The sequence below is a fragment of the Panulirus ornatus genome, chromosome 73, assembly GCF_036320965.1.
Source record: "Panulirus ornatus isolate Po-2019 chromosome 73, ASM3632096v1, whole genome shotgun sequence".
Taxonomy (NCBI): domain Eukaryota; kingdom Metazoa; phylum Arthropoda; class Malacostraca; order Decapoda; family Palinuridae; genus Panulirus; species Panulirus ornatus.
The window spans coordinates 13,024,295-13,168,473 of NC_092296.1; the positions used below are offsets into that span (position 1 = coordinate 13,024,295).

General features: G+C 44.0%; 3 protein-coding genes across 7 annotated transcripts in view; 1 reads left to right on the top strand and 2 right to left on the bottom strand.

Annotated features, from left to right (window-relative positions):
• Window positions 1-13,896, top strand: part of LOC139748377 (sodium-coupled monocarboxylate transporter 2-like) — a 218,079-nt gene extending 204,183 nt beyond the window's left edge. The window contains exons 9-10 of one of the 2 annotated variants that reach the window (XM_071661490.1): window positions 1,280-1,383; window positions 12,677-13,896. In XM_071661490.1, coding sequence (XP_071517591.1) covers window positions 1,280-1,383; window positions 12,677-12,864 — 292 coding nt within the window. In that variant the 3' untranslated portion in view covers window positions 12,865-13,896. The remainder of the gene's footprint in view (window positions 1-1,279; window positions 1,384-12,676) is intronic. The other variant, XM_071661489.1, reaches the window with a different exon arrangement.
• A 38,452-nt stretch (window positions 13,897-52,348) lies between these two features.
• On the bottom strand, window positions 52,349-103,931 carry LOC139748190 (uncharacterized). Of its 4 annotated transcripts, none has more exons than XM_071660995.1 (6): window positions 103,770-103,916; window positions 88,357-88,426; window positions 71,533-71,581; window positions 64,167-64,249; window positions 62,204-62,383; window positions 52,352-55,272 (listed from the first exon to the last, which is right to left on the bottom strand). In XM_071660995.1, exons 2-6 carry the CDS (start codon window positions 88,423-88,425, stop codon window positions 55,246-55,248), a joined length of 408 nt encoding a protein of 135 aa, XP_071517096.1. In that variant the 5' UTR covers window position 88,426; window positions 103,770-103,916; the 3' UTR covers window positions 52,352-55,245. The 4 variants fall into 4 exon arrangements, with proteins under 4 accessions (XP_071517098.1, XP_071517096.1, XP_071517094.1 ...); XM_071660993.1 differs by having other exon boundaries at window positions 103,739-103,916; XM_071660994.1 differs by having other exon boundaries at window positions 52,353-55,272; window positions 103,831-103,931.
• A 35,711-nt stretch (window positions 103,932-139,642) lies between these two features.
• LOC139748288 (uncharacterized) overlaps window positions 139,643-144,179 on the bottom strand; it is a 75,962-nt gene continuing 71,425 nt past the window's right edge. The window contains exon 5 of the mRNA XM_071661275.1: window positions 139,643-140,723. Coding sequence (XP_071517376.1) covers window positions 140,562-140,723 — 162 coding nt within the window. The 3' untranslated portion in view covers window positions 139,643-140,561. The remainder of the gene's footprint in view (window positions 140,724-144,179) is intronic.

Genomic DNA, 144,179 nt, shown 5'->3' on the forward strand with positions numbered 1-144,179 from the left:
ACTCACTTCCGCTTCCATGGTTCCATCCGCTGCCAAAGCCACTCCCAGATACCTAAAACACTTCACTTCCTCCAGTTTTACTCCATTCAAATTTACATCCCAGCTTGTCCCTCACCCCTGCTGAACTTAATAACCTTGCTCTTATTCACATTTACTCTCAGCTTTCTCCTTTCACACACTTTTCCAAACTCAGTCACCAGCTTCTGCAGTTTCTCACCCGAATCAGCCCTCAGCCACCAGCGCTGTATCATCAGCGAACAACAACTGACTCACTTCCCAGGCCCTCTCTTCCCCAAAGAGGCATACTCTTCCAACTCTCCAAAACTCTTGCATTTACCTCTCTAACCACCCCATCCATAAAAAAAAAAAAAAGAATGGGGTCATTGCACACCCCTGCCGCAAACCGACATTCACTGAGAACCAATCACTCTCCTCTTTTCCTTCTCGCACACATGTCTTACATCCTTGGTAAAAACTTTTCCCTGCTTCTAGCAACTTACCTCCCACACTATATACTCTAACCTTCCACAAAGCATCTATATCAATTCTATCATATGCCTTCTCCAGATCCGTAAATGCTACAAACAAATCCATTTGTTTTTCTAAGTATTTCTCACATACATTCTTCAAAGCAAACACCTGATCCACACATCCTCTACCACTTCTGAAACCACACTGCTCTTCCCCAATCTGATGCTCTGTACATGCCTTCACCCTCTCAATCAATACCCTCCCATATAATTTACCAGGAATACTCAACAAACTTATACCTCTGTAATTTGAGCACTCACTCTTATCCCCTTTGCCTTTGTACAATGGCACTATGCACGCATTTATAGGAACCCTAGGAACACAAATGTTGATAGGCAAGGAAGGGGAAGCGAGGATGTCGCTTGTAGGGAGGAGATGGCTAGGCCAGCAGGGGATCATAATGTACATAAACAAGAATGGAAAAAACATTTGCTCCAGATGGCTCCAGGTATCCCTTAACCTAACCTAACGTAACCTAATCTATGTATCTATTTCCCACATATCAATGTATACTAGTTAGACCATCTATACTTAGATAACTCCCATTTTCTAACGTCTTGACGTAAAACACTCCCATTTTCTATCCTGGTACTCACTGATGAGTTTATCAAGGTTTACACTCCCCTTTTTGACCCTTCTCAAGATCACAGTGCCCCGTGTGTGTGTGTGTGTGTGTGTGTGTAACACGATGTCTCCCGTCACTTCAGTTCCTGGATCTTAATATTGTAAATGCTTCTCGTGGTGACAGGGCAGCGTCCTCACGCACGGTGTACGACGTGTCCTACTGCTACAACGGTATCATTGGTGTTATCTTAACGATGGTGGTCGGGAGTTTGATCTCCCTCTGTACTGGTAAGACCTCCACATCTGCTATTTATACTACCATTACTACTGCTATTACCAGTGCCTCTACTATCTACTACCATTACTACTGCTATTACCAGTGCCTCTACTATCTACTACCATTACTACTGCTATTACCAGTGCCTCTACTATCTACTACCATTACTACTGCTATTACCAGTGCCTCTACTATCTACTACCATTACTACTGCTAATACCAGTGCCTCTACTATCTACTACCATTACTACTGCTATTACCAGTGCCTCTACTATCTACTACCATTACTACTGCTATTACCAGTGCCTCTACTATCTACTACCATTACTACTGCTATTACCAGTGCCTCTACTATCTACTACCATTACTACTGCTATTACCAGTGCCTCTACTATCTACTACCATTACTACTGCTATTACCAGTGCCTCTACTATCTACTACCATTACTACTGCTATTACCAGTGCCTCTACTATCTACTACCATTACTACTGCTATTACCAGTGCCTCTACTATCTACTACCATTACTACTGCTATTACCAGTGCCGCTACTATCTACTACCATTACTACTGCTATTACCAGTGCCTCTACTATCTACTACCATTACTACTGCTATTACCAGTGCCTCTACTATCTACTACCATTACTACTGCTATTACCAGTGCCTCTACTATCTACTACCATTACTACTGCTATTACCAGTGCCTCTACTATCTACTACCATTACTACTGCTATTACCAGTGCCTCTACCTATCTACTACCATTACTACTGCTATTACCAGTGCCTCTACTATCTACTACCATTACTACTGCTATTACCAGTGCCTCTACTATCTACTACCATTACTACTGCCTCTACTATCTGCTACCATTACGACTGCTATTACCAGTGCCTCTACTATCTACTACCATTACTACTGCTATTACCAGTGCTCTACTATCTACTACCATTACCACTGCTATTTACCAGTGCCTCTACTATCTGCTACCATTACTACTGCTATTACCAGTGCCTCTACCTATCTACTACCATTACTACTGCTTTTACCAGTGCCTCTACCTTCTTACTACCATTACGACTGCTATTACCATGCCTCTGCTATCTGCTACCATTACTACTGCTATTACCAGTGCCTCTACTATCTACTACCATTACTACTGCTATTACCAGTGCCTCTACTATCTACTACCATTACTACTGCTATTACCAGTGCCTCTACTATCTGCTACCATTACTACTGCTATTACCAGTGCCTCTACTATCTACTACCATTACTACTGCTATTACCAGTGCCTCTACTATCTACATACCATTACTACTGCTATTACCAGTGCCTCTACTATCTACTACCAGTACTACTGCTATTACCTAGTGCCTCTACTATCTACTACCATTACTACTGCTATTACCAGTGCTCTACTATCTCTACCATTACCACTGCTATTAACCAGTGCCTCTACTATCTGCTACCATACTACTGCTATTACCAGTGCCTCTACTATCTACTACCATTACTACTGCTATTACCAGTGCCTCTACTATCTACTACCATTACTACTGCTATTACCAGTGCCTCTACTATCTACTACCATTACTACTGCTATTACCAGTGCCTCTCACTACTACCATTACCTGCAAATTTCCGTGCCATTTTTTACTGCCACTTTACTATTACCAGTGCCTCTACTATCTACTACCATTACTACAGCTATTACCAGTGCCTCTACTATCTACTACCATTACTACTGCTATTACCAGTGCCTCTACTATCTTCTACCATTACTACTGCTATTACCAGTGCCTCTACTATCTACTACCATTACCACTGCTATTACTAGTGCCTCTACTATCTACTACCGTTACTACTGCTATTTCCAGTGCTAGTTTTACTGCCACTTTACTATTACTAGTGCCTTTACTATGTACTAACATAACTACTGCTATTACCAGTGCCTCTACTATCTACTACCATTACTACTGCTATTACCAGTGCCTCTACTATCTACTACCATTACTACTGCTATTACCAGTGCCTCTACCATCTACTACCATTACCACTGCTATTTCCTGTGCCATTTTTACTGCCACTTTACTATTACCAGTGCCTCTACTATTGACTTTAGTATTTGCAGTGCCACTACTATTGCCACTGGTATTTCCAGCGCTCTATTACTGCCACCGTACTATTAGTAGTGCCTCTACTATTGGCACTATTATTTCTATTGCCTCTACTACTGTCACTACTATTTACAGTGCCTCTACTTATGCCACGGAACTATTTCCGGTGCCTCTATTACTGCAGCTACTATTTCCGGTGCTCATACTACCACTAGTAGTATTTCCAGTGCCCCTACTATTGCCACTAAACTATTTACAGTGGGGCTATACCGCTGCCACTATTATCTTCAGTGCCTTTACTGCTACCATTATACTCTTTCTAATGCCTCTACTACTGCCGCTACAATTTCCAATGCATCTACAACTGCCACTATGCTATTTCTAGTGCCTCTAATACTGCCACTACTATTTCTAGTGCCAGTGCTACTGCCACTAGTATTTCCAGTGGCTGTACTACAACCACTACCATTTTCAATGCCTCTATTTCTGCCACTCGTACTCCCAGTGCTTATGTCTCTGCCACTATACTATTTCTATTCCCTCTTCTACTGCCGCTACTATTTCCTAGTGTCTGTAATATTGCCACTATATCCTTTTTAATGCTTCTTCTACTGCCACTATTTCCAGAGTATTGCTACTATACTACTGCTAATGCCTCTACTACTGTCACTACTATTTCCAGTTCCTCTGATATAGCCACTACTATTTCTAGTACCTCTACTACTACCACTACTATTTCCAGTTCCTCTGATATAGCCACTACTATTTCCAGTACCTCTACTACTGTCACTACTATTTCCAGTTCCTCTGATATTGCCACTACTATTTCCAGTACCTCTACTACTACCACTACTATTTCCAGTACCTCTACTACTACCACTACTATTTCCAGTACCTCTACTACTACCACTACTATTTCCAGTTCCTCTGATATAGCCACTACTATTTCCAGTACCTCTACTACTGTCACTACTATTTCCAGTTCCTCTGATATAGCCACTACTATTTCCAGTACCTCTACTACTACCACTGTTATTTCCAGTACCTCTACTACTACCACTACTATTTCCAGTACTTCGACTACTACCACTACTATTTCCAGTACCTCTACTACTACCACTACTATTTCCAGTACCTCTACTACTACCACTACTATTTCCAGTACCTCTACTACTACCACTACTATTTCCAGTACCTCTGCTACTACCACTACTATTTCCAGTACCTCTACTACTACCACTACTATTTCCAGTACCTCTACTACTACCACTACTATTTCCAGTACCTCTGCTACTACCACTACTATTTCCAGTACCTCTACTACTACCACTACTATTTCCAGTACCTCTGCTACTACCACTACTATTTCCAGTACCTCTACTACGGCCCAATATACTATTTCCATTGCCTCTACTACTGCCAATACTATTTCCAGTACCTCTACTACTACCACTACTATTTCCAGTTCCTCTGATATAGCCACTACTATTTCCAGTACCTCTACTACTACCACCACTATTTCCAGTACCTCTACAACTACCACTACTATTTCCAGTACTTCGACTACTACCACTACTATTTCCAGTACCTCTGCTACTACCACTACTATTTCCAGTACCTCTACTACTACCACTACTATTTCCGGTACCTCAGCTACTACCACTACTATTTCCTGTACCTCTGCTACTACCACTACTATTTCCAGTACCTCTGCTAAGGCCCAATATACTATTTCCAGTGCCTCTACTACTGTCAATACATTTTCCAGTGCTTATTCTACTGCCAATTATTAATGCCTCTACTACTGCCACTACTATTTCCAGTGCCATGACCACTGCCACTACTATTTCTAGTGTCTCTATTACTGCTACTATACTATATGTAATGCCTCTTCTGTTACCACTACCATTTTCAATGCCTCTACTAATGCCACTAAACCATTCAATGCCTCTACTACAGTCATTGCTACTTTCCAGTGCCTCTGTTAATGCCAATGTTATTACCATTGCCTCTACTCCTGCCACTATGCTATTTCTCATGGCCTCTACTGCTACCACTGCACTATTTCTAATGCCACTACTACTGTCACTACAAGTATCAGTGCCTCAACCTCTGCAACTAGTTCCATTGCCTCTGCTCCTGCCACTCTACTATTTATAATGCCTCTACTACTGCCACTACTAATGCCAGTGCCTCACCTACTGCCACCATACTATATCTAATGCCGGTTCTACTGCCACTGCTATTTTCATTGCCTCTGCCACTGCCACTAAACCATTTCTGATGCCTCTACTACTGTCACTATATTCATCAGTGCCTCTACCACTGCCACTACTATTTCCGGTGTCTCTATTATTACCACAGGTATTTCTACCACCTGTACCTCTGCCAATAGTATTTCCATTGCCTCTATTACAGCTACTACACTATCTTTAATGCCTCTACTACTGCCACTACCAATTTCAGTGCCTCTGCTACTGTAACTATGCCATTCTTAATGCCTCTACTACTGCCGCGACTATTTTCAGTGCCTCTACTATTGCCACTACTATTCAGTGCCTCTACTACCGTCACTATACTATGTCTAATGCCTCTACTACTGACACCACTATTTCCGATGACTCTACTAATGCAGCTGCTATTTCCAGTGACTCTGCTACTGTCAATATACCATCTTAATGCCTCTACCACTGCAATGCTATTAACAGTGCCTCTCCTACTGTCACTATACTTTTTGCACAGTCGCTACCATTCAAAATGCCGCTATTACTGCCATTACTATTTTCAGTGCTTTTACTACTATCAGTACTGTTTTATGGTGCTAACGCGGGAAACGGCGATCAGGTATGATAAATGAATATATATATATATATATATATATATATATATATATATATATATATATATATATATATATATATATATATATATATATATATATTTTTAATTTATTATACTTTGTCGCTGTCTCCCGCGTTTGCGAGGTAGCGCAAGGAAACAGACGAAAGAAATGGCCCAACCCCCCCCCCATACACATGTATATACATACGTCCACACACGCAAATATACATACCTACACAGCTTTCCATGGTTTACCCCAGACGCTTCACATGCCCTGCTTCAATCCACTGACAGCACGTCAACCCCGGTATACCACATCGCTCCAATTCACTCTATTCCTTGCCCTCCTTTCACCCTCCTGCATGCTCAGGCCCCGATCACACAAAATCTTTTTCACTCCATCTTTCCACCTCCAATTTGGTCTCCCTCTTCTCCTTGTTCCCTCCACCTCCGACACATATATCCTCTTGGTCAATCTTTCCTCACTCATCCTCTCCATGTGCCCAAACCACTTCAAAACACCCTCTTCTGCTCTCTCAACCACGCTCTTTTTATTTCCACACATCTCTCTTACCCTTACGTTACTCACTCGATCAAACCACCTCACACCACACATTGTCCTCAAACATCTCATTTCCAGCACATCCATCCTCCTGCGCACAACTCTATCCATAGCCCACGCCTCGCAACCATACAACATTGTTGGAACCACTATTCCTTCAAACATACCCATTTTTGCTTTCCGAGATAATGTTCTCGACTTCCACACATTCTTCAAGGCCCCCAGGATTTTCGCCCCCTCCCCCACCCTATGATCCACTTCCGCTTCCATGGTTCCATCCGCTGCCAGATCCACTCCCAGATATCTAAAACACTTCACTTCCTCCAGTTTTTCTCCATTCAAACTCACCTCCCAATTGACTTGACCCTCAACCCTACTGTACCTAATAACCTTGCTCTTATTCACATTTACTCTTAACTTTCTTCTTCCACACACTTTTCCAAACTCAGTCACCAGCTTCTGCAGTTTCTCACATGAATCAGCCACCAGCGCTGTATCATCAGCGAACAACAACTGACTCACTTCCCAAGCTCTCTCATCCCCAACAGACTTCATACTTGCCCCTCTTTCCAAAACTCTTGCATTTACCTCCCTAACAACCCCATCCATAAACAAATTGAACAACCATGGAGACATCACACACCCCTGCCGCAAACCTACATTCACTGAGAACCAATCACTTTCCTCTCTTCCTACACGTACACGTGCCTTACATCCTCGATAAAAACTTTTCACTGCTTCTAACAACTTTCCTCCCACACCATATATTCTTAATACCTTCCACAGAGCATCTCTCTCTCTCTCTCTCTCTCTCTCTCTCTCTCTCTCTCTCTCTCTATATATATATATATATATATATATATATATATATATATATATATATATATATATATATATATATATATATATATATATATCTTTTTTCTTTCTTTCAAACTATTCGCCATTTCCCGCGTTAGCGAGGTAGCGTTAAGAACAGAGAACTGGGCCTTTGAGGGAATATCCTCACCTGGCCCCCTTCTCTGTTCCTTCTTTTGGAAAATTAAAAAAAATAACGAGAGGGGAGGATTTCCAGCCCCCCGCTCCCTCCCCTTTTAGTCGCCTTCTACGACACGCAGGGAATACGTGGGAAGTATTCTTCATCCCCTATCCCTAGGGATAATATATATATATATATATATATATATATATATATATATATATTGGAAAGGATCACAATTTTGCGCGTGATCAAGATATTCCTATGAGTCCACGGGGAAAATGAAACACGAAAAGTTCCCAAGTGCACGTTCGTGTAATAATCACATCATCCGGGGAGACACAAGAGAGAAATATAACAGTCACTTGATATACATCGAAGAGACGAAGCTAGGACGCCATTTGGTAAACATGTGATTGTCCAAAACATACAACGAGCGTTCATAAACTTATCATTTTACAAATCTTATCAACAATAAAGTTATCTAATTTGTATGCACCATCACTAATATTAAGATTATAATTCTTTGTGTATCTAATAATAGAAGATTCAATGATATTTCTCTTGGTAGTAGAGTTAGAGCTAACAACTGAGATGGCGTTACTCCAGTCAATACAATGATCATAGTTTTTAACATGATTAGACAAGGCATTTGATTCTTGGTCAATCTTTCCTCACTCATTCTCTCCATATGACCAAACCATTTCAAAACACCCTCTTCTGCTCTCTCAACCACACTCTTTTTTCTTGCTACACATCTCTCTATCCCTATTATTACTTTCTCGATCAAACCACCCCACACCACATATTGTCGTCAAACGTCTCATTTCCAGCACATTCACCCTCCTCCGCACAACTCTACATATAGCCCACGCCTCGCGGCCATATAACATTGTTGAAACGACTAATCCTTCAAAGATACCCATTTTTACTTTCCGAGATAATGTTCTCGACTTCCACACATTCTTCAACGCTCCCAGAACTTTCGTCCCCTCCCCCACTCTATGATTCACTTCCGCTTCCATGGTTCCATCCGCTGCCAAATCCCCTCCCAGATATCTAAAACACTTCACTTCCTCCAGTTTTTCTCCATTCAAACTTACCTCCCAATTGACTTGACCCTCAACCCTACTGTACCTAACAACCATGCTCTTATTCACATTTACTCTCAGCTTTCTTCTTTCACGCACTTTACCTAACTCAGTCACCAGCTTCTTCAGTTTCTCACACGAATCAGCCACCAGCGAACAACAACTGACTCACTTCCCAAGCTCTCTCATCCACAACAGACTGCATACATGCCCCTCTTTCCAAAACTCTTGAATTCACCTCCCTAACAACCCCATCCATAAACAAATTAAACAACCATGGAGACATCACACACCCCTGCCGCAAACCTACATTCACTGAGAACCAATCACTTTCCTCTCTTCCTACACGTACACATGCCTTACATCCTCGATAAAAACTTTTCACTGCTTCTAACAACTTTCCTCCCACACCATATATTCTTAATACCTTCCACAGAGCATCTCTATCAACTCTATCATATGCCTTCTCCAGATCCATAAATGCTACATACAAATCCATTTGCTTTTCTAAGTATTTCTCACATACATTCTTCAAAGCAAACACCTGATCCACACATCCTCTACCACTTCTGAAACCACACTGCTCTTCCCCAGTCTGATGCTCTGTACATGCCTTCACCCTCTCAATCAATTCCCGCCCATATAATTTCACAGGAATACTCAATAAACTTATACCTCTGTAATTTGAGCACTCACTTTAACCTCTTTGCCTTTGTACAATGGCACTATGCAAGCACTCCGCCAATCCTCAGGCACCTCACCATGAGTCATACATACATTAGATAACCTTACCAACCAGTCAACAATAAAGTCACCCCTTTTTTTAATAAATTCCACTGCAATACCATCCAAATCTGTTGACTTGCCGGCTTTCATCTTCCGCAAAGCTTTTACTACCTCTTCTCTGTTCACCAAATCATTCTCCTTAACTCTCTCACTTTGCACACCACCTCGACCAAAATACCCGATATCTGCCACTCTATCATCAAAAACTTTCAACAAACCTTAAAAATACTCACTCCATCTTCTTCGAACATTACCACTACTTGTTATCATCTCCCCATTAGCCCCCTTCACTGAAGTTCCCATTTGTTCCCTTGTCTTACGCACTTTACTTACCTCCTTCCCAAACATCTTTTTATTTTTCCTAAAATTTAATGATACTCTCTCACCCCAACTCTCATTTGCCCTCTTTTTCCCCTCTTGCACCTTTCTCTTGACCTTCTGCCTCTTTCCTTTATACATCTCCCAGTCATTTGCATTATTTCCCTGCAAAAATCGTCCAAATGCCTTTCTCATCTCTTTCATTAATAATCTTTCTTCTTTATCCCACCACTCACTACCCTTTCTGATATATATATTATCTATTTTTGATTATACTATGTCGCTGTCTCCCGCGTTAGCGAGGTAGCGCAAGGAAACAGACGAAAGAATGGCTCAACCCACCTACATACACATGTATATACATAGACGTCCACACCCGCACATATACATACCTATACATCTCAACGTATACATATATATACACACACAGACATATACATATATACACATGCACATAATTAATTCTGTCTGCCCTTATTCATTCTCGTCGCCACCCCGCCACACATGAAATGACAACACCCTCCCCCCGCATGTTCGCGGGGTAGCGCTAGGAAAAGACACAAAGGCCACATTCGTTCACAGTCAATCTCTAGCTTTCATGTATACTGCACCGAAACCACAGCAAATTTTCACATCCAGGCCACACAAAACTTTCCATGGTTTACCCCAGACGCTTCGTATACCCTGGTTCAATCCATTGACAGCACGTCGACCCCGGTATACCACATCGTTCCAATTCACTCTATTCCTTGCATGCCTTTAGCCCTCCTGCATGTTCAGGCCCCGATCACTCAAAATCTTTTGCACTCTATTTTTCCACCTCCAATTTGGTCTCCCACTTCTTCTCGTTCCCTCCACCTCTGACTCATATATCCTCTTGGTCAATCTTTCCTCACTCATTCTCTACATGTGACCAAACCATTTCAAAACACCCTATTCTACTCTCTCAAGCACACTCCTTTTATTACCACATATCTCTCTCACTCTCTTACTCAATCAAACCACCTCACACTACATGTTGTCCTCAAACATCTCATTTCCAGCACATCCACCCTCCTACGCACAACTCTATCTATAGCCCACGCCTCGCAGCCATATAACATTGTTGGAACCACTTTTCCTTCAAACATACCCATTTTTGCTTTCCAAGATAACGTTCTCGCCTTCCACACATTCTTCAACTCTCCCAGAACTTTTGCCTCCTTCCCCACCCTATGATTCACTTCCGCTTCCATGGTTCCATCCGCTGCCAATTCCACTCCCAGATATCTAAAACACTTCACTTCCTCCAGTTTTTCTCCATTCAAACTTACCTCCCAGTTGACTTGTCCCGCAACCCTACTGTACTTAATAACCTTGCTCTTATTCACATTTACTCTCAGCTTTCTTCTTTCACACACTTTACCAAACTCAGTCACCAGCTTCTGCAGTTACCAAACTCAGTCACCAGCTTCTGCAGTTTCTCACACGAATCAGCCACCAGCGCTGTATCATCAGCGAACAACAACTGATTCACTTCCCAAGCTCCCTCATTCACAACAGACTGCATACTTGCCCCTCTTTCCAAAACTCTTGCATTCACCTCCCTAACAACCCCATCCATAAACAAATCAAACAACCATGCAGACATCACGCACCCCTGCCGCAAACCTACATTCACTGAGACCTAATCACTTTCCTCTCTTCCTACTCGTTCACATGCCTTACATCCTCGATGAAAACTTTTCACTGCTTCTATCAACTTTTCTCCCACACCATATATTCTTAATACCTTCCACAGAGCATCTTTATCAACTCTCTCATATGCCTTCTCCAGATCCATAAATGCTACATACAAATCCCTTTGCTTATCTAAGTATTTCTCACATACATTCTTCAAAGCAAACACCTGATCCAAACATCCTCTACCACTTCTGAAACCACACTGCTCTTCCCCAATCTGATGTTCTGTACATGCCTTCACCCCCCCTCAATCAATACCCTCCCATATAATTTCCCAGGAATACTGAACAAAGTTATTCCTCTGTAATTTGGACACTCACTTTTATCTCCTTTGCCTTTGTTCAATGGCACTATGCAAGTATTCCGCCAATCCTCAGGCACCTCACCATGAGACATACATACATTAAATAACCTTACCAACCAGTCAACAATACAGTCACCCCCTTTTTTAAAAGATTCCACTTCAATACCATCCAAACCCACTGCCTTGCCGGCTTTTATCTTCCGCAAAGCTTTTACTACCTCTTCTCTGTTTACTAAATTATTTTCCCTAACCCTCTTACTTTGCACACCAATAACATCTCTTTCCTCAAAGAACACAGAAACACAACTTGTAGAACACCTCTCAAGTACGAGTCATAACTTTGAATAATGTGTTTGCATCATCAGACAGTTTTACTTTATTTTTTCTAATATTCTAAATAGTCGTGTTGGCACCGTAAATTTGTTACAGTGCCATCACTGTAACTCTGTTACAGTGCCACCACTGTAACGTGAACATCATAGGAAAGTACACCGGGTACCTAATTTACTGAATAACAAGATAATATATTCTTTTATTTTGTTATGGAACAAAAGTTTGAAATAAGCTTTGATATTGGCAGGTCCAGTGAGCCCTTTGGACTTGGATGAAAGGCTTGTGAGCCCGACGTGCATGAGACTCTACCAGTGGTTGTGGCAATCCATCACTGGTCGACCAAGCCACAGGATCAGAGATGATGCAGGGCCAGAGGAGGCAGCCCTCAAGATGTTGTCAGGACAAGACTCGAGCCAGCACAACACATCCTCGTAGCTCTGCTTACCTTCGACCTTACGGAAAATGAAGATCAACGAACAACCAGAAAACTCATACGAACACTCGTCAGCAACTTAGAAATCCAGCCAAGTTTGACACTGCTGGACTACCTGTTATGAACACTGGGTCTGCTTCGAACCAGATCAGTAAACCTAGAACACCTGAACACTGGGTCTGCTTCGAACCAGATGAATAAACCTGGAACACTTGAACACTGAGTCTGCTTCGAACTAGATGAATAAACCTGGAACACCTGAACACTGAGTCTGCTTCGAACCAGATGAATAAACCTGGAACACTTGAACATTGGGTCTGCTTCGAACCAGATGAATAAACCTGGAACACTTGAACACTGACTCTGCTTCGAACTAGATGAATAAACCTGGAACACTTGAACACTGGGTCTGCTTCGAACTAGATGAATAAACCTGGAACACCTGAACACTGAGTCTGCTTCGAACCAGATGAATAAACCTGGAACACTTGAACACTGGGTCTGCTTCGAACTAGATGAATAAACATGGAACACTTGAACACTGAGTCTGCTTCGAACCAGATGAATAAACCTGGAACACTTGAACACTGGGTCTGCTTCGAACTAGATGAATAAACCTGGAACACTTGAACACTGAGTCTGCTTCGAACTAGATGAATTAACCTGGAACACTTGAACACTGGGTCTGCTTCGAACTAGATGAATAAACCTGGAACACTTGAACACTGAGTCTGCTTCGAACCAGATGAATAAACCTGGAACACTTGAACACTGGGTCTGCTTCGAACTAGATGAATTAACCTGGAACACTTGAACACTGGGTCTGCTTCGAACTAGATGAATAAACCTGGAACACTTGAACACTGAGTCTGCTTCGAACCAGATGAATAAACCTGGAACACTTGAACACTGGGTCTGCTTCGAACTAGATGAATTAACCTGGAACACTTGAACACTGAGTCTGCTTCGAACCAGATGAATAAACCTGGAACACTTGAACACTGGGTCTGCTTCGAACTAGATGAATTAACCTGGAACACTTGAACACTGAGTCTGCTTCGTACCAGATGAATAAACCTGGAACACTTGAACACTGGGTCTGCTTCGAACCAGATGAATAAACCTGGAACACTTGAACACTGAGTCTGCTTCGAACTAGATGAATTAACCTGGAACACCTGAACACTGAGTCTGCTTCGAACCAGATGAATAAACCTGGAACACCTGAACACTGGGTCTGCTTCGAACTAGATGAATTAACCTGGAACACCTGAACACTGGGTCTGCTTCGAACTAGATGAATAAACCTGGAACACCTTGAACACTGGGTCTGCTTCGAACTAGATGAATAAACCTGGAACACCTGGAATACCTGTATGAATACAAACACTGCTTCGAAACCGATCCATAAACCTGGAACCATGTTTTGCAGAAGTACATCCCCTGACGTCGGCCACCACCAAACATTTGCCGCAACTTCTTTACGTCAAATGAAACACATCAACCAAATGTCACGCCTGGTGAGCCCTGACTTCTCGCGCAGTAGAACCGACGATTTATGCTTCAAGGGACGTGTGTTCCCTGGTTCTACAGTGCCAAAAGAGCAAATGGTTATGGTGAGAGTCATTCTACATCTATCGGTATGAGTACAACAGATAGACAGCATCATCCTCCAAGATCGACTGCGTCTATCTCGGATGGTTGACCTTCCACGCGCACGGTCAAAACCTCCTTCTTACTGACATGGCTGACCATAGCCTACAATCCGAGCCTCCCTTCCTCCTCCTCCTCCTCCTCCTCCTTCTCCTCATCCTCCTCGGATTCATTGATCAATGTGTCTCCCAACACAAACGGCCAGACACCAAAACTTATCGGCCACTTCCTCGCTCAGCAAAGCCAAATTTCGGTTGGTGGATAACACGTCACCTCTGGACTGAGGTGGCTGGTGAAGATGATGTTGACATTATGTGCGAGAAGCATCAAGAGACTTGCAGCCACGCCTACCAGCCTTTCTTCCCTGCACAGGACGCGCCCGGCCGACACGACGCTCCCTGGATCACCTCATCAAGCGACTCAGGCAACAGCGAAATCGAGCGTTCAACAGTCGCAACGAAGAACTTTAGGAGCGACTTCGTCACATAGTGCAACGCGAAGTACGAGCCTGGGAAGAAGGCCTGTTGCCCAGCCTAGGTGCAGTATTTCCAGCCAACATTGCACAGTGTGTTGATAGAATGAAAAGAACAAATTGGTTGGGTCAAACGAAGGGCTTGCTCCTTCCTCACGTGTAGACCAACTTAGCCATGTGGAGGTCGCACGCCAAATCAACAACCGCTTTTCCAGTATTTGCCAACGATTACCACAACTCGATATCATCTCTCTCTCTCTCTCTCTCTCTCTCTCTCTCTCTCTCTCTCTCTCTCTCTCTCTCTCTCTCTTCTCTCTCTCTCTCTCTCTCTCTCTCTCTCTCTCCAACACCTTACCTCCACTGAACACGGTAGAGGATTATCAAGCAACGAAGCGCCAACCTCCAGCGTTTTAAAACCAAACGCTCAACCACACGTACTGATCTTTCAGTGAAACTATACAAAGAATTCTCCCTGGAGTAATTTACACCACTAACCGCCATGATTAAAGCTTAACCCATTTTATCCACTGAACTTTTGGGACGGATGAAAAGCTGGGTTGACTGTGGACCGACGGCCGCGCACTGATTCGAACCTATACGCTCGACCATGGGCGACCCGTGGGTGCGCCTCGGTCAGTAACGCTAACCTTTATACCAGAGAAGTTCATCATGAGGAAGAGTTACTTCAATCGTCAGTCTGATTTGTGTAACTTTGTGAGTGGCTGACTGATCCTAGACTGCCACTGCTGATACAGAAAACCTTCATCAGTTGGGAAACATGTGGTCGTCCTCCACCATCCACTACCTTGTCAGCTTTCCTGGTCGTCCTCCACCACCCACTACCTTGTCAGCTTTCCTGGTCGTCCTCCACCACCCACTACCTTGTCAGCTTTCCTGGACTTCGTCCACCGCAGCTTGGAGACACACAAGACCTCGGTGGCACGAACCCTCGTACACTTCACTAAGGCTTTCGACTTGGTAGACCATAACAACATTTCAAAGACAGCCATCGACCTGGCGCACTTCCTGGCCAAGCGATACCACACCACCCACTTTAGGGAAGCCACAGTGGCATCACTAACCTTGACATACGGTGTACCACAGGGCACCAGAATGGCGCAGCTGTGCTGCCTCAACCTCATCACTGACGCCCTGAAGGACACAAACCACCGATGGAAGTCCGTGGACGACTTTGCCTCCGGCATCAGTATCAGTGAAACTCGCCTGACTTCAGTGGCAACTCGCCTGACTTCAGTGGCAACTCGTCTGACTTCAGTGACCTTCAGCACATCATCATCAACCTTCAGGAGTGGACTACAGCCAACGACGTCACTTTTAACCACATCCAAACTGTGATGATACACATCAACGTGGGTGCAGAAGACAACGTCCTTTTCCCTGACATCACATACTGACATCCTCCATATTGGAAGATATATGGAGGATGAAACACCTCAAACTTGTTGACGTCACGATAGAAAACGGCTTAAACTGGAAGAGTCGTTTCAGCACTATCATCAAATCTACCTCATACCGTCTGTACCGTTTCCCCTAACTGGAATTACTAGGCGTCCCACCAGCTGGATTCAGGTATGCCTGTACCATCCTCATTCTCCCTAAACTTACCTACGCCTCCTCATCTTGGTCCTCCTCACTGAACGCTACACAGAAGGAACCAGCATAGAATGAGAGCGGAAAAGGGGCATGCAGAATCATCAAGGGCCTTTCTTACATTACCTAACAAGAGGCCATCACTCCGCTGAACCTGTCCACCGTCTCCGACCAACACCGACAGCGCTCACATGGCAGTTTTGGCAATAAACTGCTGACATATCCCACGTCATACATACCTTCTTCCCCACAACGCCTCTCTACCACTGACCGCCGTTCGTCACCACAGTCGACTCGCTCCAATCAGAGAAGGTGCTGACAGACATAAGAACAGTGCTATACACTGTGAACTTCATAAACAACCCATGAACCAGTGCGAGTGAACAGCTCAGACCCCTGTTCATTAGGTTATGTGGAATGTCAACTACTGTAGCACTGTAACCCTTCATCACTTAATGTTCAATCATTCTCATATTATAGAAAACATAACACTAACTCTGTAAACATCCCTGTATACCTGCCACCACGGCTATCTAAATGTACCTCACTCATATAATTATTCAGTGTGAAGCAACTGCTCATGTTTGACACATCTGCTTGATTTCTTTTATGATGTAATCAACTTGTACGATGAAAGTAAAGCTGTTGATGTTATCTATCGAGACTTTCATAAAGTTCCCTATACGAAGCCACATCAAAGATTATCTACTAGAATTAAGTCACATGGTATTGATGAAGTTGTGTTTCAATGGATAGAAAAACTGGTTAATTGGCCGTAATCAAAGTGATTAATGGTCAAGTTTCAGAATGATTTGACGTGACAAGTGGAGTGCCACAAGAATCAGTCTTGGCACCACTTCTCTTTCTCATACATTGCAGAACATCAAAATTCGCTGTTGATACAACGCTGGATAATAAATGTACAAATGAACTTGAACATATCCTGCTTTACACTGACCTAGACACACTGATGAACAAACTTATAAGTGACATGTGAATTTTGATATCGATAAATGCAAAGTTTTACATATTGGTAGAACGAAAAGGCAAAATACGGTAACTAAGGTAACTAAGGTAAAGAATACGGTAACTAAGGTAAGTAAGGTAAAAAATACGGTAACTAAGGTAACTAAGGTAAAAAATAAAAAAAAAATTAGGTGTTATAATCTCTGGTGACCTAAAACCAAGGAAGCAATCTAAAGAAGTAATGAAAAGAGTGAACCAAATTCTTGGTTTCATAGGCAGAACCTTCGATTCTAACCCCAGGGAAATCATTCTTGCTCTTGACAATTCACAGGTTCGTCCACAGCTTCAGTATTGTGTTCAGTTTTGGTCACCTTATGACCAAAAATATGACAGACAGACAGATGGGAGAGAGGGCGAGAGCGTCAAACTACCAACATGATACCCGGACTGTGGAATCACTCCGACGAGACGAGATCAAACGACTGAAACTACCTAAGCTTAGAACAGAGAAGGTTAGGAAGTGATCATGTACAGAGAAGGTTAGGAAGTGATCATGTACAGAGAAGGTTAGGAGGTGATCATGTACAGAGAAGGTTAGGAAGTGATCATGTACAGAGAAGGTTAGGAGGTGATCATGTACAGAGAAGGTTAGGAAGTGATCATGTACAGAGAAGGTTAGGAGGTGATCATGTACAGAGAAGGTTAGGAAGTGATCATGTACAGAGAAGGTTAGGAGGTGATCATGTACAGAGAGGGTTAGGAAGTGATCATGTACAGAGAAGGTTAGGAAGTGATCATGTACAGAGAAGGTTAGGAGGTGATCATGTACAGAGAAGGTTAGGAGGTGATCATGTACAGAGAAGGTTAGGAAGTGATCATGTACAGAGAAGGTTAGGAAGTGATCATGTACAGAGAAGGTTAGGAGGTGATCATGTACAGAGAAGGTTAGGAGGTGATCATGTACAGAGAAGGTTAGGAAGTGATCATGTACAGAGAAGGTTAGGAAGTGATCATGTACAGAGAAGGTTAGGAGGTGATCATGTACAGAGAAGGTTAGGAGGTGATATGACAGAGAAGGTTAGGAAGTGATCATGTACAGAGAAGGTTAGGAGGTGATCATGTACAGAGAAGGTTAGGAGGTGATCATGTACAGAGAAGGTTAGGAGGTGATCATGTACAGAGAAGGTTAGGAAGTGATCATGTACAGAGAAGGTTAGGAGGTGATCATGTACAGAGAAGGTTAGGAGGTGATCATGTACAGAGAAGGTTAGGAGGTGATCATGTACAGAGAAGGTTAGGAGTGATCATGTACAGAGAAGGTTAGGAAGTGATCATGTACAGAGAAGGTTAGGAGGTGATCATGTACAGAGAAGGTTAGGAGGTGATCATGTACAGAGAAGGTTAGGAAGTGATCATGTACAGAGAAGGTTAGGAAGTGATCATGTACAGAGAAGGTTAGGAAGGTGATCATGTACAGAGAAGGTTAGGAGGTGATCATGTACAGAGAAGGTTAGGAGGTGATCATGTACAGAGAAGGTTAGGAGGTGATCATGTACAGAGAAGGTTAGGAAGTGATCATGTACAGAGAAGGTTAGGAGGTGATCATGTACAGAGAAGGTTAGGAGGTGATCAGGTACAGAGAAGGTTAGGAGGTGATCATGTACAGAGAAGGTTAGGAAGTGATCATGTACAGAGAAGGTTAGGAAATGATCATGTACAGAGAAGGTTAGGAGGTGATCAGGTACAGAGAAGGTTAGGAAGTGATCATGTACAGAGAAGGTTAGGAAGTGATCATGTACAGAGAAGGTTAGGAAATGATCATGTACAGAGAAGGTTAGGAAGTGATCATGTACAGAGAAGGTTAGGAAATGATCATGTACAGAGAAGGTTAGGAGGTGATCAGGTACAGAGAAGGTTAGGAGGTGATCATGTACAGAGGTTAGGAAGTGATCATGTACAGAGAAGGTTAGGAAGTGATCATGTACAGAGAAGGTTAGGAGGTGATCATGTACAGAGGTTAGGAAGTGATCATGTACAGAGAAGGTTAGGAGGTGATCATGTACAGAGAAGGTTAGGAGGTGATCAGGTACAGAGAAGGTTAGGAGGTGATCATGTACAGAGGTTAGGAAGTGATCATGTACAGAGAAGGTTAGGAAGTGATCATGTACAGAGAAGGTTAGGAGGTGATCAGGTACAGAGAAGGTTAGGAGGTGATCATGTACAGAGGTTAGGAAGTGATCATGTACAGAGAAGGTTAGGAGGTGATCATGTACAGAGGTTAGGAAGTGATCATGTACAGAGAAGGTTAGGAAGTGATCATGTACAGAGAAGGTTAGGAAGTGATCATGTACAGAGAAGGTTAGGAAGTGATCATGTACAGAGAAGGTTAGGAAGTGATCATGTACAGAGAAGGTTAGGAAGTGATCATGTACAGAGAAGGTTAGGAGGTGATCAGGTACAGAGAAGGTTAGGAGGTGATCATGTACAGAGGTTAGGAAGTGATCATGTACAGAGAAGGTTAGGAAGTGATCATGTACAGAGAAGGTTAGGAGGTGATCATGTACAGAGAAGGTTAGGAAGTGATCATGTACAGAGAAGGTTAGGAAGTGATCATGTACAGAGAAGGTTAGGAAGTGATCATGTACAGAGAAGGTTAGGAAGTGATCATGTACAGAGAAGGTTAGGAAGTGATCATGTACAGAGGTTAGGAAGTGATCATGTACAGAGAAGGTTAGGAAGTGATCATGTACAGAGAAGGTTAGGAAGTGATCATGTACAGAGAAGGTTAGGAAGTGATCATGTACAGAGAAGGTTAGGAAATGATCATGTACAGAGAAGGTTAGGAAGTGATCATGTACAGAGAAGGTTAGGAAGTGATCATGTACAGAGAAGGTTAGGAGGTGATCATGTACAGAGAAGGTTAGGAAGTGATCATGTACAGAGAAGGTTAGGAAATGATCATGTACAGAGAAGGTTAGGAAGTGATCATGTACAGAGAAGGTTAGGAAGTGATCATGTACAGAGAAGGTTAGGAAGTGATCATGTACAGAGAAGGTTAGGAGGTGATCATGTACAGAGAAGGTTAGGAGGTGATCATGTACAGAGAAGGTTAGGAAGTGATCATGTACAGGCAATCATGATCATCACAGCCTTTGATCATAGTGATATATCACATTACGTAAGACTTGAGTCGTCTGATTGTGTTTGTGGTGATGGAGACCTTGTGTTTGTGGTGATGGAGACCTTGTGTTTGTGGTGATGGAGACCTTGTGTTTGTGGTGATGGAGACCTTGTGTTTGTGGTGATGGAGACCTTGTGTTTGTGGTGATGGAGACCTTGTGTTTGTGGTGACGGAGACCTTGTGTTTGTGGTGATGGAGACCTTGTGTTTGTGGTGATGGAGACCTTGTGTTTGTGGTGATGGAGACCTTGTGTTTGTGGTGATGGAGACCTTGTGTTTGTGGTGATGGAGACCTTGTGTTTGTGGTGATGGAGACCAACTCATGGGGGCAAATGTTTGACCTCGAGCGAAATAACTTTTTCGTCCACGGGACTGGTAAGGTATGGGACGATGTGGCAGGTAAACTGGGTTTCAAAACAGGACGGTATTGACGGGGAAGAATAAACTTCATCAACTTTTTCGCTTCAAGTCCACGACTTTCATAATTTGTGCCTCCATTCTCACAGTCGCTGGTCATCCTCTGTGAATTACGTGTTTAGCTTCTAACTCTTTTACTACACTAATGTGTGAGTTTCTGATGTCATCTATGATCACAAACAGACGCGAGAGGACCCAGTGGTCTGTTCCAGGTTCACATCCTGTGTAAATACGCAACGAACCTCAAACTGAAGCTCTTGTATTGTTCAATATAAAGTAAGTGTCATGGCATCTTAAGTTTTTCAGAACTTCGGTGTATTGTAGACTGTGTCATGGCTGTCTCCATCCAATAAACCATTATCTATTTATCTATTTATTGTATTGAACTTAACGATAAGGCAAGAAGAGTTCCCTCAGTCTACATGCGAAATCTGACCAGAATAAGATACCACATTCGAGTGCCAGTCTGACACACACACACACACACACACACACACACACACACACACACACACACTACGTAACGCATGACGTATTTTCTGGTCACGTGCACGTACCACGGTGGTTTCTACCAGTCCAGGTCCACAGGCCACGTTGGTGGACGGAGGTCTGAGGAGGAGGAGGTGATGTTGTGCTACAGCTGAGGTATGTTCCAGAGTGGTACAACTGAGGTATGTTCCAGAGTGGTACAACTGAGGTATGTTCCAGAGTGGTACAACTGAGGTATGTTCCAGAGTGGTACAACTGAGGTATGTTCCAGAGTGGTACAGCTGAGGTATGTTGCAGAGTGGTACAACTGAGGTATGTTGCAGAGTGGTACAACTGAGGTATGTTGCAGAGTGGTACAACTGAGGTATGTTCCAGAGTGGTACAACTGAGGTATGTTCCAGAGTGGTACAACTGAGGTATGTTGCAGAGTGGTACAACTGAGGTATGTTCCAGAGTGGTACAACTGAGGTATGTTCCAGAGTGGTACAACTGAGGTATGTTCCAGAGTGGTACAGCTGAAGTATGTTCCAGAGTGGTACAACTGAGGTATGATCCAGAGTGGTACAACTGAGGTATGTTCCAGAGTGGTACAACTGAGGTATGTTGCAGAGTGGTACAACTGAGGTATGTTCCAGAGTGGTACAACTGAGGTATGTTCCAGAGTGGTACAACTGAGGTATGTTGCAGAGTGGTACAACTGAGGTATGTTCCAGAGTGGTACAACTGAGGTATGTTGCAGAGTGGTACAACTGAGGTATGTTCCAGAGTGGTACAACTGAGGTATGTTCCAGAGTGGTACAACTGAGGTATGTTCCAGAGTGGTACAACTGAGGTATGTTCCAGAGTGGTACAACTGAGGTATGTTCCAGAGTGGTACAACTGAGGTATGTTCCAGAGTGGTACAACTGAGGTATGTTCCAGAGTGGTACAGCTGAGGTATGTTCCAGAGTGGTACAACTGAGGTATGATCCAGAGTGGTACAACTGAGGTATGTTCCAGAGTGGTACAACTGAGGTATGTTGCAGAGTGGTACAACTGAGGTATGTTGCGGAGTGGTACAACTGAGGTATGTTCCAGAGTGGTACAACTGAGGTATGTTCCAGAGTGGTACAACTGAGGTATGTTCCAGAATCTGTGATGGTTTAATGTGTCAACAAGTAATGTTATGAGTTTTCACGTCTTCCCTGACACACATTACACTCGCTTCTCGTACCATCCATGTCCCATTCCTGTCGCTCTGGTACCATCCATGTCCCATTCCTGTCATTTTAGTACCATCCATGTCCCATTCCTGTCATTCTCGTACCATCCATGTCCCATTTCTCTCTTTCTGGCACCATCCATGTCCCATTCCCGTGGACGCTTCCCACCAGTTCTTTAGGGCGTGCCAGGTGGGACACACCAGAGATCTTGCCTCAGCTGAGAAGGTCAGGGAAGAGCTGGTGGCCACCAGTGACCCTTGTGTCCAATGTTGTGGTACATCGCCACACGGGTTAACTCCACCCTCCAGCCTCACACCCTCCACCCAGCCACTCACTCCCACCTTGGCTACGTCCACTACGCTCACACATGTTCTTCTGTGTCGTCTGCAGACCACCAGTCTTCCGTGCTAACAGCCAATATCACATCACCTCGTCTGCTAACCTCCTCTGATTATCTCTACGTCTGCGTCGTCCGTCAACATATCAGGACTTCCTTTTTGTCTATGTGTGAGTCGTGCATCCACCCCGACAGCGAGAGACGCACGCGTGTCCTCCATCACGCTAAGTGGTGTGGCGTTCGTGGCAGTGACGCATTCACAGGCCGCCCAGGGTCAAGTGCATGGGTTCGAATCCTAGTCCTAGAATCCCGGTCCACAGTCAACTAAGCTGTAGATAAAATGCATATTCATATATATATATATATATATATATATATATATATATATATATATATATATATATATATATTATCCCTGGGGATAGGGGATTAAGAATACTTGCCACGTATTCCCTGCGTGTCGTAGAAGGCGACTAAAAGGGGAGGGAGCGGGGAGCTGGAAATCCTCCCCTCTCTTTTTTTTTTTTTTTTTAATTTTCCAAAAGAAGGAGCAGAGGGGGCCAGATGAGGATATTCCAAAAAAAGGCCCAGTCCTCTGTTCTTAACGCTACCTCGCTAACGCGGGAAATGGCGAACAGTTTAAAAGAAGAAAGAATATATATATATATATATATATATATATATATATATATATATATATATATATATATATATATATATATATATATATATATATATATATATATATATATATATATATATATATATATATATATATATATATATATATATATATATATATTCTCCCCTATCGCTGGGGATAGGGGAGAAAGAATACCTCCCACGCATTCCTCACGTGTCGTAGAAGGCGATTAAAAGGGACGGGAGCGGGGGGCTGGAAACCCTCCCCTCCTTGTATTTTAACTTCCTAAAAGGAGAAACAGAAGAAGGAGTCACGCGGGGAGTGCTCATCCTCCTCGAAGGCTCAGATTGGGGTGTCTAAATGTGTGTGGATGTAACCAAGATGAGAAAAAAGGAGAGATAGGTAGTATGTTTGAGGAAAGGAACCTGGATGTTTGGCTCTGAGTGAAACGAAGCTCAAGGGTAAAGGGGAAGAGTGGTTTGGGAACGTCTTGGGAGTAAAGTCAGGGGTTACTGAGAGGACAAGAGCGAGGGATGGAGTAGCACTACTCCTGAAACAGGAGTGGTGGGAGTATGTGATAAAGTGTAAGAAAGTAAACTCTAGATTGATATGGGTAAAACTGAAAGTTGATGGAGAGAGATGGGTGATTATTGGTGCATTTGCACCTGGGCATGAGAAGAAAGATCATGAGAGGCAAGTGTTTTGGGAGCAGCTGAGTGAGTGTGTTAGTAGTTTTGATGCACGAGACCGGGTTATAGTGATGGATGATTTGAATGCAAAGGTGAGTAATGTGGCAGTTGAGGGAATAATTGGTGTACATGGGTTATTCAGTGTTGCAAATGGAAATGGTGAAGAGCTTGTAGATTTATGTGCTGAAAAAGGACTGATGATTGGGAATACCTGGTTTAAAAAGCGAGATATACATAAGTATACGTATGTAAGTAGGAGAGATGGCCAGAGAGCGTTATTGGATTACTTGTTAATTGATAGGCGCGCGAAAGAGAGACTTTTGGATGTTAATCTGCTGAGAGGTGCAACTGCAGCGATGTCTGATCATTATCATGTGGAGGCTAAGGTGAAGATGTGTAGAGGTTTTCAGAAAAGAGTGGTGAGAGTAAGTGAGCTTGGGGAGGAGACTTGCCTGAGGAAGTACCAGGAGAGACTGAGTGCAGAATGGAAGAAGGTGAGAACAAAGGACGTAAGGTGAGTGGAAGAGGAATGGGATATCTTTAGGGAAGCAGTGATGGCTTGCGCAAAAGATGTTTGTGGCATGAGAAGCGTGAAAGGTGGGTTGATTAGAAAGGGTAGTGAGTGGTGAGATGAAGAAGTAGGACTATTAGTGAAAGAAAAGAGAGAGGCATTTGGACGATTTTTGCAGAGAAATAATGCAAGTGACTGGGAGATGTATAAAAGAAAGAGGCAGGAGGTCTAGAGAAAGGTGAAAAAGAGGGCAAATGAAAATTGGGATGAGAGAGTATCATTATATTTTAGGGAAAATAAAAAGACGTTTTAGAAGGAGGTAAATAAAGTGCGTAAGAGAAGGGAACAAATGGGAACTTCAGTGAAGGGAGCAAATAGGGAGGTGATAACAAGTAGTGGTGATGTGAGAAGGAGATGGAGTGAGTATTTTGAAGGTTTGTTGAATGTGTTTCATGATAGCGTGGCAGATATAGGGTGTTTTGGTCGAGGTGGTGTGCAAAGTGAGAGGGTTAGGGAGAATGATTTGGTAAACAGAGAAGAGGTAGTAAAAGCTTTGCGGGAGATGAAAGGCGGCAAGGCAGCGGGTTTGGAATGGTATTGCAGTAAAATTTATTAAAAAAGGGGGTGACTGTATTGTTGACTGGTTGGTAAGGTTATTTGATGTATGTATGACACATGGTGAGGTGTCTGAGGATTGGCGGAATGCTTGCATAGTGCCATTGTACAAAGGCAAAGGGGATAAGAGTGAGTGCTCAAATTACAAAGGTATAAGTTTGTTGAGTATTCCTGGGAAATTATATGTGAGGGTATTGATTGAGAGAGTGAAGGTATGTACAGAACATCAGATTGGGGAAGAGCTGTGTGGTTTCAGAAGTGGTAGAGGATGTGTGGATCAGTGTTTCCTTTGAAGAATGTATATGAGAAATACTTAGAAAAGCAAATGGATTTGTATGAAGCATTTATGGATCTTGAGAAGGTATATGATAGAGTTGATAGAGATGCTCTGTGGAAGGTGTTAAGAATATATGGTGTGGGAGGCAAGTTGTTGGAAGCAGTGAAAGGTTTTTATCGGGGACGTAAGGCATGTGTACGTGTAGGAAGAGAGGAAAGTGATTGGTTCTCAGTGAATGTTGGTTTACGGCAGGGGTGTGTGATGTCTCCATGGATGTTTAATTTGTTTATGGATGAGGTTGTTAGGGAGGTGAATGCAAGAGTTTTCGAGAGAGGGCAAGTATGTAGTCTGTTGCGGATGAGAGAGCTTGGGAAGTGAGTCAGTTGTTGTTCGCTGATGATACAGCGCTGGAGGCTGATTCGTGTCAGAAACTGCGAAAGCTGGTGACTGAGTTTGGTAAAGTGTGTGAAAGGAAAAAGATGAGAGTAAATGTGAATAGGAGCAAGGTTATTAGGTAAGTAGGGTTGAGGGTCAAGTCAATTGGGAGGTAAGTTTGAATGGAGAAAAGCTGGAGGAAGTGAATTGTTTTAGAAATCTGGGAGTAGGTTTGGCTTTATCGCTGTCTCCCGCGTTAGCTAGGTAGCGCAAGGAAACAGGCGAAAGATTGGCCCAACCCACCCACATACACATGTATATACATACACGTCCACACACGCAGAAGAAGGAGTCACGCGGGGAGTGCTCATCCTCATCGAAGGCTCAGATTGGGGTGTCTAAATGTGTGCGGATGTAACCAAGATGAGAAGAAAGGAGAGATAGGTAGTATGTTTGAGGAAAGGAACCTGGATGTTTTGGCTCTGAGTGAAACGAAGCTCAAGGGTAAAAGGGAAGAGTGGTTTGGGAATATCTTGGGAGTAAAGTTAGGAGTTAGTGAGAGGACAAGAGCAAAGGAAGGAGTAACAGGGAAGGAGTAACACTACTCCTGAAACAGGGCTTGTGGTAGTATGTGATAGAGTGTAAGAAAGTAAACTCGAGATTGATATGGGTAAAACTGAAAGTGGATGGAGAGAGATGGGTGATTATTGGTGCATATGCACCTGGGCATGAGAAGAAAGATGATGAGAGGCAAGTGTTTTGGGAACAGTTGTGTCGGTGTGTTAACCAGTTTTGACGCACGAGACCGGGCTATAGTGATGGGTGATTTGAATGCCAAGGTGAGTAATGTGGCAGTTGAGGGAATAATTGGCGTACATCGGGTGTTTAGTGTTGTAAATGGAAATGGTGAAGAGGTTGTACAGTTATGTGTCGAAAAAGGACTGGTGATTGGGAATAGCTGGTTTAAAAAGAGAGATATACATAAGTACACGTATGTAAGTAGGAGATGGCCAGAGAGCGTTACTGGATTGCGTATTAACTGATAGGCTCCTAAAAGAGAGACTTTTAGATGTTGATATGTTGAGAAGTTCAACTGGAGGGATGTCTGATCACTATCTTGTGGAGGCGAAGGTGAAGATTTGTAGAGGTTTTCAGGAAAGAAGAGAGAATGTTGGGGTGACGAGAGTGGTGAAAGTAAATGAGCTTAGGATGGAGATTTGTGTGAGAAAGTACCAGGAGAGACTGAGTGCAGCACCTAAAAGGTGAGAGCAAAGGACGTAAGGGGAGTGATGGAGGAATGGGATGTATCTAGGGAAGGCATGATAGCTTGCGCAAAAGATGCCTTGTGGCATGAGACGCGTGGGAGGTGGACAGATTAGAAAGGGTTGTGAGTGGTGGGATGAAAAAGTAAGATTATTAGTGAAAGAGAAGAGAGAGGCATTTGGACGATTTTTGTAGGGAAATTTTGCAAATGACTGAGAGATGTGTAAAAGAAAGAGGCAGGAGGTCAAGAGAAAGGTACAAGAGGTGAAAAAGAGGGCAAATGAGAATTGGTGTGAGATAGTATCATTAAATCATAGGGAAAATGAAAATATTTTTGGAAGGAGGTAAATGAAGTGCGTAAGACAAAAGGGCAAATGGGAACATCGGTGAAGGGGGCTAATGGGGAGGTGATAACAAGTAGTGGTGATGTGAGAGTGAGATGGAGTGAGTATTTTGAAGGTTTTTTTGAAGGTATTTTTGAAGGTTTGTTGAATGTGTTAGATGATAGAGTGGCAGATATAGGGTGTTTTGGTCGAGTGGGTCAGGGAGAATGATTTGATAATCAGAGAAGAGGTAGTGATAGCTTTGTGGAAGATGAAAGCCAGAAAGGCGGAGGGTTTGGATGGTATTGCAGCTTGATTTATTCAAAAAGGGTGTGACTGTGTTGTTGACTGGTTGGTGAACATATTCAAAGTATGTATAGTTCATGGTGAAGTGCCTTAGGATTGTACAAAGGCAAAGGGGATACAGGTGAGTGTTCAAATTACAGAGGTATAAGTTTGTTGAGTATTCCTGGGAAATTATATGGAAGGGTATTGATTGTGAGGGTGAAGGCATGTACAGAGCATCAGATTGGGGAAGAGCAGTGTGGTTTCAGAAGTGGTAGAGGATATGTGGGTCAGGTGTTTGCTTTGAAGAATGTATGTGAGAAATACTTAGAAAAGCAAATGGATTTGTGGATATAGAGAGTGTATATGGTAGAGTTGATAGAGATGCTCTGTGGAAGGTATTAAGAGTATATGGTGTGGGAGGTAAGTTGCTAAAAACAGTGAAAAGTTTTTATCGAGTATGTAAGGCATGTATACGAGTAGGAAGAAAGGAAAGTGATTGGTTCCCAATGAAAGTCGGTTTGCGGCAGGGGTGCGTAATGTGTCCATGGTTGTTCAATTTGTTTATGGATGGGGTTGTTAGGGAGGTGAATGCAAGAGTTTTGCAGAGAGAGGCAAGTATGCCGTTTGTTGGGGATGAGAGGGCTTGGGAAGTGAGTCAGTTGTTCGCTGATGATACAGCGCTGGTGGCTGATTCGAGTGAGAAACTACAGAAGCTGCTGACTGAGTTTGGTAACGTGTGTGAAAGAAGAAAGCTGAGCGTAAATGTGAACAAGAGCAAAGTTATTAGGTTCAGCAGGGTTGAGGGTGAAGCCAATTGAGAGGTAAGTCTGAATTGAGATAAACTGGAGGAAGTGAAGTGTTTTAGATATCTGGGAGTGGATTTGGCAGCGGATGGAACCATGGAAGCGGAAGTGAGTCAGAGGATGGGGGAGGGGGCGAAGGTTCCGGGAGCGTTGAAGAATGTGTGGAAGGCGAGAGCGTTATCGCGGAGAGCAAAAATGGGTATGTTTGAAGGAATAGTGGTTCCTACAATGTTATATGGTTCGGAGGCGTAGGCTTTAGACAGGGTTGTGCGGAGGATGGTGAATGTGTTGGAAATGAGATGTTTGAGGACAATATGTGGTGTGAGGTTTTTGATCGAGTAAGTAATGAAAGGGTAAGAGAGATGTGTGGTAATAATAAGAGTGTGGTTGAGAGAGCAGAAGAGAGTGTTTTGAAATGGTTTGGTCACATGGAGAGAATGAGTGAGGAAAGATTGACAAAAAAGGATATATGTGTCATAGGTGGAGGGAATGAGAAGTGGGAGACCAATTTGGAGGTGGAAGGATGGAGTGAAAAAGATTTTGAGCGATCGGGGCCTGAACATACTGGAGAGTGAAAGGCGTGCAAGGAATAGAGTGAATTGGAACTGTTTAGTATAACGGGGTGGACGTGCTGTCAATTCATTGAACCAGGGCATGTGAAGCGTCTGGGGTAAACCATGGAAAGTTTTGTGGGGCCTGGATGTGGAAAAGGAGCTGTGGTTTCGGTGTTTTACACATAACAGCTAGAGACTGAGTGTGAACGAATGTGGCCTTTGTTGTCTTTTCCTAGTGCTACCTCGTACTCGCGCGCGGGGGGAGAGGTGTTTCTTTTCATGTGTGGCGGTGTGGCGGCGGGAATGGATGAAGGGAGCATGTATGATATGTACATGTGTATATATGTATATGTCTGTGCATATATATGTTTGTATATGTTGAAAAATATAGGTACGTATATGTGCGTGTGTGGGTGTTTATGTATATACATATGTCTCTGTATGTATATATATGCATACGTTGAAATGTATAGGTATGTATATTTCCATGTGTGGACGTGTATGTATGTACATGTGGGTTGGGCCATTCTTTCTTCTGTTTCCTTGCGCTACCTCGCTGACACGGGAGACAGCGACAAAGTACAATAGATAGATATTGATAAACTACTTTTTATCAAAAGAAACTCTGAGAACATAAACCAGACCAGGGAATGCGAGAGGTGGAGGTAGTTGCCAAATACCGCGTTTTTTTTGTGTGTGTCCAAAACATTTTTCACAGTATGACATCACTTCTTTGGGCAACTGTACATTACCTTGTCACATAAGGTTGGCGACCAACTGACTTGAATTATCCATGTGTGTCACCTTCCTCAGCAGCGGGAGCGGAGCGCAGGCTCAGTATTAATGTCAGTTGTGTGGAACTCACACAGAATGAGGTCGGCTGGTCAGGTGAACACTGGGAAGCCACCGTCCAGAACATAAACCAAAAACATGTCAAGTCTTCATGGCTTGAGGTTCAGATGTGAAGGTAACTTGTCTTCAGGTCGGCGAGAGAGAGCGTGAACCAAGCACGCCTCCTCCAAAAAAAGGGGGGGGGGGGCTCGTGGGCTGGGGGGAGGCGGGGGGAAAGGGGGGGGGAAGAGGAAATAAACAAATTCTACTTACGTGGCCACACGACAAACAACGTAAAACACAAATTCGATGGAGTTGTGTATTTTTTTTGGTTCAGTCTATCATTTATTAAGGGCTCGTGTAACTCCTCTCTCTCTCTCTCTCTCTCTCTCTCTCTCTCTCTCTCTCTCTCTCTCTCTCTCTCTCTCTCTCTCTCTCTCTCTCTCTCCCTCTCTCTCTGGGATGGTCCCTGGGAGCCATCCTATCCCATGGACCGGGATCAGCTCCCAGCGGACGTGATAACATTAAAATAATCTTGACCTAAAACTCTCTGTTCTCTCCATTCCTCATACGATCACAGCTTCATATATACAACGGTCTCGGCCTCGTATGGATAACATGATCATGTTCATACGTACGTACATATGAATGCCTCGCTCACCGATCGTGTTCATACGCACGTATATATGAATGTCTCGCTTACCGCTCACATTCGTACGTACGCACATATGTATGTCTCGCTCACCGCTCGTGTTCATACGCACGTATATATGAATGTCTCGCACATCGCTCATGTTCATACGTACGTATATATGAATGTCTCGCTCACCGCTCATGTTCATACGTACGTATATATGAATGTCTCGCTTACCGCTCATGTTCATACGCACGTATATATGAATGTCTCGCTCACCGTTCATGTTCATACGCACGTATATATGAATGTCTCGCTTACCGCTCATGTTCATACGCACGTACATATGAATGTCTCGCTCATACACGTACAAACGAAGGTGGGAATATACTCTGACGTGGTTGCTTGGAGGAAGCAACACGTTAGGAATAAACTCACTGTTACTGAGGCTAACACTTGAAGACAGCGGGCCCAGCCATCTGCTGGGGCACGGGTGGAGAGCCTTCTCCACTCGTAGGTGAACTCCCTCAGCTTCTGAGAGTTATGAAGAAACGTTAAAAAAAAGGAGGGGGACGGGTCAGTTTGAGCAGGGAAAGGACTGAGAAGGAGGTGCTATATATCACCAGAATACGGGTTGTGAACCGAGAATAGATCATGGGTGTAGCGTGATCAATTAGCCTCCACCTCCATCCCGGACGCGTGATGGCATAAATAGAGTGTGAGGGAGACAGAGAGACGTTGAAATGTGAAACACATGCGGTGTGCTGTGTGCCAGCCACATCTCATGTCTCAACACACCCCAGACGAAGGGAGCGTCGTAAGGTAACAAGGACAAGTGGATGTTGTTTAACGTCTGTGATGCGTGTTGATCAATACGACTAGAGTAATGTTAAGTAAGGGTTCCTATGCCTTACGCGTCTAAGCTACAGAAATTGGGACACGATCCAAGGGAATCTAAACTGGAAGAGGCAAATGACGGTAGGTAAACGGGTACATTAGACGTGCGTAGTCGTATGAGATTACAAGGTCATACAAGAAACAATGCAGGGAGCTGTAGCAACAGTCTGTTTAATCATGTAAACACTGAACAACTTACAGTCTTAAGAATTTTGATAGTTACAGAGAGAGAAACAAATATGTTTGGCGATATTCATCATTAAGAAGTTGTGTATATATATATATATATATATATATATATATATATATATATATATATATATATATATATATATATATATATATATATATATATATATATATATATATATATATATATATATATATATACATATTCTTATCTATTATACTTTGACGCTGTCTCCCGCGTTAGCAAGGAAGCGCAAGGAAACAGACGAAAGAATGGCCCAACCCACCCACATACACATGCATATACATGCACCTCCACAAACACACATATACAAACCCATATATCTCAACGTATACATATATGTATATACACACACAGACATATACATATATACACATGTACACATTCATAGTATCTGCCCTTATTCATTTCCGTCGCCACCCCGCCACACATGAAATGACAACCCCCTTCCCCTCGCATGTGCGCGAGGTAGCGCTAGGAAAAGACAACAAAGGCCACACTCAGTCATGACTCAGTCTCTGCCTGTCATGTATAATGCACCGAAACCAGAGCTCCCTTTCCACATTCAGGCCCCACAAAACTTTCCATGGTTTACCCCAGACGCTTCACATGCCCTGGTTCAATCCATTGACAGCACGTCGACCCTGGTATACCACATCGTTCCAATTCTCTCTATTCCTCGCACGCCTTTCACCCTCCTGCATATTCAGGCCCCGATCACTCAAAATCTTTTTCACTCCATCTTTCCACCTAAAATTTGGTCTCCCACTTCTCCTCGTTCCCTCCACCTCTGACACATATATCGTCTTTGTCAGTCTTTCCTCACTCATTCTCTCCATGTGACCAAACCATTTCAAAACACCCTCTTCTGCTCTCTCAACCACGCTCTTTTTATTTCCACACATCTCTCTTACCCTTACGTTACTTACTCGATCAAACCACCTCACACCACATATTGACCTCAAACATTTCATTTCCAGCACATCCACCCTCCTCCGTACAACTCTATTTATAGCCCACGCCTAGCAACCATATAACATTGTTGGAACCACTATTCCTTCAAACATACCCATTTTTGCTTTCCAAGATAACGTTCTCGACTTGCACACACTTCTCAACGCTCCCAGAACTTTCGCCCCCTCCCCCACCCTATGATTCAATTCCGCTTCCATGGTTCCATCCGCTGCCAAATCCACTCCCAAATGTCTAAAACACTTCACTTCCTCCAGTTTTTCTCCATTCAAACTTACCTCCCAATTGACTTCTCCCTCAACCCTACTGTACCTAATAACCTTGCTATTATTCACATTTACTCTCAGCTTTCTTCTTTCACAAACTTTACCAAACTCAGTCACCAGCTTCTGCAGTTTTTCACCCGAATCACCCACCAGCGGAATATCATCAGCGAACAACAACTCAATTCCCAAACTCTCTCATCCACAACAGACTGCATACTTGCCCCGCTTTCCAAAACTCTTGCATTCACCTCCCTAACAACCCCATCCATAAACAAATTAAACAACCATGGAGACATCACACACTCCTGCCGCAAACCAACATTCACTGAGAACCAATCACTTTCCTCTCTTCCTACACGTACACATGCCTTACATCCTCGATAAAAACTTTTCACTGCTTCTAACAACTTGCCTCCCACACCATATATTCTTAATACCTTTCACAGAGCATCTCTATCAACTCTATCATATGCCTTCTCCAGATCCAAAAATCCATTTGCTTTTCTAAGAACTTCTCACATACATTTTTCAGAGCAATTACCTGACCCACACATCCTCTACCACTTCTGAAACCACAATGCTCTTCCCCAATCTATCAGATGCTCTGTACATGACTTCACCCTCTCAATCAATACCCTCCCATATAATTTCCCAGGAATACTCAACAAACTTATACCTCTGCAATGTGAGCGCTCACTCTTATCCCCTTTGCCTTTGTACAATGGCACTATGCAAGCATTCTGCCAGTCCTCAGGCACCTCACCATGAGTCATACATACATTAGATAATCTTAACAACCAGTCAAAAATAGACACTCCCTTTTTTGATAAATTCCGCTGCAATACCATCCAAACCCACTACCTTGCCGGCTTTCATCTTCTGCAAAGCTTTTTCTACCTCTTCTCTTTTTACCAAATCATTCGCCCTAATCCTCTCACCTTGCACACCACCTCGACCAAAACATGCTACATCTGCCGCTCGATTATTAAACACACTCAACAAACCTTCAAAATACTCACTCCATCTCCTTTTCACATCACCAATACTTGTTATCACTTCCACATTAGCCCCCTTCACTGATGTTCCCATTTGTTCCCTTGTCTTACTCACTGTATTTACCTCCTTCCAAAACAACTTTTTATTCTCCCTAAAATTTAATGATACTCTCTCAACCCAACTCTCACTTGCCCTCTTTTTCACCTCTTGCATCTTTCTCTTGACCTCCTGCCTCTTTCTTTTATACACTCCCAGTCATTTGCATTATTCCCATGCAAAAATCGTCAAAATGCCTCTCTCTTCTCTTTCACTAATAATCTTACTTCTTCATCCCACCACTCACTACCCTTTCTAATCTGACCACCTCCCACGCTTCTCATGACACAAGCATCTTTTGCGCAAGCCATAACTCCTTCCCTAAATACATCCCATACCTCCCCTACTACCCTTACGTCCTTTGTTCTCACGTTTTTCCAATCTGTACTCAGTCTCTCCTGGTACTTTCTCACACAAGTCTCCTTCCCAAACTCACACACTCTCACCACTCTCTTCACCTCAACATTTTCTCTTCTTTTCTGAAAACCTCTACAAATATTCACCTTTACCTCCACGAGATAATGATCAGACATCCCTCCAGTTGCACCTCTCAGCACATTAACATCCAAAAGTCTCTTTCGCACGCCTATCAATTAACACGTAATCCAATAACGCTCTCTGGTTATCTCTCCTACTTACATACGTATACTTATGTATATCTCTCTTTTAAGCCAGGTATTCCCAATCACCAGTCCTTTTTCGGCACATAAATCTGCAAGCTCTTCACCATTTCCATTTACAACACTGAACAGCCCATGTGCACCAATTATTCCATCAACTGCCACATTACTCACTTTTGCATTCAAATCACCCATCTCTATAACCCGGTCTCGTGCATCAAAACTACAAACACACTTACTCAGCTGCTCCCAAAACACTTGCCTATCATGGTCTTTCTTCTCATACCCATGTGCATATGCACCAATAATCACCCATCTCTCTCCATCCACTTTCAATTTTACCCATATCAATCTAGTGTTTACTTTCTTACACTCTATCATATACTCCCACCTCTCCTATTTCAGGAGTAGTGCTACTCCTTCCCTTGCTCTTCTCCTCTCTAACCCCTAACTTTACTCCCAAGACATTCCCGAACCACTCTTTCCCTTTACACTTAAGCTTCGTTTCAATCAAAGCCAAACCATGCAGGTTCCTTTCCTCAAACATACTATCTCTTTCTTTTTTCTCATCTTGGTTACATCCACACACATTTAGACACCCCAGTCTGAGCCCTCGAGGAGGATGAGCACTCCCCGCGTGACTCCTGTTTCCCTTTTTAGAAAGTTAAAATACAAGGAGGGGAGGGTTTCTAGCCCTCCGCTCCCGTCCCCTTTAGTCGCCTTCTACGACACGTGAGGAATGCATTAGAAATATTCTTTCTCCCCTATCCCCAGGGATATATATATATATATATATATATATATATATATATATATATATATATATATATATATATATATATATATATATATATATATATATATATATATATATATATATATATATATATATATATATATATATATATATATATATATATATATATATATATATATATATATATATATATATATATATATATATGGAAGCGAAAGTAAATCATAGGGTAGGGGAGGGGGCGAAAATCCTGGGAGCCTTGAAGAATGTGTGGAAGTCGAGAACATTATCTCTGAAAGCAAAAATGGGTATGTGGAGGCGGTGAAGATTTGAAGAAGTTTTCAGAAAAGAAGGGAGAATATTGAAGTGAAGAGAGTGGTGAGAGTAAGTGAGCTTGAGAAGGAGACTTGTGTGAGGAAGTACCAGGAGAGATTGAGTGCAGAACGGAAAAAGGTGAAAGCAAATGACATAAGAGGAGTGGGAAAGGAATGGGATGTATTTAGGGAAGCAGTGATGACTTGCGCAAAAGATGCCTGTGGCATGAGAAAAGTGAGAGGTGGGCTGATTAGAAAGGATAGTGAGTGGTGAGATGAAGAGGTAAGATTGTTAGTGAAAGAGAAGAAAGGGGCGTTTAGAAGATTTTTGCAGGGAGGTAGTGCATATAACTGGGTGATGTATAAAAGAAAGCGGCAGGAGGTTAAGAGAAAGGTGCAAGAGGTGAAAAAGAGGGCAAATGAGAGTTGGGGTGAGAGAGTATCATTAAATTTTAGGGAGAATAAACAGATGTTTTAAAAGGAGGTAAATCAAGTGCGTAAGACAAGAGAACAAATGGGAACATCGTTGAAGGGGGTTAATGGGGAGGTAATAACAAGTAATGGTGAAGTGAGGAGATGGAGTGAGTATTTTGAAGGTTTGTTGAATGTGTTTGATGATAAAGTGGCAGATATAGGGTGTTTTGGTCGAGGTGGTGTGCGAAGTGAGAGAGTCAGGGAGAATGGTTTGGTAAACAGAGAAGAGGTAGTGAAAGCATTACAGAAAATGAAAGCCGGCAAGGCGGCGGGTTTGTATGGTATTGCAAACTGAATTTATAAAAAAGAAAAAAAAAAAGGGGGAGGTGACTGTGTTGTTGACTGGTCGGTAAGGATATTCTTGGTGAAGTACCTGAGGATTGGCGGAATGCATGCATAGTGCCATTGTACAAAGGTAAAGGGGATAAAGGTGAATGTTCAAATTACAGAAGTATAAGTTTGTTGAGTATTCCTGGTAAATTATATGGGAGGGTATTGATTGAGAGGGTGAAGGCATTTACAGAGCATCAGATTGGGGAAGAGCAGTGTGGTTTCAGAAGTGGTAGAGGATGTGTGGATCAGGTGTTTGCTTTGAAGAATGTATGTGAGAAATACTTAGAAAAACAGATTGATTTGTATGTGGCATTTATGGATCTGGAGAAGGTATATGATCGAGTTGAGAGAGATGCTTAAGAGTATATGGTGTGGAAGGTAGCTGTTTGAAACACTTGAAAAGCATTATCAAGAAAGTAAGGCATGTGTACGCGTAGGAAGCGAGGAGAATGATTAGTTCCTAGTGAAGATCAGTCTGCGGTAGGGGTGTGTGATGACACCATGGTTGTTTTCTTTGTTTATGGATGGAGTGGTGAGGGAGGTACATGCAAGAGGTTTGGAGAGCGAGGCCTGGGAAGTGAGTTGATCAGTTGTTGTTCGCCGATAATACAGCTCTAATGGCTGATTCAAATGAGAAACTGCTGAAGTTGGTGACTGAGTTTGGAAAAGTGTGTGAAAGGAGAAAGTTAAGAGTGAATGTAGATAAAAGCAAGGTTATTAGGTTCAGCAGGGGTGAGGGATAGATTAATTGAGAGTGTGAGTTCGAGTGGAGAAAAAATGGAGGACGTGAAGTGGACTTGGCAGCGATTGGACCTAGTGAAGCAGATGTGAGTCATAGTGTTGGGGAGGGGGCGAAGGTTCTGGGAGCGTTGAAAAATGTATGAACAGAGAGAACATTATTTGGAAGAGCAAAAATGAGTATGAGTGAAGGAACAGTAGTTCAGCATCAATATATGGCTGAGATATATACACATTACCGTAGTATCTTAGCAGTCGATTACCTATTTCAAAGTCTAATTTCACTGAACTGATCAAATTGTGTATAAAAGACTGTGTAATTCAATTTAATGGAGATTATTATGCTCAAAAATTTGGTACGGCAATGGGTAACCCTCTTTCACCTGTACTAAGTAATCTTTATATGGATTTTTTTGAAACAAAATTACTAAAGGATATCTTACCTTCTAATGCAATTTGGTTTAGGTATGTAGATGATGTTCTTTGTGTTTGGCCAACAAATGAAAATTTACAAATATTTCTCCCCTTACTTAACAATTTAGTACCTTCCATCAAATTTACTGTAGAAAATGAAAGTAATGGTATGTTACCATTTTTAGATTGCATGATCCATAGACGAGGAAACAAGTTTAAGTTTATCATATACAGAAAACCCACCAATGTATGCTCATATATCCATTATTACTCATCTCGACATGACAGAGTTAAATTATAATCATTTCAATCTATGTTCCTTAGGGCATTACGTATTTGCAGTCCAGAGTTTATTGATGACGAGTTTGAGAAGATATATTCTATTGGATCTAAATTAAAGTACCCTAGATCTTTCATTGATAAATCCCTTAAGTTAGCAAAGAAATCATTTTATAGAGTTGAGCCCAAACCTCCCATTGACACCAAGAATCTTTTAGTTCTCCCTTTTAATAATACTTTCACTTTGATTCCCATGTTGCTTAAATCCTTTAATGTAAATGTTGCCTTTAGCAACAATAATACTATAAAGAATATCTTAATCAGGAATTCACCAGAAAATTCTCTTGCTTGCATCTATAAAGTGCCTTGTGGAAACTGTGATAAATTTTATGTTGGTCAGACTGGTAAGGATCTTTCTGTTAGACTTAAACAACATAAATATAGTATATGAACGGGACAAGAATCATATGCATTGTTTAATCATGTTAAAAACTATGATCATTGTATTGACTGGAGTAACGACATCTCAGTTATTAACTCTAACTCTATTACCAAGAGAAATATCATTGAATCTTCTATTATCAAATACACAAAGAATTATAATCTTAATATAGTGATGGTCTATACAAATTAGATAACTTTATTGTTGATAAGATTTGTAAAATGATAAGTTTATGAACGCTCGTTGTATATATCGGACAATCACATGTTTACCAAATGGCGTCCTAGCTTCGTCTCGTCGATGTATATCAACTGACTGTTATATTTCTCTCTTGTGTCTCCCCTGATGATGTGATTATTACACGAAAGTGCACTTGGGAACTTATCGTGTTTCATTTTTCCCGTGGACTCAAAGGATTATATATATATATATATATATATATATATATATATATATATATATATATATATATATATATATATATATATATATATATATATATATATATATTTACTTATTTATTTTATTTTGCTTCGTCGCCGTCTCCCGCGTTGGCGAGGTAGCGCAAGGAAACAGACGAAAGAAATGGCCCAACCCACCCCCATACACATGTATATACATACACGTCCACACACGCAAATATACATACCTATACATCTCAATGTACACATATATATACACGCACAGACACATACATATATACCTATCCACACAATTCACACTCTCTGCCTTTATTCATTCCCATCGCCACCTCGCCACACATGGAATACCATTCTCCTCCCCCCTCATGTGCGCGAGGTAGCGCTAAGAAAAGACAACAAAGGCCCCATTCGTTCACACTCAGTCTCTAGCTGTCATGCAATAATACCCGAAACCACAGCTCCCTTTCCACATCCAGGCCCCACACAACTTTCCATGGTTTACCCCAGACGCTTCACATGACCTGATTCAATCCACTGACAGCACGTCAACCCCGGTATACCACATCGATCCAATTCACTCTATTCCTTGCCCGCCTTTCACCCTCCTGCATGTTCAGGCCCCGATCACACAAAATCTTTTTCACTCCATCTTCCCACCTCCAATTTGGTCTCCCACTTCTCCTCGTTCCCTCCACCTCCGACACATATATCCTCTTGGTCAATCTTTCCTCACTCATTCTCTCCATGTGCCCAAACCATTTCAAGACACCCTCTTCTGCTCTCTCAACCACGCTCTTTTTGTTTCCACACATCTCTCTTACCCTTACATTACTTACTCGATCAAACCACCTCACACCACACATTGTCCTCAAACATCTCATTTCCAGCACATCCACCCTCCTACTCACAACTCTATCCATAGCCCACGCCTCGCAACCATACAACATTGTTGGAACCACTATTCCTTCAAACATACCCATTTTTTCTTTCCGAGATAATGTTCTCGACTTCCACACATTCTTCAAGGCTCCCAGGATTTTCGCCCCCTCCCCCACCCTATGATTCACTTCCGCTTCCATGGTTCCATCCGCTGCCAGATCCACTCCCAGATATCTAAAACACTTTACTTCCTCCAGCTTTTCTCCATTCAAACTTACCTCCCAATTGACTTGACCCTCAACCCTACTGTACCTAATAACCTTGCTCTTATTCACATTTACTCTTAACTTTCTTCTTTTACCCACTTTACCAAACTCAGTCACCAGCTTCTGCAGTTTCTGACATGAATCAGCCACCAGCGCTGTATCATCAGCGAACAACAACTGACTCGCTTCCCAAGCTCTCTCATCCACAACAGACTTCATACTTGCCCCTCTTTCCAAAACTCTTGCATTCACCTCCTTAACAACCCCATCCATAAACAAATTAAACAACCATGGAGACATCACACACCCCTGCCGCAAACCTACATTCACTGAGAACCAATCACTTTCCTCTCTTCCTACACGTACACATGCCTTACATCCTCGATAAAAACCTTTCACTGCTTCTAACAACTTGCCTCCCACACCATATATTCTTAATACCTTCCACAGAGCATCTCTATCAACTCTATCATATGACTTCTCCAGATCCATAAATGCTACATACAAATCCATTTGCTTTTCTAAGTATTTCTCACATACATTCTTCAAAGCAAACACCTGATCCACACATCCTCTACCACTTCTGAAACCACACTGCTCTTCCCCAATCTGATGCTCTGTAAATGCCTTCACCCTCTCAATCAATACCCTCCCATATAATCTACCAGGACTACTCAACAAACTTATACCTCTGTAATTTGAGCACTCACTCTTATCCCCTTTGCCTTTGTACAATGGCACTATGCACGCATTCCGCCAATCCTCAGGTACCTAACCATGAGTCATACATACATTAAATAACCTTACCAACCAGTCAACAATACAGTCACCCCCTTTTTTTTAATGAATTCCACTGCAATACCATCCAAACCTGCTGCCTTGCTGGCTTTCATCTTCCGCAAAGCTTTTACTACCTCTTCTCTGTTTACCAAATCATTTTCCCTAACCCTCTCACTTTGCACACCACCTCGACCAAAACACCCTATATCTGCCACTCTATCATCAAACACATTCAACAAACCTTCAAAATACTCACTCCATCTCCTTTTCACATCACCACTACTTGTTATCACCTCCCCATTAGGGCCCTTCACTGAAGTTCCCATTTGCTCCCTTGTCTTACGCACTTTATTTACCTCTTTCCAGAACATCTTTTTATTCTCCCTAAAATTTAATGATACTCTCTCACCCCAACTCTCATTTGCCCTCTTTTTCACCTCTTGCACCTTTCTCTTGACCCCCTGTCTCTTTCTTTTATATATCTCATAATTGCATTTTTTCCCTGCAAAAATCGTCCAAATGCCTCTCTCTTCTCTTTCACTAATAATCTTACTTCTTCATCCCACCACTCACTACCCGTTCTAATCTACCCACCTCCCACGCTTCTCATGACACAAGCATCTTTTGCGCAAGCCATCACTCTTTCCCTAAATACATCCCATACCTCCCCTACTACCCTTACGTCCTTTGTTCTCACGTTTTTCCAATCTGTACTCAGTCTCTCCTGGTACTTTCTCACACAAGTCTCCTTCCCAAACTCACACACTCTCACCACTCTCTTCACCTCAACATTTTCTCTTCTTTTCTGAAAACCTCTACAAATATTCACCTTTACCTCCACGAGATAATGATCAGACATCCCTCCAGTTGCACCTCTCAGCACATTAACATCCAAAAGTCTCTTTCGCGCGCCTATCAATTAACACGTAATCCAATAACGCTCTCTGGCTATCTCTCCTACTTACATACGTATACTTATGTATATCTCTCTTTTAAACCAGGTATTCCCAATCACCAGTCCTTTTTCAGCACATAAATCTGCAAGCTTTTCACCATTTCCATTTACAACACTGAACACCCATTGTGCACCAATTATTCCCTCAACTGCCACATTACTCACTTTTGCATTCAAATCACCCATCACTATAACCCGGTCTCGTGCATCAAAACTACTAACACACTTACTCAGCTGCTCCCAAAACACTTGCCTCTCATGATCTTTCTTCTCATGCCCAGGTGCATATGCACCAATAATCACCCATCTCTCTCCATCCACTTTCAGCTTTACCCATATCAATCTAGAGTTTACTTTCTTACACTCTATCATATACTCCCACCTCTCCTAGTTCAGTAGTGCTACTCCTTCCCTTGCTCTTCTCCTCTCTAACCCCTAACTTTACTCCCAAGACATTCCCGAACCACTCTTTCCCTTTACACTTAAGCTTCGTTTCAATCAAAGCCAAACCATGCAGGTTCCTTTCCTCAATCATAATATCTCTTTCTTTTTTCTCATCTTGGTTACATCCACACACATTTAGACACCCCAGTCTGAGCCCTCGAGGAGGATGAGCACTCCCCGCGTGACTCCTTCTGTTTCCCTTTTTAGAAAGTTAAAATACAAGGGGGGGAGGGTTTCTAGGCCCCCGCTCCCGTCCCCTTTAGTCGCCTTCTACGACACGTGAGGAATGCGTGAGAAATATTCTTTCTCCCCTATCCCCAGGGATATATATATATATATATATATATATATATATATATATATATATATATATATATATATATATATATATATATATATATATATATATATATATATATATATATATATATATATATATATATATATATATATATATATATATATATATATATATATATATATATATATATATATATATATATATATATATATATATGGAAGCGAAAGTAAATCATAGGGTAGGGGAGGGGGCGAAAATCCTGGGAGCCTTGAAGAATGTGTGGAAGTCGAGAACATTATCTCTGAAAGCAAAAATGGGTATGTGGAGGCGGTGAAGATTTGAAGAAGTTTTCAGAAAAGAAGGGAGAATATTGAAGTGAAGAGAGTGGTGAGAGTAAGTGAGCTTGAGAAGGAGACTTGTGTGAGGAAGTACCAGGAGAGATTGAGTGCAGAACGGAAAAAGGTGAAAGCAAATGACATAAGAGGAGTGGGAAAGGAATGGGATGTATTTAGGGAAGCAGTGATGACTTGCGCAAAAGATGCCTGTGGCATGAGAAAAGTGAGAGGTGGGCTGATTAGAAAGGATAGTGAGTGGTGAGATGAAGAGGTAAGATTGTTAGTGAAAGAGAAGAAAGGGGCGTTTAGAAGATTTTTGCAGGGAGGTAGTGCATATAACTGGGTGATGTATAAAAGAAAGCGGCAGGAGGTTAAGAGAAAGGTGCAAGAGGTGAAAAAGAGGGCAAATGAGAGTTGGGGTGAGAGAGTATCATTAAATTTTAGGGAGAATAAACAGATGTTTTAAAAGGAGGTAAATCAAGTGCGTAAGACAAGAGAACAAATGGGAACATCGTTGAAGGGGGTTAATGGGGAGGTAATAACAAGTAATGGTGAAGTGAGGAGATGGAGTGAGTATTTTGAAGGTTTGTTGAATGTGTTTGATGATAAAGTGGCAGATATAGGGTGTTTTGGTCGAGGTGGTGTGCGAAGTGAGAGAGTCAGGGAGAATGGTTTGGTAAACAGAGAAGAGGTAGTGAAAGCATTACAGAAAATGAAAGCCGGCAAGGCGGCGGGTTTGTATGGTATTGCAAACTGAATTTATAAAAAAGAAAAAAAAAAAGGGGGAGGTGACTGTGTTGTTGACTGGTTGGTAAGGATATTCTTGGTGAAGTACCTGAGGATTGGCGGAATGCATGCATAGTGCCATTGTACAAAGGTAAAGGGGATAAAGGTGAATGTTCAAATTACAGAAGTATAAGTTTGTTGAGTATTCCTGGTAAATTATATGGGAGGGTATTGATTGAGAGGGTGAAGGCATTTACAGAGCATCAGATTGGGGAAGAGCAGTGTGGTTTCAGAAGTGGTAGAGGATGTGTGGATCAGGTGTTTGCTTTGAAGAATGTATGTGAGAAATACTTAGAAAAACAGATTGATTTGTATGTGGCATTTATGGATCTGGAGAAGGTATATGATCGAGTTGAGAGAGATGCTTAAGAGTATATGGTGTGGAAGGTAGCTGTTTGAAACACTTGAAAAGCATTATCAAGAAAGTAAGGCATGTGTACGCGTAGGAAGCGAGGAGAATGATTAGTTCCTAGTGAAGATCAGTCTGCGGTAGGGGTGTGTGATGACACCATGGCTGTTTTATTTGTTTATGGATGGAGTGGTGAGGGAGGTACATGCAAGAGGTTTGGAGAGCGAGGCCTGGGAAGTGAGTCAGTTGTTGTTCGCCGATAATACAGCTCTAATGGCTGATTCAAATGAGAAACTGCTGAAGTTGGTGACTGAGTTTGGAAAAGTGTGTGAAAGGAGAAAGTTAAGAATAAATGTAGAGAAAAGCAAGGTTATTAGGTTCAGCAGGGATGAGGGATAGATTAATTGAGAGTGTGAGTTCGAGTGGAGAAAAAATGGAGGACGTGAAGTGGACTTGGCAGTGATTGGACCCAGTGAAGCGGATGTGAGTCATAGGGTTGGGGAGGGGGCGAAGGTTTTGGGAGCGTTGAAAAATGTATGAACAGAGAGAACATTATTAGGAAGGGCAAAAATGGGTATGAGTGAAGGAACAGTAGTTCAGAAGATATATTCTACTGGATCTAAGTTAGAGTACCCTAGATCTTTCATTGATAAATCCCTTAAGTTAGCAAAGAAATCATTTTATAGAGGTGAGCCCAAATCTCCCATTGATACCAAGAATCTTTTAGTTCTCCCATTTAATAATAATTTCACTTTGCTTCCCATGTTGCTTAAATCCTTTAATGTAAATGTTGCCCTTAGCAACAATAATACTATAAAGAATATCTTAATCAGGAATTCACCAGAAAATTCTCTTGGTTGCATCTATAAAGTTCCTTGTGGAAACTGTGATAAATTTTATGTTGGTCAGACTGGTAAGGATCTTTCTGTTAGACTTAAACAACATAAATATAGTATAAGAACGGGACAAGAATCAAATGCCTTCTTTAATCATGTTAAAAACTATGATCATTGTATTGACTGGAGTAACGCCATCTCAGTTATTAACTCTAACTCTTTTACCAAGAGAAATATCATTGAATCTTCTATTATCAAATACACAAAGAATTATAATCTTAATATTAGTGATGGTCTATACAAATTAGATAACTTTATTGTTGATAAGATTTGTAAAATGACAAGTTTATGAACGCTCGTTGTATGTTTTGGACAATAACATGTTTACCAAATGGCGTCCTAGCTTCGTCTCTTCGATGTATATCAACTGACTGTTATATTTCTCTCTTGTGTCTCCCCTGATGATGTGATTATTACACGAAAGTGCACTTGGAATCTTATCGTGTTTCATTTTTCCCGTGGACTCAAAGGATTATATATATATATATATATATATATATATATATATATATATATATATATATATATATATATATATATATATATATATATATATATATATATATATATATTTCATTTTGCTTCGTCGCTGTCTCCCGAGTTTGCGAGGTAGCGCAAGGAAACAGACGAAAGAAATGGCCCAACCCACCCCCATACACATGTATATACATACACGTCTACACACACAAATGTACATACCTACACATCTCAATGTACACATATATATACACACACAGACACATACATATATACCCATGCACACAATTCACACTGTCTGCCTTTATTCATTTCCATCGCCACCTCGCCACACATGGAATACCATCCCCCTCCCCCCTCATGTGCGCGAGGTAGCGCTAGGAAAAGACAACAAAGGCCCCATTCGTTCACACTCAGTCTCTAGCTGTCATGCAATAATACCCGAAACCACAGCTCCCTTTCCACATCCAGGCCCCACACAACTTTCCATGGTTTACCCCAGACGCTTCACATGCCCTGATTCAATCCACTGACAGCACGTCAACCCCGGTATACCACATCGATCCAATTCACTCTATTCCTTGCCCGCCTTTCACCCTCCTGCATGTTCAGGCCCCGATCACACAAAATCTTTTTCACTCCATCTTTCCACCTCCAATTTGGTCTCCCGCTTCTCCTCGTTCCCTCCACCTCCGACACATATATCCTCTTGGTCAATCTTTCCTCACTCATTCTCTCCATGTGCCCAAACCATTTCAAAACACCCTCATCTGCTCTCTCAATCACGCTCTTTTTATTTCCACACATCTCTCTTACCCTTACATTACTTACTCGATCAAACCACGTCACACCATACATTGTCCTCAAACATCTCATTTCCAGCACATCCACCCTCCTGCGCACAACTCTATCCATAGCCCACGCCTCGCAACCATACAACATTGTTGGAACCACTATTCCTTCAAACATACCCATTTTTGCTTTCCGAGATAATGTTCTCGACTTCCACACATTCTTCAAGGCTCCCAGGATTTTCGCCCCCTCTCCCACCCTATGATTCACTTCCGCTTCCATGGTTCCATCCGCTGCCAGATCCACTCCTAGATATCTAAAATACTTTACTTCCGCCAGTTTTTCTCCATTCAAACTTACCTCCCAATTGACTTGACCCTCAACCCTACTGTACCTAATAACCTTGCTCTTATTCACATTTACTCTTAACTTTCTTCTTTCACACACTTTACCAGACTCAGTCACCAGCTTCTGCAGTTTCTCACATGAATCAGCCACCAGCGCTGTATCATCAGCGAACAACAACTGACTCACTTCCCAAGCTCTCTCATCCACAACAGACTTCATACTTGCCCATCTTTCCAAAACTCTTGCATTCACCTCCCTAACAACCCCATCCATAAACAAATTAAACAACCATGGAGACATCACACACCCCTGCCGCAAACCTACATTCACTGAGAACCAATCACTTTCCTCTCTTTCTACACGCACACATGCCTTACATCCTCGATAAAAACTTTTCTCTGCTTCTAACAACTTGCCTCCCACACCATATATTCTTAATACCTTCCACAGAGCATCTCTATCAATTCTATCATATGCCTTCTCCAGATCCATAAATGCTACATATAAATCCATTTGCTTTTCTAAGTATTTCTTACATACATTCTTCAAAGCAAACACCTGATCCACACACCCTCTACCACTTCTGAAACCACACTGCTCTTCCCCAATCTGATGCTCTGTAAATGCCTTCACCCTCTCAATCAATACCCTCCCATATGATTTACCAGGAATACTCAACAAACTTATACCTCTGTAATTTGAGCACTCACTCTTATCCCCTTTGCCTTTGTACAATGGCACTATGCAAGCATTCCGCCAATCCTCAGGCACCTCACCATGAGTCATACATACATTAAATAACCTTACCAACCAGTCAACAATACAGTCACCCCCTTTTTTAATAGATTCCACTGCAATACCATCCAAACCTGCTGCCTTGCCGGCTTTCATCTTCCGCAAAGCTTTTACTACCTCTTCTCTGTTTACCAAATCATTTTCCCTAACCCTCTCACTTTGCACACCACCTCGACCAAAACATCCTGTATCTGCCACTCTATCATCAAACACATTCAACAAACCTTCAAAATACTCACTCCATCTCCTTCTCACATCACCACTACTTGTTATCACCTCCCCATTAGCGCCCTTCACTGAAGTTCCCATTTGCTCCCTTGTCTTACGCACTTCATTTACCTCTTTCCAGAACATCTTTTTATTCTCCCTAAAATTTAATGATACTCTCTCACCCCAACTCTCATTTGCCCTCTTTTTCACCTCTTGCACCTTTCTCTTGACCTCCTGTCTCTTTCTTTCATATATCTCCCACTCAATTGCATTTTTTCCCTGCAAAAATCGTCCAAATGCCTCTCTCTTCTCTTTCACTAATAATCTTACTTCTTCATCCCACCACTCACTACCCTTTCTAATCAACCCACCTCCCACGCTTCTCATATATATATATATATTTTTTTTTTTTCATACTATTCGCTATTTCCCGCGATAGTGAGGTAGCGTTAAGAACAGAGGACTGGGCCCTTGAGGGAATATCCTCACCTGGCCCTCTTCTCTGTTCCTTCTTTTGGAAAAAAGAAAAATTAAATTAAACACAAAAAGTTCCCAAGTGCACTTTCGTGTAATAATCACATCATCAGGGGAGTCACAAGAGAGAAAAATAGTCAATTGATATACATCGCAGAGACGAAGCTAGGACGCCATTTGGTAAACATGTGATTGTCCAAAACATATAACGAGCGTTCATAAACTTGTCATTTTACAAATCTTATCAACAATAAAGTTATCTAATTTGTATAGACCATCACTAATATTAAGATTATAATGCTTTGTGTATTTAATAATAGAAGATTCAATGATATTTCTCTTGGTGATAGAGTTAGAGTTAACAACTGAGATGGCGTTACTCCAGTCAGTACAATGATCTTATTTTTTAACATGATTAAACAAGGCATTTGATTCTTGTCCCGTTCTTACACTATATTTATGTTGCTTAAGTCTAACAGAAAGATCCTTACCAGTCTGACCAACATAAAATTTATCACAGTTTCCACAAGGCACTTTATACATGCATCCAAGAGAATTTTCTGGTGAATTCCTGATTAAGATATTCTTTATAGTATTATTGTTGCTAAAGGCAACATTTACATTAAAGGATTTAAGCAACAGGGGAAGCAAAGTGAAATTGTTATCAAAAGGGAGAACTAAAAGATTCTTGGTGTCACTGGGAGGTTTTGGATCAACTCTATAAAATGATTTCTTTGCTAACTTCAGGGATTTATCAATGAAAGATCTAGGGCACTTTAACTTAGATCCAATAGAATATATCTTCTCAAACTCGTCATCAATAAACTCTGGACTGCAAATACGTAATGCCCTAAGGAACATAGATTAAAATGATGATAATTTAACTCTGTCATGTTGAGATGAGTAATAATGGATATATGAGCATATATTGGTGAGTTTTCTGTATATGCTAAACTTAAACTTGTTTCCTTGTCTATGGATCATGCAATCTAAAAATGGTAACATACCATTGTTTTCATTTTCTACAGTAAATTTGATGGAAGGTACTAAATTGTTAAGTAAGGGAAGAAATATTTGTAAATTTTCATTTGTTGGCTAAACACAAAGAACATCATCTAGATACCTAAACCAAATTGCATTTACCTGTTTAAGTCTAATTTCATTGAACTGATAAAATAGTGTATAAAAGACTGTATTTCAATTCACTGGAGATTATTATGCTCAAAAATTTGGTATGGCAATGGATAACCCACTTTCACCTGTACTAAGTAATCTTTATATGGAATTTTTTTAAACAAAATTACTAAAGGATATCTTACCTTCTAATGCAGTTTGGTTTAGGTATGTGAGGTAATAAAAGGAGTGTGGTTGAGAGAGTAGAAGAGGGTGTTTTGAAATGGTTTGGTCGCATGGAGAGAATGAGTGAGGAAAGATTGGCAAAGAGGATATATGTGTCAGAGATGGAGGGAACGAGAAGAAGTGGGAGACCAAATTGGAGGTGGAAAGATGGAGTGAAAAAGATTTTGAGTGATCGGGGCCTAAACATGCAGGAGGGTGAAAGGCGTGCAAGGAATAGAGTGATTTGGAACGCTGTGGTATACCGGGGTCGACGTGCTGTCAATGGATTGAACCAGAGCATGTGAAGCGTCTGGGGTAAACCATGGAAAGTTCTGTGGGGCCTGGATGTGGAAAGGGAGCTGTGGTTTTGGTGCATTATTGCATGACAGCTAGAGACTGAGTGTGAACAAATGGGGCCTTTTGTTGTCTTTTCCTAGCGCTACCTCGCACACATGAGGGGAGAGGGGTTGTTATTTGTTATGTGGCTAGGATGCGATGGGAATGAATAAAGGCAGACAGTATGAATTATGTACATGTGTATATATGTATATGTCTGTGTGTGTATATATATGTAAACGTTGAGATGTATAGGTATGTATATTTGCGTGTGTGGACGTGTATGTATATACATGTGTATGTGGGTGGGTTGGGCCATTCTTTCGTCTGTTTCCTCGCGCTACCTCGCTAACGCGGGAGACAGCGACAAAGCACTAACATTGGACTAGTTAGAAGTTTGGTGATGACGTCATAGCTGATACCATCCTCCCCAGGAAGTAGTGATGAAGGCCTGCATCTCGTTCATCATGGTCGTTGGTAACCCTACATTAGGTAAGGTAGTCCCCACCTCTGGGGATCATAACTACGTATCTGTATCCACCTCTGGGGATCATAACTACGTATCTGTATCCACCTCTGGGGATCATAACTACGTATCTGTATCCACCTCTGGGGGTCATAACTACGTATCTGTATCCACCTCTGGGGATCATAACTACATATCTGTATCCACCTCTGGGGATCATAACTACACATCTGTATCCACCTCTGGGGGTCATAACTACGTAACTGTATCCACCTCTGGGGGTCATAACTACATATCTGTATCCACCTCTGGGGATCATAACTGAATCTCTGTATCCACCTCTGGGGATCATAACTACGTATCTGTATCCACCTCTGGGGATCATAACTGAATCTCTGTATCCACCTCTGGGGATCATAACTACGTATCTGTATCCACCTTTAGGGATGGTAACTAGATATCTGTATCCACCTCTGGGGATCATAACTACATATCTGTATCCACCTCTGGGGATCATAACTACGTATGTGTATCCACCTCTGGGGATCATAACTACATATCTGTATCCACCTCTAGGGATCATAACTACATATCTGTATCCACCTCTGGGGATCATAACTACATCTCTGTATCCACCTCTGGGGATCATAACTAAATCTCTGTATCCACCTCTGGGGATCATAACTAAATCTCTGTATCCACCTCTGGGGATCATAACTAAATCTCTGTATCCACCTCTGGGGATCATAACTAAATCTCTGTATCCACCTCTAGGGATCATAACTACATCTCTGTATCCACCTCTGGGGATCATAACTAAATCTCTGTATCCACCTCTGGGGATCATAACTAAATCTCTGTATCCACCTCTGGGGATCATAACTAAATCTCTGTATCCACCTCTGGGGATCATAACTACGTATCTGTATCCACCTTTAGGGATGGTAACTAGATATCTGTATCCACCTCTGGGGATCATAACTACGTATCTGTATCCACCTTTAGGGATGGTAACTACGTATCTGTATCCACCTCTGGGGATCATAACTACATCTCTGTATCCACCTTTAGGGATGGTAACTACATATCTGTATCCACCTCTGGGGATCATAACTACATATCTGTATCCACCTCTGGGGATCATAACTACATATCTGTATCCACCTCTGGGGATCATAACTACATATCTGTATCCACCTCTGGGGATCATAACTACATATCTGTATCCACCTCTAGGGATCATAACTACATATCTGTATCCACCTCTGGGGATCATAACTAAATCTCTGTATCCACCTCTGGGGATCATAACTAAATCTCTGTATCCACCTCTAGGGATCATAACTACGTATCTGTATCCACCTCTGGGGATCATAACTACATATCTGTATCCACCTCTGGGGATCATAACTACGTATGTGTATCCACCTCTGGGGATCATAACTACACATCTGTATCCACCTCTGGGGATCATAACTATGTATGTGTATCCACCTCTGGGGATCATAACTACGTATGTGTATCCACCTCTGGGGATCATAACTACATATCTGTATCCACCTCTGGGGATCATAACTACATATCTGTATCCACCTCTGGGGATCATAACTACGTATGTGTATCCACCTCTGGGGATCATAACTACATATCTGTATCCACCTCTGGGGATCATAACTACATATCTGTATCCACCTCTGGGGATCATAACTACATATCTGTATCCACCTCTGGGGATCATAACTACGTATGTGTATCCACCTCTGGGGATCATAACTACATATCTGTATCCACCTCTGGGGATCATAACTACATATCTGTATCCACCTCTGGGGATCATAACTACATATCTGTATCCACCTCTGGGGATCATAACTACGTATGTGTATCCACCTCTGGGGATCATAACTACATATCATATCTGTAGCCTTAGCATAATGTCGCGAGAAATATTAATCTTTTTTCTTTTTCACTCATCTTGTGCATCAAGGTCTGGTGAAGAATTTGTCTTTTTTTTCCCACAAGGCCACTAGTGATCTGGGTAATACATTTCCAGTGATTTGGGTAATACATTACACTGTAATTCTATATACCAACACCATTGAATGTAGCCATATCATTTACGATCCTAATATGTACCTCAGCCTGAAATTAAAGTTCAGAAGTTGTTTGATTATGTTACATGTTTAATCTTGTGTCGTCGCCACTAGGCTAGAGGAAACATGAATGTCAACAAAGTCGGGAGAATGAGTTATGTACAAATTTCGTTTTAATGTTAAGTGAGACGACACGGGTAACTAAATACCCTAATCAAGGTTGTCTCAATAACATTATTATGTCCATATTGTTAATCGTTATTTATAAAATGTCGTCACATTATCCATCTGTATGACACACACAACTTCAACCCTAGTTGCAATCTTCGTCAGCCAGGACCCGCCCAAACCTTGCAATATACAAAAAAGTATATTATCTCAATCATGAATTTAGCTAGACATGCTAGGTATGTTAGATAACATTTGAAAATATCTTTTTAAAAGCTGTATATATGAGAAGGGCGTGTACAAGAATTAGACGGATGATTTTATGAGTATTGTGATATACAAGTGATCGTGAGACAGTGGGAGGTCAGCTCACACCTCGAGCATCAACACCACATCTAACTCACATAAAAAGGTTTGTATTTACTATGTCTTGTACGATGATTCATTTATCCTTATGACAGAACCAGGTAATTTATACTGGTACCAACTAGGATATGAGCCACCTGCCTTCTATCCTGATAAACACTACAGTTTTAAACTGAAGATTTATCTTCACATATTTCACAAGACAGTTTTATGTAAGAGTGAAGGAGGGATATACACGTATTATTAACAATATTACATGTACGAGTTCAGGAAACAAGGTAGTAAGTTGGTAGGCCTTCAAATATGTTCCTTAGTAGAGAAATTAGTATTAATGAACCAATTCACTCATTAGTGTCCTTAACTAGCGAGCAGATTCATCTTTGCCAATCGCTGTAGTTCTAAGTGTAAATATTACGAGAATGTCAGGGAAAGATTTTGGGGAAATATTTCTTATTTCGATGTAGATATTTTCCCCAATAGTAAGTTTTTCTCCTCTGCATAGTGGTGATAATTAAAGTTTGTGTAAATAAACATTTATTATCCAACTATCTTGACCCCATTCCAAACCAAAGGTATGCAAGTCAATGAAATGAAGTTCAAGGAAATTGAGGAGTACAATTAATGTAACCTAACCCACTGGTTTTACAATAATAAATTGATTTAGAAAAAAAAAGACATGTTTGTTCAAGGATTTAATATCTATCTGACCTTCCTCTTCTTCTATGCACTATACAACATTTGTGATCTCTTAATAACCTTTCCTCAGTTGAACACCATCTTTCTGGTACTTCTCTTAATATCTTACTTCTCTCTGAGACACAGTTGTCTAATGATGTCCTCACTAGTGCTTTTTCATATCTGACTATAACCTCCACTCATGATTCCGGTCTTCAAAGGTGGTGTTTGTGTTTATTCCAACATCAACACACCTGTCGCATGCCTCAAGGACCTTCAGACTCCAAACTTTGATGTTATGTGGCTCAAGGTTTGTCTCCTAACTACCACGCTTGTCCTCTGTTTCGCCTACTGTCTTCTAATTTTACAAATCTTATATATTTCTTCGAGTATCCAAACTCCTGCCATGAGACCGTGACATCCGCTCACCCGCAAGCCGAGATCTTCTACCTCGGGGATTTCAACGTTCACCATAGGGAATGGTTGATTTCCTCCCATATGGATGATGGAGGAACTGCAGTCCTCACGTTCTCCATTCCCAATGATTTAGGGCAAATTATCTCCCATCCTACCCACATGCCTGACCGCTGTGACCACACTCCTAATATTCTGGATCTGTTTTTCCCCTCTAGTCCACCCAGCTGTAACTACACAATCTCGCCCCAGTTGGTTCATCTGATCCCACTCATAAATGCATCTATTCTAATGGCGCCTACCCCTCCAGCAGCCCCTTGTGAGCTGGTACCTCAACAAAGCTGACTGGAATAACTTAGGTAACTTCTTGTTTGACTTTCCTTGGGTCAATTACTGTCTTATGTAGTGATGCTTCTGTCTCCGCCAGACGCATAGCGGAAGTTATTCTTATGGAATGGAAGCATTTATCCCCTTCTCCTCCAAGACGACCTCTTCCTCCAATCCATGATTCAACCGTTCCTGTTCTGAGGCCATTCAGGCAAGGGATCAGGCATATCGGGCCTTGGATAAACCTTCCTTCCTCTGTCTCCTGTTCAGCTTTCATCACTGCCAGTCATCGCTACAAGCACATCATCCGTGAGGTAAAGTGTTCCTGTATTTAGAGAAGTACGTATGATCTCCTCACCTCGTCATCCACTGATGTGTCTCCCTGTAGCTAAGGGCGTCGCTAACAACTTCTGTTGCTCTAACTTTCCCTCACTTTTCCGTTCTGACGTTACTATAGCTGTCTCTCCCGTAGTTACGACTGACGCAGTTGCACGAGTGACACGCGACATGCGTCACCATCCGTTCAGAAATGCGTCTTCTCCAGCAGACCTTCTTGACTTTTTCCAGTTCTCCTTCGCAGAATCCTCTCCCTCGTACGTGCGCGACCTTGATGTAGTCTCCTTGACTCCCCCCACACACATCGTGGACACGTCACTGCCTTCCTCTACCTTGACCCACTGCTCTACGTAAAGCCTGGTTCATCCTCTCACAACACAGTGAGGCCACCATGTGGACTGGTTACGTGTGAATCATTCGGTGTTGTCGGCTTCATCCAGCTGAAATAAGATTATCTCTTGGTAAAGGTGTATCATATTGGTATAAAATCAATGATATATGACTTCTGGACCTCTCCTTCAGTGAACCAGGGGTTCCTGCAGCTTTAAGGCTGCGCTACAATCAGTAGCCGTTACAGGAAGGACTCTTAAGAGGGAAAAGTTCTTTGACTCGTCAAAAGCAGGCGGGACGCCACCAATATATAAATGTGGCATGAGAAAGGTGAGAGGTGGGCAGACTAGAAAGGGTAGTGAGTGGTGGGATGGAGAAATAAAGCTGTTCAGTGAAAGAGAAAAGAGAGGCCTTTGGGCCACACTTACTTACAAGGAAGAAGGGCAAATGACTGGGAGATGTATAAAAGAAAGAGGCAGAAGGTCGAGAGAAAGGTGCAAGAGGTGGAAAAGAGGGCAAATGAAAGTTGGGGTGAGAGAGCATCATTAAACTTTAGGGAGAATACAAAGATGCTTTGGAAGGAGGTAAATAAAGTGCGTAAAACAAGAGAACAAATGGGAACATTGGTGAAGAGAGTAAGGGGGAGGGGGGGGGAGTGATATGTAGTGATGGAGTGAGGAGATGGAGCGAGTGTTTTGAAGGATTGTTGAATGTGTTTGATAACAGAGTGGCAGATGTAGGGTGTTTTGGTCGGGCTGGTGTGCGAAGTGAGAGTCATGGAGGGTGGTTTGGTGGAGAGAAAAGAGGTGGTGAAAGCCTTGCAGAAGAGGAAATCCGGAAAGGCGCCGGGTTAGGATGGTATTGCAGCGGAATTTATTAAGAAATTGGGTGACAGTGTTGTTGACCGGTTGGTAAGGTTATTTAATGCATGTATGATTCATGGTGAGGTGCCTGAGGATTGGTAGAATGCATGCATAGTGCCATTGTACAAAGACAAAGGGGATAAGAGTGAGTGCTCAAATTACAGAGGTATAAGTTTGTTGAGTATTCCTGGGAAATTATATGGGAGGGTATTGATTGAGAGGATGAAGGCATGTACAGAGCATCAGACTGGGGAAGAGCAGTGTGGTTTCAGAAGTGGTAGAGGATGTGTGGATCAGGTGTTTGCTTTGAAGAATATATGTGAGAAATACTTAGAAAAACAGATGGATTTGTATGTAGCATTTATGGATCTGGAGAAGGCATATGATAGAGTTGATAGAGATGCTTTGTGGAAGGTATCAAGAATATATGGTGTGGGAGGTAAGTTGCTAGACGCAGTGAGAAGATTTTACCAAGGATTTAAGGCATGTGTACGAATAGGAAGAGAGGAGAGTGATTGGTTCTCAGTGAATGTCGGTTTGCGGCAGGAGTGTGTGATGTCACCATGGTTGTTTAATTTGTTTATGGTTGGGGTGGTTAGGGAGATAAATACAAGAGTTTTGGTGAGAGGGGTGAGAGGGTCTGGGAAGTAAGTCAGTTGTTCTATGATATAGCACTCTGATTCGAGTGAGAAACTGCAGAAGCTGGTGACCGAGTTTGGACAAGTGTGAAAAAGGAGAATGTTGAGAGTAAATGTGAATAAGAGCAAGGTTATCAGGTTGAGTAGGGTTGAGGGACAAATTAGTTGGGATGTAAGTTTGAATAGAGAAAATTTGGAGGAAGTGAAGTGTTTTAGATATCTGGGGGTGGCGTTGACAGGGAGTAGAACCATGGAAGCCGAAGTGAGTCATAGGGTGGGGAAGGGGGCGAAGGTTCTGGGAATGATGAAGAATGTATGGAAGGAGAGAACGTTATCTCGGAGAGCAAAAATGGGTATGTTTGAAGGAACAGTGGTTCCCACAATGTTATATGATTGCGAGGCGTGGGCTATGGATAGGGTTGTGCGGAGGAGAGTGGATGTCTTGGAAATGAGATGTTTGAGGACAATATGTGGTGTGAGGTGGTTTGATCGAGTAAGTAATGAAAGGATAAGAGAGATATGTGGTAATAAAAGAAATGTGGTTGAGAGAGCAGTAGAGGGTGTTTTGAAATAGTTTGGTCACATGGAGATTTTGAGTGAGGAAAGGTTAACAAAGAGGATATATGTGTCAGAGGTGGAGGGAACAAGGAGAAGTGGGAGACCAAATTGGAGATGGAAGGATGGAGTGAAAATGATTTTGAGTATCGGGGCCTGAACATACAGGAGGTCGAAAAGCGTGCACGGAATAGAGTTAATTAGAACTATGTGATATACGGGGGTCGACGTGCTGTCAATGGACTGAAACAAGGCATGTGAAACGTATGAGGTAAACTATGGAAATGTTTGTGAGGCCTGGATTTGGATAGGGAGCTGTGGTTTCGGTGAATTACACATGACAGCAAAAGACTCAGTGTGAATGAATGTAGTCTACCTTCGTCAGTTTCCTGGCGCTACTGCGCTGACGCAGGGAATGGCGGTGCTGTTTCCTGTTGGGCGTGGTGGCTCCGGGGATGGATGATGGTGAGGACATATGACTATGTATATATATGTATAAGCATATGTATGTATATTCATTTATATACTTTTATTTCATGTATATGTATATGTACGTGTATGTACGTGTATGAATACATGTGTGTACTGATCACATCATCAGGGGAGATACAAGAAATATAACAGTCAGTTGATATACAACGAAAAAAAACAAGCTAGGACACCATTTGGTAAACAAGTGACTACCCGAATGGAGGTCGGGTGCGCTCGTCTGGCAACAAGCGGATCATAAATATGTCATGTGAACAAGATACTGAACTGTTCACAAATATTATCAACAGTAAAGTTATCCAATTTGTATAGACCTTCACTAGTATTAATGTTACAATTCTTTGTGTATTTGATGATAGAAGATTCACTGATATTTCTCGTGGTACTGGAGTTAGAGTTAATAACTGAGATGGCATTACTCCAGTCAATACAATGATCATAGTTTTTAACGTGATTAAACAAGGCATTTGATTCTTGTCCCGCTCTTATACAATAGCACCAGAAATATAAGAAACATGTTACCAACTTACTAACCACAGACTGACCATATGACCATACTACTGATCATAAGACCATACCCCTGACCACAGACAGACCATATAACCATACTACTTATCATAAGACCATACTCCTGACCACAGACAGACCATATGACCATACTACTAATCATGAGACCATACTCCTAACCACAGACAGACCATATGGCCACACTACTGAACATAAGACCATACTCCTAACCACAACAAACCGTATGACCATACTTCTGATAATAAGACCATACCCCTGACCACAGACAGACCATATGACCATACTAATGATCATAAGACCATACTCCTGACCACAGACAAACCGTATGACCATACTTCTGATCATAAGACCATACCCCTGACCAAAGACAGAACATATAACCATACTGCTAATCATAAGACCTCACTGCTGACCACAGACAGACCATATGACCATACTACTGATCATAAGACCTCACTGCTGACCACAGACAGACCATATGACCATACTTCTGATCATAAGACCATACCCCTGACCAAAGACAGAACATATAACCATACTGCTAATCATAAGACCTCACTGCTGACCACAGACAGACCATATGACCATACTACTGATCATAAGACCTCACTGCTGACCACAGACAAACCATATAACCATACTACTGATCATAAGACCTAACTGCTAACCACAGACAGACCATATGACCATACTACAGTACTACAGATCACAAGACCTCACTGCTGACCACAGACAAACTATATGACCATATTACTGATCATAAGACCATAATCCTGACCACAGACAGACCATATGACCATACTACTGATCATAGGACCATACTCCTGACCACAGACAGACCATATGACCATACTACTGATCATAAGACCTCACTGCTGACCACAGACAGACCATATGACCATACTACTAATCATAAGACCTCACTGCTGACCACAGACAGAACATATGACCATACTACTGATCATAAGACCATACTCCTGACCACAGACAGACCATATGACCATACTACTGACCACAGGACCCTATGACCATACTACTGATCATAGGACCATACTCCTGACCACAGACAGACCATATGACCATACTACTGAACACAGACAGACCATATGACCATACTACTGATCATAAGACCATACTACTGACCACATACAGACCATATGACCATACTACTGACCACAGACAGACCATATGACCATACTACTGATCATAAGACCATGCTACTGACCGCAGACAGACCATATGACCATACTGCTGATCATAAGACCATACTCCTGACCACACACAGACCATACTACTGACCACAGATAGACCATACTACTTACCACAGACAGACCATACTACTAACAAGAGACAGACTATACTACTGACCACAGATAGACCATACTACTTACCACAGACAGACCATACTACTGACTACAGACAGACCACACTACCAGCTACAGATAGACCATACTACTTACCACAGACAGACCATACTACTGACCACAGACAGACCATAATACTGACCACAGACAGACCATACTACTGACCACAGACGAACCATACTACTTACCACAGATAGACCATACTCCTGACCACAGATAGACCATACTACTTACCACAGACAGACCATACTGCTGACCACAGACAGACCATGCTACTGACCATAGACAGACCATGCTACTTACCACAGACAGACTATACTACTGACCACAGACGGACTATACTACGTACTACAGATAGACCATACTACTGACCACAGATAGACCATACTATTTACCACACACAGACCATGCTACTGACCACAGACAAACCATACTACTGACCACAGACACACCATACTTTTTAGCACAGACAGACCTAAGTACTTACCAAAGACAGACCATACTACTTGCCACAGACATACCATACTACTTACCACAGACAGACCATACTACTGACCACAGACGGACGATACTACTGACCACAGAAAGACCATACTACTTACCACAGACAGACCATGCTACTTACCACAGATAGACCATACTACTGACCACAGACGGACCATACTACTTACCACAGATAGACCATACATCTGACCACAGATAGACCATACTATTAACCACAGACAGACCATACTGCTTACCACAGATAGACCATACTACTGACCACAGACAGACCATACTACTTACAACAGACAGACCTTAGTACTTACCACAGACAGACCATACTACCTGCCACAGACAGACCATACTACTGACAGCAGACAGACCTTAGTACTTATCACAGACAGACTATACTACTTACCACAGATAGACCATACTACTGACCACAGACAGACCACACTACTTACCACAGGCAGACTATACTACTTACCACAGACAGACCATACTACTGACCATAGATAGACCATACTATACTGACCACAGACAGACCATACTACTTACCACAGAAAGACTATACTACTTACCACAGACAGACCATACTACTTACCACAGACAGACCATACTACTTACCACAGGCAGACCATACGCCTTACCACAGACAGACCATACTACTTACCACAGACAGACCATACTACTTAGCACAGGCAGACCATACTACTAACCACAGACAGACCATACTACTTACCACAGACAGACCATACTACTGACCACCGGCAGACCATACTCCTTACCACAGACAGACCATACTACTTACCACAGACAGACCATACTACTTACCATAGATAGACCATACTACTAACCACAGACAAACCATACTACTTACCACAGACAGACCATACTACTGACCACCGGCAGACCATACTCCTTACCACAGACAGACCATACTACTTACCACAGACAGACCATACTACTTACCATAGATAGATCATACTACTTACCACAGACAAACCATACTATTTACCACAGACAAACCACACTACTTACCACAGACAGACCTTAGTACTTACCAAAGACAGACCATACTACTTACCACAGACAGACCATACTACTGACCACAGACAGACCGTACTACTTACCACAGACAGACCATACTACTGACCACAGACGGACCATACTACTTACCACAGACAGACCATACTACTTACCACAGACAGACCATACTACTTACCACAGACAGACCATACTACTGACCACAGACAGACCGTACTACTTACCACAGACAGACCATACTACTTACCGAGAGACTGAAAGACCATACTACTTACCACAGACAGACCATACTACTTACCACAGACAGACCATACTACTTACCACAGACAGACCATATGACTTACCGAGAGACTGAAAGACCATACTACTTACCACAGACAGACCATACTACTTACCACAGACAGACCATACTACTTACCACAGACAGACCATACTACTTACCACAGATAGACCATACTACTTACCACAGACAGACCATATGACTTACCGAGAGACTGAAAGACCATACTACTTACCACAGACAGACCATACTACTTACCACAGACAGACCATACTACTTACCACAGACAGACCATACTACTTACCACAGATAGACCATACTACTTACCACAGACAGACCATATGACTTACCGAGAGACTGAAAGACCATACTACTTACCACAGACAGACCATACTACTTACCACAGACAGACCAAATGACTTACCGAGAGACTGAAAGACCATACTACTTACCACAGACAGACCATACTACTTACCACAGACAGACCAAATGACTTACCGAGAGACTGAAAGACCATACTACTTACCACAGACAGACCATACTACTTACCACAGACAGACCATATGACTTACCGAGAGACTGAAAGACCATACTACTTACCACAGACAGACCATACTACTTACCACAGACAGACCAAATGACTTACCGAGAGACTGAAAGACCATACTACTTACCACAGACAGACCATACTACTTACCACAGACAGACCATATGACTTACCGAGAGACTGAAAGACCATACTACTTACCACAGACAGACCATACTACTTACCACAGACAGACCATATGACTTACCGAGAGACTGAAAGACCATACAACGATTGCAAAGTAAAGTTGTAGGACTGAGAAGCAGAACACGACCAACCCAGTGAGGAAGAACGACACATAGATGATGACGACACCCAGGGCCGCCCCGCCCAGCACGACCAGCAGTGTTGTCAACACTGCCCACGCCTTCAGAGCCACACGATAACCCTGAAACATATGCATGTACCTAGATTCATTCCGAGCGTTCCTGTGTTCTAGAACATGGCGATATATATATATTTGAGTGACGTAAGGGCTTATCAGAGAAGCTAGAGCGTCTGGATTATATAAGTACGACCACAAGACTTGTGTCTGAGGCTCTGAAATATATCAGTGTACATCAGTTACGAGACGAGAGCCTGATGAAACATATTGATGACAACCCTTTAGCACAACGGTAGCGACCCTTGATCACAACGGTAACAACCCTTGAGCACAACGGTAACAACCCTTGAGCACAACGGTAACAACCCTTGAGCACAACGGTAAAGACCCTTGATCACAACAATAAAGACCCTTGGTCACAACGGTAACAACCCTTGATCACAACGGTAACAACCCTTGAGCACAACGGTAACGACCCTTGATCACAACGGTAAAGACCCTTGGTCACAACGGTAACAACCCTTGATCACAACGGTAACAACCCTTGAGCACAACGGTAACAACCCTTGAGCACAACGGTAACAACCCTTGAGCACAACGGTAAAGACCCTTGATCACAACAATAAAGACCCTTGGTCACAACGGTAACAACCCTTGATCACAACGGTAACAACCCTTGAGCACAACGGTAACGACCCTTGATCACAACGGTAAAGACCCTTGGTCACAACGGTAGTGACCCTTGATCACAACGGTAACAACCCTTGAGCACAACGGTAATGACCCTTGATCACAACGGTAACAACCCTTGAGCACAACGGTAACGACCCTTGATCACATCGTTAACAACCCTTGAGCACAACGGTAATGACCCTTGATCACAACGGTAACAACCCTTGAGCACAACGGTAACGACCCTTGATCACAACGGTAAAGACCCTTGGTCACAACGGTAACAACCCTTGAGCACAACGGTAATGACCCTTGAGCACAACGGTAACAACCCTTGAGCACAACGGTAATGACCCTTGATCACAACGGTAACAACCCTTGAGCACAACGGTAACAACCCTTGATCACAACGGTAACAACCCTTGAGCACAACGGTAACAACCCTTGAGCACAACGGTAACAACCCTTGAGCACAACGGTAATGACCCTTGATCACAACGGTAACAACCCTTGAGCACAACGGTAATGACCCTTGATCACAACGGTAACAACCCTTTAGCACAACGGTAGCGACCCTTGATCACAACGGTAACAACCCTTGAGCACAACGGTAACAACCCTTGAGCACAACGGTAACAACCCTTGAGCACAACGGTAATGACCCTTGATCACAACGGTAACAACCCTTTAGCACAACGGTAGCGACCCTTGATCACAACGGTAACAACCCTTGAACACAACGGTAATGACCCTTGATCACAACGGTAACAACCCTTTAGCACAACGGTAGCGACCCTTGATCACAACGGTAAGAACCCTTGAGCACAACGGTAACAACCCTTGATCACAACAGTAACGACCCTTGATCACAACGGTAACAACCCTTGAGCACAACGGTAAGAACCCTTTAGCACAACGGTAGCGACCCTTGATCACAACGGTAAGAACCCTTGAGCACAACGGTAACAACCCTTGATCACAACAGTAACGACCCTTGATCACAACGGTAACAACCCTTGAGCACAACGGTAACAACCCTTGATCACAACGGTAACAACCCTTGATCACAACGGTTACAACCCTCGATCACAACGGTAACGACTAACGACCCTTAACCACAGCGGTAACGACTGGTAACACACACACAGACACACACATGTAACGAGGCACTTACTCGTTTGAGTGAGACGGTGAGGAAGATGGCTAGGAGCAGGTTAGCTCCGCTCACAGCGACCAGAGCCCAGCCCTCCTTGTGATCTGAGAGAAAACGGGATTCTCAGACGAACACAACACCAAGGTAAACATAACACGAACGATATATACAACTCACTTACGATATATACAATACACTTACGATATATACAACACATGATATATTCAACATACGATATACAACACACGATATATACAACACACGATATGTACAACACACTTACGATATATACAACACACTTACGATATATACAATACACTTACGATATATACAACACATGATATATTCAACATACGATATACAACACACGATATATACAACACACGATATGTACAACACACTTACGATGTATACAACACACGATATATGCAATACACTTACGATTTATACAACATGCTTACGATATATACAATACACCTACGATATATACAACACACTTTCGATATCTACAACACACGATAAACACAATACAATCACGATATATACAACGCACGATATATACAACACACTTACGATATATACAATACACTTACGATATATTCAACACACGATATATACAACACACGATATATACAACACACGATATATACAACACACTTACGTTATATACAATACACTTACGATATACAACACACTTACGATATATACAATACACTTACGATATATACAACACATGATATATACAACACACGATATATTCAACACACTTACGATGTATACAACACACGATATATGCAATACACTTACGATTTATACAACATGCTTACGATATATACAATACACCTACGATATATACAACACACTTTCGATATCTACAACACACGATAAACACAATACAATCACGATATATACAACGCACGATATATACAACACACTTACGATATATACAATACACTTACGATATATTCAACACACGATATATACAACACACGATATATACAACACACGATATATACAACACACTTACGATATATACAATACACTTAGGATATATGCAACACACGATATATTCAACACACGATATATACAACACACGATATATACAACACACGATATATACAACACACTTACGTTATATACAATACACTTACGATATACAACACACTTACGATATATACAACACACGGTATATACAACACACTTTCTATACATACAACACACAATATGTACAACACACGATATATACAATACACTTATGATATATACAACACACGATATATAAAACACACTTACGATATATACAATGCACTTACGATGTATACAATACACTTACGATATATACAAACACTTACGATATGTACAATACAATTACGATATATACAACACACGATATATACAACTCACGATAAATATAACACACTTACGATATATACAACACACTTACGATATATACAACACACTTACGATATATACAATACACTTACGTTATATACAACACACGATATATACAACACAAGGTATATACAACACACTTACGATATATATGTACAACTCACGATATATACAATACAGTTACGATATATGCAGTACTTTTACGATATATACAACTCAATTTATACAACACACTTACGATATATACAACACACGATATATACAACACACATATAATATATACAACACACTTACGATATATACAACACACTTACGATATATACAACACATGTACGTTGTATACAACACATGTACGTTGTATACAACACACTTACGATATTTACAACACAAGTACGTTGTATACAACATACGATATATACAACTTACGATATATACAACACACGATATATAAAACTCACGATATATACAACACACGATATATACAACTCGCTTACGATATGTACAGCACACTTACGATATATACAGCACACTTACTATATATATACAACAAACGATATATACAACTCACGATATATACAACACACCTACAATATATACAAAACACTTACGATGTATACAACTAATGATATATACAACACACGATATATAAAACTTAGGCATATACAACACACGGTATATACAACACACGTTGTATACAACACACTTACAATATATACAACACACGGTATATAAAACTTAGGCATATACAACACACGGTATATACAACACACAATATATACAACACACGGTATATACAACACACTTACGTTGTATATAACACACTTACAATATATACAACACACGGTATATACAACTCACATAATATATATATACAACACACCTACGATATATACAACACACGATACATACAACACACGATATGAACAACTCACTTACGATATATGCAACACACTTACGATATACACAACTCACGATATATACAACACACTTACGATATATGCAACACACGATATATACAACACACGATATATACAACTCACGATATATACAACACACTACATATGAAATGCGGATACGATACATACAATACACGATATATACAACACTCTTACGATATACACAACACACACGATATATACAACATTCTTACGATATATGAAACACACGTACGATATATACAACACAAGATATATAAAACACACTAACGATATATATACAACACATGATAGATACAAAACACTTACGATATATACAACTTAAGATATATACAACACACTTGCGATATATACAGCACATTTATGATACATACAACTCACGATACATATAACAAACTTACGATATATATACAACACACATACGATATATACAACACACTTACGATATACGCAACACACTTACGATATATACAACTTAAGATATATACAACTTACGATATATACAACACACGATATATACAACACACTTACGATATATACAACATATGTGCGTGTGCTTGGGGTACCATTACTGGCACAGGTCAGGTGTGTGTGTGCTCGGGGTGCCATTACTGGCACAGGTCAGGTGTGTGTGCTCGGGGTACCATTACTGGCACAGGTCAGGTGCGTGTGCTCGGGGTACCATTACTGGCACAGGTCAGGTGTGTGTGCTGGGGTACCATTACTGGCACAGGTCAGGTGGTGTGCTCGGGGTACCATTACTGGCACAGGTCAGGTGTGTGTGCTGGGGTACCATTACTGGCACAGGTCAGGTGTGTGTGCTCGGGGTACCATTACTGGCACAGGTCAGGTGTGTGTGCTCGGGGTACCATTACTGGCACAGGTCAGGTGCGTGTGCTCGGGGTACCATTACTGGCACAGGTCAGGTGTGTGTGCTGGGGTACCATTACTGGCACAGGTCAGGTGTGTGTGCTCGGGGTACCATTATGGCACAGGTTCAGGTGTGTGTGCTCGGGGTACCATTACTGGCCACAGGTCAGGTGTGTGTGTCGGGGTCCCATTACTGGCACAGGTTCAGGTGTGTGTGCTCGGTGGTACCATTACCATTACTGGCACAGGTCAGGTGTGTGTGCTCGGGGTACCATTACTGGCACAGGTCAGGTGTGTGTGCTCGGGGTACCATTACTGGCACAGGTCAGGTGTGTGTGCTCGGGGTACCATTACTGGCACAGGTCAGGTGTGTGTGCTCGGGGTACCATTACTGGCACAGGTCAGGTGTGTGTGCTCGGGGTACCATTACTGGCACAGGTCAGGTGTGTGTGCTGGGGTACCATTACTGGCACAGGTCAGGTGTGTGTGCTCGGGGTACCATTACTGGCACAGGTCAGGTGTGTGTGCTCGGGGTACCATTACTGGCACAGGTCAGGTGTGTGTGCTCGGGGTACCATTACTGGCACAGGTCAGGTGTGTGTGCTCGGGGTACCATTACTGGCACAGGTCAGGTGTGTGTGCTCGGGGTACCATTACTGGCACAGGTCAGGTGTGTGTGCTCGGGGTACCATTACTGGCACAGGTCAGGTGTGTGTGCTCGGGGTACCATTACTGGCACAGGTCAGGTGTGTGTGCTCGGGGTACCATTACTGGCACAGGTCAGGTGTGTGTGCTCGGGGTACCATTACTGGCACAGGTCAGGTGTGTGTGCTCGGGGTACCATTACTGGCACAGGTCAGGTGTGTGTGCTCGGGGTACCATTACTGGCACAGGTCAGGTGTGTGTGCTGGGGTACCATTACTGGCACAGGTCAGGTGTGTGTGCTGGGGTACCATTACTGGCACAGGTCAGGTGTGTGTGCTGGGGTACCATTACTGGCACAGGTCAGGTGTGTGTGCTCGGGGTACCATTACTGGCACAGGTCAGGTGTGTGTGCTCGGGGTACCATTACTGGCACAGGTCAGGTGTGTGTGCTGGGGTACCATTACTGGCACAGGTCAGGTGTGTGTGCTCGGGGTACCATTACTGGCACAGGTCAGGTGTGTGTGCTGGGGTACCATTACTGGCACAGGTCAGGTGTGTGTGCTGGGGTACCATTACTGGCACAGGTCAGGTGTGTGTGCTCGGGGTACCATTACTGGCACAGGTCAGGTGTGTGTGCTCGGGGTACCATTACTGGCACAGGTCAGGTGTGTGTGCTCGGGGTACCATTACTGGCACAGGTCAGGTGTGTGTGCTCGGGGTACCATTACTGGCACAGGTCAGGTGTGTATGCTGGGTGTGCCAGTACTGGCACAAGTCAGGTGTGTGTGCTCGGGGTACCATTACTGGCACAGGTCAGGTGTGTGTGCTCGGGGTACCATTACTGGCACAGGTCAGGTGTGTGTGCTGGGGTACCATTACTGGCACAGGTCAGGTGTGTGTGCTGGGGTAACATTACTGGTACAGGTCAGGTGTGTGTGCTGGGGTACTATTACTGGCACAGGTCAGGTGTGTGTGCTCGGGGTACCATTACTGGCACAGGTCAGCTGTGTGTGCTCGGGGTACCATTACTGGCACAGGTCAGGTGTGTGTGCTCGGGGTACCATTACTGGCACAGGTCAGGTGTGTGTGCTGGGGTACCATTACTGGCACAGGTCAGGTGTGTGTGCTCGGGGTACCATTACTGGCACAGGTCAGGTGTGTGTGCTCGGGGTACCATTACTGGCACAGGTCAGGTGTGTGTGCTGGGGTACCATTACTGGCACAGGTCAGGTGTGTGTGCTGGGTACCATTACTGGCACCGGTCAGGTGTGTGTGCTGGGGTACCATTACTGGCACAGGTCAGGTGTGTGTGCTGGGGTACCATTACTGGCACAGGTCAGGTGTGTGTGCTGGGGTACCATTACTGGCACCGGTCAGGTGTGTGTGCTGGGGTACCATTACTGGCACAGGTCAGGTGTGTGTGCTGGGGTACCATTACTGGCACAGGTCAGGTGTGTGTGCTGGGGTACCATTACTGGCACAGGTCAGGTGTGTGTGCTGGGGTACCATTACTGACACAGGTCAGGTGTGTGTGCTCGGGGTACCATTACTGGCACAGGTCAGGTGTGTGTGCTGGGGTACCATTACTGGCACAGGTCAGGTGTGTGTGCTGGGGTACCATTACTGGCACCGGTCAGGTGTGTGTGCTCGGGGTACCATTACTGGCACAGGTTGGCCCAGGTGTAACTGTAGTGTGGTGGTGATCTGTGGTGGATGTGTGATGGTGGATGTGTGATGGTGGATGTGTGATGGCGGATGTGTGATGGTGGATGGGTGATGGTGGATGTGTGATGGTGGATGTGTGATGGCGGATGTGTGATGGTGGATGTGTGTTGGTGGATGTGTGATGGTGGATGTGTGTTGGTGGATGTGTGATGGTGGATGTGTGATGGTGGATGTGTGATGGTGGATGTGTGTTGGTGGATGTGTGATGGTGGATGTGTGTTGGTGGATGTGTGATGGCGGATGTGTGATGGTGGATGTGTGATGGTGGATGTGTGATGGTGGATGTGTGATGGTGGATGTGTGATGGTGGATGTGTGTTGGTGGATGTGTGGTGGTGGATGTGTGGTGGTGGATGTGTGATGGTGGATGTGTGATGGTGGATGTGTGGTGGTGGATGGGTGATGGTGGATGTGTGATGGTGGATGTATGTTGGTGGATGTGTGGTGGTGGATGTGTGATGGTGGATGTGTGGTGGTGGATGGGTGATGGTGGATGTGTGGTGGTGGATGTCTGTTGGTGGATGTGTGGTGGTGGATGTGTGATGGTGGATGTGTGGTGGTGGATGGTTGATGGTGGATGTGTGATGGTGGATGTGTGTTGGTGGATGTGTGATGGTGGATGGGTGATGGTGGATGGGTGATGGTGGATGTGTGATGGTGGATGTGTGGTGGTGGATGGGTGATGGTGGATGTGTGATGGTGGATGTGTGTTGGTGGATGTGTGATGGTGGATGGGTGATGGTGGATGTGTGATGGTGGATGTGTGATGGTGGATGTGTGTTGGTGGATGTGTGATGGTGGATGTGTGATGGTGGATGTGTGATGGTGGATGTGTGTTGGTGGATGTGTGATGGTGGATGTGTGATGGTGGATGTGTGATGGTGGATGTGTGTTGGTGGATGTGTGATGGTGGATGGGTGATGGTGGATGGGTGATGGTGGATGTGTGATGGTGGATGGGTGATGGTGGATGTGTGATGGTGGATGTGTGATGGTGGATGTGTGATGGTGGATGTGTGATGGTGGATGTGTGATGGTGGATGTGTGATGGTGAATGGGTGATGGTGGATGTGTGATGGTGGATGTGTGTTGGTGGATGTGTGATGGTGGATGTGTGATGGTGGATGTGTGATGGTGGATGGGTGATGGTGGATGTGTGATGGTGGATGTGTGATGGTGGATGTGTGATGGTGGATGGGTGATGGTGGATGTGTGATGGTGGATGTGTGATGGTGGATGTGTGATGGTGGATGTGTGATGGTGGATGTTTGATGGTGGATGGGTGATGGTGGATGTGTGATGGTGGATGTGTGATGGTGGATGTGTGATGGTGGATGGGTGATGGTGGATGTGTGATGGTGGATGTGTGATGGTGGATGTGTGATGGTGGATGTGTGATGGTGGATGTGTGATGGTGGATGTGTGATGGCGGATGTGTGATGGTGGATGTGTGACGGTGGAAAATACGATGACTTACCTCTTCCCTAAGTTCTGTGAGTCATCAGTCAGTCCGTCAGTCAGTTGGTGGTGAGTCATAAGTCAGTCAGACAGTGGGTAGTAAGTCATGAGTCAGTTAATCAGTTGGTGGTGAATCATGAGTCAGTCAGTTGGCGGTGAGTCATCAGTAAGTCAGTCAGTAGGTGGTGAGTCATGAGTCAGTCAGTTGGCGGTGAGTCATCAGTAAGTCAGTCAGTTGGTGGTGAGTCATGAGTCAGTCAGTTGGTGGTCAGTCATCAGTAAGTCAGACAGTGGGTGGTGAGTCATGAGTCAGTCAGTGGGTGGTGAGTCATGAGTCAGTCAGTTGGTGGTGAGTCATACTTACCCCTGATACCCCAGTAGATGCCGTACAGCACCCCCAGAAGGCCCAGCACCTGCCAGCAAGAAAGACATCACTCATTAACACCTCCATATATATATATATATATATATATATATATATATATATATATATATTATTTATTTATTTTGCTTTGTCGCTGGCTCCCGCGTTTGCGAGGTAGCGCAAGGAAACAGACGAAAGAAATGGCCCAACCCACCCCCATACACATGTATATACAGACACGTCCACACACGCAAATATACATACCTACACATCTCAATGTACACATATATATACACACACAGACATATACATATATACACATGTACATAATTCATACTGTCTGCCTTTATTTATTCCCATCGCCACCTCGCCACACATGGAATACCATCCCCCTCCCCCCTCATGTGTGCGAGGTAGCGCTAGGAAAAGACAACAAAGGCCCCATTTGTTCACACTCAGTCTCCAGCTGTCATGTAATAATGCACGAAACCACAGCTCCCTTTCCACATCCAGGCCCCACACAACTTTCCATGGTTTACCTAAGGCGCTTCACATGCCCTGATTCAATCCACTGACAGCACGTCGACCCCGGTATACCACATCGATCCAATTCACTCTATTCCTTGCCCGCCTTTCACCCTCCTGCATGTTCAGGCCCCGATCACTCAAAATCTTTTTCACTCCATCTTCCCACCTTCAATTTGGTCTCCCACTTCTCCTCGTTCCCTCCACCTCCGACACATATATCCTCTTGGTCAATCTTTCCTCACTCATTCTCTCCATGTGACCAAACCATTTCAAAACACCCTCTTCTGCTCTCTCAACCACGCTCTTTTTATTTCCACACATCTCTCTCACCCTTACGTTACTTACTCGATCAAACCACCTCACACCACATATGATCCTCAAACATCTCATTTCCAACACATCCACCCTCCTCCGCACAACTCTATCCTTAGCCCACGCCTCGCAACCATACAACATTGTTGGAACCACTATTCCTTCAAACATACCCATTTTTGCTTTCCGAGATAATGTTCTCGACTTCCAAACATTCTTCAAGGCTCCCAGGATTCTCGCCCCCTCCCCCACCCTATGATTCACTTCCGCTTCCATGGTTCCATCCGCTGCCAGATCCACTCCCAGATATCTAAAACACTTTACTTCCTCCAGTTGTTCTCCATTCAAACTTACCTCCCAATTGACCTAACCCTCAACCCTACTGTACCTAATAACCTTGCTCTTATTCACATTTACTCTTAACTTTCTTCTTTCACACACTTTACCAAACTCAGTCACCAGCTTCTGCAGTTTCTCACATGAATCAGCCACAAGCGCTGTATCATCAGCGAACAACAACTGACTCACTTCCCAAGCTCTCTCATCCACAACAGACTGCATACTTGCCCCTCTTTCCAAAACTCGTGCATTCACCTCCTTAACAACCCCATCCATAAACAAATTAAACAACCATGGAGACATCACACACCCCTGCCGCAAACATACATTCACTGAGAACCAATCACTTTCCTCTCTTCCTACACGTACACATGCCTTACATCCTCGATAAAAACTTTTCACTGCTTCTAACAACTTGCCTCCCGCACCATATATTCTTAATACCTTCCACAGAGCATCTCTATCAACTCTATTATATGCCTTCTCCATATCCATAAATGCTACATACAAATCCATTTGCTTTTCTAAGTATTTCTCACATACATTCTTCAAACACCTGATCCGCACATCCTCTACCACTTCTGAAACCACACTGCTCTTCCCCAATCTGATGGGGATAGGGGAGAAAGAATACCTCCCACGGGGTCTATCGGTTGCTCACCATTGTGAGACGAAGGGTATTCGAGTACTTAGTATTTCGAATAGTTGTTTCCTATTATACAGTCCCTTAGCCTAGCGGTTAGCATGCCTGCCTCTTGCACAAGGGGTCCCAGGTTCGATCCTGGCTGTTGGAGCTTTGTATGTTCTATGAAGGTGCGCGTTCATATACACTTTATTCGTATATATATATATATATATATATATATAACTATTGCGAATACTATTTGTGGTTTGAATTACTGTCATCGCCTGGTGACGCGCCTAGCGACCCTGGCAGATGATGTCTACATGACGCACACACAACCAGCTACTTACCTCTGGAGCGAGGAAGATCTATTTGAATGATCACAATTTTATGCTAATGATGTCAGTAATCATCCATAACGAAGACAGACTTTCATTTTTTATGTTAAAGGCTTAAGTTAAGGACAAATGTCCGTGATTTGGCCGGGCCTTAACTGAAATATGGAGAGGTTAATGAAGAAAAAAAAAAAAAGAGACGAGAAAGTATTTTTTGAATTTTGGAGGAAGTGGGAAGTCCGTTTTATAATATGCCAGGTTATTGTTGTGATAATATGTGTTGTTGTAAACTGTTAAAGGCTTTATATTTGGAATCCCTCGGTCATTGTTTACGTTTACGGCTTTATAGTTGGAATCCCTCGGTCATTGTTTACGTTAACGACTTTATGTTTGGAATCCCTCGGTCATTGTTTACGTTAACGACTTTATGTTTGGAATCCCTCGGTCATTGTTTACATTAACGGCTTTATATTTGGAATCCCTCGGCCATTGTTTACTTTAACGGCTTTATATTTGGAATCCCTCGGTCATTGTTTACATTAACGACTTTATATTTGGAATCCCTCGGTCATTATTTACGTTAACGACTTTATATTTGGAATCCCTCGGTCATTATTTACGTTAACGACTTTATATTTGGAATCCCTCGGTCATTATTTACGTTAACGACTTTATATTTGGAATCCCTCGGTCATTATTTACGTTAACGACTTTATATTTGGAATCCCTCGGTCATTATTTACGTTAACGACTTTATATTTGGAATCCCTCGGTCATTATTTACGTTAACGGCTTTATATTTGGAATCCCTCGGTCATTATTTACGTTAACGACTTTATATTTGGAATCCCTCGGTCATTATTTACGTTAACGGCTTTATATTTGGAATCCCTCGGTCATTATTTACGTTAACGGCTTTATATTCGGAATCCCTCGGTCATTATTTACGTTAACGACTTTATATTCGGAATCCCTCGGTCATTATTTACGTTAACGACTTTATATTTGGAATCCCTCGGTCATTATTTACGTTAACGGCTTTATATTTGGAATCCCTCGGTCATTATTTACGTTAACGGCTTTATATTCGGAATCCCTCGGTCATTATTTACGTTAACGACTTTATATTCGGAATCCCTCGGTCATTATTTACGTTAACGACTTTATATTTGGAATCCCTCGGTCATTATTTACGTTAACGGCTTTATATTTGGAATCCCTCGGTCATTATTTACGTTAACGACTTTATATTCGGAATCCCTCGGTCATTATTTACGTTAACGACTTTATATTTGGAATCCCTCGGTCATTATTTACGTTAACGACTTTATATTTGGAATCCCTCGGTCATTATTTACGTTAACGGCTTTATATTTGGAATCCCTCGGCCATTGTTTACTTTAACGGCTTTATATTTGGAATCCCTCGGTCATTATTTACGTTAACGACTTTATATTTGGAATCCCTCGGTCATTATTTACGTTAACGGCTTTATATCTGGAATCCCTCGGCCATTGTTTACTTTAACGGCTTTATATTTGGAATCCCTCGGTCATTATTTACGTTAACGGCTTTATATTTGGAATCCCTCGGTCATTATTTACGTTAACGACTTTATATTTGGAATCCCTCGGTCATTGTTTACATTAACGGCTTTATATTTGGAATCCCTCGGTCATTGTTTATGTTAACGACTTTATATTTGGAATCCCTCAGTCATTGTTTACGTTAACGACTTTATATTTGGAATCCCTCGGTCATTGTTTACGTTAACGACTTTATATTTAGAATCCCTCGGCCATTGTTTACGTTCGGGGTCCCTGTCGTACCTGCGCCAGACCAGACCAGCTGAGTACCTTGTAAACACAGGTTAGTTACTCTCCTTTTCCTTGTGTGTTATCTTGTGTATGTTTATGTTTTGCCGGTCTTACTAATGAGTAACAATTGTGGATAAGGTTTTCTTTATGTTGGTTTGTCTGCTGGATGTGTTACATGACTTAGTATTAAGTGCTATGTTCAGTGTAGCTACGCATGTTTTGTTACAAGACGTAAATGTAGCGTTACTGTTTGTGCCATCAGACCACAAGTCCTGTTATCCAGCTGGTTTGCTTCAGTTTATTTGTAAACAAACATTTTGTTACACCAGTGTAACATATTGTTACACCAGTGTAGGATTACATAACATATTGTTACACCAGTGTAGGACTACATAACATATTGTTACACCAGTGTAGGACTACATAACATATTGTTACACCAGTGTAGGACTACATAACATATTGTTACACCAGTGTAGGTCTACATAACATATTGTTACACCAGTGTAGACTACATAACATATTGTTACACCAGTTTAGGTCTACATAACATATTGTTACACCAGTGTAGGTCTACATAACATACTGTTACACCAGTGTAGGACTACATAACATATTGTTACACCAGTGTAGGACTACATAACATATTGTTACACCAGTGTAGGACTACATAACATATTGTTACACCAGTGTAGGACTACATAACATATTGTTACACCAGTGTAGGTCTACATAACATATTGTTACACCAGTGTAGACTACATAACATATTGTTACACCAGTGTAACATATTGTTACACCAGTGTAGTTCTACATAACATATTGTTACACCAGTGTAGGTCTACATAACATATTGTAACACCAGTGTAGGTCTACATAACATATTGTTACACCAGTGTAGGACTACATAACATATTGTTACACCAGTGTAGGACTACATAACATATTGTTACACCAGTGTAGGACTACATAACATATTGTTACACCAGTGTAGGACTACATAACATATTGTTACACCAGTGTAGGTCTACATAACATATTGTTACACCAGTGTAGACTACATAACATATTGTTACACCAGTGTAGGTCTACATAACATATTGTTACACCAGTGTAGGTCTACATAACATACTGTTACACCAGTGTAGGACTACATAACATATTGTTACACCAGTGTAGGACTACATAACATATTGTTACACCAGTGTAGGACTACATAACATATTGTTACACCAGTGTAGGTCTACATAACATATTGTTACACCAGTGTAGGTCTACATAACATATTGTTACACCAGTGTAGGTCTACATAACATATTGTTACACCAGTGTAGGACTACATAACATATTTTTACACCAGTGTAGGTCTACATAACATATTGTTACACCAGTGTAGGTCTACATAACATATTGTTACACCAGTGTAGGTCTACATAACATATTGTTACACCAGTGTAGGACTACATAACATATTTTTACACCAGTGTAGGTCTACATAACATATTGTTACACCAGTGTAGGACTACATAACATATTGTTACACCAGTGTAGGACTACATAACATATTGTTACACCAGTGTAGGTCTACATAACATATTGTTACACCAGTGTAGGTCTACATAACATATTGTTACACCAGTGTAGGACTACATAACATATTGCTACACCAGTGTAGGACTACATAACATATTGCTTACACCAGTGTAGGACTACATAACATATTGTTACACCAGTGTAGGACTACATACACCAGATACTAATTTCGTTACACCAGTGTAGGACTACATAACATATTGTTACACCAGTGTAGGACTACATAACATATTGTTACACCAGTGTAGGTCTACATAACATATTTGTTACACCAGTGTAGGTCTACATAACATATTGTTACACCAGTGTAGACTACATAACATATTGTTACACCAGTGTAGGACTACATAACATATTGTTACACCAGTGTAGGTCTACATAACATATTGTTACACCAGTGTAGGACTACATAACATATTGTTACACCAGTGTAGGACTACATAACATATTGTTACACCAGTGTAGGACTACATAACATATTGTTACACCAGTGTAGGTCTACATAACATATTGTTACACCAGTGTAGACTACATAACATATTGTTACACCAGTGTAGGACTACATAACATATTGTTACACCAGTGTAGGACTACATAACATATTGTTACACCAGTGTAGGACTACATAACATATTGTTACACCAGTGTAGGACTACATAACATATTGTTACACCAGTGTAGGACTACATAACATACTGTTACACCAGTGTAGGTCTACATAACATATTGTTACACCAGTGTAGGTCTACATAACATATTGTTACACCAGTGTAGGTCTACATAACATATTGTTACACCAATGTAGGACTACATAACATATTGTTACACCAGTGTAGGACTACATAACATATTGTTACACCAGTGTAGGACTACATAACATATTGTTACACCAGTGTAGGTCTACATAACATATTTGTTACACAAGTGTAGGTCTACATAACATATTGTTACACCAGTGTAGACTACATAACATATTGTTACACCAGTGTAGGACTACATAACATATTGTTACACCAGTGTAGGTCTACATAACATATTGTTACACCAGTGTAGGTCTACATAACATATTGTTACACCAGTGTAGGACTACATAACATATTGTTACACCAGTGTAGGACTACATAACATATTGTTACACCAGTGTAGGACTACATAACATATTGTTACACCAGTGTAGGACTACATAACATATTGTTACACCAGTGTAGGACTACATAACATATTGTTACACCAGTGTAGGACTACATAACATATTGTTACACCAGTGTAACATATTGTTACACCAGTGTAGGTCTACATAACATATTGTTACACCAGTGTAGGTCTACATAACATATTGTTACACCAGTGTAGGTCTACATAACATATTGTTACACCAGTGTAGGTCTACATAACATATTGTTACACCAGTGTAGGTCTACATAACATATTGTTACACCAGTGTAGGTCTACATAACATATTGTTACACCAGTGTAGGTCTACATAACATATTGTTACACCAGTGTAGGTCTACATAACATATTGTTACACCAGTGTAACATATTGTTACACCAGTGTAGGTCTACATAACGGACTGTGATACGTAGGGAAAAAAACCGAGGAGGGTTTGATGGCGTTGTATGTAAAAGCCAAAAATGAAATATTCGCCAGCCATGTTCTGGCCCCTCGTACACAAGGACCAGGCATGGCACTCGACCAGTTCCTCCAGGTGCTGAAGCTCCTAGCGAAGAACTGCAAGTTTAAAACTGTGATTGCAGTGGAGGCATATGTGGCAACTATGTTACAGAGGTCATTATCAATGGGCCAATACGTCAGTGGTTTCTAGAAACCAAAACTGTAATATATTGCGTATGCGCAGACCCGCACGGTGGAAATGTCCCAGACACATTCTGTCTCTTATATTGTGGCTACACCAGTGATCACTGCGGTGCCCCGACCACTGAGTCACGCGAATAATTTATGAATCATTCACAAGTAACGTGTTACAGTTTCTCCTGTTACAACTAATGCTTCTTCTGTGTCTCTGTTGTTACAACCGGCACCTCGCACTCAAGGTCCCGCTGTGGAGGCAGTATGTTTGAATTGTAAGATAACGAGGCATTATATGACATTATATATATATATCGATCAGTGAAGTACTCAAATTAGTCTCCTCAACTCGAAACTTTCAGCTATAATAGTTGTTACGGTGGCTGGAGCTACACCGTCACACACTGTTATTGAATCTGTACATCGCTGGGAAAACACCTGGGTTTTCTGTTGATGTTTTTATTGACACTGACAGTTGTAACAGCTTGGTGCATGATGACATAATGAACGTGAGCGAGGGAGAAGTGTCCCTGGCGCATGTAACACATTCCTCGACCATCTTGGCACAGCTTGTGTGGACCTACAGCTGCGAGGAGGTACTGACCATGGCGTTAACCTCAAGCTGTTCCCCAGCTTGTGTAGTGACCCAGCTTGTGTAGTGACCCAGCTTGTGTAGTGACCCAGCTTGTGTAGTGACCCAGCCTGTGTAGTGACCCAGCTTGTGTAGTGACCCAGCTTGTGTAGTGACCCACCTTGTGTAGTGACCCACCTTGTGTAGTGACCCACCTTCTGTAGTGACCCACCTTCTGTAGTGACCCACCTTCTGTGGTGACCCAGCTTGTGTAGTGACCCATCTTGTGTAGTGACCCATCTTGTGTAGTGACCCATCTTGTGTAGTGACCCAGCTTGTTTGGTGACCCAGCTTGTGTAGTGACCCATCTTGTGTAGTGACCCACCTTGTGTAGTGACCCACCTTGTGTAGTGACCCACCTTGTGTAGTGACCCACCTTGTGTGGTGACCCAGCTTGTGTAGTGACCCACCTTGTGTAGTGACCCACCTTGTGTGGTGACCCATCTTGTGTAGTGACCCACCTTGTGTGGTGACCCAGCTTGTGTGGTGACCCAGCTTGTGTGGTGACCCATCTTGTGTAGTGACCCACCTTGTGTAGTGACCCACCTTGTGTAGTGACCCACCTTGTGTCGTGACCCAGCTTGTGTAGTGACCCAGCTTGTGTGGTGACCCACCTTGTGTAGTGACCCACCTTGTGTAGTGACCCACCTTGTGTAGTGACCCACCTTGTGTGGTGACCCAGCTTGTGTAGTGACCCACCTTGTGTAGTGACCCACCTTGTGTAGTGACCCACCTTGTGTAGTGACCCACCTTGTGTAGTGACCCACCTTGTGTGGTGACCCAGCTTGTGTAGTGACCCACCTTGTGTGGTGACCCAGCTTGTGTAGTGACCCAGCTTGTGTAGTGACCCACCTTGTGTAGTGACCCACCTTGTGTAGTGACCCACCTTGTGTAGTGACCCACCTTGTGTGGTGACCCAGCTTGTGTAGTGACCCAGCTTGTGTAGTGACCCAGCTTGTGTAGTGACCCACCTTGTGTGGTGACCCAGCTTGTGTAGTGACCCAGCTTGTGTAGTGACCCATCTTGTGTAGTGACCCACCTTGTGTAGTGACCCACCTTGTGTAGTGACCCACCTTGTGTAGTGACCCACCTTGTGTGGTGACCCAGCTTGTGTAGTGACCCACCTTGTGTGGTGATCCATCTTGTGTGGTGACCCAGCTTGTGTAGTGACCCACCTTGTGTAGTGACCCACCTTGTGTAGTGATGTGATTTTGGGTCATAGATTCTTAGCAAATCATTCTACTCTGGACGTGGCATTCGGAGGGGAAAGCCCCGCCACCTCCTTTAACCTATGTAAACACCTGGGTTTCCTGTTCATGTTTTTATTGACACTGGCTGATGTAAAAGTGGCAGCTGTTCGTTCTTCAAAAACCTGGTAGCGGAGTGCAAGCGTATCGCTGTCAAATCCAGACATTATTACTCCATGGCTGACATCAAGTTTATTGTCACTAGAAACCGTGTGTTTGCCCCAAGAAGGGATCGTAAGACCCAGCGACTCACCATGGAGGGACTCAAGTATGAGTCACTTCGGGAGAGCATCACAAGAGTATGAGTATAGACGATTCCCAAACTATGAATCGGTTCACAGAACTTGACGCTTATCCTCTGCCACGAACAGATGAGATGATGAAGAATATTGCAATGTATAAGGTGTTCAGCACACTGCATATGAAGAGTGTTTACTATCCAGTGGCTATAAGAGAGGATGAAAGACCTTACACTGCCTTTGAAGCCGATGGGAAACTTTATGAATTCAATTGCATACCTTTTGAGGTGAAGGATGGAGCGACTGCTGACGAAGAAGTGATTCGTGATGTCTTTAGAAAGGAGTGAGTGAAGGAGTTATGTGGATAATTTAACTGTGTGTGTGTAGAGGGAGACTTGAGAGGAACACGATATGTAAACCTGACACGTATTATGGATGTGGTTAAGGATTATGACTTGATTCTCAGCAACGACAAATGTGACTATAAGAGCCCAAGCCAAGAATGTTCTTGGGTGTTCGACCAAGGAGGGAGCGATCAGACCCGACCCCAGAGCGCCTACACCCACTGCTAGACCTTCCACTCCCTCAGGCAACTGCTTCCCTACACAGATCACAAGGGTTGCTTGCACGTCACTCCTGATGGAGACCAAACTTTGCTAATAAGACTCGTCGTCCTCTCTCGCATGGTGATGGCTCTCCTGTGTCCACTGATGCAGCTTTTGAGAACTTAAAATCAAGACGTTGTGGATTCCATGGTACAAGCTGTTGGACCCTACATCTCCTCTCACTGTGAAAACCGATGCTGGAGACCATGCTACAGCTGCTACACTAATGAAGAAGGTCGTCTTGTAGCGTTCTCCTCTCGTACTCTCTCTAACAGCGAACAGAAACATTCTTTCGTAGAGGAGCATATAGCACAGTAGAAGCCCTTGGGGAAATGAAACACCGTCATGTTGACCATCATTTTGAGCGTAGTACAGATCAGGGGATTACAAGGTTTATGTTTGACACTAGATCTGTCGGCAAAATTGATAATGACAAGATAGCGAGATGGTGCATCGAATTCTCGTGCTATCTCTGTGATATTGTGTACCGACCAGGTAAAGATAATACACCTGCTGATACACTCGCGTGTGTGTGTGTTACTACGACAGGTAAACTCGGGGCGCTACATGATGAAGACCTTGGCCATCCTGTAGGGTCGCTAGTGGTGTATGTTGTCTGGTCGAAGTCTGCCATACTCTCTCGAAGATGTGAAGAGCATCATGGCCTCTTGTCAAGTATATTCTGAGTTCAAACCTCACTTCAACAAGTCGGACTCTGGTCGAGTGATGAAGACAACCCAGTCTTACGAAAACCTGAACTTGCCATTTGAAGACCCACTTCCGTCATAATCAAGACACAAATATATGCTCACTGTCTTACATGAATTCTTAAGTTTCCATTTTGCCTTCTCTTTCCCAGACGTGACCACCAGAACAGTTACCAGATGTTTGATACAGATGTTGGGTATGCCAGTATATATCCAGTCTGACACGTACGCGTCGGCTAAAAGGACAGTTCGATGGGTATAATGAAGATATATGGACGACCTTAATGCTGGCTCTCAGAAGAGAGAGACCCCTTGATGTTCCTTAGTGAGATACGGTCCTTCCCAGATGTGCATCACTCCATCCGATCATTGCTGTGCGTATCTACCAACTGCACACAACACGGGCGTTTCTCCCAGCATTCTATAAGGTCCAGGTCAGGGCGAACCTGACCCACATGGCTCGTATATAAAAACCCGGCCATATTAAGACAGCAAGTGTGGCATAGCAAGAGCAATCAGTGCTCTGGGTGGACGAGGTGGAAGTAGTGGAAGCGAATCCTGTGTGCGAATGGTTGGGTAGCTACTGTTTCATGGAGGAGTGTGGCACCCTGGTGACGGTGTGGACAGTGAGCCATCTGTGTCTCAGCCACTGGACGATCGAGAAACGTCAGACGCTGGTGTGAACCTGGAGCTTCCCCATGACGAGAACCATCTGCTGAAGTATGGCAACACCACACGAGAACATCCAACAGTGGACGATCAAATGTCTTCACCAGTGTAAGTTTCGTAGATCTGATGGAACTCGACGTGACCCCCAAATATCTCCCAAGGTTATTCCTTGTTAACTTTAATATGTAAAGTTGTAAACTGTTAACGGCTTTATATTTGGAATCCCTCGGCCATTGTTTACGTTAACGGCTTTATATTTGGAATCCCTCGGTCATTGTTTACGTTAACGGCTTTATATTTGGAACACCTCGGTCATTGTTTACGTTAACGGCTTTATATTTGGAATACCTCGGTCATTGTTTACGTTAACGGCTTTATATTTGGAATACCTCGGTCATTGTTTACGTTTACGGCTTTATATTTGGAATACCTCGGTCATTGTTTACGTTTACGGCTTTATATTTGGAATACCTCGGTCATTGTTTACGTTTACGGCTTTATATTTGGAATACCTCGGTCATTGTTTACGTTTACGGCTTTATATTTGGAATACCTCGGTCATTGTTTACGTTTACGGCTTTATATTTGGAATACCTCGGTCATTGTTTACGTTCGGGGTCCCTGTCGTGCCTGCGCCAGACCAGACCAGCTGAGTACCTTGTAAACAAAAGTTATTTACTCTCCATTTCCTTATGTGGTTCCCTGTGTATGTTTATGTTTTGCCGGTCTTACTAATGAGTAAGAATTGTGGATAAGTTTTTCTTTATGTTGGTTTGTCTCTTGGATGTGTAACTTGAGTATATGTGCTGTGCTGTGTGTAGCTACGCATGTTTTTATTACAGGATGTAATTGCAATGTTATTGTGCCATAAGACCACCAGTTCTGTTATCCAGTTGGTTCGCTTCTATGGTTATTGGGACAGACGTGAGAAGGTTGAGAGTTCTGAAGCTTCGAGCTATAGGGAAGGAAACAGTTATCAAAGCGGCCCACCCTTCCGTTGTCGCACGTTATGAATAAAAAGAAATGATGAAAACATTGCTAACTTCATTATAAACGGTTGTCAACAATTCCGATTTAAGTTGGAGATGAAGGCTGGGTTCATTGTTATATAATGCCGTGCACAAATGTGTGTTTCGTTGCGATTGGTCGACACTACGTCACTTGCATTCCTGTTGGTGGACAGCCCTGCCTTCTTAGCTTTGATTGGTCGACTGGCTCTACGTCATCGCTGCTCTCAATGGTCAATTCCAAACCAGCTTTTGATTTATTGGTCGACGCTGTGTGATCTTGGCTGGTACAAATCGACTTTATCTCCGATTAATCTATACCACATCAGCTGTATTTTGAGTGATCGAGTTATCGTATACAAGATGCGCATCCAACACAGAGCCCTCTGTACCTTACAAACACCTGGGCCGACCTGTGCCAGTAATGGTACCCCAGCACACACACCTGACCTGTGCCAGTAATGGTACCCCAAGCACACACACCTGACCTGTACCAGTAATGGTACCCCGAGCATACACACCTGACCTGTGCCAGTAATGGTACCCCGAGCACACACACCTGACCTGTACCAGTAATGGTACCCCAAGCACACACACCTGACCTGTACCAGTATTGGTACCCCTAGCACACACACCTGACCTGTGCCAGTAATGGTACCCCAAGCACACACACCTGACCTGTACCAGTATTGGTACCCCAGCACACACACCTGACCTGTGCCAGTAATGGTACCCCGAGCACACACACCTGACCTGTGCCAGTAATGGTACCCCAGCACACACACCTGACCTGTGCCAGTAATGGTATCCCAGCACACACACACCTGACCTGTGCCGGTAATGGTACCCCGAGAACACACACACCTGACCTGTGCCAGTAATGGTACCCCAGCACACACACCTGACCTCTGCCAGTAATGTTACCCCGAGCACACACACCTGACCTGTGCCAGTATTGGTACCCCGAGCACACACACCTGACCTGTGCCAGTAATGGTACCCCGAGCACACACACCTGACCTGTGCCAGTAATGGTACCCCGAGCACACACACCTGACCTGTGCCAGTAATGGTACCCCAGCACACACACCTGACCTGTGCCAGTAATGGCACCCCGAGCACACACACCTGACCTGTGCAGTAGTAATGGTACCCCGAGCACACACACCTGACCTGTGCCGGTAATGGTAGCCCCGAGCACACACACCTGACCTGTGCCAGTAATGTACCCCAAGCACACACCCCTGACCAGTGCCTGTAATGGTACCCTCGAGCCACATACACCTGACCTGTGCCAGTAATTTGGTACCCAGCACACACACCTGGCCTGTGCAGGTAATGGTACCCGAGCACACTACACACTGATCCTGTGCCAGTACTGGTACCCAGCACACACACACCTGACCTGTGCCTAGTAATGGTACTCCCGAGCACACAACACCTGACCTGTGCCAGTATTGGTACCCCAGCACACGCACACCTGACCTGTGCCGTAATGGTACCCCAGCACACACACCTGACCTGTGCCAGTAATGTTACCCCGAGCACAGCACACCTGACCTGTGCCAGTAATGGTACCCCAGCACACACACACCTGACCTGTGCCAGTAATGGTACCCCGAGCACACACACACCTGACCTGTGCCAGTAATGGTACCCCAGCACACACACACCTGACCTGTGCCAGTAATGGTACCCCAGCACACACACCTGACCTGTGCCTGTAATGGTACCCCGAGCACACACACCTGACCTGTGCCAGTAATGGTACCCCAGCACACACACCTGACCTGTGCTAGTAATGGTACCCCAGCACACACACCTGACCTGTGCCTGTAATGGTACCCCGAGCACACACACCCTCAGACTGTGTTACTGTGTATGATGTATGGGTCATGATGTTATCATACACCCTCAGACTGTGTTACTGTGTATGATGTATGGGTCATGATGTTATCATACACCCTCAGACTGTGTTACTGTGTATGATGTATGGGTCATGATGTTATCATACACCCTCAGACTGTGTTACTGTGTATGATGTATGGGTCATGATGTTATCATACACCCTCAGACTGTGTTACTGTGTATGATATATGGGTCATGATGTTATCATACACCCTCAGACTGTGTTACTGTGTATGATGTATGGGTCATGATGTTATCATACACCCTCAGACTGTGTTACTGTGTATGATGTATGGGTCATGATGTTATCATACACCCTCAGACTGTGTTACTGTGTATGATGTATGGGTCATGATGTTATCATACACCCTCAGACTGTGTTACTGTGTATGATGTATGGGTCATGATGTTATCATACACCCTCAGACTGTGTTACTGTGTATGATGTATGGGTCATGATGTTATCATACACCCTCAGACTGTGTTACTGTGTATGATGTATGGGTCATGATGTTATCATACACCCTCAGACTGTGTTACTGTGTATGATGTATGGGTCATGATGTTATCATACACCCTCAGACTGTGTTACTGTGTATGATGTATGGGTCATGATGTTATCATACACCCTCAGACTGTGTTACTGTGTATGATGTATGGGTCATGATGTTATCATACACCCTCAGACTGTGTACTGTGTATGATGTATGGGTCATGATGTATCATACACCCTCAGACTGTGTTACTGTGTATGATGTATGGGTCATGATGTTATCATACACCCTCAGACTGTGTTACTGTGTATGATGTATGGGTCATGATGTTATCATACACCCTCAGACTGTGTTACTGTGTATGATGTATGGGTCATGATGTTATCATACACCCTCAGACTGTGTTACTGTGTATGATGTATGGGTCATGATGTTATCATACACCCTCAGACTGTGTTACTGTGTATGATGTATGGGTCATGATGTTATCATACACCCTCAGACTGTGTTACTGTGTATGATGTATGGGTCATGATGTTATCATACACCCTCAGACTGTGTTACTGTGTATGATGTATGGGTCATGATGTTATCATACACCCTCAGACTGTGTTACTGTGTATGATGTATGGGTCATGATGTTATCATACACCCTCAGACTGTGTTACTGTGTATGATGTATGGGTCATGATGTTATCATACACCCTCAGACTGTGTTACTGTGTATGATGTATGGGTCATGATGTTATCATACACCCTCAGACTGTGTTACTGTGTATGATGTATGGGTCATGATGTTATCATACACCCTCAGACTGTGTTACTGTGTATGATGTATGGGTCATGATGTTATCATACACCCTCAGACTGTGTTACTGTGTATGATGTATGGGTCATGATGTTATCATACACCCTCAGACTGTGTTACTGTGTATGATGTATGGGTCATGATGTTATCATACACCCTCAGACTGTGTTACTGTGTATGATGTATGGGTCATGATGTTATCATACACCCTCAGACTGTGTTACTGTGTATGATGTATGGGTCATGATGTTATCATACACCCTCAGACTGTGTTACTGTATATGATGTATGGGTCATGATGTTATCATACACCCTCAGACTGTGTTACTGTGTATGATGTATGGGTCATGATGTTATCATACCCCCTCAGACTGTTACTGTATATGATGTATGGGTCATGATGTTATCATACACCCTCAGACTGTGTTACTGTGTATGATGTATGGGTCATGATGTTATATGGTTGGTTGGTTGATTGGTTAGGGCTTCTTCAGGCCTACCTTCAGCCAGGGGTCATTTATGTCGTTAAATATAAACCTCAGACCATCGATAAAGTTGTATGATAATGATAATAATGATAATAATAAAAATAGACAAAATGATGATATGTTAAGTCACTTCTGGTATTAATGTTGAGTATCGATTCACTACACAGTTTTACACCCATTTCCAAGACTTGGGGAAGAAAGAAAATAACAGTGTGTGAAACCCACGCCCTTCAGTAGGGTCCAGGTACTTACGAGGGTGGGTCCACGCCCTTCAGGAGGGTCCAGGTACTTACGAGGGTGGGTCCACGCCCTTCAGGAGGGTCCAGGTACTTACGAGGGTGGGTCCACGCCCTTCAGGAGGGTCCAGGTACTTACGAGGGTGGGTCCACGCCCTTCAGGAGGGTCCAGGTACTTACGAGGGTGGGTCCACGCCCTTCAGGAGGGTCCAGGTACTTACGAGGGTGAACCCACGCCCTTCAGGAGGGTCCAGGTACTTACGAGGGTGAACCCACGCCCTTCAGGAGGGTCCAGGTACTTACGAGGGTGAACCCACGCCCTTCAGGAGGGTCCAGGGACTTACGAGGGTGGGTCCACGCCCTTCATTAGGGTCCAGGTACTTACGAGGGTGGGTCCACGTCCTTCAGGAGGGTCCAGGTACTTACGAGGGTGAGGCTGGCTATGATGGCAGACCCCCGTCGTAAGGGACAGCAGCAGCAACACCGTTTCATCATCCTGTGGACGAGGGTGGAAGTGTCCGTGGTCACTCACACCACCGCTGGGTCTGGGGGGTCGAGCCTAGCCACAGTGTCAGTCTGGGGGGTCGAGCCTGGCCACAGTGTCAGTCTGGGGGGTCGAGCCTAGCCACAGTGTCAGTCTGGGGGGTCGAACCTAGCCACAGTGTTAGTCTGGGGGTCGAGCCTAGCCACAGTGTGTCAGTCAGAGGGATCGAGCCTTGCCACAGTGTCAGTATGGGAGTTGAGCCTAGCCTCAGTGTCAGTCTGGGGGTCGAGTCTGGCCACAGTGTCAGTCTGGGAGTCGAGCCTAAAAGCAGTGTCAGTCTGGGGGGTCGAACCTAACCACAGTGTCAGTCTGGGTGGTCGAGCCTTAAAACAGTATCATTCTGGGGGTCGACCCTAAAAACATTGTCAGTCTGGGGGTCAGGCCTAGCTAAGTGTCAGTCTGGAGGTTGAGCTTAGCCACAGTTTCAGTCTGAGGGGTCGAACCTAACCACAGTGTCAGTCTTGGGGGTCGAGCCTGGCCACAGTGCCAGTCTGGGGGGTCGAGCCTAGCCAGTGTCAGTCCGGGGGGTCGAGCCTAAAAGTAGTATCAGTCTGGGCGGTCGAGCCTAGCCACAGTGTCAGTCTGGGGTGTCGAGCCTAGCCGTAATGTCAGTCTGGGGGTCGAGCCTAGCCACAGCGTCAGTCTGGGTGGTCGAGCTTAGACAAAGTGTCAGTCTGGGGGTCAAGCTTAGCCACAGTGTCAGTCTGAAGGGTCAAGCCTAGCCACAGTGTCATTCTGGGGGTCGAGCCTAGCCAGTGTCAGTCTTAGGGTCGAACCTAGCCACAGTGTCAGTCTGGGTGTCGAGCCTATCCACAGTGTCAGTCTGGGGGTCGCGCCTAGCCACAGTGTTACTCTGGGGGGTCGAGCCTAGCCACAGTCAGTCTGGGGTGTCGAGCTTAGCCGTAGTGTCAGTCTGGAGGGTCGAACCTAGCTACAGTTTCAATCTGAGGGGGTCGAGCCTAAAAACATTGTCAGTCTGGGTGGTGGAGCCTAGCCTAGTGTCAGTTGGGGGGGGGGGGGTCGAGCTTAACCACAGCGTCAGTCTTGAGGGTCGAGCCTAAAAACAGTGTCAGTCTGGGGTGTCGAGCCTAGCCACAGTGTCAGTCTGGGGGTCGAACCTAGCCACAGTGTCAGTCTGGGGGATCGAACATGGGCACAGTGTCAGTCTGGGGTGTCGAGCCTAGCCACAGTGTTAGTCTGGGGTGTCGAGCCTAGCCACAGTGTCAGTCTGCAGGGTCGAGCCTAGCCACAGTGTCAGTCTGGGGGTTCGAGCCTAGCCACAGTGTCAGTGGTGGTCGAGCCTAGCCAAGTGTCAGACTGGGGGGACGAGCCTGGCCACAGTGTCAGTCTGGGGGGTCGAACTTAGGCACAGTGTCAGTCTCGGGTGTCGAGCCTAGCCAGTGTCAGTCTGGAAGGTCGAGCTTAGCAACAGTGTCAGTCTGGGGTGTTGAGCCTAAAAACATTGTCAGTGTGGGGGGTGGAGCCTAGCCACATTGTCAGTCTGGGGGTCGAGCCTGGCCACAGTGTCAGTCTGGGGGGTCGAGCAAAAAAAGTGTCAGTTTGGGGTGTCGAGCCCAGCCAGAGTCAGTCTAGGGGGTCGAACATAGCCACAGTGTCAGTCTGGGGTGTCGAGCCTAGCCACAGCGTCAGTCTGGAGGGACGAGCCTAGCCACAGTGTCATTCTGGGGGGTCGAGCCTAGACACAGTGTCAGTCTGGAGTGCCGAGCCTAGCCACAGTGTGTCTGTAGGGTCGAGCCTAGCCACAGGGTTAATCTGGCAGTGTCAGTCTCGGGTGTCGAGACTAGCGACAATGACAGTCTCGAGGGTCAAGCCTAACCACAGTTTCAGTCTGGGGTGTCGAGCCTAAAAACATTGTCAGTCTGGGTGGTGGAGCCTAACCACAGGGTCTGTTGGGTGGTCGAGCTTAACCACACTGTCAGTCTTGGGGGTCGAGCCTAAAAACAGTGTCAGTCTGGGGTGTCGAGCCTAGCCACAGTGTCAGTCTGGGAGTCGAACCTAGCCACAGTGTCGGTCTGGGGGGTCGAACATAGGCACAGTGTCAGTCTGGGGTGTCGAGCTTAGCCACAGTGTCAGTCTGGAGGGTCGAACCTAGCCACAGTGTCAGTCTGGGGGTCGAGCCTAACCACAGTGTCAGTCTGGGGGGTCGAACCTAACCACAGTGTCAGTCTGGGGGTCGAGTCTAGCCACAGTGTCAGTCTGGAGTGTTGAGCCTAGCCACAGTGTCAGTGGGGGTCGAGCCTAGCCAAGTGTCAGACTGGGGGGTCGAGCCTGGCCACAGTGTCAATCTCTGGGGTCGAGCCTGGCCACAGTATCAGTCTGGGGGGACGAGCTTAGGCACAGTGTCAGTCTCGGATGTCGAGCCGAGCCACAATGTCAGTCTGGAGGGTCGAGCTTAGCAACATTATCAGTCTGGGGTGTTGAGCCTAAAAGCATTGTCAGTCTGGGGGTGGAGCCTAGCCACATTATCAGTCTGGGGGGTCGAGCTTAACCACAGTGTCAGTCTGGGGGTCGAGCAAAACAACAGTGTCAGTTTGGGGTGTCAAGCCCAGCCACACAGTCATTCTAGGGGTCGAACATTGCCACAGTGTCAGTCTGGGGTGTCGAGCCTAGCCACAGTGTCAGTCTGGAGGGACGAGCCTAGCCAGTGTCAGTCTGGGGGGTCGAACATAGACACAGTGTCAGTCTGGAGTGCCGAGCCTAGCCACAGTGTGTCTGTAGGGTCGAACCTAGCCACAGGGTCAGTCTAGGAGTCGAGCCTAGCCACAGTGTCAGTCTTGGGGGTCGAACCTAGCCATAGTGTCAGTCTGGGGGGGTCGAGCTTAGCCACAGTGTTTGTCTGCGGGGTCGAACTTAAAAACAGTGTCAGTCTGGGGGTCGAGCCTAAAACCAGTGTCAGTCTGGGGTCGAGCCTAGCCACAGTGTCAGTCTAGAGGGTCGAACTTAGGTACAGTGTCAGTCTCAGGGGTCGAGCCTAGCAGCAGTGTCAGTCTCGAGGGTCGAGCCTAGCCAAAGTGTCAGTCTGGGATGTAGAGCCTAGCCACAGTGTCAGTCTGGGGATCGATCCTAGCCACAATGTCGGTCTGGGGGTAGAGCCTCGCCACTGTCAGTCTGGGGGGTTGAGCCCAGCCAGTGTCAGTCTGGAGGTCGAACCTAGCCAACAGTGTCGGTCTGGGGGTCGAGCCTGACCACAGTGTCAGTCTGGGGATCGAGCCTGGCCACAGTGTCAGTCTAGGAGTCGAGCCTAAAAAGTATCAGTCTGGGGGTCGAGCCTAAAAACACTTGTCAGTCTGGGGGGGGTCGACCCTAAAAACGGTCAGTCTGGGGTGTCGAGCCTAGCCACAGTGTCAGTCTGGAGGGTCGAGCCTAGCCTCAGTGTCAGTCTGGAGGGTTGAGCCTAGCCACAGTGTCAGTGGGGGCGAGCCTAGCCAAGTGTCAGACTGGGGGGTCGAGCCTGGCCACAGTGTCAATCTCTGGGGTCGAGCCTGGCCATAGTGTCAGTCTGGGGGTCGAGCCTAGCCACAGCGTCAGTCTGTTGGGTCGAGCTAAGACAAAGTGTCAGTCTGGGTGTCGAGCCTAGCCACAGTGTCAGTCTGAAGGGTTGAGCCTAGCCACAGTGTCAGTCTGGGGTCGAACCTAGCCACAGTGTCAGTCTGGGGGTCAAGCCTAACCACAGCGTTAGTCTGGGGGTCGAGCCTAGCCACAGTGTTACTCTGGGGGTCGAGCCTAGCCACATTGTCAGTCTAGGGTGTCGAGCCTAGCCAGTGTCATTCTGGGGTGTCGAACCTAGCCACACTGTCAGTCTGGGGAGTCGAGCCTAGCCACAGTCAGTCTGGGGGCTCAAGCCTGACCACAGTGTCAGTCTGAGGGGTCGAGCCTGGCCAGTGTCAGTAGGGGTCGAGCCTAGCTAAGTGTCAGACTGGGGGGTTGAGCCTGGCCACAGTGTCAACCTCTGGGGTCGAGCCTGGCCACAGCGCCAGTCTGGGGGGGTCGAACTTAGGCACAGTATCAGTCTCGGGTGTCGAGCCTAGCCACAGTGTCGGTCTGGAGGGTCGAGCTCAGCAACAGTGTCAGTCTGGGGTGTTGAGCCTAAAGACATTGTCAGTCTGGGGGTGGAGCCTCGCCACATTGTCAGTCTGGGGGTCGAGCTTAACCACTGTCAGTCTGGGGGTCGAGCAAAATAAGTGTCAGCCTGGGGTGTCGAGCCTAGCCACAGAGTCAGTCTAGAGGTCGAACATTGCCACAGTGTCAGTCTGGTGTGTCGAGCCTAGCCACAGTGTCAGTCTGGATGGACGAGCCTAGCCACAGTGTCAGTCTATGGGGTCGAGCCTAGACACAGTGTCAGTCTGGAGTGCCGAGCCTAGCCACACTGTGTCTGTAGGGTCGAGCCTAGCCACAAGGTCAGTCGGGGTCGAACCTAGCCAGTGTCAGTCTTGGAGGTCGAACCTAGCCATAGTGTTAGTCTGGGGGACGAGCTTAGCCACAGTTTCAGTCTAGGGGATCGAACCTAAAAACAGTGTCAGTCTGGGGATCGAGCCCAAAACCAGTGTCAGTCTGGGGGTCGAGCCTATCCACAGTGTCGGTCTGGGGGTCGAACTTAGGCACAGTGTCAGTCTCGGGGGTCGAGCCTAGCCGCAGTGTCAGTCTCGAGGGTCGAGCTTAGCCACAGTGTCAGTCTGGGATGTAGAGCCTAACCACAGTGTCAGTCTGGGGGTCGAGCCTAGCCACAATGTCGGTCTGGGGGGTAGAGCCTAGCCAGTGGCAGTCTCGGGGGTTGAGCCTAGCCACAGTGTCAGTCTGGGGGGCCGAGCCTAGCCAACAGTGTCAGTCTAGGGGTCGAGCCTGGCCACAGTGTCAGTCTGGGGGTCGAGCCTGGCCACAGTGGCAGTCTGGGGGTCGAGCCTAAAAACAGTGTCAGTCTGGGGTGTTGAGCCTAGCCACAGTGTCAGTCTAGGGTGTCGAGCGTAGCCAGTGTTAGTCTGGGGTGTTGAACCTAGCCACACTGTCAGTCTTGCGGGTCGAGCCTAGACACACTGTCAGTCTGGGGGGTCGAACTTAGGCACAGTGTCAGTCTCGGGTGTCGAGCCTAGCCACAATGTCAGTCTTGGGAGTCGAACTTAGGCATATTGTCAGTCTGGAGTGTCGAGCCTAGCCACAGTGTCACTCTGGGGGATCGAACCTAGCCACAGCGTCAGTCTGGGGAATGGAACCTATCCACAGTGTCAGTCTGGGGGGTCGAGCTTAGCCACAGTGTTTGTCTGGGGGGTCGAGCCTAAAAATAGTGTGTCTTGTGGGGTCGAGCCTGAAAACAGTCTGGGGGTCGAGCCTAGCCACAGTGTCAGCCTGGAGGGTCGAACTTAGGCACAGTGTCAGTCTTGGGTGTCGAGCCTAGCCACAGTGTCAGTCTTGAGGGTCAAGCCTAGCCACAGTCAGCCTGGGGTGTCAAGCCTAGCCACAGTGTCCGTCTGGGTTGTCGAGCCTAGCCACAGTGTCGGTCTGGGGGTAGAGCCTAGCCAGTGTCAGTCTGAGGGGTTGAGCCTAGCCACAGTGTCAGTCTGGGGGGCCGAGCCTAGCCACAGTGTCAGTCTGGGGGTCGAGCCTAAAAACTCAGTCTGGGGGTCGAGCCTAGCCACAGTGTCAATCTGGGGGGTCGAGCCTAGCCACAGTGTCAGTCTAGGGTGTCGAACGTAGCCAGTGTCAGTCTGGGGTGTCGAACCTAGCCACACTCAGTCTGGAGGGTCGATCCTAGCCATACTGTCAGTCTGGGGGGTCGAACCTGGTCACAGTGTCAATCTGGGGGGTCCAGCCTGGCCACAGTGTCAGTCTGGGGGGTCAAACCTAGCCACAGTGTCAGTTTGGGATGTCAAACCTAGCCAGTGTCAGTCTAGAGGGTTGATCCTAGTCACAGTGTCAGTCTATTAGTGGAGTCGCGCCACAGTGTCAGTCTGTGGGTCGAGCCTAAAAACTGTCAGTCTGGGGAGTCGAGCCTAAAAAGCGTCAGTCTGGGGGTCGAGCCTAACCACAGTGTCAATCTGGGGGGTCGAGCCTAGCCACAGTGTCAGTCTAGGGTGTCGAACGTAGCCAGTGTCAGTCTGGGGTGTCAAACCTAGCCACACTCAGTCTGGAGGGTCGATCCTAGCCATACTGTCAGTCTGGGGGGTCGAACCTGGTCACAGTGTCAATCTGGGGGGTCCAGCCTGGCCACAGTGTCAGTCTGGGGAGTCAAACCTAGCCACAGTGTCAGTTTGGGATGTCGAACCTAGCCAGTGTCAGTCTAGAGGGTTGATCCTAGTCACAGTGTCAGTCTATTAGTGGAGTCGCGCCACAGTGTCAGTCTGGGGGTCGAGCCTAAAAACTGTCAGTCTGGGGAGTCGAGCCTAAAAAGCGTCAGTCTGGGGGTCGAGCCTAGCCACAGTGTCAATCTGGGGGTCGAGCCTAGCCACAGTGTCAGTCTAGGGTGTCGAACGTAGCCAGTGTCAGTCTGGGGTGTCGAACCTAGCCACACTCAGTCTGGAGGGTCGATCCTAGCCACACTGTCAGTCTGGGGGGTCGAACCTGGTCACAGTGTCAATCTGGGGGGTCCAGCCTGGCCACAGTGTCAGTCTGGGGAGTCAAACCTAGCCACAGTGTCAGTTTGGGATGTCGAACCTAGCCAGTGTCAGTCTAGAGGGTTGATCCTAGTCACAGTGCCAGTCTGGGGGGTCGAGCCTAACCACAGTGTTAGTCTGAGGGGTCGAGCTTGGCCACAGTATCAGTCTGGGGGTCGAGCCTAGCGGGAGTGTCAGTCTGGTGGGTCAAGCCTAAAAAGCGTCAGTCTGGGGGGTCGAGCCTACCCACAGTATCAGTCTAGGGGGTCGAGCCTAAAAAGTGTCAGTCTGGGGGGTCGAACTTAGGCACAGTGTCAGTCACGAGTGTCGAGCCTAGCCACAGTGTCAGTCTGGAGGGTCGAGCTTAGCCACAGTGTCAGTCTTGGGTGTCGAACCTAAAAAGTGCCAGTCTGGGGGTGGAGCCTAGCCAGTGTCAGCCTGGGAGATCGAGCTTAACCACAGTGTCAGTCTGGGGGGTTGAGCCTAAAAACAGTGTCAGTCTGGGGTGTCGAGCCTAGCCACAGTGTCAGTCTGGGGTCGAGGCTAGCCACAGTGTCAGTCTGGGGGATCGAACTAAGGCACAGTGTTAGTCTGGGGTGCCGAGCCTAGCCACAGTGTCAGGCTGGATGGTCGAACCTGGCCACGGTGTCAGTCTGGAGGGTCGAGCCTACCCAAAGTGTCAGTCTGAGGGGTCGAGTCTAGCCACAGTGTCAGTCTGGAGGGTTAAGCCCAGCCACAGTGTCAGTGGGGGTGGTCGAGCCTAGCCAACAGTGTCAGTCTGGGGGTCGAGTCTTGCCAGTGTCAATCTCTGGGGTCGAGCCTGGCCACAGTGTCAGTCTGAGGTGTCAAGCCTGGCCACAGTATCAGTCTGGTGGTCGAACCTAGCCACATTGTCGATCTTGGGAGTCGAACTTAGGCATAGTCAGTCTGGAGTGTTGAGCCTAGCCACGGTGTCAGTCTTTAGGTTTGAACTTAGCCACAGTGTTAGTCGGGGGTCGAGCCTAGCCACAGTGTCAGTCTGGGGGGTCAAGTCTAGCCACAGTGTCCGTCTGAGGGTCGAGCTTAGCAATAGTGTCAGTCTGGGGTGTCGAACCTGGCTACAGTGTCAGTCTGGATGGTCGAGCCTAGCCACATTGTCAGTCTGGGGGTCGAGCCCAGCCACATTGTCAGTCTGGGGGTCGAGCCTGGCCACAGTGTCAGTCTGGGGGATCGAACCTGGCCACAGTCAGTCTGGGGTGTCGAACCTAGCCACAGTGTCAGCCTGGGGGTCGAACCTAGCCACGGTGCCAGTCTAGGTTTTCGAGCCTAGTCACAGTATCAGTCTGGGGTTTGAGCCTAGCCAGTGTCAGTCTGGGGGGTCGAGCCTAACCACAGTGTCAGTCTGAGGGGTCGAGCCCGGCCAAAGTATCAGTCTGGCGGTCGAGCCTAACCACAGTATTATTCTGACGTGTCAAGCCTAGCCACAGTGTCAGTCTGGGGGTCGAGCCTTGCAACAGTGTCAGTCGGGAGTCGAACTTAGACACAGTGTCAGTCTGGAGTGTCAAGCCTGGCCACAGTGTCAGTCTGGAGGGTCGAACCTTGCCACAGTTCAGTCTGAGGGTCGAGCCTAGCCGCAGTGCCAGTCTGGGGGATGAGCCTAGCCACAGTGTCGGTCTGGGGATCGAGCCTAACCACTGTCAGTCTGAGGGCTCGAGCCTGGCCACAGTGGCAGTCTGGGGGTCGAGCCTAAAAACAGTGTCAGTCTGGGGGTCAAGCTTAAAAAGTGTCAGTCTAGGGTGTCGAGACTTAAAAACAGTGTCAGTCTGGGGTCGAGCCTAAAAACAGTGTCAGTCTGGGGGGTCAAGTCTAGCCACAGTGTCGGTCTGGGTAGTCGAACCTAGCCACAGTGTCAGTCTGATGGGTCGAGCCTAAAAACAGTGTCAGTCTGGGGGTTGAGCCTAAAATCAGTGTCAGTCTGGGGGTCAAGCTTAAAAAGTGTCAGTCTAGGGGGTCGAGACTTAAAAACAGTGTCAGTCTGGGGTCGAGCCTAAAAACAGTGTCAGTCTGGGGGGTCAAGTCTAGCCACAGTGTCGGTCTGGGTAGTCAAACCTAGCCACAGTGTCAGTCTGATGGGTCGAGCCTAAAAACAGTGTCAGTCTGGGGATTGAGCCTAAAAACAGTGTCAGTCTGGGGTGTCGAACCTAGCCACAGTGTCAGTCTGGGGGGTCGAAGATAGCCACAGTGTCAGTCTGGGGGTCGAGCCTAGCCAGTGTCAGTCTGGGGGTCGAACTTATGCACAGTGTCAGTCTGGGGGGTCGAGCCTAACCAGTGTCAGTCTAGGGTGTCGAACCTAGCCAGTGTCAGCATGGGGTGTCGAACCTAGCCACAGTGTCTGTCTAGGTGGTCCAGCCTAAGCATTGTCAGTCTGGGGGTCGAACCTGGCCACAGTGTCAGTCTGGAGGGTCGAGCCCAGCCACAGTGTCAGTCTGGGGTGTCGAGCCTATCCAGTGTCAGTCTGGGGGTCGAGCCTAGCCACAGTGTCGGTCTGGGGTAGAGCCTAGCCACTGTCAGTCTGGGGGTTGAGCCTAGCCACAGGGTCAGTCTGGGGGCCGAGCCTAGCCAACAGTGTCAGTCTAGGGGTCGAGCCTGGCCGCAGTGTCAGTCTGGGGGTCGAGCCTGGCCACAATGGCAGTCTGGGGGTCGAGACTAAAAACAGTGTCAGTCTGGGGGTCGAGCCTAGCCACAGTGTCAGTCTGGGGGCTGAGCTTAAATACAGTGTCAGTCTGGAGTGTCGAGCCTTTGCCAGTGTCATTCTGGGAGTCGAGCTTAGCCTCAGTGTCAATCTGGGGGGTCGAACATGGCACAGTGTCAGTCTGGGGAGTCGAGCCTAGCCACTGTCAGTCTGGAGGGTCGAGCCTAGCCACAGTGTCAATCTGGGGGTTGAGCCTAGCCACAGTGTCAGTCTGGGGGTCGAGCCTGGCCACAGTGGCAGTCTGGAGGTCGAGTCTAAAAACAGTGTCAGTCTGGGGTCGAGCCTTGCCACAGTGTCAGTATGGGGGTTGAGCTTAAAAACAGTGTCAGTCTGGGGTGTCGAGCCTTTGCCAGTGCCATTCTGGGGGTCGAGCTTAGCCTCAGTGTCAATCTGGGGGGTCGAACATGGCACAGTGTCAGTCTGGGGGTCGAGCCTAGCCACTGTCAGTCTGGAGGGTCGAGCCTAGCCACAGTGTCAATCTGGGGGTCGAGCCTAGCCACAGTTTCAGTCTGGGGTGTCGAACCTAGCCACACTGTCAGTCTGGGGGGTTGAGCCTAGCCATATTGTCAATCTGAAGGGTCAAGCTTGGCCGTAGTGTCAGTCTGGGTGATCGAGCCTGGCCACAGTGTCAATCTGGGGTGTCGAGATTAGCCACTGTCAGTCTGGGGATCGAACCTAGCCACGGTGTTTAGCCTAGCCAGTGTCAGTCTGGGGGATCGAGCCTAACCACAGTGTCAGTCTTGGGGGTCGAGCCTGGCCACGGTATCAGGCTGGGGGTCGAGCCTAGCCACAGTGTCAGTCTGGGGGTCAAGCGCAAAAAGTGTCAGTCTGGTAGGTCGAGCCTAGCCACAGTATCAGTCTAGGGGGTCGAGACTAAAAACAGTGTCAGTCTGGGGGTCGAGCCTAAAAACAGTGTCAGTCTGGGGGGTCAAGCCTAGCTACAGTGTCGGTCTGGGTAGTCGAACCTAGCCACAGTATCAGTCTGAGGGGTCGAGCCTAAAACAGTTCTGTCTGGCGGTTGAGCCTAAAAACAGTGTCGGTCTGGGGTGTCGAGCCTAGCCACAGTGTCAGTCTGGGGGGTCGAGGATAGCCAAAGTGTCAGTCTGGGGGTCGAGCCTAGCCACATTATCAGTTTAGTGGTCGAACTTAGGCACAGTGTCAGTCTGGGGGTCGAGCCTAACCACAGTGTCAGTCTAGGGTGTCGAGCCTAGCCAGTGTTAGCCTGGGGTGTCGAACCTAGCCACAGTGTCTGTCTGGGTGGTCCAGCTTAAGCACAGTGTCAGTCTGGGGGTCGAGCCCGGCCACAGTGTCAGTCTGGGGGTCGAACCTAGCTACAGTGTCAGTCTGGGGTGTCAAGCTTAGCCAGTGTCAGTCTGGGGTGTCGAACCTAGCCACAGTGTCAGTCTGGGGGTCAAGCCTAACCACAGTGTCAGTCTGGGGGTCGAGCCTGGCCACAGTGTCATTCTGGGGGATCGAGCCTAGCCACAGTGTCAGTCTGGGGGTCGACTCTAGCCACATTGTCAGTCTGGGTTGTCGAGCCTAGCCACAGTGTCAGTCTGGGGGTCGAACTTAAAAACAGTGTCAGTCTTGGGGTCGAGCCTAAAAACAATCATTCTGGGGTGTCGAGCCTAAAAACAGTGTCAGTCTGGGGGTTGAGCCTAAAAACAGTGTTAGTCTGGGGGTCGAACTTAGGCACAGTGTCAGTCCAGGGGCTCGAGCCTAGCCACAGTGTCAGTCTGAGGGGTTGAGCCTAGCCACAGTGTCAGTCTGGGGGGTCGAGCCTAACCACAGTGTCAGTCTGAGGGGTCGAACCTGGCTACATTATCAATTTTAGGGGGTCGAGCCTAGCCACAGTCAGTCTGGGAGTCAAGCCTAAAAAGTGTCAGTCTGGGCGTCGAGCCTAGCCACAGTGTCAGTCTAGGGGGTCGAGACTATAAACAGTGTCCGTCTGGTGGGTCGAGCCTAAAAACACTGTTAGTCTGGGGGGTCGGGCCTAGCCACAGTGTCGGTCTGGGTAGTCGAGCCTAGCCACAGTGTTAGTCTGAAGGATCGAACTTAAAAACAGTGTCAGTCTAGGGGTCGAGCCTAAAAACAGTGTCAGTCTGTGGTGTCGAGCTTAGCCACAGTGTCAGTCTTGGGGATCGAGGATAGCCACAGTGTCAGTCTGGGGGGTCGAGCCTAGCCACAGTGTCAGTCTGGAGGGTCGAACCTAACCACAGTGTCAGTCTGGGGGTCGAACTTAGGCACAGTGTCAGTCTTGGGTGTCCAGCCTAACCACAGTGTCAGTCTAGGGTGTCGAGCCTAGACAATGTCAGCCTGGGGTGTCGAGCCTAGCCAGTGTCAGTCTGGAGGGTCGAACCTAACCACAGTGTCAGTCTGGGGGTCGAACTTAGGCACGGTGTCAGTCTTAGGGGTCGAGCCTAACCACAGTGTCAGGCTAGGGTGTCGAGCCTAGCCAATGTCAGCCTGGGATGTCGAACCTAGCCACAGTGTCTGTCTGGGGGATCGAGCCTAACCACAGTGTCACTCTGGGGGTCTAGCCTGGCCACAGTGTCAGTCTGGGGGTCGAGCCTAGCCACAGTGTCATTCTGGTGGGCAAGCCTAGCCAGTGTCAGTCTGGGGGTCGACCCTAGCCACATTGTCAGTCTGGGGGGTGGAGCCTAGCCACAGTGTCAGTCTGGGGGTCGAACTTAGGCACAGTGTCAGTCTTAGGGGTCGAGCCTAACCACTGTGTCAGTCTAGGGTGTCGAGCCTGGCCAATGTCAGCCTGGGGTGTCGAACCTAGCCACAGTGTCTGTCTGGGGGATCGAGCTTAACCACAGTGTCACTCTGGGGGTCTAGCCTGGCCACCGTGTCAGTCTGGGGGTCGAGCCTAGCCACAGTGTCATTCTGGGGGGGGCGAGCCTAGCCAGTGTCAGTCTGGGGGTCGACCCTAGCCACATTGTCAGTCTGGGGGGTGGAGCCTAGCCAGTGTCAGTCTGGGGGTCGAACTTAGGCACAGTGTCAGTCTTGGGGGTCGAGCCTAACCACAGTGTCAGTCTAGGGTGTCGAGCCTAGCCAATGTCAGCCTGGGGTGTCGAGCCTAGACACAGTGTCAGTCTGGAGGGTCGAACCTAACCACAGTGTCAGTCTGGGGGTCGAACTTAGGCACAGTGTCAGTCTTAGGGGTCGAGCCTAACCACAGTGTCAGTCTAGGGTGTCGAGCCTAGCCAATGTCAGCCTAGGGTGTCGAACCTAGCCACACAGTCTGTCTGGGGATCGAGCCTAACCACATTGTCAGTCTGGCGGTCTAGCCTGGCCACAGTGTCTGTTTGGGGGTCGAGCCTAGCCACAGTGTCATTCTGGGGGGCAAGCCTAGCCAGTGTCATTCTGGGGGTCGACCCTAGGCACATTGTCAGTCTGGGGGGGTGGAGCCTAGCCACAGTGTCAGTCTGGAGGTCGAGGATAGCCACAGTGTCAGTCTGGGGGCCGAGCCTAGCCACAGTATCAGTCTGGGGGTTGAACTTAGGCACAGTGTCAGTCGAGGGATCGAGCCTAGCCACAGTGTCAGTCTGGGGGTCGAGGATAGCCACAGTGTCAGTCTGGGGGTCGAGCCTAGCCACAGTGTCAGTCTGGGGGTCGAACTTAGGCACAGTGTCAGTCGGGGGGTCGAGCCTGACACATTGTCAGTCTAGGGTGTTGAGCCTAGCCAGTGTCAGCCTGGGGTGTCAAACCTAGCCACAGTGTCTGTCTGGGGGTCGAGCCTAAGCACAGTGTCAGTCTGGGGGTCGAGCCTGGCCACAATGTCAGTCTGGTGGGTCGAGCCTAGCCACAGTGTCAGTCTAGGGTGTCGAGCCTAGCCAGTGTCAGTTTGGGGTGTCGAACCTAGCCACAGTGTCAGTCTGGGGGTCGAACCTAAAAAAGTGTCGGTCTGGGGTGTCGAGCCTAAAAACTGTCAATCTGGGGGGATAAGCCTAGCCACAGTGTCAGTCTAGGGGTCGAACTTAGGCACCTTGTCAGTCTAGGGGGCTCGAGCCTAGCCACAGTGTCAGTCTGGGGGTTGAGCCTAGCCACAGTGTCAGTCTGGGGGGTCGAGCCTAACTACAGTGTCAGTCTGAGGGGTCGAGCCTGGCCACAGTGCCAGTGTCAGCCTGGGGTGTCAAACCTAGCCACAGTGTCTGTCTGGGGGTCGAGCCTAAGCACAGTGTCAGTCTGGGGGTCGAGCCTGGCCACAATGTCAGTCTGGTGGGTCGAGCCTAGCCACAGTGTCAGTCTAGGGTGTCGAGCCTAGCCAGTGTCAGTTTGGGGTGTCGAACCTAGCCACAGTGTCAGTCTGGGGGTCGAACCTAAAAAAGTGTCGGTCAGGGGTGTCGAGCCTAAAAACTGTCAGTCTGGGGGGATAAGCCTAGCCACAGTGTCAGTCTAGGGGTCAAACTTAGGCACGGTGTCAGTCTAGGCGGTCGAGCCTAGCCACAGTGTCAGTCTGGGGGTTGAGCCTAGCCACAGTGTCAGTCTGGGGGGTCGAGCCTAACTACAGTGTCAGTCTGAGGGGTCGAGCCTGGCCACAGTATCAGTCTGGGGGGTCGAGCCTAGCCACAGCCAGTGTGGAGGGGTGAAGCCTAAAAAGTGTCAGTCTGGGGGTCGAGCCTAGCCACAGTGTCAGTCTAGGGGTCGAGACTAAAAACAGTGTCAGTCTGGGGGATCGAGCCTAAAAAAGTGTCAGTCTGGGGGATCGAGCCTAGCCACAGTGTCGGTCTGGGTAGTCGACCCTTGCCACAGTGCCAGTCTGAAGGGTTGAACCTAATAACAGTGTCAGTCTGGGTGTCAAACCTGGGGGTAGAACTGTCAGTCTGGGGTGTCGAGCCTAGCCACAGCATCAGTCTGGGGGGTCGAGGATAGCCACAGTGTCAGTCTAGGGGTCGAGCCTAGCCACAGTGTCAGTCTGGAGGGTCGAACCTAGCCACAGTGTCAGTCTGGGGGTCGAACTTAGGCACAGTATCAGTCTTGGGGGTCGAGCCTTACCACAGTGTCAGTCTAGGGTGTCGAGCCTAGCCAGTGTCAGCCTGGGATGTCGAACCTAGCCACGGTGTCTGTCTGGGGGGTCGAACCTAGTCACAGTGTCAATCAGGGGGTCGAGCCTGGCCACAGTGTCAGTCTTGGGGATCGAGCCTAGCCACAGTGTCATTCTGGGAGGTCGAGCCTAGCCACAGTGTCAGTCTGGAGGGTCGAAGCTAGCCACAGTGTCAGTCTGGGGGTCGAACTTAGGCACAGTGTCAGTCTTGGGGGTCGAGCCTTACCACAGTATCAGTCTAGGGTGTCGAGTCTAGCCAGTGTCAGCCTGGGATGTCGAACCTAGCCACAGTGTCTGTCTGGGGGGTCGAACCTAATCACAGTGTCAGTCAGGGGGTCGAGCCTGGCCACAGTGTCAGTCTGGGTGGTCGAGCCTAGCCACAGTGTCAGTCTGGGGGGGTCGAGCCTAGCCACAGTGTCAGTCTGGGGGCGTCGAGCCTAAATCTGTATTATATGGACAGGAAAGGGAACCGTTTACAAACTTTCGCCTGCGACTAAGTTATCAAGTTTGTGTAGACTGAAGCTTGAATACTTCGTCGGAAGCAAAAAATTTTATAATTCTCGTTCTTGTCCGTATGATATTATTGTATGAGAGGCCTGATGCCAGGCCTGGACACAACCATCCGGTATCGCTTGTTTACCAAACGTCTCTTCGTTGTATATAAACTGACTGTTCTACGTCTTCTATCTCATCCTTGTATCTCCCCAGAAGATGTGATCATTACACGAAAGTGCACTTGGGAACTAATCGTTTTTCATTTCCCTGCGGTTATATATATATATATATATATATATATATATATATATATATATATATATATATATATATATATATATATATATATATATATATATAACGCACATCTTTGTATTTCTCACCTTATTCAAAGAACGTAAGTTAGATCTAAACCTGTGGAATATCTTTTCTCTTGATTAACAACAGTAGCGGTGAGTACCAGGGCTTAACTCACCTTGGCCGGCCTGTGTTTACCCACTAGTTTATCTACACACAATGTACATGTCCACCATCATCCACCATCACTTCTCACTCACTGATAAACTTCGACTCGTCACCCTGGTCAGGGTGGCGCCATATTTACATGCACGGGAAAAACAGTTGCCACAAGCCGCCATCGAGTACTTTTGATAACGGTTGTCATTAATTAAGGATAATGAGCCCAGTTGATGTCGTGTAGAGCATCTGTGGCATGAGTTTATTTAGTGACCATGTAACAGGTCGTCAGACATCTGGACATGATAACTGTGTGGTAGATGGGTGTGCCAACCTGGCGCGTGTGAAGATGTTTATAATTGGGCGTTCGTGGCTCCAGACAGAAGTAGCTTATGATAAAAGAAACTTTGATGGAAGGTAATGATATATTTATCTTTCATTATGGCGTAGTTCTGACGCCATTACTGTCACCAGTTGTGGATACGATGTTTTGATCTGTTGGTGCGAACGAACGGGACACATGGAAGCTCTGCTGATAACAGTGTGGTCTCGGGGTTGTGGTGAGGCGGGGGGGTTGTGGTGAGGTTCGAGGTTGTGGTGAGGCTCGGGGGGGTTTGCCTCACTGTCATGTGTGTGGTTCAGGTCATCATACAAGATAAGCGTTGCTGCATGATCCACATGATGATGTCACCAGCCTTGTGTATCCAGGTTCGAGCGTGCGTGCGGGGGTATGGCTCTTCTACTCCTCTACGTACGTACATACATACATACATGCCTTCACCAACAGACCAATGGATCGTGTGGTGGTGTGGCCTGATGTGGTGTGGTGTGGTCTGGCTTAGCGTGGCGTGGTCTGGCCTGGTGTGGTGTGGCGTGGTGTGGTGTGGTATGGTCTGGCCTGGTGTGATGTGATGTGGTCTGGCTTGGTGTGGTGTGGTATGGCCCGACCTGGTATGACGTGGTATGGTGTGGCATGGTGTGGTATGATGTGGTGTGGTATGGCCTGACCTAGTATGGCGTGAGGTGGTGTGGTGTGGTGTGATGTGGTCTGGCTTGGTGTGGTGTGGTATGGCCTGACCTAGTATGGCGTGGTGTGGTGTGGTGTGGTGTAGTGTGGTCTGCCTTGATGTGGTGTGGTATGGCCCGACCTGGTATGACGTGATATGGTGTGGCGTGGTGTGGTGTGATGTGGTCTGCCTTGGTGTGGCGTGGTGTGGTGTAGTGTGGTGGGTGTGGCGTGGTGTGGTGTGGCGTGGTGTGGCGTGGTGTGGTGTGGTGTGGTGTAGTGTGGTGTAGTGTGGCGTGGTGTGGTGTAGTGTGGCGTGGTGTGGTGTGGCGTGGTGTGGTGTAGTGTGGTGGGTGTGGCGTGGTGTGGTGTGGCGTGGTGTGGCGTGGTGTGGTGAGGCGTGATGTGGCGTGGTGTGGCGTGGCGTGGTGTGGTGTGGCGTGGTGTAGTGTGGTGTGGTGTGGTGTAGTGTGGTGTGGTGTGGGTGTAGTGTGGTGTGGTGAGGTGTGGCGTGGTGTAGTGTGGCGTGGTGTGGTGTGGTGTGGTGTAGTGTGGCGTGGTGTGGTGTAGTGTGGTGTGGTGTGGTGTAGTGTGGTGTGGTGTGGTGTGGTGTGGTGTAGTGTGGCGTGGTGTGGTGTAGTGTGGCGTGGTGTGGTGTGGTGTGGTGTAGTGTGGTGTAGTGTGGTGTAGTGTGGTGTGGTGTGGTGTGGTGGGTGTGGTGTGGTGTGGTGTAGTGTGGCGTGGTGTGGTGTAGTGTGGCGTGGTGTGGTGTAGTGTGGTGTAGTGTGGTGTGGTGTGGCGTGGTGTGGTGTAGTGTGGCGTGTGTGGTGTGGTGTGGTGTAGTGTGGCGTGGTGTGGTGTAGTGTGGTGTGGTGTGGTGTAGTGTGGTGTGGTGTGGTGTGGTGTGGTGTAGTGTGGCGTGGTGTGGTGTAGTGTGGCGTGGTGTGGTGTGGTGTGGTGTAGTGTGGTGTAGTGTGGTGTAGTGTGGTGTGGTGTGGTGTGGTGGGTGTGGTGTGGTGTGGTGTAGTGTGTCGTGGTGTGGTGTAGTGTGGCGTGTGCGGTGTAGTGTGGTGTTGTGTGGTGTGGTGTGGCGTGGTGTGGTGTAGTGTGGCGTGGTGTGGTGTGGTGTGGTGTAGTGGGCGTGGTGTGGTGTTGTGTGGTGTGGTGTGGTGTAGTGTGGTGTGGTGTGGTGTGGTGTAGTGTGGCGTGGTGTGGTGTAGGTGTGTGCGTGGGTGGTGTGGTGTAGTGTGGTGTAGTGTGGTGTAGGTGTGGTGTGGTGGGTGTGGTGTGGTGTGGTGTAGTGTGGCGTGGTGTGGTGTAGTGTGCTGTGGTGTGGTGTAGTGTGGTGTAGTGTGGTGTAGTGTGGTGTAGTGTGTGGTGTGGGTAGTGTGGTGTAGTGTGGTGTGGTGTGGCGTGGTGTGGTGTAGTGTGGCGTGGTGTGGTGTAGTGTGTGTAGTGTGGTGTGGCTGTGGTGTGGTGTATGTGGCGTGGTGTGGTGTGGTGTGGTGTGTGTGGCTGTGGTGTGGTGTGTGTGTGTGTGCGTGGTGTGGTGTGGTGTGGGGTGGTGTGGTGTAGTGTGGTGTGGCTGTGGTGTGGTGTAGTGTGTGAGTGTGGTGTGGTGTGGTGTGCGTGGTGTGGCTGTGGAGTGTGGTGTGGCGTGTGTGGTGTAGTGTGGCGTGGTGTGGCGTGGTGTGGTGTGGTGTGGCGTTGGTGTGGTGTGGTATAGTGTGGTGTGGCGTGGTGTGGTGTAGTGTGGCGTGGTGTGGCGTGGTGTGGTGTGGCGTGGTGTGGTGTAGTGTGGCGTGGTGTGGCGTGGTGTGGTGTGGCGTGGTGTGGTGTGGCGTGGTGTGGTGTGGTATAGTGTGGTGTGGCGTGGTGTGGTGTAGTGTGGCGTGGTGGGCGTGGTGTGGTGTGGTGTGGTGTGGTGTGGCGTGTAGTGTGGTGTGGTATAGTGTGGTGTGGCGTGGTGTGGTGTAGTGTGGCGTGGTGTGGTGTGGCGTGGTGTGGTATAGTGTGGTAGCTGAGGATATTAAGGTCATACATCGTGTCCAGGGGAGCAGTAGGTACCTGCATAAATGGAAGAGTTAATATAGTTTAGTACAGTAGTACTGCACTATGGTAGTACATAGTACTGCACTATGGTAGTACATAGTACTGCACTATGGTAGTACATAGTACTGCACTATGGTAGTACATAGTACTGCACTATGGTAGTACATAGTACTGCACTATGGTAGTACATAGTACTGCACTATGGTAGTACATAGTACTGCAGTATGGTAGTACATAGTACTGCACTATGGTAGTACATAGTACTGCAGTATGGTAGTACAGTAGTACTGCACTATGGTAGTACATAGTACTGCAGTATGGTAGTACATAGTACTGCACTATGGTAGTACATAGTACTGCAGTATGGTAGTACAGTAGTACTGCACTATGGTAGTACATAGTACTGCAGTATGGTAGTACATAGTACTGCACTATGGTAGTACATAGTACTGCAGTATGGTAGTACAGTAGTACTGCACTATGGTAGTACATAGTACTGCACTATGGTAGTACATAGTACTGCACTATGGTAGTACATAGTACTGCAGTATGGTAGTACAGTAGTACTGCACTATGGTAGTACATAGTACTGCAGTATGGTAGTACATAGTACTGCACTATGGTAGTACATAGTACTGCACTATGGTAGTACATAGTACTGCACTATGGTAGTACATAGTACTGCAGTATGGTAGTACATAGTACTGCACTATGGTAGTACATAGTACTGCACTATGGTAGTACATAGTACTGCAGTATGGTAGTACATAGTACTGCACTATGGTAGTACATAGTACTGCACTATGGTAGTACATAGTACTGCACTATGGTAGTACATAGTACTGCAGTATGGTAGTACATAGTACTGCACTATGGTAGTACATAGTACTGCAGTATGGTAGTACATAGTACTGCACTATGGTAGTACATAGTACTGCAGTATGGTAGTACATAGTACTGCACTATGGTAGTACATAGTACTGCACTATGGTAGTACATAGTACTGCAGTATGGTAGTACATAGTACTGCACTATGGTAGTACATAGTACTGCACTATGGTAGAGTATAGTATGCTAAAGTATACTATAGTATATTTAATTAAAGTATAGCATTGTATAGTATAATACTGTTATACTTAGGGAGCAATGACATTGACATCGTATTTGGCTTATTTACATATCCCAACTTAACATGACCTTTCCATTTGGGATGTTTAGAATACGATAACTTGACATTCTTCTCTCTATTTGGAACTACCGAACTTAACATTGTATTTGGAACTACCGAACTTAACATTGTATTTGGGACTACCGAACTTAACAATGTATTTGGGACTACCGAACTTAACATTGTATTTGGGACTACCGAACTTAACAATGTATTTGGGACTACCGAACTTAACATTGCATTTGGGACTAGCGAACTTAACAATGTATTTGGGACTACCGAACTTAACATTGTATTTGGGACTACCGAACTTAACAATGTATTTGGGACTACCGAACTTAACAATGTATTTGGGACTACCGAACTTAACATTGCATTTGGGACTAGCGAACTTAATATTGTATTTGAGGGACGATTACTTAGCCTAACTTAACAGTATCTCTTATCTGAGGACGCCTCACTCGCCTAACTTAGTTTAACTATGTATTTGAGGTGATGTAGGAAGCGTAACCCAGTGTGGGTGAACACACATATTCCTGGAAGGTTGAGGAGTGTGTACACTTCTGGGAAATGAATCAAACTCGATTTAAAACTGCGCTAAAGAGCTGGTCTGTGAACTCGAACTGAGGTAGATGATGGAAGCGATGAACTCGAACTGAGGTAGATGATGGAAGCGATGAACTCGAACTGAGGTAGATGATGGAAGCGATGAACTCGAACTGAGGTAGATGATGGAAGCGATGAACTCGAACTGAGGTAGATGATGGAAGCGATGAACTCGAACTGAGGTAGATGATGGAAGCGATGAACTTGAACTGAGGTAGATGATGGAAGCGATGAACTCGAACTGAGGTAGATGATGGAAGCGATGAACTCGAACTGAGGTAGATGATGGAAGCGATGAACTCGAACTGAGGTAGATGATGGAAGCGATGAACTCGAACTGAGGTAGATAACGGGAGGGAGAAATAGAGGGAGAGAATGATGAAGTGACACAGGAAGAAAGAGGGAGTGATTGTGTGTTTGTGTGTGTGTGTGGTTGTGGTTGGGAGATAAGGAGTGTTTTCCATTATCATAACTTTAGTGTGACGTGTTATGTGCAACGGTTGATGAAAAGTGTGGAACATATCTTGTACACTGACGTACTCAGGCATTGGTACAGAATTGTACACTGATGTACTCAGGCATTGGTACAGAATTGTACACTGATGTACTCAGGCATTGGTACAGAATTGTACACTGATGTACTCAGGCATTGGTACAGAATTGTGCACTGATGTACTCAGGCATTGGTACAGAATTGTACACTGATGTACTCAGGCATTGGTACAGAATTGTACACTGATGTACTCAGGCATTGGTACAGAATTGTACACTGATGTACTCAGGCATTGGTACAGAATTGTGCACTGATGTACTCAGGCATTGGTACAGAATTGTACACTGATGTACTCAGGCATTGGTACAGAATTGTACACTGATGTACTCAGGCATTGGTACAGAATTGTGCACTGATGTACTCAGGCATTGGTACAGAATTGTACACTGATGTACTCAGGCATTGGTACAGAATTGTACACTGATGTACTCAGGCATTGGTACAGAATTGTGATATATACAAGTCCAGGTTGGGAAGTAACGCTCCGAACATCGCTGAAGAAAACGTGACGTTTGAGGGCGGACTAAACGAAAAAAAATATCCAGCCATGATAATTCTCTTGTTTGTTTTACTATTCATTTATCGTTTAACAATCCAGCAGTGTTTTATTTGTTGTTCTCATGTTGCCTACCATTCCATCCTTCATTTTATAAGCTAACCTCTTCCCCCATCCCCACCAGGATGTTTCCATCCGACCTAAACTTTAGCAGAGCAGGGCGTCAAGAATGTACACACACCAGGTGGTGTACACCAGCGGTGAGGTAGTACTGTACTAGTTAGCAGAGCAGGGCGTCACGAATGTACACACACCAGGTGATGTACACCAGCGGTGAGGTAGTACTGTACTAGTTAGCAGAGCAGGGCGTCAAGAATGTACATACACCAGGTGATGTACACCAGCGGTGAGGTAGTACTGTACTAGTTAGCATGGATGATAGCCGGAGTCGTGAGAGTACAATGAAAGTCATTATGGCAGGGCAATAGATGAACCTTAATAAGGACTGTGTAGGACCATAATGATATGTTGATGATACGCATCGTTAGAAGGTAACTGACTTGCATTGTTAGGGTGTTAGATAATGGTTCTGACACGAGAGTTTGCGATGATAGAACATCATTTATGATTTAAGATAAACAGACCACCTTTCCCCTAGACACACTATATTGAAGTATGAACGTGTGGAGGGAGGGTAATGCTGGCTGGGGTAGATGTGTGTGTGCTGAAAAACCTGGTATCATCGTACCTCTTGTGTTACCATCTTGGTCATAGAGTTTTCATGCATTTTTTTTCTATGTTTACTGAGACTTCACGGGCAACTGAGGCCCAAATCAAGGCCATCCCATTCATGCTATATATATATATATATATATATATATATATATATATATATATATATATATATATATATATATATATATATATATATTTTATTTTGCTTTGTCCCTGTCTCCCGCGTTAGCTAGGTAGCGCAAGGAAACAGACGAAAGAATGGCCCAACCCGCCCACATACACATGTATATATACATACATGTCCACACACGCACAATATACGTACCTATACATCTCACTGTACACATATATATACACACAGACATATACATATGTACACATGTACATAATTTATATACACATGTACATAATTCATACTGTCTGCCTTTATTTGTTCCCATCGCCACCTCGCCACACATGAAATAACAACCCCCTCCCCCCTCATGTGTGCGAGGTAGCGCTAGGAAAAACACCAAATGCCCCATTCGTTCACACTCAGTCTCTAGCTGTCATGTAATAATGCACCGAAACCACAGCTCCCTTTCCACATCCAGGCCCCACACACTTTGCATGGTTTACCCCAGACGCTTCACATGCCCTGGTTCAATCCATTGACAGCACGTTGACCCCGGTATACCACATCGTTCCAATTCACTCTATTCCTTGCACGCCTTTCACCCTCCTGCATGTTCAGGCCCCGATCACTCAAAATCTTTTTCACTCCATCTTTCCACCTCCAATTTGGTCTCCCACTTCTCCTCGTTCCCTCCACCTCTGACACATATATCCTCTTGGTCAATCTTTCCTCACTCATTCTCTCCATGTGACCAAACCATTTCAAAACACCCTCTTCTGCTCTCTCAACCACACTCTTTGTATTTCCACACATCTCTCTCACCCTTACGTTACTTACTCGATCAAACCACCTCACACCACATATTGTCCTCAAACATCTCATTTCCAGCACATCCACCCTCCTGCGCACAACTCTATCCATAGCCCACGCCTCGCAACCATACAACATTGTTGGAATCACTATTCCTTCAAACATAACCATTTTTGCTTTCTGAGATAATGCTCTCGACTTCCAAACATTCTTCAAGGCTCCCAGAATTTTCGCCCCCTCCCCCACCCTATGATTCACTTCCGCTTCCATGGTTCCATCCGCTGCCAGATCCACTCCCAGATATCTAAAACACTTCACTTCCTCCAGCTTTTCTCCATTCAAACTTACCTCCCAATTGACTTGACCCTCAACCCTACTGTACCTAATAACCTTGCTCTTATTCACATTTACTCTTAACTTTCTTCTTTCACACACTTTACCAAACTCAGTCACCAGCTTCTGCAGTTTCTTACATGAATCAGCCACCAGCGCTGTATCATCAGCGAACAACAACTGACTCACTTCCTAAGCTCTCTCATCCACAACAGACTGCATACTTGCCCCTCTTTCCAAAACTCTTGCATTCACCTCCCTAACAACCCCATCCATAAACAAATTAAACAACCATGGAGAAATCACACACCCCTGCCACAAACCTACATTCACTGAGAACCAATCACTTTCCTCTCTTCCTACACGTACACATGCCTTGCATCCTCGATAAAAACTTTTCACTGCTTCTAACAACTTGCCACCCACACCATATATTCTTAATACCTTCCACAGAGCATCTCTATCAACTCTATCATATGCCTTCTCCAGATCCATAAATGCTACATACAAATCCATTTGTTTTTCTAAGTATTTCTCGCATACATTCTTCAAAGCAAACACCTGATCCACACATCCTCTGCCACTTCTGAAACCACACTGCTCTTTCTTTCTTTCTTTCAAACTATTCGCCATTTCCCGCATTAGCAAGGTAGCGTTTAGAACAGAGGACTGGGCCTCTGACGGAATATCCTCACCTGGCCCCCTTCTCTGTTCCTTCTCTTGGAAAGTTAGAAAAAAAAAAAAAGAGGGGAGGATTTCCAGCTCCCCGCTCCCTCCCCTTTTAGTCGCCTTCTACGACACGCAGGGAATACGTGGGAAGTATTCTTTCTCCCCAATCCCCAGGGATAATATATATTTTTGTCTTTTTTTTTTTTTGCTTTGTCGCTGTCTCCCGCGTTTGCGAGGTAGCGCAAGGAAACAGACGAAAGAAATGGCCCAACCCACCCCCATACACATGTATATACATACGTCCACACACGCAAATATACATACCTACACAGCTTTCCATGGTTTACCCCAGACGCTTCACATGCCCTGATTCAACCCACTGACAGCACGTTAACCCCGGTATACCACATCGATCCAATTCACTCTATTCCTTGCCCTCCTTTCACCCTCCTGCATGTTCAGGCCCCGATCACACAAAATCTTTTTCACTCCATCTTTCCACCTCCAATTTGGTCTCCCACTTCTCGTTCCCTCCACCTCCGACACATATATCCTCTTTGTCAATCTTTCCTCACTTATTCTCTCCATGTGACCAAACCATTTCAAAACACCCTCTTCTGCTCTCTCAACCACACTCTTTGTATTTCCACACATCTCTCTCACCCTTACATTACTTACTCGATCAAACCACCTCACACCACATATTGTCCTCAAACATCTCATTTCTAGCACATCCACCCTCCTGCGCACAACTCTATCCATAGCCCACGCCTCGCAACCATACAACATTGTTGGAACCACTATTCCTTCAAACATACCCATTTTTGCTTTCTGAGATAATGCTCTCGACTTCCACACATTCTTCAAGGCTCCCAGAATTTTCGCCCCCTCCCGCACCCTATGATTCACTTCCGCTTCCATGGTTCCATCCGCTGCCAGATCCACTCCCAGATATCTAAAACACTTCACTTCCTCCAGTTTTTCTCCATTCAAACTTACCTCCCAATTGACTTGACCCTCAACCCAACTGTACCTAATAACCTTGCTCTTATTCACATTTACTCTTAACTTTCTTCTTTCACACACTTTACCAAACTCAGTCACCAGCTTCTGCAGTTTCTTACATGAATCAGCCACCAGCGCTGTATCATCAGCGAACAACAACTGACTCACTTCCTAAGCTCTCTCATCCACAACAGACTGCATACTTGCCCCTCTTTCCAAAACTCTTGCATTCACCTCCCTAACAACCCCATCCATAAACAAATTAAACAACCATGGAGACATCACACACCCCTGCCACAAACCTACATTCACTGAGAACCAATCACTTTCCTCTCTTCCTACACGTACACATGCCTTGCATCCTCGATAAAAACTTTTCACTGCTTCTAACAACTTGCCTCCCACACCATATATTCTTAATACCTTCCACAGAGCATCTCTATCAACTCTATCATATGCCTTCTCCAGATCCATAAATGCTACATACAAATCCATTTGTTTTTCTAAGTATTTCTCGCATACATTCTTCAAAGCAAACACCTGATCCACACATCCTCTGCCACTTCTGAAACCACACTGCTCTTTCTTTCTTTCTTTCAAACTATTCGCCATTTCCCGCATTAGCAAGGTAGCGTTTAGAACAGAGGACTGGGCCTCTGAGGGAATATCCTCACCTGGTCCCCTTCTCTGTTCCTTCTCTTGGAAAGTTAAAAAAAAAAAAAAAAGAGGGGAGGATTTCCAGCTACCCGCTCCCTCCCCTTTTAGTCGCCTTCTACGACACGCAGGGAATACGTGGGAAGTATTCTTTCTCCCCAATCCCCAGGGATAATATATATTTTTTTTTCTTTTTCTTTTTTTTGCTTTGTCGCTGTCTCCCGCGTTTGCGAGGTAGCGCAAGGAAACAGACGAAAGAAATGGCCCAACCCACCCCCATACACATGTATATACATACGTCCACACACGCAAATATACATACCTACACAGCTTTCCATGGTTTACCCGAGACGCTTCACATGCCCTGATTCAATCCACTGACAGCACGTTAACCCTGGTATACCACATCGATCCAATTCACTCTATTCCTTGCCCTCCTTTCACCCTCCAGCATGTTCAGGCCCCGATCACACAAAATCCTTTTCACTCCATCTTTCCACCTCCAATTTGGTCTCCCACTTCTCCTCGTTCCCTCCACCTCCGACACATATATCCTCTTGGTCAAACTTTCCTCACTCATTCTCTCCATGTGCCCAAACCATTTCAAAACACCCTCTTCTGCTCTCTCAACCACGCTCTTTTAATTTCCACACATCTCTCTTACCCTTACGTTACTTACTCGATCAAACCACCTCACACCACACATTGTCCTCAAACATCTCATTTCCAGCACATCCATCCTCCTGCGCACAACTCTATCCATAGCCCACGCCTTGCAACCATACAACATTGTTGAAACCACTATTCCTTCAAACATACCCATTTTTGCTTTCCGAGATAATGTTCTCGACTTCCACACATTCTTCAAGGCTCCCAGAATTTTCGCCCCCTCCCCCACCCTATGATCCACTTCCGCTTCCATGGTTCCATCCGCTGCCAGATCCACTCCCAGATATCTAAAACACTTTACTTCCTCCAGTTTTTCTCCATTCAAACTTACCTCCCAGTTGACTTGACCTTCAACCCAACTGTACCTAATAACCTTGCTCTTATTCACATTTACTCTTAACTTTCTTCTTTCACACACTTTACCAAAGTCAGTCACCAGCTTCTGCAGTTTCTTACATGAATCAGCCACCAGCGCTGTATCATCAGCGAACAACAACTGAATCACTTTGAGGATGTAAGGATGTAAGGCATGTGTACGAGTAGGAAGAGAGGAAAGTGATTGGTTCTCAGTGAATGTAGGTTTCCGGCAGGGGTGTGTGATGTCTCCATGGTTGTTTAATTTGTTTATGGATGGGGTTGTTAGGGAGGTGAATGCAAGAGTTTTGGAAAGAGGGGCAAGTATGAAGTCTGTTGGGGATGAGAGAGCTTGGGAAGTGAGTCAGTTGTTGTTCGCTGATGATACAGCGCTGGTGGCTGATTCATGTAAGAAACTGCAGAAGCTGGTGACTGACTTTGGTAAAGTGTGTGAAAGAAGAAAGTTAAGAGTAAATGTGAATAAGAGCAAGGTTATTAGGTACAGTAGGGTTGAGGGTCAAGTCAATTGGGAGGTAAGTTTGAATGGAGAAAAACTGGAGGAAGTAAAATGTTTTAGATATCTGGGAGTGGATCTGGCAGCGGATGGAACCATGGAAGCGGAAGTGGATCATAGGGTGGGGGAGGGGGCGAAAATTTCTTGGAGCCTTGAAGAATGTGTGGAAGTCGAGAACATTATCTCGGAAAGCAAAAATGGGTATGTTTGAAGGAATAGTGGTTCCAACAATGTTGTATGGTTGCGAGGCATGGGCTATGGATAGAGTTGTGCGCAGGAGGATGGATGTGCTGGAAATGAGATGTTTGAGGACAATGTGTGGTGTGAGGTGGTTTGATCGAGTAAGTAACGTAAGGGTAAGAGAGATGTGCGGAGATAAAAAGAGCGTGGTTGAGAGAGCAGAAGAGGGTGTTTTGAAATGGTTTGGGCACATGGAGAGAATGAGTGAGGAAAGATTGACCAAGAGGATATATGTGTCGGAGGTGGAGGGAACGAGGAGAAGTGGGAGACCAAATTGGAGGTGGAAAGATGGAGTGAAAAAGATTTTGTGTGATGAGGGCCTGAGCATGCAGGAGGGTGAAAGGAGGGCAAGGAATAGAGTGAATTGGATCGATGTGGTATACCGGGGTTGACGAGCTGTCAGTGGATTGAAATCAGGGCATGTGAAGCGTCTGGGGTAAACCATGAAAAGCTGTGTAGGTATGTATATTTGCGCGTGTGGACGTATGTATATACATGTGTATGGGGGTGGGTTGGGCCATTTCTTTCGTCTGTTTCCTTGCGCTACTTCGCAAACGCGGGAGACAGCAACAAAGCAAAAAAATATATATATAGGGGAGAAAGAATACTTCCCACGTATTCCCTGCGTGTCGTAGAAGGCGACTAAAAGGGAAGGGAGCGGGGGGCTGGAAATCCTCCCCTCTCGTTTTTTTTTTTTTTTTTTCAATTTTCCAAAAGAAGGAACAGAAAAGGGGGCCAGGTGAGGGTATTCCCTCAAAGGCCCAGTCCTCTGTTCTTAACGCTACCTCGCTATCGCAGGAAATGGCGAATAGTATGAAAAAAAAAAATATATATATATATATATATATATATATATATATAATTCATACTGTCTGCCCTTATTCATTCCCGTCGCCACCCCGCCACACATGAAGTAAAAACCCTCTCCCCCCGCATGTGCTCGAGGTAGCGCTAGGGAAAGACAACAAAGGCCACATTCATTCACACTCAGTCTCTAGCTGTCATGTAATAATGCACCGAAAGCACAGCTCCCTTTCCACATCCAGGCCCCACAGAACTTTCCATGGTTTACCCCAGACGCCTCACATGCCCTGGTTCAATCCATTGACAGCATGTCGACCAAGTTATACCACATCGTTCCAATTCACTCTATTCCTTGCACGCCTTTCACCCTCCTGCATGTTCAGGCCCCGATCACTCAAAATCTTTTTCCCTCCATCTTTCCACCTCCAATTTGGTCTCCCACTTCTCCTCGCTCCCTCCACCTCTGACACATATATCCTCTTTGTCAATCTTTCCTCACTTATTCTCTTCATGTGACCAAACCATTTCAAAACACCCTCTTCTGCTCTCTCAACCACACTCTTTCTATTTCCACACATCTCTCTTACCCTTTCATTACTTACTCGATCAAACCACCTCACACCACATATTGTCCTCAAACATCTCATTTCCAGCACATCCACCCTCCTCCGCACAACTCTATCTATAGCCCACGCCTCGCAACCATACAACATTGTTGGAACCACTATTCCTTCAAACATACCCATTTTTGCTTTCCGAGATAATGTTCTCGACTTCCACACATTCTTCAACGCTCCCAGAATTTTCGTCCCTTCCCCTACCCCATGATTCACTTCCGCTTCCATGGTTCCATCCGCTGCCAAATCCACTCCCAGATATCTAAAACACTTCACTTCCTCCAGTTTTTCTCCATTCAAACTTACCTCCCAACTGACTTGTCCCTCAACCCTACTGTACCTAATAACCTTGGTCTTATTCACATTTACTCTTAACTTTCTTCTTTCACACTCTTTACCAAACTCAGTCACCAGCTTCTGCAGCTTCTCACACCAATCAAACAGGCTTCCATAATTGGGGTATGTTTTTGCCCTTTATATTGGTCACTTGAAAAAAAAAAGTACATAAGGTGTGAAGAAATCATTAGAAAGACACATGAATGATATGGCTGTTTAGAACATATTCAGATGAAAGGTTTATCAAGAAAATACATTTTACTGTGGTTTGATTTATTATATAAGGGAAAAAAAAAGATATATTGTTGAGATGGAAAATGAATTAAGAATATTAGTACTCAGGGTTTATCACAGGTGCTGGAGATCTTTCGTTTGAATATTGTTGTGGAGAAATTCATGGGTAGCTGAAGTGGAATCAGTTTGTTTGCAAAGGTGGAGTGTGATTAAAGACCTTGGCTGTATTTCACAAATCAGCTTCTGCAAAAATGGAAAAAGATAAAGAGAAATTTAGATTAGCATGGAAGTTTATTCTATTATAGCTAGGCAGTGGTATGTGGCACCACCCACAGCTGCTGCTGTCCTGCGGTAGTAATTGTGGCTGGCAACTACCAACCCAGGGGGTGCTGCTGTCTAGGTGTCAGGAGGGCTTGTGACTGGAGCACTGCAGCATTTATTGCTCTCTCTCTCTCTCTCTCTCTCTCTCTCTCTCTCTCTCTCTCTCTCTCTCATAACCACAGCTCCTCGACCTGGCTCGTTTTCTTTCCATTTCTGCAACATTCGCAGATTTCACTCCAACCTTTCATCTCTTGACCACTGATTACTTTCTCCCCAGATATCTTACTTGTCTCTGAAATCCTGTTGTCTAAAGCTGCTTCTCCTCTACACTGCCAGATCTCGCAACTTTAATTTCTATCATTGTTTACACTTCAAAGATGGAATTTGTGCCCACAGTAGTAAGAAAACACCTATTACTTTCCTTGTGGAGTTTGAGTCTCCTGGTTTTGATGCCAACAGACTCAAGATCTCTCTACCTTCTATTACATTGCTTCTGTGTTTCATTTATTTCCTACAAGTATGTACAACTCTTGACTGTTTGACTTTTTTGCTTTGAAGCTCTGCTCTCTTCTCTTCCATGCACTGAGATCCTCTGTGTACAACACAAGGACTGGTTAAGCTTTAACAGGAACGACTCTGGTGGAGCTTGGCAAGGCCCTTTCTTTCTCTCCATAATAATTATTAATAATTATGTAAACCTACTACCCAAGTTTCCAACAGTCACAACTCATATATTACTTTTTTTCTTTTCCTGCCGCTGAACTCTTCCACTTTTCATACACCATTTTTGCCCCCAGTTATTACTAATTGGGCATCTCTCTCTCTCTCTCTCTCTCTCTCTCTCTCTCTCTCTCTCTCTCTCTCTCTCTCTCTTTCTTTCTTTTGAAATGCCAACTTTGGGAGAGCTTAGAGGTTATCATCACTACACAACTTCCTTACTGACTTTCCATGGAATGGAAACGTCTTTGGTCGGAATGTCTCCTGTTGTGTGAGCACATAGTAGAGGTTATCCTGGCTGGGACAGAGCCTTACATCCCATCTTCTTCCAAATCTTTTTCTTCTCAATCACAGTTTGATTGCTCTTGCTGTGATTCCTGTTGCAGAAACCCACTTTACTTTCATTTTGCAAAGCTGTTCTTCAAAAACCCAAAAACACTTTCAGAGACAGAAAGTTTGCTGACTGGACTTGTGCTTCTACAGACAAATGTTTTCAGTCCTTTACCAAAGGCATCTCTGACAACTTCTGCAGTTCAACCTTTCTTCCTCTTTTCTGACCTGATCAGTCTATTGCTAATTTTCTAACCAATAAAACTGCTCTTTTAGTCCCTTGTTTCCTCCAGCTCACCTTTGGGTGATTCAAATTATAATCTTCTGCCCATATCTTCTCCCTCTGAATCTATGCCATCTTCTGTATTTTCCTTGTACAGGGTATTCCAGGTACTGTCCCAGATCCAGCTAGAAAAGATATATGGCTCACATGGCATACCTCCTCATGTTATGAGGGAGTGGGCCTCAGAGCGAGCACCAAGCCTGACTAGGCTCTTTTGCTTCTGTCTAAAAACTCAGACTTTCCCTTCTGCTTTAAAGCACACCTTGGTGCAGCCCATCCCTATGAAAGGAGACCATTGTATCCCCAACAGATAATGCCCCTTGCTGTTACTTATGCTGTCTGCAAAGTCTTTGAAGCCCTTCAAAACTCTCACTTTCTCAAACATTTAGAATCTCACTCCCTTCTTTCAGATCATCAGAATGGATTTAATAGTGTTAGGACTACTGTTGATCTCTGTGTAACTCATCTCTGGTCCTCCTTTCTCAGGGATTTTGGTGATTTTGTCGTAGCCCTTGACATCTTCAGAGCATTTGACAGAATGTGTCACAAGTCTTTACTTTCTAAATTACCTTTCTTTGGTGTAGGGGTTTCTCTCTATTCTCTAATGCATAGTTTCCTCTCAGGTTGTTCTATAGCAATAGTCGTCAATGGAGCGACTTCCCCCTCCTCTTCTATCAGTATTGGTGTTCCTTTGGGGTCTCTCCTATCACCTATGCATTTTTTTCTCACATTAATAATATCTTGTACTTATAACCTATTCAGTCTTATACTGATGATTCTGCATTACATTCTTCCACTCACTTTTCCTCTCCTCCACCCTTTCATACCTGTTCCTTTTCTTGTTCTGATCATCCTTCTTCTCTCAGTTCGACCTGTGCAGCATATTGATAGGGGAAGCAGTAACCTTGTAGAATTTCACACTGCTAAGTTGCAATTTCCCCTGTATCTCTTTCTAAGAATCATTTGTTTTCCTTAGTTTAGTTTCAAAACCACAATGCAACCCAGTAATGATATAAACATGCTGGGTATAACTATACCCTTCATGCTGTCCTGGAAACTCTACATATTCATAACCACTAAGTCTGCTTCCCAGGGGCTGGGAGTGCTTATAAGTGCCGTATTCATTTTTCTTGTATGCAGTTGTTTCATATCTATATGGGTTTTATTTGCCCAAGTATGGAATGCTGCTCATACATCTGGGGTGACTCAACCTCCACTTCTCTATTAAATAGAGTGGAATCAGAAGCCTTCCATCTCATTAGTTTTTCTGGTACTGCCAGTTCTTCAACCTTCCTTTTCCATACACTATAATGTTGCCATTCATTCTATTCTGCAGGTATTATCTTGGCTACTCTTCTCATGAGTTGTCTGCATATGTCTCCACCCTCAAGGTTTGGTCTTGTGGCTGCTGCTTCCTCTCTACTTGAGGATTGGTTTTTACAATACTTCATTACTCCCTTGAACAGATAAGCTGCGGCATTCTCTTTCTTCTCTTTTTCCCTCTTCAAATAACCTTTCTTCCTTTAAGAGTCAGGTTTACAAACACTTGCAGAGCTTTGGTAAATTTCTACTTTCTTCCCATTTAACTTTATTCTCTCATCTGAGATGGTCTTGATTGGGGGTATGTTTTTGGAAAGAGTGTGTAGAAAACTGGTAAAATCTGCTTTTTAATTCTTTACTTTGGCCTTCACACTACAATGAATCTTAAGTAGATTTAGTACTGTGCTCGTACAGTTGAATTCATTTATCTCGTATAGGTTATGTGACTGCTTTACTTTAGTCCTGTAGACCCTGTAGACAAGATTATCTAGCTAATGATCAGAGACTTTTTTCCTTGTGATTTATGATTTTTGCTGTTGACAATGAAAAGCAGTTTCACAGAACAGATAAGTGGTTTTCATCAAACTTTGAGGATGAATGTCTATCCCTTTCTGTGGTAGGATTGTGGTTCTTACTAACCCTGGAATTTAGCTTCCTTCAGTAATTAGGCACTCAGTCCTAATCCACCTTGTGGAAAAACAGCCTGTTCATTAATCCTAAGGATATCCGAATATTCCCTGATATCCATATCATTTTATCTTGAGCAACGTGGATACTTTCAACAACATGGTCACTCGTAAGAACTTTTGGTATACCTACACCTTTCTCCAAATGACCATTCTCCCTCAGGTGGTTTGGGCAAAACATATATTGGTGCAAAATAACTGTAAGTGGTTAAAGAAGTTATTAACAGATGGAAACGTTGCCATCTTCACTTTCTTCTAAAAGAAGTTTCTGATAATGAACACCTGTTAACTAAGTAATTTGCAACTCAATCATTATAGATGTAAGAGACCGAATGTAATATTTGTAAGTTTAATTTCTTGTTTGATACTGCTGTGTTTTCATAAGCTGATAGAGTTGTTTTTCATACTTTATTTTTGTTTACATAGCAGGAGCCTTCAAGGCGATGGCGACACAAAAGTCATGTGAGTTTATGTACTTTATGTTAAGAATGATAGGATATACATTTCAGTTTTACCTATAACTTATTAAGTAATACTTTACTGTAACTAAGAAGTTGTATGTTCTTGTTTCCAGACAGTACCCTGGATTTAGGGTAAAGCTTGAAAAGCAGCAGCTGAGTGTTTTCTACATCACAACGCTGGGTATTATTGATGGGTGATTTAAATACAAAGGTGAGTAATGTGGCAATTGAGGGTATGACTGGGGGCCATGGGGTATTCACTATTGTGAATGGAAATGTGAAGAGCTTGTGGAGTTGTGTGCAGAAAAGGGACTGGTGATTGAGTAGAAGAGATGGTCAGTGTGCATTATTGGATAACATATTAACTGTTAGGCATGTAAAAGAGAAACTTGGATGCAGGTGTGCTGAGAGGGGTCAGCTGGTGGGATGTTCAATCACTGTCTTCTGGAGGCAAAGGTGAAGATTTGTTGAGGTTTTCAGAAAAGAGGAAATAGTGTCATTGAAAAGAGAGTGGTGAGAGTAAGTGAGCTTGGAAAAGAAACTTTTGTGAAGAAATACAAGGAGAGATTGGTTGAAAAATGCCAAAAATGTGAAGAAAAATGAAGCAAGGAGAGTGGGTGAGCAATGTAAGGTATTTAGGGAAGCAGTATGGCATATGCATGAAATGCATGTGGCATGAGAAAGGATTAGAAAGGGTAATGAGTGGTGAGATGAAGAAGTGAAGTTGTTAGGGAGAGAGAAAAGATGACCTTTGGGAGGAAGATGGCAGAAAGTCAAGAAGGTGCAGGGGCTGAAAATTGCAAATGAGAGTTGGGGTGAGTGACTATAAGTAAACTTTAGGGAGAATAAGATGAATTGGGGGGGAGGTGAATAATGTTCAGTAAACAAGAGAACAAATGGGTAAATCGGTGAAAGGGGAAGTGATAATAGGTTGTGATGTGAGGAAGAGATGGAGTGAATATTTTGAAGGACTGTTAAATGTGTTTGGTGGTATAGTGGCGTATGTAGGGTGTTTTGGTCGGGGTGGTATGTGAAGTCAGAGTCATGGAGAGTGGTTTGGTAAAGAGAAGAGAGGTGGCAAGGCAGCTAGAGTGAATGGTACTGCAGTTGGGTTTATTAAGAAATGGGGTGACTGTTGTTTTTGATTGGTTGGTAAGGATTTTCAGTGTATGTATAAAGACAAAGGGTATAATGGGTGATGGCATATACAGAGCAGTGTGGTTTCAGAGTGGAAGAAGATATGTGGATAAGGTACTTGCTTTAAGGGATGTGTTAGAAATACTATAGAGAAACAAATGGATTTGTATATGGCATTTATAGACTTGGAGGGAGCATATGATAAGGGTTGATAGGGATGCCTTGTGGAAGGTCTTAACAATATACTGTGTGGGAGGAAAGCTTCTAGAAGCAGTGGGAAGTTTTTATCAAGGTTATAAGGCATTTGTACAAGTAGAAAGAGGAGAGTGATTGGTTTACAAGGGAAGATTCAGTTTGTTTATGGGGTAGTGGAGGAGGTAAATGCAAAAGTCTTGGAAATTGGGGTGAATATGCAGACTTTGGGGATAAGAGGGCCTGAAAAGTGAGTCAGTTGCTGTTTGCTGATAATACAGAACTGCTGGCAGATTCCAGTGAGAAACTGCAGAAGTTGGTGTCTGAGTTTGGAAGTTTATGTGAAAGGAAGAAGTTGAGAGTAAATTTTAAAAAAGTAAGGTTGATAGGTTTAGCAGGGGTTAGTTTGAATGGAGAAAACTTGAAGGAAGTGTTTTAGATACCTGGGAGTGGACATGGGAGCGAAGGGAACCACAGAGGCAGAAGAAAGTTATAGGGTGGGTGAAGGGGTGAAGGTTTTGGGAGCGCTGAAGAATGTGTGGAAAGAATGTTATGTCGAGGGGGAAAAATGGATATATTTGAAGGAAAAGCACTCCAACAGTATCATATAGATGCGAGGCTTGAGCAATAAGTAAAGCTGTGCAGGGGAGGGCGGGTGTTGGAAATGAAATGCTTGAGGACAATATGTGGTGTGAAGTGGTTTGATCAAGTAAGTACTAAAAGGATAAGAGAGATATGAGATGTATAAAGTGTATTCACAATGGAGGAGCAGCAGCTAGTGAAGCTGAGGAATTCAGAGAGGAGTTGGTGTATATCATGGGAAGGTGTGTAAGGAAGTGAATTATAAAGTGTATTTACATTTGAAGGACACTGGAACGTTAAAACCAGAGATAGGATAGGGAGGAGGACTTGAAAAATCATTGATATTGCTAGAAAAGATATATAAGTAGGCCATTGATGGGTCTTGATCCATTATAAGTATTTATGTGCCCAAGGAGTGTGCAGATATACTTGACAGGCTCTTTTAATGTTAAAAATGTTACAAGAAGAGGGTTTAGTGCTAGGGCAGTAGAAGAGCATGTATAATGCATTCTTTAAAGATCAGGAAATGGCACTAAGCTGCAGATCAGTATCTCCAATGAGTGTAGACTACTGGAGGACTTGAAAAGACAATTAAAAAGGAAAGGATAATAAATTGCTAAGGAGAAACTTCCTACTAGCAAGAAAACAAGTTCAAAGAAAAGAGGTACAGTGTAATGCATGTTTTTATATTGTTGTAAATGAGCTGTTCTTGACGAAGACAGATGAATGTACTTTGTTCTTGGGCTCCCAGAAGGCAGTGGATTGTGTCCAGTGAATGTGGTTAGGGTAATAATAGATTTTCAGGGAGGTTTTAGTGGGAGATTTCCTCAGTGAATGGAAAATTACCTTTCTGGAAGAGAACAGAGGGCTCACATCTGAGGAGCCATTTCTAAGAACATTAGGGTTACTAGTGGCATGTCTTAGGAATGTTACTGTTTTTTTAGCCCACTGCTACAAAAGTGTAGGCACAATGTTTTGTCATCATCCCAACCTGTCTGTCTCTTTATGGACATTCTTCTTAGCTTAAAAGCTCAACATTCATCATAGATAATCCTTGCAGAGATGACTAACTGATTGGGTTTCTTGATGTTGTCTTTGGTAATTAGGAATAGTTGATCAAGATTCAAGCTTAAGAATCCAGGCTGTGGAATTGACTTACATGAGAGGAGCATGTGGTATGACAAGATGAAGAAAGTAATATGGCGTGTATGAGAGATGTGATATGGCAGGGAATGTGAAGGGAATAAATTGTGGAGTGGTAGAGTGGGTGAAATAAAATACTTTGAGGTGGTTTGGGCATGAGAAAAGAATGCAAGATGGGGAGCTTATAAGGACAGTATTTGATAGTATGATTAGAGGGGTTAGTGTGAGCGGAAGACTACTTGTGACATGGGAAATAGATTGGAAGAGTACTGAAAGGCGAGAAACGTGTGAAGAAAGCATGGAATGATGTTTGAGAGGGAGGGATGTAAATACAGGGATACATGGAGACTCTTTTGCCAAGGCCATCCCCATGATGGGAGTTCCAGAAGGAACAGGCATCAGCAATATACAGATAGAAACAATTAATTTTATACAAGTGCTGTAATTCAGGTGTGCTGAATGATAGAAGGTTCAAATTTGTAACATATACATATGTATTAGGCAAAGATCCTTTTTTTTTCAAATTATCTTTTTCATGTACAGATAGAAAGACATTGGGCAATGCAAATGCCCGTCAACCTTTATATAAAAGGGAACAGGTGTCAGAGATATGTAGATAGGAATAGTTAATTCTATACAAGTGTTATAACTTAGGTCTGCTGAATGATGGGAAGTTCAAATTTGTAACATACACATGTATTAGACAAAGATCCTTTTATTTTTCAAACTATCTTTTTCTTATACTTATGGAAGGACAATAGGCAATGCTAATGCCCCTCATCCTATGTAAATGATATGACAGGACTGGATTTATTCTTGAATATCTTTGTCGATGGTGCCAAAGTCATAAGAGATGTAAGAAATGATGATGGTTGCATCAGTTTAGAAAAAGGAACATATGCAAGCTTCCGAGGTGGTCTGATATGTGGTTGCTGAAGTTCAGTCAAAACAAATGTAGAGGACTGAAGATGGGGAATTGTAAAAGAAGGCCTCTGCATGCTTAAACCAGTTTGTGTAAGAAAACTAAGCTTCAACATTTGACTTAACCTGTTACCAGAACATGTTAGAACTGGTATCTACTGTTTGAAGTTAGATTTGAATTTAAATACATGGGTAAAATGATGTTCAATAAAGAGCTTAATAGATTAGTAAGTGTAACTTAGAGTTTGGTCACTTCAAGACAAAAACAAAAAAGGAACTAATAGAGAAGGTGCAGAAGAGAGCAAGAAAGATGGCAGCTGAATTAGGAGAGCTTAGTTATAGGTAGAGGTTAAAGGTTGTGAAGGTACTCACCATGGAAAGGGAAAGAATAAGGGAAGATTGACTTTATCACAGCCTAAGGACTTTGAAAGATGAAAGAGCAACTGGGGTTCATTACAAGATACTTGTCAGAAAAGAACATGTGGATGAATGAAATAAGTAGACTGTACAAAAGTTTCAAAAGTTGTATGATGGTTAAGCTCAAAAGATGGGGATCTTTGAGTGCTGAACATCCCAGTACTGTACAAACAGCTAATCATACAGTGTGATCCAAATTACTTTCCCATGTAACTTGACTGCCTAAGTTTTACTTGACCCAGATTACTCTGTTATTATACCTAATTAGTTTGACCTGCTCTAATTCTAAATTAGCCTGATTGAATAAAGTTGTCTGAAACAATTTTCCACTTTGACATTTAAAGTGATTTCTTACAGCCATGTATACACTGAATAATACAAAAGGATCACTGTTCACTTTATTTTCTCTTTGCATAACTCCACAGGATGAACTGTACTTCAAATGTTTTTCACTCATTTTGTAAGTGTTTTCAATTGGTTATAAATGATATACTCTCAAATCACATGATAAAAACATTACACATCTGGACAACATATGAAATGATTATACTATAAATAACATTTCTTTACTACAAGATGGGATAGAATCCATAAATATGTAAATGAATGACATGATAACTCCATGACAATAGTGGAAGTATGTATCTCTAGGAAGCAACATCCTATGGAAAAACAATGTGAAAAAAACAGAAACATCACTACAAATACACCTAATTACATCAAAGAGGTCAACTTGCATTTTCAGACCACATTTAAAATCCTGGAGTGCAGCATCAAAATTCCATGCCTGAGTTATGCAAAAAAGCTATTTATGGTACATACCAATAAAAATATAAATTCTAATAACATACATATGAAGCAGCAGAGAGATAACAATACAATAATATACTTAGGTATATAACAATCACAACAAAATATTTACAAACACATATGTTACATGAACTGCTACAAAGTACATCATCGGTCTGCTTAGACAAAGCTTAAGTAATTGGCAACTAGTTGGAAGCCCCTGATTGAGTCTGCATTATCAAAGATTTATCATAATCACACAAGACTGGCCCAGATCAACAGTGACTGGGCTGAATCACCAAGGATAGGTCTGATTAGAAGATTGGCTTTAAGCACTGTGGATTAGTCTGAACCATCAGAGCCTTACTTTGCACTTGAGGATCATTCTGACATGGGACAGATAAATAGACCGGCTTCGACTACAGTGACTATGCCCAATTTGTTACTGGTTTGACCAAGAATTTTACTGTGTAGACATCACATCAAAAATTCAAGTTTCAAGATGGACAGCCACAAGTATGACTTACAATAAGCATTAAATACAGATTAAAAAAAAAAAAAAACTGTAGAATAATAGTCTCCGTTTTTATATGCTAGGAAGATTGGTATAACTGTACCATGCACCTCCACACAAAATAAAAGTCTGTTGAGAGAGCTGAGAGGGGCTGAGGTAAGTCATAGAATGGGAAAGGGGGTTATGGTTTTCGGTGCTTTAAGGAGAGAGATCACTATCTGCAAGGGCAAAGATGAGTACTTTTGAATGTATAGTAGTCATGGCAGTGTTGCATGGATGTGAGTTTAGGAACTTAAATACAAAAAAAAGAACAATGGCGGGCATGCTGGGAATGATATGCCCTGGGATGATATATGATGTAAGGCATGATGATTATGTAAGGAATGGCTGCATAAGAGAAGTCTGGTAGTAAATTCAGTATGAATGAGAGAACTGACCAAAGTGTGTTTAAATGGTTCAGACTTTAGAAAATTCAGTATGAACGAGAGAACTGACCAAGGTGTGTTTAAATGGTTCAGACTTATGAATACGTTATCTTTCACCAAACAAGAAAAGAAGGAAAACAGACTGGGAGGTTAGATGGCAGTGTGCTAAGAGACAACTAACTTTCTTGGCTGACTACCACCACCTGTGGCAAACTCTTCTGGGTGGAAGTGGTGGTAGTCAAAGAGGCTGCCATTCTCCCTGGCCCCTCTGCCATCAACATGTCCACAGTTGCTTATTCATCTGCAAAATTTGACCCTTTCGCTGTGGCAGTCCTAAAGCTGAATATGCTGCACAACTTTATGTGCAGGATATTCTCAAATATTCTGAAAAATATCTCCATGATTATGTGATTAAGTAGAACGTAATATTTTCTTAATAATGTTATATAAAGCTCTACAAGATGAAATCATTTAGACGTATTTTGAGCATTTAACTTATAAAACCTTTAAACTTCATACATAATTTCTCAGTTCATGATCGACTGTGACATGTAGTACATTATCTGAGATGACATTTCTACACCACTGTTTTACATCATACACCATTCTTAACTCCACTGTGGCAAAAGAATGGTAGATAAGGGCTTTATGTTTTTTTTAATTTTCATACATCTCCATGGATATTTTGATTATGTAAAAATATAAAAAAATTTCACACTATAACAAATTAAATTCAACACTATCATGTGGAAAGGGAGCCGTGGTTTCGGTGCATTATTACATGACAGCTAGAGACTGAGGGTGAACGAATGGGGCCTTTGTTGTCTTTTCCTAGCACTACCTCGCACACATGAGGGGGGAGGGGGTTGTTATTTCATGTGTGGCGAGGTGGCGCTGTGAATGAAGAAAGGCAGACAGTATGAATTATGTACATGTGTATATATGTATGTGTGTGTATATATATGTGTACATTGAGATGTATAGGTATGTATATTTGCGTGTGTGGACGTGTATGTATATACATGTGTATGGGGGTGGGTTGGGCCATTTCTTTCGTCTGTTTCCTTGCGCTACCTCACAATATATTTTTTAATTTTTCACAGTTTTGCATTCATATCTTTAATCTTATATGAACATATACATAATTTTTTTGGGTGGGGGAGGGGGTGGTAGTGCTAATTGTAGTATTCATAAAACTTAACACTCGATCATGGCAAAACAAAGATAAAGGATTTTTTTATTTCATTTTCATAATGCTGCATCCACATCTCAGTTTCATATGAACAAAATACATTTTTGCCTTTTTTTTCTCATTTTTTGCTCATACAGTGGTAGCAAAGGTAGCTAGGTCTTAGGGTAACTGCTATATAAGGATTAACTTGCGCTTCTCTACAACCAGGGATGTGACGTACTCCAGGATTTCTGTCAGGCATATGTAATGAGATGCATGGTATATTGGAAGTGTTCTTGTCAAACAAGTATGATTACAGAGTGTTTCATCACTAGTTAATATTATCTTGTACGAATGTCAGCTTCACAAATTATTACATAAGGTGATGGCACAGATCTCATACAAGCCTTCTTGACATCTCCACATGTACTGACCAAAGTATGGACATATTTAGGCTGTAGCATCTGGAAAGGCATGGAATCCCAGTACAGTCATTAATGACTTTGTATATACCCCAGCTAAAAAAAAAGTATTTAACCCAGCCACTGAATGTCCCAACTGTGTCAACAGTATAAGATTATGGGGCAAATACACCCTAGTTGCAGCAAATGGATTAAAAACACTATAGGACTGCAGGAAATGTTCAAGAAACAGACCTCCCTTTCCCCCACCGCACAGATAAGGGTGATACATATAACATCCAGGTTATAAAAGTGCCCGACTTAAAACTAAGCTCCAAAAACTCCTTAATTTCTAGTCTGTCAATTACTTGTATTTATGGACCACATCTTTTTTAAATGTATTGCATAATATGGCATTCCATTAACATATACTTTGAAATACAATATCAAATCCATTATCACAGTTAGGAATAGGTGTTTCTTCTAATTTTAAGCATTTCTTTATATTTTCCCAACTTATGAACAAACTGACTTAACAAACAGGGCCCTGGAACCTCATCCATTTGTAACCTGAGAACCCACTATATATTTACAAAGGCAGCATATTAAGTCTTGGGTAACAGGGTTAGGCATAGGAGTAAAGGCATGTTATATACATTCCAGGATAAGAAACAGGGGTAACATAAGTGCAAAAACTCTCTTCCTGTAACACACACAGTAGTCACAAGTGGGAAACATTGAGGTGAATTCACCACTAAATTGCAGCTTGGGAAAAGTGATTGATCTATTTCTGCACTAGAAAGCTTAAATCCACATGCCTAACATGGGTGCCAGCTCTGGGACAGAAGTGTTTCAGATACTGAATTTTCTCAGAGTTTGGATTATTTGCAATTACAGAATGAGATATCTTGGGGATGGAACCCAAGTCCAAACACAAAATCCATTTACGTTTCATATATACCTTATACACATAGCCTGAAGGTAACTTATACAATATTTTTTGATAATTTTGTTCATGAAACAAAATTTGTATAACACTGAACCATCAAAAAGCTATGGAGTCAAAAACTCAGCTACCCCTTTAGACAATAAGTGGTTGTTTGGCATCACCTTCATTCCTGACATTGACATTGATTATGTTTAGCTAATGACAAACAATCATTTTCTTATTCATGCAAAAGTACTTAATGGTAAAAAGAATATGAAATACCATTAACACAATGAAGAAAAACAATGTGGTTAGAGTAACTTGTAACAATGTGTCGCCACTCAAAAAGTTTCAGAATTTAGAGCATTTCGGATTTCACATTTTCCGATTAGGGATGCTTAAACTGTATATATGTAGGTTAGAGAGGTGAATGCAAGAGCTTTGGAGAGAGGGGCAAGTATGCAGTCTGTTGTGGATGAGAGGGCTTGGGAAGTGAGTCAGTTGTTCGCTGATGATACAACGCTGGTGGTTGATAAGGGTGAGAAACTGCAGAAGCTGGTGACTGGGTTTGGTAGAGTGTGTGAAAGAAGAACGTTGAGATTAAATGTGAATAAGAGCAAGGTTATTAGGTTCAGTAGGGTTGAGGGACAAGTTAATTGGGAGGTAAGTTTTAATGGAGAAAAACTGGGTAAGTTTTAATTGAGAAAAACTGGAGGAAGTGAAGGGTTTTAGATATCTAAGAGTGGACTTAGCAGCGGATGGAACCATGGAAGCGGAAGTGAGTCACAGGGTATGGGAGGGGGCAAAGGTTCTGGGAGCGCTGATGAATGTGTGGAAGGAAAGAACAATATCTCGGAGAGCAAAAATGGGTATGTTTGAAGGAATAGTGGTTCCAGCAATGTTATATGGTTGCGAGGCATGGGCTATAGATAGGGTTGTGCGGAGGAGGGTGGATGTGTTGAAAATGAGATGTTTGAACACAATATGTGGTGTGAGGTGGTTTGATCGAGTAAGTAATGAAAGAGTAAGAGAGATGTGTGGTAATAAAATGAGTGGGGCTAAGACAGCAGAAGAGGGTGTGTTGAAATGGTTTGGACATATGGACAGAATGATAGAGGAAAGACTGACAAAGAGGATATATGTATCAGAGGTGGAGGGAAGGAGAAGCAGGAGACTAAATTGGAAGTGGAAGAATGGAGTGAAAAAGATTTTGAGCGATTGGGGCCTGAATATACAGGAGGGTGAAAGGCGTGCAAGGAATAGAGTAAACTGCAACTATGTGGTATACCAGGAGAGGGAAAATAAATAAATTGACATGCTGTCAGTGGATTGACCCAGGGCATGTGAAGCTTCTGGGGTAAACCATGGAAAGGTCTGTGGGGCCTGGATTAGGAAAGGGAGCTGTGGTTTCGGGCATTATTGCATGTCCTGATTCAATCCATTGACAGCACGTCGACCCCAGTATACCACATCGATCCAATTCACTCTATTCCTTGCCCGCCTTTCACCCTCCTGCATGTTCAGGCCCCGATCACTCAAAATCTTTTTCACTCCATCTTTCCACCTCCAATTTGGTCTCCCACTTCTCCTCGTTCCCTCCACCTCCAATACATCCTCTTGGTCAATCTTTCCTCACTAATTCTCTCCATGTGCCCAAACCATTTCAAAACACCCTCTTCTGCTCTCTCAACCATGCTCTTTTTATTTCCACACATCTCCCTTACCCTTACATTACTTACTCGATCAAACCACCTCACACCACATATTGTCCTCAAACATCTCATTTCCAGCACATCCATCCTCCTGCGCACAACTCTATCCATAGCACACGCCTCGCAACCATACAACATTGTTGGAACCACTATTCCTTCAAACATACCCATTTTTGCTTTCAAAGATAATGTTCTCGACTTCCACACATTCTTCAAGGCTACCAAGATTTTCGCCCCCTCCCCCACCCTATGATTTACTTCCGCTTCCATGGTTCCATCCGCTGCCAGATCCACTCCCAGATATCTAAAACACTTTACTTCCTCCAGTTTTTCTCCATTCAAACTTACCTCCCAATTGACCTGACCCTCAACCCTACTATACCTAATAACCTTGCTCTTATTCACATTTACTTTTAACTTTCTTCTTTTCTGCAGTTTCTTACATGAATCAGCCACCAGCGCTGTATCATCAGCGAACAACAACTGACTCACTTCCCAAGCTCTCTCATCCCCAACAGACTTCATACTTGCCCCTCTTTCCAAAACTCTTGCATTCACCTCCCTAACAACCCCATCCATAAACAAATCAAACAACCAAGGAGACAACACACACCCCTGCCGCAAACCTACATTCACTGAGAACCAATCACTTTCCTCTCTTCCTACATGTACACATGCCTTACATCCTCGATAAAAACTTTTCACTGCTTCAAACAACTTGCCTCCCACACCATATATTCTTAGTACCTTCCACAGAGCATCTCTATCAACTCTATCATATGCCTTCTCCAGATCCATAAATGCTACATATAACTCCATTTGCTTTTCTAAGTATTTCTCATATACATTCTTCAAAGCAAACACCTGATCCACACATCCTCTACCACTTCTGAAACTACACTGCTCTTCCCCAATCTGATGCTCTGTACATGCCTTCACTCTCTCAATCAATACCCTCCCATATAATTTACCAGGAATACTCAACAAACTTATACCTCTGTAATTTGAGCACTCACTCTTATCCCCTTTGCCTTTGTACAATGGCACTATGCACGCATTCTGCCAATCCTCAGGCACCTCACCATGAGTCATACATACATTAAATTACCTTACCAACCAGTCAATAATACAGTCACCCCCTTTTTTAATAAATTCCACTGCAATACCATCCAAACCTGTTGCCTTGCCAGCTTTCATCTTCCGCAAAGCTTTTACTACCTCTTCTCTGTTTACCAAATCATTTTCCCTAACCCTCTCACTTTGCACACCACCTCGACCAAAACACCCTATATCTGCCACTCTATCATCAAACACATTCAACAAACCTTCAAAATACTCACTCCATCTCCTTCTCACATCACCACTACTTGTTATCACCTCCCCATTTGCACCCTTCACTGAAGTTCCCATTTGCTCCCTTGTCTTACGCACTTTATTTACCTCGTTCCAGAACATCTTTTTATTCTCCCTAAAATTTAATGATACTCTCTCACCCCAACTCTCATTTGCCCTCTTTTTCACCTCTTGCACCTTTCTCTTGACCTCCTGTCAATAATGATAATAATATATATATATATATATATATATATATATTTTTTTTTTTTTTCTTTTTATACTTTGTCGCTCCCCTTACTTCCACTGTTCTCACCTTTTTCCATTCTGTACACAGTCTCTCCTGGTACTTCCCCACACAGGTCTCCTTCCCAAGCTCACTTACTCTCACCACCTTCTTCACCCCAACATTCACTCCTCTTTTCTGAAAACCCTTACTAATCTTCACCTTAGCCTCCACAAGATAATGATCAGACATCCCTCCAGTTGCACCTCTCAGCACATTAACATCCAAAAGTCTCTCTTTCGCACGCCTGTCAATTAACACGTAATCCAATAACGCTCTCTGGCCATCTCTCCTGCTTACATAAGTATACTTATGTATATCTCGCTTTTTAAACCAGGTATTCCCAATCATCAGTCCTTTTTCAGGGGTGTATTTAGGGAATCAGTGATGGATTGCGCAAAAGATGCTTGTGGCATGAGAAGAGTGGGAGGTGGGCTGTTTAGAAAGGGTAGTGAGTGGTGGGATGAAGAAGTAAGAGTATTAGTGAAAGAGAAGAGAGAGGCATTTGGACGATTTTTGCAGGGAAAAAATGCAATTGAGTGGGAGAAGTATAAAAGAAAGAGACAGGAGGTCAAGAGAAAGGTGCAAGAGGTGAAAAAAAGGGCAAATGAGAGTTGGGGTGAGAGACTATCAGTAAATTTTAGGGAGAATAAAAAGATGTTCTGGAAGGAGGTAAATAGGGTGCGTAAGACAAGGGAGCAAATGGGAACTTCAGTGAAGGGCGTAAATGGGGAGGTGATAACAAGTAGTGGTGATGTGAGAAGGAGATGGAATGAGTATTTTGAAGGTTTGTTGAATGTGTCTGATGACAGAGTGGCAGATATAGGGTGTTTTGGTCGTGGTGGTGTGCAAAGTGAGAGGGTTAGGGAAAATGATTTGGTAAACAGAGAAGAGGTAGTAAAAGCTTTGCGGAAGATGAAAGCCGGCAAGGCAGCAGGTTTGGATGGTATTGCAGTGGAATTTATTAAAAAAGGGGGTGACTGTATTGTTGACTGGTTGGTAAGGTTATTTAATGTATGTATGACTCATGGTGAGGTGCCTGAGGATTGGCGGAATGCGTGCATAGTGCCATTGTACAAAGGCAAAGGGGATAAGAGTGAGTGCTCAAATTACAGAGGTATAAGTTTGTTGAGTATTCCTGGTAAACTATATGGGAGGGTATTGATTGAGAGGGTGAAGGCATGTACAGAGCATCAGATTGGGGAAGAGCAGTGCGGTTTCAGAAGTGGTAGAGGATGTGTGGATCAGGTGTTTGCTTTGAAGAATGTATGTGAGAAATACTTAGAAAAGCAAATGGATTTGTATGTAGCATTTATGGATCTGGAGAAGGCATATGATAGAGTTGATAGAGATGCTCTGTGGAAGGTATTAAGAATATATGGTGTGGGAGGCAAGTTGTTAGAAGCAGTGAAAAGTTTTTATCGAGGATGTAAGGCATGTGTACGTGTAGGAAGAGAGGAAAGTGATTGGTTCTCAGTGAATGTAGGTTTGCGGCAGGGGTGTGTGATGTCTCCATGGTTGTTTAATTTGTTTATGGATGGGGTTGTTAGGGAGGTAAATGCAAGAGTCCTGGAAAGAGGGGCAAGTATGAAGTCTGTTGGGGATGAGAGAGCTTGGGAAGTGAGTCAGTTGTTGTTCGCTGATGATACAGCGCTGGTGGCTGATTCATGTGAGAAACTGCAGAAGCTGGTGACTGAGTTTGGTAAAGTGTGTGGAAGAAGAAAGTTAAGAGTAAATGTGAATAAGAGCAAGGTTATTAGGTACAGTAGGGTTGAGGGTCAAGTCAATTGGGAGGTGAGTTTGAATGGAGAAAAACTGGAGGAAGTGAAGTGTTTTAGATATCTGGGAGTGGATCTGTCAGCGGATGGAACCATGGAAGCGGAAGTGGATCATAGGGTGGGGGAGGGGGCGAAAATTTTGGGAGCCTTGAAAAATGTGTGGAAGTCGAGAACATTATCTCGGAAAGCAAAAATGGGTATGTTTGAAGGAATAGTGGTTCCAACAATGTTGTATGGTTGCGAGGCGTGGGCTATGGATAGAGTTGTGCGCAGGAGGATGGATGTGCTGGAAATGAGATGTTTGAGGACAATGTGTGGTGTGAGGTGGTTTGATCGAGTAAGTAACGTAAGGGTAAGAGAGATGTGTGGAAATAAAAAGAGCGTGGTTGAGAGAGCAGAAGAGGGTGTTTTGAAATGGTTTGGGCACATGGAGAGAATGAGTGAGGAAAGATTGACCAAGAGGATATATGTGTCGGAGGTGGAGGGAACGAGGAGAAGAGGGAGACCAAATTGGAGGTGGAAAGATGGAGTGAAAAAGATTTTGTGTGATCGGGGCCTGAACATGCAGGAGGGTGAAAGGAGGGCAAGGAATAGAGTGAATTGGAGCGATGTGGTATACAGGGGTTGACGTGCTGTCAGTGGATTGAATCAAGGCATGTGAAGCGTCTGGGGTAAACCATGGAAAGCTGTGTAGGTATGTATATTTGCGTGTGTGGACGTGTGTATGTACGTGTGTATGGGGGTTGGGCCATTTCTTTCGTCTGTTTCCTCGCGCTACCTCGCAAACGCGGGAGACAGCGACAAAGTATAAAAAAAAAAAAAAAAAAAAAAAAAAAAAAAAACTTTGTCGCTGTCTCCCGCGTCTGCGAGGTAGCGCAAGGAAACAGACGAAAGAAATGGCCCAACCCCCCCCCCATACACATGTACATACACATGTCCACACACGCAAATATACATACCTACACAGCTTTCCATGGTTTACCCCGGACGCTTCACATGCCTTGGTTCAATCCACTGACAGCACGTCGACCCCTGTATACCACATCACTCCAATTCGCTCTATTTCTTGCCCTCCTTTCACCCTCCTGCATGTTCAGGCCCCGATCACACAAAATCCTTTTCACTCCATCTTTCCACCTCCAATTTGGTCTCCCTCTTCTCCTCGTTCCCTCCACCTCCGACACATATATCCTCTTGGTCAATCTTTCCTCACTCATTCTCTCCATGTGCCCAAACCATTTCAAAACACCCTCTTCTGCTCTCTCAACCACGCTCTTTTTATTTCCACACATCTCTCTTACCCTTACGTTACTCACTCGATCAAACCACCTCACACCACACATTGTCCTCAAGCATCTCATTTCCAGCACATCCATCCATCATTTATTTATATATTTTGCTTTGTCGCTGTCTCCTGCGTTTGCGAGGTAGCACAAGGAAACAGACGAAAGAAATGGCCCAACCCACCCCCATACACATGTATATACATACACGTCCACACACACAAATATACATACCTATACATCTCAATGTACACATATATATACACACACAAACACATACATATATACCCATGCACACAATTCACACTGTCTGCCTTTATTCATTCCCATCGCCACCTCGCCACACATGGAATAACATCCCCCTCCCCCCTCATGTGTGCGAGGTAGCGCTAGGAAACGACGACAAAGGCCCCATTCATTCACACTCAGTCTCTAGCTGTCATGCAATAATGCCCGAAACCACAGCTCCCTTTCCACATCCAGGCCCCACACAACTTTCCATGGTTTACCCCAGACGCTTCATATGCCCTGATTCAATCCACTGACATCACGTCAACCCCGGTATACCACATCGATCCAATTCACTCTATTCCTTGCCCGCCTTTCACCCTCCTGCATGTTCAGGCCCCGATCACTCAAAATCTTTTTCACTCCATCTTTCCACCTCCAATTTGGTCTCCCACTTCTCCTTCCCTCCACCTCTGACACATATATCCTCTTGGTCAATCTTTCCTCGCTCATTCTCTCCATGTGCCCAAACCATTTCAAAACACCCTCTTCTGCTCTCTCAACGACGCTCCTTTTATTTCCACACATCTCTCTTATCCTTACATTACTTACTCAATCAAACCACCTCACACCACACATGTGTACATGTGTTCATGTGTACGTGTAGGAAGAGAGGAAAGTGATTGGTTCTCAGTGAATGTAGGTTTGTGGCAGGGGTGTGTGATGTCTCCATGGTTGTTTAATTTGTTTATGGATGGGGTTGTTAGGGAGGTGAAAGCAAGAGTTTTGGAAAGAGGGGCAAGTATGACATCTGTTGTGGATGAGAGAGCTTGGGAAGTGAGTCAGTAGTTGTTCACTGATGATACAGCGCTGGTGACTGATTCATGTAAGAAACTGCAGAAGCTGGTGACTGAGTTTGGTAAAGTGTGTGAAAGAAGAAAGTTAAGAGTATATGTGAATAAGAGCAAGGTTATTAGGTACAGTAGGGTTGAGGGTCAAGTCAATTGGGAGGTAAGTTTGAATGGAGAAAAAATGGAGGAAGTAAAGTGTTTTAGATATCTGGGAGTGGATCTGGCAGTGGATGGAACCATGGAAGCGGAAGTGAATCATAGGGTGGGGGAGGGGGCGAAAATCCTGGGAGCCTTGAAGAATGTGTGGAAGTCGAGAACATTATCTCGGAAAGCAAAAATGGGTATGTTTGAAGGAATAGTGGTTCCAACAATGTTGTATGGTTGCGAGGCGTGGGATATGGATTTTGAAAAAAAATATATATATCCCCTGGGGATAGGGGATTAAGAATACTTCCCACGTATTCCCTGCGTGTCGTAGAAGGCGACTAAAAGGGGAGGGAGCGGGAGGCTGGAAATCCTCCTCTCGTTTTTTTTTTTAATTTTCCAAAAGAAGGAACAGAGGGGGGCCAGGTGAGGATATTCCACAAAGGCCCAGTCCTCTGTTCTTAAACGCTACCTCGGTAATGCGGGAAATGGCGAATAGTTTAAAAGAACGAAAATATATATATAGGGGATAGGGGAGAAAGAATACTTCCCACGTATTCCCTGCGTGTCGTAGAAGGCGACTAAAAGGGGAGGGAGCGGGGGGCTGGAAATCCTCCCCTCTCGTTTTTTTTTTTTTTTAATTTTCCAAAAGAAGGAACAGAGAATTCGGCCAGGTGAGGGTATTCCCTCAAAGGCCCAGTCCTCTGTTCTTAACGCTACCTCGCTAATGCGGGAAATGGCGAATAGTTTGAATGAAAGAAAAGAATATATATATATCTCCCCTTTTAGTCGCCTTCTACGACACGCAGGGAATACGTGGGAAGTATTCTTTCTCCCCTATCCCTATTTATTTGCCTCTTCCTACATTAGCAAAGAAGTGCCAGGAACAGATGAAGAAAGGCCACATTCTCTTGCATCTATTCTTTAGCTGTTATGTGCAATGCACTGAGACCACAGTCCCCTATCTACAACCAAGCCGCACAGACATTTCCATAGTTTTACCCAGCCCTCCACTGAGAGCCCATCAACACCTGTATAATACACTGTACCACTTTACACTATCACATACATGCCTTTCACCCTCATTTTTTTCTCTATTCTTCTATCTCCACTAAAAATCTATGCCTTCACTAAAGCTTCTCCCTATATAAGCAGAGAGCAATCTTGATACAATACATTCTTATTGGCATTTCAAATACAATAAGTTCTCTCTCGCATACTCATACAAAAAAATTGGTTTTATATATATCCCCATTTGGTACAGATCTTTGGGAAAATTTTCATCAGTGCCACTTTATTTAAAATGCACTTCAAAAGTGGTACCCATAAAAAAGTATTGACACTTAATATCTCTTGATTATAATGGATGATTTCTTTATATTTTCCACAATTTACATATCAATCTGTTGAATATTTTACAATGACTGATATATTCATATGATTTTGACTGATTTTCCCTTGTTGTACATTTCTAACTAGCTATGCCCAAGGATGAAAAGTCTCTTTTGCTTAGCTGAATCTGAGACTTATGAATGTAAGCAAAACACAGTTCATGGTGAAACATTTTTCTAACTACCCAAAGCAGAAAGTGAAACTCTTTGACCAGCTAAAATCCAAGTGTGCTTCATTCTGCTTCTCTGCTGAAATGTCTCCAACAGATAAACAAAAAGTGATGTACTTAAGATATCAGCAAAAAACAATAACTTTGTTAATTAGCTCAAGTATAAACTTGAAATGATAAACTGACCAACTGTATATGCTTCAGTATGAAGTGTTAAAGTAAGTGAGACTACCTTTAGCCCCACAAATATAGAAATACTAAGAATGGTGATTCTTCGATTTCAATAAGTTGTCATTTTTTAGATCAGACAGTAGTTATACTCATTATTTTATGTTCATCTATGCCAGTAATACCTCTTGAGTTGAATTTTGAAAATCCTCTTTCCCTTTCAAGGAAAGTTGATGTTTTACAGTCTGTTTCTAAAGTCCTTGGTAATTTTCAGATTTAACATTCAACACTTAGTGCTACTAACTATAAAGGAATTCACAGCTCATTTGCATCCTGATGATAAGCTTATTTTTAAGCTTGAAACTTGACCCATCCATGAAAAAAAAATAATCTTAAAATGTCCTCTAGCAGACTGGTATCACACTACTAAGTGATATCCATTCTTTCATTTTGGACCCAAAACAAACAAGAATGGTTACAAGAATGCTATGAACTTCAAACAAACCCATTCCAATATAACATATTTGGTCTGAATCACAACACCAGAATGAACCATGAATCTATCAGATTTTAATCTACAAAACTTATCAGTCTTCATCTCATGAAAAGCACTACAAAATTGGTATTAACAATGAACCCACCCACAGCTAATTTAACAAACACATTTGAATCAAATGCACCTTCCATTACTGCCTGTTGTTACACAACCTCTATGAAGAACTTAAAGATGATCATGATGAGGATGAAGAGGACAATGAGGCCTGCAGATACCCCTGTACAGGTCCTTGTGGCACTTGACTTTGGCTGATTCTGCACCAGAGGGCCATCAGGAGGAGGCATGGGGGTACCAACCATGCTTACCTGTGGAGTGGAGTAAACTGATGAAACATAAAGTGCTATATTCATAACTTGCAAGGAACCACTAAACAGAAAAAAGAAATCAAAGACTACGGAAAATCAAGCAAAGGAAGATGAAAACTTTAAAAGATCAAATACAAAAAGATATTAGAAAAGATTAATGGAAAGGGGAAAATACTTTTTACAGTAAAGTTTCCATCCTGGAGAAATTGAGTACAACTGACCAGAAGATTCTTAAAACTTACCTTGTACTCTCTAAATTTTCCCATCCACACAAAAAAGGTCTCAATGGTTCCCACACTATGTAAAAGCAAGCAGACATGGTAAATATCACCTACAACTTAACTGTTTGCTAAATATCCACAAGGCTCTGTTACCTGAAGAAAACCATTGTGGAGGAACATTCCACATCCTCCAACCCAGACACCTGCTCTACTACATAGTGTAAACAAATGAAATTTTTGTGGGGTCAGATGATAACAGCTAATTATCGTATATAGATATATCGGGAGACCTACGTAGTGTGATTCTGATTATAACATTAGTGGTAAACTCTGTCTCCAAGAAGAGAAGAAATAAAGGATGATGCAACAAATATATACATGGTGGATCTAACTAGACACAACATGCCTGGATTTCACTGCCTAAGCATCATGCCAAGCATTAATCTTAATATTCTTGATGTAAATGATCGTGGTTAATTAAATGGCTTGAGATAATTTTCTTTAATATTCCAAATCTTGCTAATTTTACTAAAATTTCTACCATTTGTTAGGCCAAGGGATAATACTGTTTCATTACAGACAGAAATGAAAGGGCTCAGAAAAACTAGGCACAATATAAGATTAAAAAAAAAAGGACAAAATCTAACACACAGAAATTCAAACATAAAATGAATTAAATGGAAGGTTACAATGACATGTGAAATCAAATAGGTTTTGACACTGCCGTAACGCTTGGTGAAATAATGAAATGATTAAAGACACTTTAAGAGGCAAAACATGCTAAAAAAAATTATTCAAATTAAGGAAAAATATACGTAGCATTGAAGGAAGAGGAAACTATCAGTTATACTTATTGAGATGACAGACAGGGTAACAAATGCAGAAAATATAGTACTTAGGAAATGTAGTACAGTAAACACTACATTGATACAAATTAATGTTTACAAGAAACTAAATAAATTTAAGACACAATGAAATTAGAAGAAAATCAAGTCGAAAAATTTTCAACAGGGCTGTAAGACCTATTGTAGGGGACAAAGCTGTACAGTTTCTACCCATTTCAAAATACAGAATCTTGTTCTCTAATTATCATTTAATGTCCTTGTATCAAAATGTGCTACTTCTGCAGCCAGTGAATGAACCAAGCAGAATCTTGTTTAGATGGATGCATTAAACTTCACACATCAATTTTTTCCTTGAAGGGTTACAATGATTGTCAAATCTACCAAGAAAAATTTCCTCAATTAAGGTGTTAGAAAAGTGGTCACTTTCTGCACGTAACACACGAAATGAATTTCAATGAGACACAGTGATGCAGTGGTGTCATATAAAGTACTATATAAATTTCAACTGTATGGCAGATCATAACTACTTTAATCAATGTTCTGTTAGAAGTAATTAGTTCTAATAAATGATGTGCTTCTAGTAAAATGAATTAATTCAGCCTGATAAGTATTCTGATTTGTGAAAGTCAGTCAGCAGAGAAACTGTATGGTAGTCTTTTGACTTAGAATTGGCTGCTTACTAAATTGGTTCTACCAGTGATCGAACCAATTACAAAAAACCTAATTACAATATTTTGCTCCTGTGACTTGGTAGACTATGCAAAACCATGGTTGTAATAAGGATAAACTTTGAATACAAATGAAATGCTTAACATCCACTTTCCCAGAGAGCAAACACATGATATGAACCATCCTGTGATACACTTATTACCCTCTAGAAGTCCTCAGTCAAGGTCATGTCTTGGTTCAGAGAACAACTGTTACAGATAATTAAAGTTTGAACCTGCTGGAATGTACTTGTGAATTTTCTGATATTATACTCAAGTTCTATTTGACACAAAACGGGATGATGACGGTTATCTTGTATTAGCAGCATTACTCTCAAACTAGCATACTTCTAACATGATCTCAACCATTTCTGGTAGTTTTTGCACTTCAGCCATTTTGTTGTGAATGGTTTCTGTTTTGTGTATTGCCTAGTGTGAAAAAAAATACAAACTTTTTTGTCATGAAATACCTATACAATATTACTGAAAAAAAAAAACAGTATAATTGCCTCTATACTGGTGAGGGTGGTTGGTGAAATGATGGGGGCATGCCAAGGATGGTACCACTGATCCTCATTACTCACATAAATAAATGATTTAAGGTTTCCTTCTAGATGTGATCTTCATTCTACATACACTTACAAACATTACACACCATCTTTTCCTTTCCACACATACCATACATATCATCTATATACTTCTATGTGGCCATTTTTTTACATTCTAAACCATAATCTAGGTATTTGGTCATCATTTAAAAAGACAGCACATTATCTGCATGAAGAAATAAAAAATAAAAAAATAACCAATACAAAAGAAACTTATTCTTTGCAAAACTGACAAGAAATTAACCAAGGGCAAATGAGAGTTGGGGTGAGAGAGTATCATTAAATTTTAGGGAGAATAAAAAGATGTTCTGGAACGAGGTAAATAAAGTGCGTAAGACAAGGGAGCAAATGGGAACTTCAGTGAAGGGCGCAAATGGGGAGGTGATAACAAGTAGTGGTGATGTGAGAAGGAGATGGAGTGAGTATTTTGAAGGTTTGTTGAATGTGTTTGATGATAGAGTGGCAGATATAGGGTGTTTTGGTCGAGGTGGTGTGCAAAGTGAGAGGGTTAGGGAAAATGATTTGGTAAACAGAGAAGAGGTAGTGAAAGCTTTGCGGAAGATGAAAGCCGGCAAGGCAGCAGGTTTGGATGGTATTGCAGTGGAATTTATTAAAAAAGGGGGTGACTGTATTGTTGACTGGTTGGTAAGGTTATTTAATGTATGTATGACTCATGGTGAGGTGCCTGAGGATTGGCAGAATGCGTGCATAGTGCCATTGTACAAAGGCAAAGGGGATAAGAGTGAGTGCTCAAATTACAGAGGTATAAGTTTGCTGAGTATTCCTGGTAAATTATATGGGAGGGTATTGATTGAGAGGGTGAAGGCATGTACAGAGCATCAGATTAGGGAAGAGCAGTGTGGTTTCAGAAGTAGTAGAGGATGTGTGGATCAGGTGTTTGCTTTGAAGAATGTATGTGAGAAATACCTAGAAAAGCAAATGGATTTGTATGTAGCATTTATGGATCTGGAGAAGGCATATGATAGAGTTGATAGAGATGCTCTGTGGAAGGTATTAAGATTATATGGTGTGGGAGGCAAGTTGTTAGAAGCAGTGAAAAGTTTTTATCGAGGAT

Bases quoted from the DNA above. Each gene is read 5' to 3' on its own strand.
- LOC139748190 (XM_071660995.1), bottom strand. From the start codon at position 88,425: ATGATGAAACGGTGTTGCTGCTGCTGTCCCTTACGACGGGGGTCTGCC. The intron at 71,582-88,356 runs GTAAGTACCTGG...TCTTGCTGGCAG, and splicing joins TCATAGCCAGCCTCACCCTC to GTGCTGGGCCTTCTGGGGGT. The intron at 62,384-64,166 runs GTAAGTGCCTCG...CATATGTTTCAG, and splicing joins TCACCGTCTCACTCAAACGA to GGTTATCGTGTGGCTCTGAA.